Raw genomic sequence first — 121896 nt, 5'->3', positions numbered from 1 at the left:
CCCATGTGTTTCAATACTCCAGCAAAGTTAAGGTTTTGTCTCCTTTAAGGTGGTGGCAGCTCAAAGTTTCAAAGCACCTCATTTTTACATTGTGGTTAGTTATGGTATTTGTGGAACAGAATAATGCTCACAAGCACAATCAAATGAAGTATTCTCATGCAGATGGATCAAACCCCAGATGGTTTATTCAATATAGCCTAAATATATTGCCTGCGTAAATATATTGGCAAATTCAATTATTGAGTTGGGCATGTTTGGCTCCTAAATTAAATTAGGTTTACTCTACGCCATTAGAAATTGGGTTGATACGTCAACGGCACAGGGGAACAGAGGGACTGCCTCAGATATAGATGTTCATGCATGTTCCACTGTCTCACACTTTTCGCGCGACTCGAGGAAGGAGGGTTGACAAGAGCTCAGCGTGCGCACTGACTGTCCTCGGAACAACGAGGAGAGGCTGACTGCTTGCTGGTCGTTATGGATTTAAGTTCCCTGTAAACCTTCTCAGCAGGTTGGACAGGACATCCTTAGGCTTTTTATTTCATCCATTGCAGGTAAAATGTTGCTGATACATCTCTGTATCATATTTTTCTGTTGGTATGTCTATGTGGGGATGTTGAAACAATGACTAGGCTAGCCTAAGTCATTGTCACAGCAAACTATTATTTTTTTGTGTTTAAATGCATATTTCCAAATGATACATGCCAACTCAATTTCTGACGCAGGACAATAACACCATTTAATCTGCATGCTAATAACGATGTAATAAACATACAACCATATGTGTATCTATTTTTCGATTGTTTTGTTAATTAATACAATGTTTTAACTATGATTGTGATATAAAATGCTGTGAATTTATTATTTACTTTGGTCTCTTGCATCTTTAACTTGAACTGTAAAGAGAGCTGGTTTACCTGCAGCGCTTTGCACGATCGGACTCGGCAAGATGAAAGTGAATTCAAGCAGAGAGCAGGAGATAATCGTTATATGTTTGAGTCTGAGCAAGCGTTAAAAAAGTTTTGTTGGACAGACACAGACATGAAACTAGGCTTCAGTATGTATCCGTACAAAATGTGAGTATATGACATACAAACATTAGGGAATCCCATTGACAGTTTAAAATAAGGAGCTACAAAGGACTGACACAGAGCTAATTGTTTCGGGCTAAAGCAATGCCTGATAGGCAGGGCGACCAAAACATCCACATTTACCTTTCCTATTGTCTGGATATGATTTAGTGACAGTCGAGCTCGAGGAGTGGAAGCCAATTCCGATTCTATGGTGTCAGGTGTACAAACTAATCCAGAAGTATGACGAACATGTTGTGAGAGAGGAGGACTCCGTGTCGCAAAACCCTCACCTGTCTTTGTCAGTCAGGTCGGTGTGCACAGTGCAAGGCTGTCAGAAGGTTATATTGTCAATGCTGCATGCATTGCGTGTTCAGTTATTACACACTTTAAGACTTTTCTGTAATTTCAACAGTAAAACACTGTAGAACGTACAGTAAAATAACTTATAGGTTTTAACAGAATTAATGCTGTAACTTGCATTGCATTATGGGTAAAATGCTGAAAAATACTATTATTAACTGTAATTGGTAGCCTCTTGTAAAAATAACTTTAACATACTGCATTTCAGGGATGGGCCCTCGGATATATATTTTAAAAAAAACTCAGTGGGGTCTCAACTTACTGTTGCAAGTTAGAATAGTAGAATACACAAGGTGCAATTTCGAAACTTGGTTGTGGATCAGCAGTCCTTCTTTTGTTTAGTCAGTCACTGATAGTCAGTTAATTAGCCCAGGTCAGCTAACATTTTTTAGGTTGCTAAGTTAGTTTAGTGGCCAGCTATCTAAACTTGTTATCTTGGTCAAATTATTTTGTTAGTCAGTCTCACGCAGGCATCATAGTTAAACTGCAAACATTTCTCTCCACCCTTTGGCAAAATGTGTAGAATTGCATGAAATTAACTCTAAAATGTAAAAAAAAAAAATGTATCTCGACTGTCAAGAGTGGGGCCACAATTTTGTTTTGCTATCAATGGGGGACAGGGGTGGGTATCGATGTGGATATGAGCAACTGCGGCCCCTCGTGATAAATTCAGATTTTTGGTGGCCCCCATCCGCATCAAAGTTGCCCATCCATGTATTGATTTACAGTAATAGCTTATGTATACAGTAGACTCAAATGTTCAGTTTCAGGGGCCAACCTCATGCTGTCGGGTGAGACGCATGAAGCTCAGACCATTTTAGTAAAGATCCTCTTGAAGCGGCAGTGAAGTGGAATAATATTTTCAGCAGCTGCTGGGTACACTGTTAAAAGATCTGGTTGTTTTTACGGTATTATACAATAAAACTAATAGGTGATTTTAGGCGTAACTGGTAAATGATACCTTAAATTCCAATTAAACATTGGTTTAACAGTATACATTTATGTAAAGAACTACTGTATTTCAAATGGTACTGTAATTCCACCCCACAGAATACAGTAACCTACCGTGTTTTTGGAGTTCCAAAAACCTTTTGACCACTAGTGAGTGCATGGTATTGTTGTTTCTGGCTCATTAGCATATTTTGAGGCGTGCCTTGTAAGAGGCTACATTTGTTGCACCCGTGAGTGAGAACACTGAAGCAATTGAACTGATATGTGGTAGTAGTGTCCCAACAACTAAATATGTATAGGGGACATATTGAAGGGGCAGCAGGCCTCACACCTTTAATAGTTGAGTATTTGCCATGTCCTTGGTCTGTTTTGCCCTGTAGTCACTGCAGGTTTGGAAGCCTTTGTTAAGGCCTCTAGAAGTGCAAGTGATATTAAAGACCAAATATTCATATACACTGAGTGTACAAAACAGTAGGAACAACTTCCTAATATTGATTGCAATTTGTCGAGGCATGGACTCTACAAGGTGTCGAAAGCGTTCCACAGGGATACTGGCCCATGTTGACTCCAATGCTTCCCACAGCTGTGTCAAGTTGGCTAGATGTCCTTTGGGTGGTGGACCATTCTTGATACACACAGGAAACTATTGAGTGTGAAAAACCCAGCAGCGTTGCAAACCGCCTGGCATCTACCACCATACCCCGTTCAAAGACACTTAAATATTTTGTCTTGCCCATTCACCCTCTGAATGGCACACATACACAATCCATGTCTCAATTGTCTCAAGGTTTAAAAATCCTTCTTTAACCTGTCTCCTCCCCTTCATCTACACTGTTTAAAGTGGATTTAACAAGTGACCACAATTAGGGATCAGAGCTTGTTCTTAATGTTTTGTACACTCAGTGTATATTTCATATGCTGTAATATGTAAACACATTACCTGGTAGCCAACCTGCTTGCACCAATCCCATGCAATTACAGTAAAATACAGTAAAATGCAAACCCCTAGAATACATTATATACATATGAAGTGGGTAAAACAGTATGTAAACATTATTAAAGTGACCAGTGTTCAATGACTATGTACAGTGGGGAAAACAAGTATTTAGTCAGCCACCAATTGTGCAAGTTCTCCCACTTAAAAAGATGAGAGAGGCCTGTAATTTTCATCATAGGTGCACTTCAACTATGACAGACAACTAATCCAGAAAATCACATTGTAGGATTTTTAATGAATTTATTTGCAAATTATGGTGGAAAATAAGTATTTGGTCACCTACAAACAAGCAAGATTTCTGGCTCTCACAGACCTGTAACTTCTTCTTTAAGAGGCTCCTCTGCCCTCCACTCGTTACCTGTATTAATGGCACCTGTTTGAACTTGTTATCAGTATAAAAGACACCTGTCCACAACCTCAAACAGTCACACTCCAAACTCCACTATGGCCAAGACCAAAGAGCTGTCAAAGGACACCAGAAACGAAATTGTAGACCTGCACCAGGCTGGGAAGACTGAATCTGCAATAGGTAAGCAGCTTGGTTTGAAGAAATCAACTGTGGGAGCAATTATTAGGAAATGGAAGACATTCAAGACCACTGATAATCTCCCTTGAACTGGGGCTCCATGCCAGATCTCACCCCGTGGGGTCAAAATGATCACAAGAACGGTGAGCAAAAACCCCAGAACCACACGGGGGGACCTAGTGAATGACCTGCAGAGAGCTGGGACCAAAGTAACAAAGCCTACCATCAGTAACACACTACGCCGCCAGGGACTCAAATCCTGCAGTGCCAGACGTGTCCCCCTGCTTAAGCCAGTACATGTCCAGGCCCGTCTGAAGTTTGCTAGAGTGCATTTGGATGATCCAGAAGAGGATTGGGAGAATGTCTGAGGCTGAGGTCCTTGATGATCTTCTTGGCCTTTCTGTGACACCGGGTGCTGTAGATGTCCTGGAGGGCAGCCGGTGTGCCCCCGGTGATGCGTTGGGCTGACCGCACCACCCTCTTGAGAGCCCAGCGGTTGCGGACGGTGCAGTTGCCGTACCAGGCAGTGATACAGCCCGACAGGATGCTCTCAATCGTGCATCTGTAGAAGTTCGTGAGGTTCTTAGGGGCCAAACGGAATTTCCTCAGTCTCCTGAGGTTAAAGAAGCGCTGTTGCACCTTCTTCACCACACTCTTGCTCAGTGAAGCTTTTCATCCTCTCCACTGCAGCCCCGTTGATGTGGATGGGGGCGTGCTCCTTCTGCTGTCTCCTGAAGTCCCTCTCCTCCTCCCTGTAGGCTGTCTCGTCATTGTTGGTAATCAGGCCTACCACTTTTGTGTCATCTGCAAACTTGATGATTGAGTTGGAGACACGCGTGGCCACGCAGTGATGGGTCAACAGGCAGTACAGGAGGGGGCTGAGCACGCACCCTTGTGGAGTCCCCGTGTTGAGGATCAGCGTAGCGGAGGTGTTGTTGCCTACCTTCACCACCTGGGGTCGGCCCTTCAAGAAGTCCAGGACCCAGTTGCACAGGGCGGGGTTAGGACCCAGGGCACTGAGCTTAGTGATGAGCTTGGAGGGCACTATGGTGTTGAAGGCTGAGCTGTAGTCGATAAACAGCATTCTTACATAGGTATTCCTCTTGTCAAGATGGGATAGGGCAGTGTGCAGTGCGATGGCGATTGCGTCATCCATGGAACTGTTGGGGCGGCATGCAAATTGTATTGAGTCTAGGGTGATATCATATAAATTGCTAAATTTGTAACATATCACATGAAATGGATGACATAGTAATCAAAAAACAGGGACCCGTTTTGGCTTGTGAGCACCAATTTCAAAACTACTGGATGAAATGATACATAGGTTAGAGACTGCATCTTTAACTCAATATCTGCTTTGGAATTACTATGTGTTTACACACATCAATGCAATGTCATTAGCTCAGGGTCTCTAGAAGGATTCGTTGCTACACCACCCTTCCACTCCCTGCCTTGGGGACCGTCATGTGGCAGATGCTTTTTGGGATGTGTGATGAAAGACAGTGTCCTTGTAGTGTCAACACACTGTGGTCACTTTCACTTGCAATGTTGTCCTATGACCTATGCAGTCCCATTGAATCAATCAATCAGTCAATCAAATTTATAAACCCTTTTGGAATCAGCAGTTGTCACAAAGTGCTTTTACAGTAACATAGACCCCAACAAATTTCTAGAAGGAAGACCTAGAGAGGAACCAGGCTCTCCTGGCTGTACCAGTTAGAGATGAAGGGTAGGCTACACTGAGTATGTTTACATGCACAGAAATAATTTGATATTAAACTGATTATGTCAGTAGTCAGATAATGCAATAGTCACGTAAACACCGTACTCTGCTTACCTTAATCGATGTAAGGTCAAAATCGAAGTAAGCATACGCCGATTTAAACATCTGGATTTCTGAGCAATCTTTCGAATTATTAGGACATGTAAACACCTTAATTGTCGTTCCAGCAGTTTATTTGATCTGCGCACGTGCTAGAACCAGCCGAGTGAGCCGCCCTCTTTAGCTCAAGTGAAGTTCGGAACAACTGAATGTATGTGTCTTAGAAATAGTTTTCACATACAAACTTTATATGTCTGAACAAAAATAACATGGTCGCTGTGGTAGAACAGATCTTTTGATTGGCGATTTTCTGCATTTATTAAAGTGCCTTCAGGTAGCCGGATTTCAGATGTGACCAATCAAGGCCAGATAGTTTCTCAGTTTAGCAGAGTGTGCATATTAAGAATTAATTTCATTCCCAAAAATGTCAGAAATATTGTTTAAAGAACTTATAAAAGAGATTGGTGTGTCTTTTCACCATTTAACCATGGTATGGGGTTGTTGAATTACAGACATGTATTTGTTTGAAATCTATCTCTTGATGGTTTCATTTCAGAGAGACAAATAATCATGTTTTGTTGCAAAACACAATATATCCGCTTCACTCTCAGAGGAATAAGTTGTACTGCTAGGTTTTACACAGTAGAATGTAATAAATAATCCTAATTTTAAATAAAGTGTTGTGCAAATGCTACATTTGTGACATCAATATTTTATTTACAAAATGTACATTAATAAATACAGTAATATGAGATCTGTATGTAAATTATCTACATTTGACATTTTTGTCATTTAGCAGATGTTCTTATCCAGAATGACTTACAGTTAATGCATTAATCTTAAAATAGCTAGGTGAGACAACCACATACTGTATCACAGTCAAATATACAGAATATGAACATAGTGTTTTGCAACAAAACCCATTTTAATACACATCTAAAATATATGAATTAAACATCTGAGAACACTAATATTTTAAACCCACACGAAGGTACCCATGAGCAATAATTTCTGATGAAAAAAGACAAATGTGAAAAATTGGTGGATATAGCGTTTTGGAACTAAACTCTTCATATGTTTGTCAAACTGGAAGAGTCACGAGTCACGAGCATTGACCTCAGGACTGGTTAGGCTTTGGCCCTTGGTCAACACCTGCTTTACTAACGAATATATGCATAAAACATATTTGTTTACCCCAATAGCCCATGATGTCATCGTCTCTGGTCCTATATTGATCCTATACATCCCCTTCCATTGTCTTAAAGGGACTGGGATGTAGCTAGTCACACACTTTGAGTAGGGTCTTGGATTACAGTTTGGTTTGTGGTGGGAGGATGAACCTGATTCTGTGTCTAGTACTGTCTGTGTCCAGAGAGATTGTTGTGATCCGTTGACTTTGCAAGGTTGTTCTAATTGGAGTACCATCGGGTTTGGTCTGGTCTGGGAGATCTAACAATGCAACTCTGTTAAGAAACTACTGTTTTCTGCTGAATAAGCATGTTTTTTTAATTACATTTTTATGGATAACCTTTTATAAACTCTGAATAAGTTAGTGTCAAACTTTTAAGAAGCAGGTAAAACAGAAATCTGGCATTCTTTTAGGACTAGCCTTTTCTTTTAGGACTGGGATTTAGAACTTTAGTTTAGAGTTGAGTGTTTCAGTTAGAGTTGAAGAGATACTGTAGTTCTTAGAGTTCAGGAAGAACATGGATGAGAATGGGACTGGACACAACAACACAAAGGAAATAGTAAGAATTAATGATGACAATGAATTTACACATGTTATTAGTACTAATATTTGTCAATGTAGTCCATTGTTTATGTAAAGTAATGTTTAATATAACATCATTACATTATCATTACAAAACCAACATTTAGCAATATTTATCCATTTATTAAGTTCACTTGGACACAATCTATAGGACTTTAGATGTGTGGGTGTGTTTGTGGACCCATTATGGTTATCATTATGTCTCCTTTATTCTGATTTATAAATGTAATATTAAATGTATTTCATTTTCATTAGGTTATTGAACACAAATTGTGAATTCACAGAACTTTGGTTTCTCTTTTATTCAACAATTTTGTAGTATCCTGTGTAGAAAGGATGACCTATGGTCAACTTGATATGAATTGAAGTGTAGCATGTCCAAATTCCACAGAGACCATTCTAATATTAGAACGAGAGGAAGTCATTTTTTTTCCATTTTTTATTTTCCTCTTCACTCTTTTTCTTTTAACCAATGAGACTCCTTCTAATCCTCGGGTCTGTTTATTTAAACTGCCAAACACACAACTGGGTGGAAATGTTTTGAAGCTAACAGATAATTCATGTTGCAGAGAAGTGAGCCCCGAGTCAGAGATAGTCAGGGACTTGATGGAGATCAGCTGGACAGTAGCTTATGTTAGTGAAGATGCACGCACATCTTCCCTTTGAGTGGAGGAAAAGCACCATCCGGGTGAGGGTCAACAGAGTCCAAGGGCCAATTCACATAGTGCAGTATGTCTGAAAAATAAACAACTCTCAGCTGCAAACTCTCAGATGTCATCTGAGTCGGACCTGGGCCTGCCTGGGCAGCTAGCAGGAGATCAAGAGGGATGATTTCACAGTTATAAATGTTGCTTTTGGATGCTTTAGTTATGGATGACCATGAAAAACAAACAATAGCACTTTACACTTGTATAACCGTTTTGTTATTGCATAGATTATTATGCATAGGAATTACACAAAAGTGGATGAAAAGGCTTTCTTAAAGGTAATGATTGTTTTCCCAGAATTTGTTATTTTATATTATTTTGCCAGTATTTCATTATTTGATATGCACATCCAGTTAGTTAGAGTTAGAACAATTTATTTAATTGTCACTCCACAATTATAAAGTAATACAAAATAAAGATTTTTTTTAAACCACATTGTGGACCACTCAAATTGAGTTTAAAACACTAAAAACAATCATATAGCCAAACATCCATGAGCTAGATCATTTCTGTGATATGGCCCACTATATGTACAGTACATATGTTGCTTGCTGTCATGCATATGATACATTACAAGTTGTAGCTTTGAAACACGGCCCTGAACTAGATGGAATGCATAAAGGTTGCCTAAATGTATCATCCTACTCTCTCATGCAGTAATAAATTAGGCCAACCTTAGTTTGACAGCAACATTTCAATTTCCAGTGATTTGTACTAGAAAGAAATACAATAAAACGAAATATGCATTATGTAATATTTTCATATAGGACTTTGCAGTCTGTGGGAAATGTATTCTTTTCACATGACACTTTGCAGTCTGCTCCATTGAAGGGACATTTAACCACATTTATTACCAGGTATCAATGTTGATTTACTCACGTCGGCTATTTCGATCCATAAGGCCTGAAACCAGAAACTCTTGATAACCTTTTGTAGTCGTCCTACATCCCCCATGCAAGCTGAGTGTGGCCCAATGGTTTAGAGGGACCATACCACATAATTCCCTGTATAGTTTGGACACGGTTATCTAATTGGCTTCGTAAAATGGAAGAGAGACCTCAGGCACCGCAAGTTTAAGATATACAATTTTAGCACCGGAAACATATCATGGAGGCATACTCTACATTAGATGCACCTATACATTTGAACTCATATAGGCTTATTTTATACCCTACAGAATAGCTTATTCATCATCTATGGTACATTACAACCAACCCAGAACTTACGTGTTGAGACTTAAGAGGTGCTCCTTGCTGTTTGTCTCCCCAGGTAAAGCTCACCTGACCCAGGACCCGGACCCGTCTGGAGAGCCCCAAGATACTGGCCAGCAGTCTGGGGAAGCCATGGAGAAAAATGAGAGGTCCACCCACATCCCTGGCAAAGATAAAGAGGTGGATATCATCAATATCAAGGGCATCGAAGACATAGGCTATGTCCAGCCGGATTCCATAGTAAGTCACCTTTACTTTTCAGCAACTGGCAAATCAAAGTCTACAGCACATAGTAGCTAGCACATAGCAGCATGTGAAGCATGTGATTCCTGGAAAGAATGTCCAGCACAGTACAACTAGTGTTGACAGTGGAAAATACCCTTGCAAGACTAAATGGTTGGTTTGCACGATCACAAGTTTAGATCACAGTGGGGATATAATGGGGATACCTCATTCCTGCATTGTTTGTTTCCTTTGATCTTGATGGCCTTTTCATTAACTGACTTTATCTGTCAATTGTTGTACAATATATATACAAAACTATGTGGACACCCCTTCAAATGAGTGGATTCGGCTATTTCAGCCATACCCGTTGCTGACAGGTGTTTAAAACCGTGCACACAGCCATGCAATCTCCATAGACAAACATTGGCAGTAGAATGGTGTTACTCAAGAACTCAGTGACTTTCAACGTGGCACCGTCATAGGATGCCACCTTTCCGTCAAGTCAGTTTGTCAAATTTCTGCTCTGCTAGAGCTGCCCGGTCAACTGTAAGTGCTGTTATTGTGAAGTGGAAACGTCTAGTAGCAACAACGGCTCAGCCGCAAAGTGGTAGCTTGCTGAACGAGACAGCTGAGTGCTGAAGCGCGTAGCGCGTAAAAATCGTCTGTCCTCGGTTGCAACTCTCACCACAGAGTTCCAAACTGCCTCTGGAAGCAACATCAGCACAAGAACTGTTAGTCGGGAGCTTCATGAAATGGGTTTCCATGGCCGAGCAGCCGCACACACAAGCCTAAGATCACCATGCGCAATGCCAAGTGTCGGCTGGAGTGGTGTAAATCTCGCCGCCATTGGACTCTGGAGCAGTGGAAACGCATTCTCTGGAGTGATGAATCATGCTTCACCATCTGGCAGTCCGACGGACAAATCTGGGTTTGGCGGATGCCAGGAGAACGCTACCTGCCCCAATGCATAGTGCCAACTGTAACGTGTGGTGGAGGAGGAATAATGGTTTGGGGCTGTTTTTCATGGTTCGGGCTAGGCCCCTTAGTTCCAGTGAAGGGAAATCTTAACGCTTCCAACTTTGTGGCAACAGTTTGGGGAATTTCCTTTCCTGTTTCAGCATGACAATGCCCCTGTGCACAAAGCGAGGTCCATACAGAAATGGTTGTTTCCTTTTGTCTTGATGGCCTTTTCATTAACCGACTTTATCTGTCAATCGTTGTATGTCACAGATGTACGTATGGCAAGTCAGGAGATGTCTGTCTTAGCTAAATAAATGTTCCTATTATTACAGATTTTTCTCCTCTGTCTGCATAGGTACCACTCAACACCATGACAAGAGTTTGGACTGGACTGACTGGACTGACTGATACTGTATAATGTGAACCGATGTCTGCTATGTGTTGGATATTTTTGGTTTATGTAGACAGGGAACAGTTCCGTAACAAGCCATTTGGGAAAGGCTGGCTAAAGAATTTAATGAAGGTTGAATTTATATTTGGAGGTTTACATGTATCCCTCTGGTGGCCGAGTTGACCTATTTTAAGAAATGCCATTGGTTTGTGGAGAAAAAATGTAATATCTTTGATAGGATGATGAGGAATTTGTTACAGGAAATATTCACTATCACCTGGTGAGGTTATCATAGGGCTAACATGTGCCAGGGTATCTGATGGGACCAGCTACAATGTAGCGTTCTATCACGTGACACTACGTCAATGATTTTAATTGGCTGATGCTTAATATTTTTCTAATGTTGACGAGTATGGCCCCTAAGTGTTTAATTCCCTCTTCTTCAATACTGTGTATCCAGTGCTTCATCTGAAGTGGTGCTCCATCTCTGTGTTGCGATGAGAAATTATGTCACTGAGGACCCTCTCAGGGGAATGTTTGTACTGGTTGGGCAAGGGCCGCCGGAAAACGTGTGGCGAGGTGGCATTTGCCACAGCACTTTTCAATCAGGCGTGGCAGCATCACACCACTTTTGATTTACGTTAATAAAATATATTGACGCAAAGCAATAAAAAGAGGGGCAAAGTGCTGTTTTTTGACCGATTTGCCTCATGATTTGTCAACTTGCGAAGAATTTCTTTGTCCTTCACATCAGAGTGCTGCTGCAGGCTCTTTGTGTGTCTTGACCAATTACTTGACCAATCAGATTCACGGAAATCGCAGGTCATGCGCGCTCTCCACTTTCCTCGGTATTTATTTAGCAAGCATGATAACACATCACTCAGACAGACACAAGCAAAAACTATTCCATAAATGTAGCAGCCTAAACACCTAAACATTAGCGATCTGACATGCTGTATTTCAAGGAAACAAGAAAACATTTCTGATCAACTGTAGGCTGCTAACACGAAGCGGTAACGCTGTGTATATATATTGTGAAAAATGTGTATGGGATCAAATTTGTTTTATATTCAAACTTGGGCTGACTAGGCTACCTAGACTTTTTCAATAGAAAATAATTAACTGGAATGATTCAATAAACACAATAGCTAACATAGGGCAGGACTAGGCAATGCAAAGCTGCATAAAGCAAGCTCAGCCCTGTGAGTTTTATTGTCTTATCATGTTGCTCTGTGTTTCTGTATAGGAACCACCCCTAGTCCTTTTAAAAATATATAATTAATATGAACAAGTACAAGGTTGCTGCTGTTTGACAGGGTTTTCATCCTCCCCAAGGCTAGGAGTTTTTCCAGGATAAAAAAACAACAACAACCTGAGTAGAAAAACTCTGGTCCCATCATAGCCTCATAGCCCATATTAAAGCTTTTTACAATAGATTAATCACGTCATACCGTAAAGGTCCGTTTTACCTGGTTAGGTTACCAGATCAGGAAAAACTACGGGCCCAGAGTTGTTTTTCTACCAAACCACTCTGGGACCTGTGGTTTCACCTCTGGATTGGGCCAATGTTTACGTTCTAATTAAGCAATAAGGCCAGAGTGGGTGTGGTATATGGCCAATATACCACGGCTAAGGACTCTTCTTACGCACGACGCAACGCGGAGTGCCTGGTTACAGACCTTAGCCGTGGTATATTGGCCATTTATCCCAAACCCCAAAGGTGCCTTATTGCTATTATAAACTGGTTACCAACGTAATTAGAGCAATAAAAAGACATGTTTTGTCATACGGCTGTCAGCCAATCAGCATTCAGGGTTCGAACCACCCAGTTTATAATTAAATGTATCGCAGCTTAACCTTGACCTCCGAATGATTAGCAGCCCCTGAAAAAGATGCTGAATATCTGCTATGGCTTTTATATGTAATGAGGGATTGAGATAGGAGAGGGCACCTTGTCGCGTTCAGATCAAGGCTAATATTAGCTCCTTGGCGTCTCAGACTCTTCTCAAGTAACAAGTAGTGGGTCTTGTAGCAGAGAGACTTTGGGCTTGGTTCACCCCTGTGGACGGTGACAGGGAGAGCTGGAGAGAGAAAGAGAGAGAGCTCTGTTTAATAGCAGTAGTCAGCGGCAGCGCTCGCCTAGTGATGGGAAGATGGCAGGAGAAACACCAGAGAGCTCAGGGACTTCGCTGCTACATAATGCAGCAGCCACAGCTAGCAAGCCCAGGCACTTCTTAAAGGATGTGGTTTTTCATGGCAAATTTCAAGTGAGTGGAATGACAAAGATACAGTATGTGTGGATTTTCATCACGTGTTAACATACTAGTACTTCAGTAGAAACTGAAACTAACTATCTCTGCTTTGTTATAGTTTGATATTTGGTTTTTAAAGTGACGATAAATTATAAACTTTGATTTGTTGGAAAATAACACTGTAGGTGGAAGTCAGTTGTATGTTTGTTTTGTGGAAATTTAGTTTCCACTTCAACTTTGTTAAGTAATGAATACATTCATTTTGTCTGTTGTAATCCGTTTTTAGTAGCTTTTGTGCTAGGATTTTTTTTAAATCTCAATATAGTTGAGAAATGGCTTGACCTGGTTTGACAGCTTGCAGAGAGAAAATGATCTTGTAGCCTAATTACAGAACAAGTATCTACCGTACACGCCTAACACGTTTTAATGTTGGTCCTGTTCCACATTACACATGAAGCTCTGTGAAGACTTGTACTAGAGAGGGGTGTGTGTGAAATGAGTGAAATGTATACACCCAATAACATCACCACTCATTACTCTTTTTCAACTCCCTTATCATCTTGCTGTCTGTGACCATGTGTTTCTAGTTTTACCTTCTCAACCAGTGGTACAAATGGAACAGTGTCTATGATTTTCATCGCCATCATGTGAGGGTAGAATGTGGAATTGTGTATAATTGTCAAATTAGGTCACAATAATTGTATGACGTGTATGTGGGGCGGGCCACAATCCACTTTTTACATATTGTGATTAAAAATAGAAAATCAGTTGGGTCAGTCAGTGCTATTAAAATAGTCTGCAGGAATATTGGAATATATTATTACAACTGATAAGTCATACAATTTGAAGTATGTTGATATGGTCAATGGCCTGGACACTGTGGACAGCAGCTTGTAGTTAGCTGGACCCGACCAATCCAGACCTCTAAAGATCACAGTCAGTCAGCTATGTTTACCAAAAACATAACTTTAAATGTCAAGAGTATATGTCCAGCATGTAGTCTTGTGTGCACCCAAACACCAACATGTCTACGCACACACAAGCGATCATCAACCATTTTGGAACTCTTACCTGAAATAAGATAGTTCAAGGGGTCTTGAAGGTGCCTCATGCAACTGCCTTTTAGCTAAATAATACTACATTGAAAGTGGCGCACATAAAACCCGGTATGTGCATTCTTCATCTGTCTACCACTTATGAAAACAAAAGGCTTTTATGTCTTTTAATAGTTATTGATTTTTGAGAGATGAGACTGTTGGATGTCTCTAATGATAATATTGACTATTGCTACAATAAAATGCCACCAGGTCAGGAATAAGCAATGAGTTTTGGAGTCACCCAAACTTTCCTGGTCAAACAAGCTTCATGTCCGATAGCGGTTGTCGACTAGCCTATCCCTCTGAAAACTCCATGGAAATACCCGACTATAACCAGATCATGAATCTAGTTAGAAGTGTGACACAAATATTCAAGTGGATGTATAGCAAACTTAGAAAGAGTTCAGAAATCACAGGAATTTTGATGATCTACTGTATATCAAAAAATCGAAAGATCAAGATATGGTAACATAATAAACATACTGTACTAAAACATTACAGACTAGATTTCAGTTTGTCGGAAATGATTTAATCTATACTGGTTTGCAGGCAGACAGTAAATGAGAAATCTGGCATATTACAATCCTGTCAAATTTATATTTTTTCAAGATTTGATTAACATTTGTTTTTTGATTTTTATGATTCTATACTGTATGTTCAGCAATGCCTATTGAAGTTTGTACAATAAGAGATTATAATATCATACCTATAGACGCCATTCATATAAATTAATGATATATCATAAAATAAAGAATCAGGTATTTTTGGTTCATTGTTTGTACACACGCATACAGAGTAGCAACACAAGCCCTTTGTTGGATATAAAAATAACTTGTAGTTTACTAAATAATTCTCAGCATTCAGGTTTAAAGTCACTGAGTGGTCACTTCTCCCAAGGGGAACCAGAATTCCACAGGAACCCCATTGGGTCTAGGTGACTCTCCCAACTTGACCCCTATAGTCTAACTGGCTCACTAACCATTTGAATGGCAAAAGCTCCACAGCACACACACATACACATACACACATGTACATGGTCCAGCTAGGTAGCGAGCCTTCTCTAATGCACAGCCATCCCCTCTCTCCCCAGCTCCTGAACTCCCTGACACCTGAGGAGAACACCGGATGCCAGCACGGCCTGTACTTCCAGGATGGAGAGAGGCGGGTGGACTACATCCTCACCTACCACATCAAAAAGCCCAGCAGCTCCCGCTCTAACCGACAGTCCTCCCGCTTCACCGACAACGCCTTCACACGGAGCCTCCGCCGCGGGACGGCCAGGCTGGGACGACCACCGCCCCCGCAGTCCAGAGGTGACCGTGAGGTGGCCTCTCAGGACCACAGCATGGACTACCACGAGGACGACAAGCGCTTCCGCCGGGAAGAGTTTGAGGGCAACCTGAGGGATATGGGCCTGGAGCTGGAGAAGGATGAGGATGTGAGTTGCTTCTCTATGGCTTCTCTGTTCTGTTGTTTTCGACAGCCCCAAACCCACCCGATATTATCAGCTATGTCCAGCCAGGTCTAGCGTTAGCTAGTGTTAGCCACGCGTTAGCTTAGGGCAGAGCATTCCACACAACACCGCTGCCCATCTAGAGTCCTTGTTATTTTTGTCTGTGGGCTTAGGTCAGCCAGTTTGCCTGGTGTCCCCACCATGCAACAGTACACAAAAGATACATTGTAGTTTGGCACAGCACCAGCTGGAACCGGCCTATAGAGGGCTAACGGGACTAGGGTAACCAGGGTAACCTTGCTGCTGTCATTGGTTTGTTTGTTTGTTGGATTTATTTAGAACCATATCACAGAACCAACCGCATCATTAGTCTGTTTTCTGAAGAGGGTTCTGTTTCTCACACCTGACAATGTTTGGGTGTCTTTGAAAATGCCATGATAGACTTCAAAATCCTTTCAACATTACATCAGTCATTTCAATGTGATTTTTCTTCATTTTTTAAACTAGGCAAGTCAGTTAAGAACAAATTCATTTACAATGACGGCCTACACCAGCCAAACCCGGACAACGCTGGGCCAATTGTGCACCGCCCTATGGGACTCCCAATCACGGCCGCTGGTGATACAGCCTGGAATCGAACCAGGGGGTCTGTAGTGACGCCTCAAACACTGAGATGCAGTGCCTTAGACCGTTGCGCCACTCGGGAGCCCATTCAAAGCCAATGCATTTTGAATTCAAAATCACTAATCAGGATCAAGATTCAACTCTCATATAAAAGGAGGGCAGCCATCAAATCAACTTTTTGGACTAGATGTCATGAGAGTGAATGAAAAGGGAAAAGCCTGTGCACTTCTAGTGATAGTCTTCAGTGGTGTGTTGACCAACTGCAATCTCAAATACAGAGTCCAGTAATCTGAGACTATCAAGTTGGTCTGAGTGCTGATGATGGCAAGATGACAGCTGCCATGGTGGATCTCTTTACCCAGACAGGACAGGGCAGGACAGGGCAGGGATGGCCCTGTGGAAGGAACACACCATTCCCATGCACGCACACACACACACACTCCAGGCAAGCAATGTGGCAATGCCAGCTAGAAGATCACACAGAATACCTTGACTGTTCTCTCCAAGAACAACATACACTCTCACACACCCACACACACTCTCACACACTCTCACACTTACAAAGGGCACATTTTTCACAAGCTTGATGTCCTATTGCTTTCATTAAATTAAGTGTGTGAGGAAAAAAAGACGTATGTCAAGTGTTCTTTGGGACTTTGTGACAGACAGTGTACACAAGATATTTGGTTCTGGGTGCTAAGATTAATTGTGATTAATGTATAAACCATCCGGTTATAATTTCCACTTTGTCCCCAAATTGCATTCAAGCCACCATTTTATTACTGAAGCTTTTCCCTCATGGTTACTGCGGTTATTACATCAAACTGTTTGTGTTCTCTGTGGGGGAAAACATACTGAATAATCTCTGTCTTATCATGTTAGTGGAGAGGAGAGGAGAGAGGGGAGTCATGTTTAGGTAGTTTATCATTTTCTCTCATCGACCGTCCATTGTGGAGTTAGTTGATTAAAACAGGCGCCCTAAGTATTATAGATCATTAAAGTGCTGTTGACTTAAACTAGTCTGTATATAGAAGACACTAAGTGGATCTAACAGTGGGAGACTGGGACGGGACTGCAGTGGGAAGGAAGGAAGCGGAGGTGGTGATGGGATGTGAATGTTTGAGACTGAAACAGTGATGGAAACTTCCGCTAGGAAACCCATTACTTAAACCTGACCCCAACCGCTCCAGAATGTTCTACGTTTCTCCGATTCCTTGAACGTGAATACAGGGTAATGTCTGGCAGCGCAAGACTACATACGGTAATACCTGATTGGACGTCTTTTAGATCCACAGGCCTAAACTCAATACTTGTTGAAATATTTTTAGAAAATAGTCAGTAGGCTATAGTCAAGTGCACATCACTTGTTAAGGGGTACTGGGCCGAAGTAAACTAGTAGAAATGAAGTAGGGTACAAACACACGATTGAGCCACCACAAATCTTTAATAAGGTCAGTTGTAGGATCTTCATTTGACCTGTATTGTTGCAGCAAAAGAATCCTGCAGCAACAGGATTTTAATGTTTAGTCCATAATGTTGCTTGATCGGTGGTTAGGCTATTAGCTGGTCAAAATGAGGCTATATGAAAAGTGGAATACTGCTAATATAACCGTGTGTTACACTATTAGAAAAAAGGGTTCCAACAGGGTTCTTTGGTTGTCCCCATAGGAGAAGGGTAACACACTCCTGAGTGGCGCAGTGGTCTAAGGCACTGCATCGCAGTGCTAACTGTGCCACTAGAGATCCTGGTTCGAATCCAGGCTCTGTCGCAGCTGGTTGCGACCAGGAGACTCATGGGCGGCGCACAATTGGCCCAGCGTCGTCCAGGGTAGGGGAGGGAATGGCCGGCAGGGATGTAGCTCAGTTGATAGAGCATGGTGTTTGCAACGCCAGGGTTGTGGGTTCGATTCCCACGGGTGGGCAGTATAAAAAAATATGTATTCACTATCTGTAAGTCGCTCTGGATAAGAGCGTCTGCTAAATGACTAAAAATGTAAACTCTTTTTGGTTCCAGGTTGATCCCTTTTGGGTTCCATGTAAAACCCTCTGTGGAAAGGGTTCTACATGGAACCCAAAAAGGTTTTACCTGGACCCAAAAGGGTTCTACCTATGGGGACAGCCGAAAAACCCTTTTAGGTTCTAGATTTTTTCTAAGAGTGTAGTACAGTTTTTCAGTGAATCTGCATTTCCTGCGGCGCAAGTCTCAGCAACAAAAGTGATCAAATTAAGATCCTATCTGTACACAACCATATTTCGATCCAAGACTGGCCATGAGGGGTCTGTTTGTTTTGCAATGTGATGGTGGGAACAGGAGACATAATGCAGTCTCACAGACTAGTTGTTGCATTCCAAAATCATTTCTGGTCCGAATACTCACAGAGATACAGCCTTTTGATAACAACGACTCCACCACGTCTCGAGTTGTTGGAAATGTCACTCCTCATGTTTTAGATAGTGTGACATCTGTGGTTTGACAAACAGTGCACAGTACAGAGGCACGTCAAGTCCAAGGTACTTTGACAAGATGTTATACAAAGACTGATGATCTATATCAAAAACAAAACAAAATGCTGGCTCTGAAAGGGAAGAGAAAGGGCTGTTAAGACAGTCGGTTGTTTCAGAGTTTGAGATCAAAGTAAGAGACTGTGTTTTGTTTTATGATTCTGCGTTGTTACTAATGATGCTTGTCTCAGCTCTATTGGAGACAATATAAACGGAGAAAGCCTGTTACGGTTGGTTGTTTAGAATTTGAGATCAAAGTTAGAGGCCGTCCCCTGCTACTAGTGATGGTTGCCTTGTCACAGGAGGAGTTGCACATTGGAACAGATGTTCTGGCTGTACCATATCAGTGGGTGAATGAGCATCTCAGTAACCACTGATTCCATGTAAACAAACAACTAACTAACCATGGTATCCTGTGGGTCGTAACTGGGTAGCTGGGTGACAGCAGCATCAAAGTCTTCACAGTGAATCCCTCCTGTGTTGATGTTCATGAACATACATACTGTGGAAAAAGATTGATGTTGGTACTACTTTTCACTTTTTTGTCATTATACAGTATGTTATACGTGCTGCGCTCGCTCACTGACAGGTCGTCACTGTAAATAACAATTTGTTCTTAATTGACTTACCTGAATAAATAATGGTGAAATAATTGAAATAATGAAAGTCCTAGATTAAAATGCTGACGTTATCGAGATTCTTGTTTGTGTAATGATGATGATGATGTGTTTCTAAAGACTGGTAGCAGGTTTCTCTCATGATTTCCCATGGTGTCTTTCCCTCTGTGTCTCCCATAAGTAGCCTTCCGTTCCCAGACATTGTTTTGATTGAAGTTACTATAGAGGAGGAGGGATTTGTTTGGAGAGTCCCATTTATTGTTTACCCAACTGTCATCCAGATGAATGTATTGCTTTCCTTAATGACACGAGATAAATGCATGCATTTCTTTAATTCTTTCATTTGGTTGCCTTTTTACCTCTGATGTTTATCTATGCCTTCATGTCATGTACTGTTGGTCTTGTATAGAAAGAGTAATATGGGCAAAGTGTTGGGCATTCAGTAGTATTTGGTTTTAACAAACCTTAAACTGACATTGTATTGTTTCAATGAATCTGTTCTGTGTTTATTTCAGACTAAAACTCCAAGTGTGGGCTTTGTGAAGATCCATGCTCCTTGGCATGTGCTCTGTCGAGAGGCGGAGTTTATGAAGCTCAAGATGCCCACGAAAAAAGTATGTCAACTGTTGAATGATGTGTAAAGGTCACCAGCTGTCAAGTCCTTGCTTCCTCCGTCCTTGTTTTCTCCTTCGGACCTCCATCTCCAATGAGCTTTGAGAGGGAGGCGAGGAGTCAGAGGAAACAAGGACGGAGGAAGCAAGATTTTGAGAGCTAGTAACCTTTTCGGACACAGACTTCATGCTAGTCATTTTCATCACCTATGATTTGTTCTATAGTGCCTTGGTTAACCTCCTGGTGGTTTTCCTATAGGTATATGAAGTGAAGCAGTGTACTGGTGTTGGGGCGAAGATCAACACATTGGTAAACAAAGCCACTGAACCACTTCATCCCAACGTGGAAGAGAACAGGGCACAAAACGTTAAGCATCTCTCCTACGCGTTCTCCAGAGAAAAACAACACTTGTGAGTATATACTGTATGTCTTATGATGATATACAATATACAAGGTTGTATAGACTGCATACATGTACAGTAACATACAGACTTCAATTCCTGCTCCAATCCATCTTGGTTTCAAGGACATTTAATGCACTTTTAATGTATACGTCTAGTGGCAGATGGTATGGCATGTGGTGGCATGTGCCTGTTGGCACACATTCAGGACAGGCAAGAAAAACAGCTGAAGGCATGTACTTCTGAAGGCTTGTATTCATGAGTATATAAGTCTTATGATTATATATACAAGATTGTTCTCTAAAGCCCCAATTCCCGCTCCTATCCATCTTTGTTTAAGTGGCATTTCATGCACTTCCTCAAATTGACTACTGTAGTGGCATATGGTATAGCATGTGGCATAGCTATTGACACACATTGAAGACTGAACAGAAAAATAGCTAAAGGCCTGAAGGTTTGAGGGCTTGTACAACAAGAGACTATCAATAATAACTGTGACACAGTTTAGGAAGAAAAAAAGACAAATAGGCTAGTTATAAATAGTATGTATCTTTTTTCTAGAACAAAAAAGGTGGCAGTTAAGAGCGTTGGACCAGTAACCGAAAGGCTGCTGGGTTGAATCCCCGAGCTGACTAGGTGAAAAATCTGTTGATGTGCTCTTGAGCAAGGCACTTAACCCTAATTGCTCCTGTAAGTCACTCTGGATAAGAGTGTCTGCTAAATGACAAAAAATGTAAAGATATGGTATGGTAAACATTTCCTGAAAAGATGGAGATTAAGTTACCCTACTGAGGGCTGAAATTGAACCCATTATTCTGTAACTCTTCCAGGAAAGACTTACCAGGAAAGACAGACATACCAGCTCACACATGATCTAGCACAGAAGCAGAAGTCAAATAAACATGATGTTGATGTTGTGTTTAAAGTAAAAAAAAAAAAAAAAAAGGGCTTGTCAGCTTTTACTCTTACTCAAACAACACACAACAGTATTTGTCTAAGGGCATAAGCTACAAACACGGTTATTTCTGCCTGCGTTTATTGTTGTTGATTTATTTTGTCTAGAGATTGGGTGGGAGTCTATTTTGAGCTGCTGGCCTACTGCTGGAGGCTATGCTATTCCATCCCTGCTATCTATTCATTTGGTCTGCTGTAACTATGCTAATCAAAACAATCCCCCATGGGTTATCTATTACAGGTCTGTAAGAACTTTAAAGACCTTTTGGCCCTCTGGTCCCTGGATGGGCAAGCCTGATCCCAGATCTGTTCCTGCGGTCTTGCCAACTCCACGTCGCGTGACAATAACCATGGGAGTTGGCAAGACAGTAGGAACAGATCTGGGACCAGGCTTTGTCCGGGCTGCCTAACCACTGACATCCTCTCTATAATGGGTTTCATTGCACCTCTGTGTCTAAAGCACTTCTGGGAATGTCTTTATTGTGTGCTGGTACAACGGTAGGAAAGAGTGTCTCTCTTTATAATGTGGGTACATGACTTCAAAGACCACCTGCCTAGTATGAAAATTGTATGCACTCACTAACTGTAAGTCGCTCTGGATAAGAGCGTCTGCTGAATGACTAAAATGTAAATGTAAATGTCCCCAGTTAACACAACAGTCTCTGTGTGTCTTCTGTAACAGGTTTGATTTATCAGACAGAGACTCCTTCTTTGACAGTAAAACAAGAGCTTCAATAGTAAGTGTTGCTTCATTGTGTCGGCCAAATCCCCCATTACAGTAGACTCTAGCCTGCAATCATTACAACCATTAGTTAGATGTTCTCAGTTATTAATGGGAAACGTAATAGGAATGTGCTGTTCTGTGTTCACTTATTCTTCCCTTCTTATCTTATCAGGTTTTTGAAGTATTGAAACGTACAAAATGCACAAAGGCTAAGTATAGTATGGGTAAGTCATAACAGTCTGCCTTGTTTTATATACCCATTGTCTAGGAGGGGTTTTCCCATCATTGGGTAGTTTGAGAAGTTAAATCTGTGTTTATGAAGTACATAGAGTACCAGTCAAATGTTTGGACACACCTACTCATTCCAGGGTTTTTCTTCATTTGTACTATTTTCTACCTTGTAGAATAATAGTGAAGACATCAACATGATGAAATAACACATATGGAATCATGTGGTAACCAAAAAAGTGTTAAACAAATCCAAATGTATTTTATATTTGAGATTCTTCAAATAGACACCCTTCGCCTTGATGACAGCTTTGCACACTCTTGGCATTCTCTCAACCAGCTTCACCTGGAATGCTTTTCCAACAGTCTTGAAGGAGTTCCCACATATGCTGAGCACTTGTTGGCTGCTTTTCCTTCACTCTGCAGTCTGACTCATCTCAAACCATCTCAATTGGGTTGAGGTCGGAGGATTGTGGGGGCCAGGTCATCTAATGCAGCACTCCGTCACTCTCCTTCTTGGTAAAATAGCCCTTACACAGCCTGGAGGTGTGTTGGTTATTGTCATGTTGAAAAACAAATTATAGTCCCACTAAGCCCAAACCAGATGGGATGGCGTATCACTGCAGAATGCTGTGGTAGCCATGCTGGTTAAGTGTGCCTTGAATTATAAATAAATCACTGACAGTGTCACCAGCAAAGCACCCTCACACCATAACACCTCTTCCTCCATGCTTACGGTGGGAAATACACATGCAGTGATCAACCGGTCTAATGTCCATTGGTCGTGTTTCTTGTCCCAAGCAAGTCTCTTCTTCTTATTGGTGTCCTTTAGTAGTGGTTTCTTTGCAGCAATTCGACCATGAACAGTCTCCTCTGAACAGTTGATGTTGAGATGTGTCTGTTACTTGAACTCTGTGAAGCATTTATTTGGGCTGCAATTTCTGAGGCTGGTAACTCTAATGAACGTATCCTCTGCAGCAGAGGTAACTCTGGGTCTTCCATTCCTGTGGCGGTCCTCATGAGAGCCAGTTTCATCATAGCGCTTGATGGTTTTTGCGACTGCACTTGAAGAAACTTTCAAAGTTCTTGAAATGTTCCGTATTGACAGACCTTCATGTCTTAAAGTAATGATGGACTCTTTCTATTTGCTTATTTGAGCTGTTCTTGCCATAATATGTACTTGGTCTTCACCAGATAGGACTATCTTCTGTATACCCCCCCACCTTGTCACAACACAACTTGTCACAATGCTCAATTGCATTAAGAAACAAATTAACTTTTAAGAAGGCACACCTGTTAATTGAAATGCATTCCAGGTGACTATCTCATGAAGCTGGTTGAGAGAATGCCAAGAGTGTACAAAGCTGTCATCAAGGAAAAGGGTGGCTATTTGAAGAATCTCAAATATAAAATACATTTGGATTTGTTTAACACTTTTTTGGTTACTACATGATTCCATATGTGTTATTTCATAGTTTTGATGTCTTCACTATAATTCTACAATGTAAAAACCCTTGAATGAGTAGGTGTGTCCAAACTTTTGACTGGTAGTGTATGTATGATGCACAAGAATGCAGTAAGCATGCAGAATGTAGACAATAGTCTGTTCTTTGTATGTGTGTGCGCACGTGTGTGTGTTTTATAACCTATAGACTGAAACGGTACCTCTGAGTTGTCACTAGTACCAGAGGTGCAACCCTTCCTTTTAAGGGCATTTGTTCATGTACTCGGATATGCCAAAAGCAGTGACTAAAGATCAACAGAATTACCTGGTATTTCATTTGAATTTAAAACAAGGTACAACTGCTCCTTTTTTCTTCGTGTAGGGATCACCAGCCTGCTAGGTAGTGGAGTCTACACAGCTGCCTATCCACTACATGATGTGAGTACTCATTGCAATCAGCATACAGTGGGGGAAAAAAGTATTTAGTCAGCCACCAATTGTGCAAGTTCTCCCACTTAAAAAGATGAGAGAGGCCTGTAATTTTCATCATAGGTACACGTCAACTATGACAGACAAATTGAGGGAAAAAAATCCAGAAAATCACATTGTAGGATTTTTAATGAATTTATTTGCAAATTATGGTGGAAAATAAGTATTTGGTCACCTACAAACAAGCAAGATTTCTGGCTCTCACAGACCTGTAACTTCTTCTTTAAGAGGCTCCTCTGTCCTCCACTCGTTACCTGTATTAATGGCACCTGTTTGAACTTGTTATCAGTATAAAAGACACCTGTCCACAACCTCAAACAGTCACACTCCAAACTCCACTATGGCCAAGACCAAAGAGCTGTCAAAGGACACCAGAAACAAGGCCTCTCTCATCTTTTTAAGTGGGAGAACTTGCACAGTTGGTGGCTGACTAAATACTTTTTTCCCCACTGTAAGTGTGTTTACAATACAACTATATTGTACAATTTGCATCTGAAATGTATATTTTTGCAGTATTATGTTATTCCCAACCCCCTGGACACCACATACAGTGGGGGAAAAAAGTATTTAGTCAGCCACCAATTGTGCAAGTTCTCCCACTTAAAAAGATGAGAGAGGCCTGTAATTTTCATCATAGGTACACGTCAACTATGACAGACAAAATGAGAACATAAAATCCAGAAAATCACATTGTAGGATTTTTAATGAATGTATTTGCAAATTATGGTGGAAAATAAGTATTTGGTCAATAACAAAAGTTTCTCAATACTTTGTTATATACCCTTTGTTGGCAATGACACAGGTCAAACGTTTTCTGTAAGTCTTCACTGTCACGGTTTCGGCCGAGACTGCTCCTCCTCCTAGTTCGGGCAGGCTTCGGCGTTCGCCGTCCCCGGAGTACTAGCTGCCACCGCTCTATGTTTCGTCATTTGATTGCTTTTGTCTGTCTGTTACACCTGTGTCCATTTGTGTGTTGATTACGTGTCTTATAAGTTCCTTGTTTTGCACTAGAATGATTGTGTGTTGTTATGACTGCCACTGTGTCGGAGCTACGTGTTTGCACCCTGTTTGTTTTGTGTTTAGTGTTTACGCGTGTGCGTAATTTTCCCTCGCCTCTTGGTGTATTTTGAGGTCGGGTTTTTTTTTCTCGTATACATTAGACTATTAAAGTCTGTTGGACTTCACCTCTGTGTCCTGCGCCTGACTCCTCCACCACATCCACATCGGTTCTAGTGACATTCACAAGGTTTTCACACACTGTTGCTGGTATTTTGGCCCATTCCTCCATGCAGATCTCCTCTAGAGCAGTGATGTTTTGGGGCTGTCGCTGGGCAACACGGACTTTCAACTCCCTCCAAAGATTTTCTATGGGGTTGAGATCTGGAGACTGGCTAGGCCACTCCAGGACCTTGAAATGCTTCTTACGAAGCCACTCCTTCGTTGCCTGGGCGGTCTGTTTGGGATCATTGTCATGCTGAAAGACCCAGCCACGTTTCATCTTCAATGCCCTTGCTGATGGAAGGAGGTTTTCACTCAAAATCTCACGATACATGGCCCCATTCATTCTTTCCTTTACATGGATCAGTCGTCCTGGTCCCTTTGCAGAAAAACAGCCCCAAAGCATGATGTTTCCACCCCCATGCTTCACAGTAGGTATGGTGTTCTTTGGATGCAACTCAGCATTCTTTGTCCTCCAAACACGACGAGTTGAGTTTTTACCAAAAAGTTTTATTTTGGTTTCATCTGACCATATGACATTCTCCCAATCCTCTTCAGGATCATCCAAATGCACTCTAGCAAACTTCAGACGGGCCTGGACATGTACTGGCTTAAGCAGGGGGACACATCTGGCACTGCAGGATTTGAGTCCCTGGCGGCGTAGTATGTTACTGATGGTAGGCTTTGTTACTTTGGTCCCAGCTCTCTGCAGGTCATTCACTAGGTCCCCCTGTGTGGTTCTGGGATTTTTGCTCACCGTTCTTGTGATCATTTTGACCCCACGGGGTGAGATCTTGCGTGGAGCCCCAGATCGAGGGAGATTATCAGTGGTCTTGTATGTCTTCCATTTCCTAATAATTGCTCCCACAGTTCATTTCTTCAAACCAAGCTGCTTACCTATTGCAGATTCAGTCTTCCCAGCCTGGTACAGGTCTACAATTTTGTTTCTGGTGGCCTTTGACAGCTCTTTGGTCTTGGCCATAGTGGAGTTTGGAGTGTGACTGTTTGAGGTTGTGGACAGGTGTCTTTTATACTGATAACAAGTTCAAACAGGTGCCATTAATACAGGTAACGAGTGGAGGACAGAGGAGCCTCTTAAAGAAGAAGTTACAGGTCTGTGAGAGCCAGAAATCTTGCTTGTTTGTAGGTGACCAAATACTTATTTTCCACCATAATTTGCAAATAATTTCATTAAAATCCTACAATGTGATTTTCAGGATGTCTTTTTCTCATTTTGTCTGTCATAGTTGACGTGTACCTATGATGAAAATTACAGGCCTCTCTCATCTTTTTAAGTGGGAGAACTTGCACAATTGGTGGCTGACTAAATACTTTTTTCCCCCACTGTATGTTTCTGTTTAATGACTTATGAGACATGGGAGTCAATTCAACTGCTGAGTGCTGACTATACAATACATTTAACTGGCAACTTGACTGTATATAGATATAATTATTAATATTTGAATAGGCGTTGTTGAGTCCAGTCGAATAGATCATGTGTTACAGGCCTAGGCTTACAGTAAATTGAGGTACAGTGGGGTTCGACATTATTGTCGCCTTTGATAAAGATTAGCAACAATGACTGTATAAAATAAATAATTCAAATACTGAGCTATATTGTATGTAAACATATTTTGGAAATTAAATTATTTTATACTAATACAATTGCTCAGGGAAAGATATTTTGTTTAACAAGTAAAAAAACAATTCTCAAAACGCTTGAGGTCAAACTTATTGACACCCCTAAAGATTCTTATAAATAAAGTAGTCAAAAGTTTAGTATTTGGTCCCATATTCCGAGCACACAATGACTACAGTCTCTACAAACTTGTTGAATGCATTTGCAGTTTGTTTTGGTTGAGTTTCAGATTATTTTCTGCCCAATAGAAATAAATGGTAAATAATGTATTGTGTCCTTTTGGAGTCACTTTTATTGTAAATAAGAATATAATATGTTTCTAAACACTTCTACATTAATGTGGATGCTACTATGATTACGGATAATCCTGAATGAATCGTGAATAATGATGAGTGAGAAAGGGTCAAAGATCACATCCCCAAGAAATGCTAACTTCTCACTATTACCAATAAAAGGGGAGGTTAGCATGTCTTCGGGGTATGATCTTTGACCCTATGTAACTTTCTAATCTGAAACACAACCAAAATGAACTGCAAATGCATCCAACAAGTTTGTAGAGGCACAACCATGATGTAGTCATTGCATACTAGAAATATGGGACCAAATACTAAACTTTGGACTACTTTATTTATAAGAATCATTAGGGATGTCAATAATTTTGACCACTACTTTTTTTTGAGAAAAATAATTATTACTTGTTAAATAAAATCTGAGAAAATGTATTAGTATAAAATAATATCATTTCCCAATTTTTTGGAGCATACAATATAGCTCAGTATTTGAATTATTTATTTTATACTATCATTATTGCTCATTTTTATCAAGGGTGTCAGTAATTTTGGACCCTAATCTGGATGAATCACAAGACAGAGCCATAACTCTGTTTAATTTGTTGTGCAGGGAGATGTGGATGGTGAAAACGTGGAGCCCAATGATAGGAAGGTGAGTGACATAAATATGACCACACTGACCTTATACATTTTTTAGGAGACCACACTGATGTTAACATACCACACTGCAGCCTTGTTTCTGCAGCTGTGTGAATTGATGAGAGTACAGCTGTGTGTGTGTGTGTGTGTGTGTGTGTGTGTTCAAACCTAAAAGCGGCAACATATTTTTATCTTAAAAGCGCCAACAGGGGTAATTTTTTACCCAAAATTGGTCATGATTGCAAAGAGACACTCTTTTTCTTTAATTAACCTTTGGTTACATAAGTTATTGGTTTTAATCCCCCAAAATAAGCATATATTTTAACATTTTCACACATTTATAGTTACATTTGATGTTTAAATAGACCTTTTTGTATGTTTTTCATGTTTTGAACAGTTATTTTGATAAATTTCATCTGTATCAACTTGTCATGAACATGTTTCTGCAATTTTTTCACCGCCAATATGGGCATCAGTGCCATCAGACTCTAACTTGGAACGCTATGGGCTATCAACTCAGTTCCAATTGCATCTGAAAAGTTAAACTCTCAATAATATGCCATTTAGCAGACGCTTTTATCCAAAGCGACTTACAGTCATGTGTGCATACATTTTTACGTATGGGTGGTCCCGGGGATCGAACCCACTACCCTGGTGTTACAAGCGCTATGCTCTACCAATTGAGCTACAGAGGACCACACTCAACTCAACTTGGTATAAAGACATTGACTGGAATCTAAATATGTATTTACATTTTATTTTTATTTTTGAGTGATAGTGGATTTGGAACAGAGTCCAACACAGATAAAATATTTAAAAGTATTTAAAATAGTATTTGAACCCAATTTTAGTTTAGAGTAGACTCAAGGTTTGTTTGCTTTCCAACAGACATTCCTGTTCTTTAGCTCCTTCAGATTTGTTGGTGCTCTGTTCTTAATGGGCTCTGTCCTTGAGTTTACACCTCAAATGTTGTATGGAATTAAGGCCTGGACCATGCTTTGAGGTCTGGAAATTGGCTAGTCAAGAAGAGTGCTTTGTCTTTACCGATCTAGTAAAGTACATTTCTGGTGCCCTAAAACATAAGAAAGCAAAAAGTCATAATTTTGCATATAAATGAGTTAAAAATCAACATGAAAAGTAGGAAATATCCAGTATCTTCATAGCTGTGTAGCTGTGTATCCAGGCTGCTGTGTAGCTGTGTAGCCAGGCTGCTGTGTAGCCAGGCTGCTTTGTAGCTGTGTATCCAGGCTGCTGTGTAGCTGTGTAGCTGTGTAGCCAGGCTTCTGTGTAGCTGTGTAGCTGTATAGCCAGGCTGATGTGTAGCTGTGTAGCCAGGCTGCTGTGTAGCTGTGTATCCAGGCTGCTGTGTAGCTGTGTAGCCAGGCTGCTGTGTAGCTGTGTAGCTGTGTATCCAGGCTGCTGTGTAGCTGTGTAGCTGTGTAGCCAGGCTGCTGTGTAGCTGTGTAGCTGTGTAGCCAGGCTGCTGTGTAGCTGTGTAGCCAGGCTGCTGTGTAGCTGTGTAGCCAGGCTGCTGTGTAGCTGTGTAGCCAGGCTGCTGTGTAGCTGTGTAGCCAGGGTGCTGTGTAGCTGTGTATCCAGGCTGCTGTGTATCTGTGTATCCAGGCTGCTGTGTAGCTGTGTAGCCAGGCTGCTGTGTAGCTGTGTATCCAGGCTGCTGTGTAGCTGTGTAGCTGTGTAGCCAGGCTGCTGTGTAGCTGTGTAGCCAGGCTGCTGTGTAGCTGTGTATCCAGACTGCTGTGTAGCTGTGTAGCTGTGTAGCCAGGCTGCTGTGTAGCTGTGTAGCTGTGTATCCAGGCTGCTGTGTAGCTGTGTAGCTGTGTAGCCAGGCTGCTGTGTAGCTGTGTAGCTGTGTAGCCAGGCTGCTGTGTAGCTGTGTGGGCCATCTGTTGAGTGCCAGAAGGATCCTATTGGCATCCCCATCATTGAAAAAGAGAATAATGGCATGTAATTGAGGAATTCTCTCTGAATGCGGACGTCTCCAAGTGTCTTATCTTCCTCCCCCTGGGAACGATTACAATAAGCTCAGCTTGGCAACAGAGGGAATCTACATAGCGCCTGTGTGTGTGTGTGTGTGTGTGTGTGTGTGTGTGTGTGTGTGTGTGTGTGGGTGGGTGTGTGCTGCCACAGCCTCAGCCAGATGCCTTTTCATGTTTCATCACTTATCACCACCACCATCTGTCCCATTCCCACGACAACCAAAAATGTGTCCAATTATCCAACTGTTACCACTCTTAAAGCTAGCGTAATTATGCTGATAAAATCAATGCAAGCATAATATAGTTCACGAAGATAAGGACCCTTTAAGAAAGGATAAGTGTCTCTCAGATAGGAGAGGAGGAAGAGGGGGGAGGAGGGCGTATCTTTGAGTGGTGACAAAACAGGAGAAGATGATGCCTGTCTGTAGCCTGTTGATTGTCTAGGGTTTGTGGAGAGAGAAGTCTAGTATGTTATTTTGATATGGCCTCTACAGTATTTCAGAAGGATGGATGTGGTGGAAACCCTGCCTGTTAAGGGGGGAGAATGGAGAGGCAGAGATACCCTGCCTGTGGAGGGGAGAAAAGGAGAGGCAGAGATACCCTGCCTGTGGAGGGGAGAAAGGGAGAGAGAAAGAGGGGCCTCATCACCCTCTTGTGACGCTGGCAGGACATCAGAAGGGGACAGTTCCAACACTCTGAGCCTGCACTGCCACCGGCATGGCCCAGCCAACCTCAGCCAAGCCCTGCCTGAATGTCAACATGATGGGGCCAGGGCAGAGGAGACGAGACGAGAGGAGAGGAGCAGGGGAGGAAAACAAAGCCCTGGCACCAAGCATGGGGGGGGATTGGCGAGGGCACTAGAACAGTCTGCAGCACCCAGCCTCAACCTACTAGAATCTGAAGTCAAATGTCTACTGTTTGCTGATGATCTGGTGCTTCTGTCACCAACCAAGGAGGGCCTACAGCAGCACCTAGATCTTCAGCACAGATTCTGTCAGACCTGGGCCCTGACAGTAAATCTCAGTAAGACAAATATAATGGTGTTCCAAAAAAGGTCCAGTTGCCAGGACCACAAATATAAATTCCATCTAGACACCGTTGCCCTAGAGCACACAAAAAACTATACATACCTCGGCCTAAACATCAGCGCCACAGGTAACTTCCACAAAGCTGTGAACAATCCGAGAGACAAGGCAAGAAGGGCCTTCTATGCCATCAAAAGGAACATAACATTTGACATACCAATTAGGATCTGGCTAAAAATACTTGAATCAGTTATAGAACCCATTGCCCTTTATGGTTGTGAGGTCTGGGGTCCGCTCACCAACCAAGAATTCACAAAATGGGACAAACACCAAATTGAGACTCTGCATGCAGAATTCTGCAAAAAGACAGGCTATGTGCACACTGCCCACAAAATGAGGTGGAAACTGAGCTGCACTTCCTAACCTCCTGCCAAATGTATGACCATATTAGAGACACATATTTCCCTTAGATTACAAAGATCCACAAAGAATTCGAAAACAAACCCAATTTTGATAAACTCCCTTATCTACTGTTTGAAAAACCACAGTGTGCCATCATGACCTGTTGCCACAAGAAATGGGCAACCAGTGAAGAACAAACCATTGTAAATACAACCCATATTTATGTTTATTTATTTTCCCATTTGTACTTTACAGTTTTTCTCGATTGCTAAGACACATTTCTTGAAAGCTGCTCTCCTTTTCACTTAACTGTGAACACAAAACCCAATTTTCAAGCTACATTCACAAAACCTCAGACTCTTCTTGCAAAACCAAACTTTCACCTCAAAACAGTTCAATCTGTGCTCAAAACTGAACTATGTTGTCAAATCGTGCCCCGAGTCAATCAAAATAAAAAACACTACTGAACAGTCACTAAACACTACGTAGAAAAATAGAAAACACAATGCTCAGGACATGAAGCTGGAGAAATAAATGTTTATTGTTCACTGTAGGCTAAATGCATGTTGCAAAACAAAAAAAAACTGTGCATTTAGCACTTGTACAAAAAGACAAAACAGAAATCTTGTGCATTTACATGTAGCACTTGTAAAAACAAACAGAAATCTTATGCGTTTGCCACTTGTGTACAGTAAGCCCATGTAAAAATAAAGTACAAAAATATACAAATAAGTGCATTACTCAGCCACAGCATCATGTCTCCGTACTGGGTCAGGCCACAGGACTTCATCCACATCACAGGCCACATTTTGTCTGGCCAGGCAACGGGGGAAAAAACCCCTGGCATGCCGTATCCAGGCTTGGCATGCCTCCACACCTATGTCACCACAGGCAAGTCCCATGGCTTGCAGGAGATTTACCCTGGTGTAAGGTTGGCGTTCATATACCTTCCACCGCCATGAGGAGAAGAATTCCTCAATGGGGTTTAGGAAAGGGGAGTACGGTGGAAGGCAAAGATTGATAAAACCTTGGTTCATATTGTACCACTCTCTAACCTGGAGGGCTCTGTGAAAACTCACATTGTCCCAAACAACAACATAGATGGGATGCTCATCCTGCTGCCCTAACAAAGCATCTCGCATGTGATTGAGGAAAATGAGGAGCTGGTGAGTGTTGTAGGGCCCCAGGTTGGCATGATGGTGGACAACCCCATGATTGCTGATGGCAGCACATAATGTGACATTGCCACCACGCTGCCCAGGAACACCAACAATGGCCCGATGGCCAATCACATTACGGCCTCTCCTTCTCCTTTTGGTGAGATTAAACCCAGCTTCATCTATGTAGATGTATTGATGGGGTCTTTCCATTGCATCCAGTTGAAAAACCCTCTGTAGAAATATATATAGTTTTGTAAGTGATACGGAAAAAGTGATTTAGGCCACTACAGTAAATCACTACTTAGAGTAATCAACATTGAATGTGTCTGGATATATGCCAACCTGTACATACTGGAATCTTTGCTCTTTGACTCTGTCTGAGTTGCGATCAAAGGGCACTCTGTATAGCTGTTTCATGCGCAGTCTGTTGCGCTTGAGGACACGATCAACAGTAGAGAGGCTGACACTGTTGATACCCTCAAAATTTAAATGGTCCTCAATGATCTTCTGCTGAATTTCGCTCAGTTTAATGGCATTGTTCTCACGGACCATACCAACAATTAGGGTCTCTTGGTGTGGGGAGAACATACCTGTCCTCCCACCCCCATGTGGCAGTCTTTCAATTCTACAAAAAGAGAACATGGAGTTACAAAAAATATACATGGAATACTAGGCCTACAAACAGTTAGACCAACCCTCCATTACAATACTACAGTACATTGGTACAGTGATGTACTGAAACATATATTTACTTACAGTATACTGTGGTACAGTATATAGTATGTCATACAGTAATTGCTGTCAACATTTACATACTGTACTATAATGTCAAAAAAAGGTAATTATCTGTTCTCTTCTCTAAATCTTCGGATTATGGTGGACACAGTGAATCTACTGATGTTTGGTTGTACCCTTTGTCCAGCCTCCCTCATGCTCATACCATGGACAAGAACATGGTCAATCACAGTAGCTCTGATTTCATCAGATATTACTGTTCTTTGTCTTCGCTGACCACCTCAACCACCTCGACCTCCTCTCACACGAACTCTTCCTCTCAGATTTCTATCCATTGTAGGGCCTCACAAACCAGTGCTCTCTGAACTGGCTTACTGTATATGTTCCCTCACATCATTAGCCACAAGTGTGATCAATTTTGAGTTGTTGTGTTCAAGTGGTGACACCTGTGCTCTAATTGTGTTTGACTTTTGTCACCTGTGCTCACCATTATGCAGCACGGGTGCATCACAATGAAAATGTGTTGGCAAGTTATGTCTAAACAGGTGAAAAGCGCTTATGGTTTTGCCAAAAGAGTGATTGATTCAGTCAGTGGGTTCAGGCAACTGAGCATTTGGTTCAGACAATAGGGTTTAGTGTTTTAGCAATTGAGAATAACTGTAACTATTTGCACATTGTTACAACACTGTATATAGACATAATATGACATTTGAAATGTCTTTATTCTTTTGGAACTTCTGAGTGTAATGTTTACTGTTCATTTTTATTGTTTATTTCACTTTTGTTTACTATCTACTTCACTTGCTTTGGCAATGTTAACATATGTTTCCCATGCCAATAAAGCCCTTAAATGAATTGAATTGAGAGGGGGAGGGAGAGAGAGAGGGGGGAGGGAGAGAGAGAGAGGGGGAGGGAGAGAGAGAGGGGGGAGGGAGAGAGAGAGAGGGGGAGGAAGAGAGAGCGAGCGAGAGAGAGAGAAAGAGAGAGGGGGGGCGTGGGGAGAGAGAGAGGGAGGGAGGAGAGAGAGAGAGAGAGAGAGAGAGAGAGAGAGAGAGAGAGAGAGAGAGAGAGAGAGAGAGAGAGAGAGAGAGAGATAAATAAGAAAGAAAAAAAGGAAAGAGCAATGACGGAGCACTGGCCTCAGATGGCCTTCTAATCTCACAGGCTTGTAGGTTAAGACAGTGATGAGACTCTCCCTGAGGCTACTCAATGTTGCATAGTGACACTGAGGTGTTTTGGGGACGGGAGTGTTAGAAGGAATGTGCCTGTGTGTTCTGAGACTGGAACACAGATCACCTTACTGCTGTCTGCATGGCTGGAAGATCCACTATGTGACCCACCCAGGCACAACCCAATACCAGGGGGCCTTGTCCATGAGGGCATGTAGGTGTACTATGTGTACAACCAGTGCAAATGTGTAGATACATGTGTACATGTACAGTGGGGTCTGAAATTGCTCCTGTAAGTCGCTCTGGATAAGAGTGTCTGCTAAATGACTAAAATGTAAATATTGTATGCAGAACATTTTGGGGAAATTATATTATTTTATACTAATACAACTGCTCAGAGAAAGATAATTTGTTTAACAAGTAATGCTTTTTTTCTCAAAAAGGTAAGGGTTAAAATTATTGATATCCTATGTTTTCAATACCTTTCAATATCTCACCTTTCGAGGATAACAGCACTGAGCCTTTTTATAAAATGTTTTATCGAGAACACATTGGGAGGGATCTTAGACCATTCCTCCAAACAGAACCCTTCCAGATCCTTGATATCCTTTGGTATGTGCTTATGGACTACCCTCTTCAATTCAAACCACAGGTTTTCAATGGGTTTTAAGTCCGGAGACTGAGATGGCATTGCAACATTTTGATTTTGTGGCCAATTAACAATTTCTTTGTGGATTTTTATGTGTTTGCGGTTATTTTCTGGCTGAAAGATCCACTTGCGGCTAAGTTTCAGCCTCCTGGCAGAGGCAGCCAGGTTTTTGGCTAAAATGTCCTGGTACTGGGTAAAGTTCAGCAGGTTGGCATTTATTGTCATGAATCTTGCCCTGGAGGCAGCTCTGCAGAGTGGTCACTAGCTAGCACAGCCACAAAGTCATTAAATCAGATTTTAAACTTAACCTTAACTCTAACTTTAACCCCATTGCTAACCATAATGCCTAAACCTAACCTTAAATTAAGACCAAAAAGCAACAACAACAAAATACATCTTGAATTTTGACAATAATGGCTAATTTTGACATTGTAGCTGGCCCAGCTAGCGGAAATCGCTCAGATTCATGACAATAAACATTAACCTGCTAAAGTTTATGATGCCGTTTACCTTAACAAGGGCCCCAGGACCAGTGGAAGCAAAATACCCCCATAACATAAAAGATCTACCACCATATTTTACAGTAGATATTTCTGCTCATGCATTCTCATTTCGACGCCAAACTTACCACTGGTGTGTGTGGCCAAAGAGCTCTATTTTCATGTCATCCAACAAATGTAAGCCCCTGGTGTTTGCTAAACGGCATTGGCACTTGGATTGGAACCGGTGCTTTGGTCAGATGACATGAAAACAGAGAAACAGTGGAGGTCTTCTGGGGCCAGCATGTCTTCTTTACTTTAAAGGCTCTTTACTCTGAAGACCGCCTCTCAGATTTACTTCAATGGAACAAGAGAACCATTGTTTTTTGGGGTTGATAAACTTATCAAGGATACATAAGAGGCTAGACGAAATTATGAATGAGACGAATATGAATGAGACGTGACGGATTCAAAAACAAATCTGTCTTTCAATAATAGATGATGAAATTGGTATGAAAGGATGTTCGGCTTCACAGTTCTACTCTAGCTGTGTCCCCAAGCCCCAATACTGTAGACTGTGTTCTAACTCCACCAGTCACAACCTTCCCTCAACCCTCCCCCTCTCTGTCTCCCCTACTCCTTGAGCCCTCCCACCTCCCCCTTCACAACCTCACTTGTCTCTAATTTACCACGGTAGCACTGTCTCTCTCTTCATCCAACCTGTCATCTGTTGTCAGTTGAAAGAAGAAAAAGGAGCTGGCTTCAAACGCCTCTCACGCTCTCCCACCTTCTCTCACGGTCTCTCACCCTCTCTCACCCTCTCTCACCGTCTCTCACCCTCTCTCACCCTTTGGCCTGCGGTCTTTAACTGCAGCTCATATTAGCCTTCAGAAGTCAAAATACGACTTCACAGCTCTCACACACTCTCTCCAGCAATCATGCTTACATGAGCTTGACTTAGAGCTGAGATGGATATACTTGTCAGTGAGAGTCATAGGGAAGATGGGTCGAATGCTGAAAGATTGAAGTGAATGCATGTTGGTTTGAAAGCAATATCACTGACGGTGGACTAACAGCCAAAACATTTGCTCTACACTTGTTGCCTCTTGAATGAAGAGATAAAGCAAAAAATGACTTTTAAACTCTCTTTTTGAGTGTAGACCCTCTAATGCATGTGATGGTTTAAAAGTAATCCATCGTGTTGTTCTGTGTTTCAGCTCTTGTATGAGGAGTGGGCGAGTTACAGTGTATTTTACAAATACCAGCCTATCGGGCTAGTAAGGTGAGTTAAGGTTTCATATTCTGAAACTGAACTTGAAAGCTGAGATTGCTCCGTTTTTCCTCAATCTCTGTCTGATTAATGTCTGTTTAGATTGAAACGTCACACTATGTTTTAATCTTTATATTTAAAAAATGAACAGTGTGTTGTTCATCATGCAGGAAGTACTTTATACATATTATATTCTACTCTATTCTATTATTTTCAAAAGCTGAGATTGTTGTGTTCTTTCCATGCAGGAAGTACTTTGGGGAGAAGATAGGGCTGTACTTTGCGTGGCTGGGGCTGTACACCCAGATGCTGATTCCTGCTTCTCTAGTGGGAGTCATCGTGTTCCTGTATGGCTGTGCCACCGTAGACGACAACATTCCCAGGTTAGCAACATAAGGCCCCATACACAGCTTGTCGCAAAACCAAGGATATAATCATTGGTTCTAGCCGACAGAATCATAGGGCATGTCTAAGTGATGTTACGATTCACACAATTCATTCACTGTGTGTAAGGGGCCTAAGACCATTGGAATGATTGAAGGAAACCAAATGGAAAGCCCATAAAGTGTCCTCCGGAGACATAGCTCAAGTAGAGGTATGACCTCACATCCTATTCAGACATCCAATTGAATCACTTCAAATATTGTGGCAGACAGCTTTAGGCTGCAGAGTGGTTTACAGTGGGATGGTAACACACAGTACAGAGGAACTGTGCCATGGTAACTGACAACTGCACAACTTGAAGCCAGGCCAAAGATAGAACAAACAGACATTTAAACGGTTTGTATTCAATACTTAATTAAGACAGAGGTTTAACAGTATATTTATTATGGTAATTTATAACAAACCGATAAATGATTTATATCCAATACTTTGAAAATACACTGAAATCCATAAATTCTGCGTTCATAGTCATCACCTTGTTTCCAGTTCAGAATACCTGTCCTGCGCTGTATCTCTGTCCCTACCTTCTGGCTCGTAACTAACATCTTAAATCACTTCACTTCCTGCCAACATAAATAATGCAGTTTAATAAAGTATTGACAAGATAGACCAGGTCACTTTCCTGCTGCCTGCTGCCTGCTGCTTTAAGCTTGGCAGTCCAGAACTATAAAAAGGAAACAAGGAAATGTGTTCCTCTACGGAGACAGAATAGGTGATTTCTAACGACCAACATCTGGTTGATGTAGAATAGATGACAAGGCGAGCTGAAGCTTCACCCCTGTCTAACGTCTCTCGTCTCAGTCAGGATAGTTCGACACACTCTGCTGTCTGTGTCTCAATTCTCTGCCACTGGAGTTCACAAGAACTGAATATACTTGACTTAGCCTCGAGCTCCAGTGTTCTACTGTGTTGAGAGCCTGGCTCGTGAGACTAGACCTAACTAAACTACACAATCCAGATCCCTGACGTTATTGTGTAAATATTTTCATCAATAGTCGCTTCAGCGAACTCTGAGATTTATTTGAAAGCACTGTGGGGTGGAGGGCAGGTGTACATTCAGCATTTTTACAATTGTTTATTCAATACTCTGTATAATATTATAATATATTAGATCTATAGAAGTCAAAAGTCCCTATAACTTGCAATGTTTCTCCTAGGATTTTTTTCAGCATTGGTGGAAAAGGTAGCAGGGAGGAGAGGGGGGGTTGTAGGCCGACTATGAGAAGGTCACTTCTGGTGACTTTTTCTGGTGACTTAAAAAAAAATACATTCTACTCCAAAATGCATGAAAATGTAATTATGTTGACACCATCTGAAATATAACTAATGCGTGCCACTGCACTGTGCAAAAATTATGACGAGCCAACGGTGGCTGTGCACTCATGGCTATTTTATTACTTACCCAGAGTAAATATACTTACCCTCTAAATACACCTCCGCTGTCTTCAAGCAGGATCTCAGCGATCACTGCCTTATTGCCTGCGTCCGTAACGGGTCCGCGGTCAAACGACCACCCCTCATCACTGTCAAACGCTCCCAAAAACACTTCAGCGAGCAGGCCTTCCTAATTGACCTGGCCCAGGTATCCTGGATGGATATCGATCTCATTCCGTCAGTAGAGGATGCCTGGTTGTTCTTTAAAAGTAATTTCCTCTCAATCTTAAATAGACATGCCCCATTCAAAAAATACAGAACTAAGAACAGATATAGCCCCTGGTTCTCTTCAGACTTGACTGCCCTTGACCAGCACAAAAACATCCTGTGGCGTACTGCATTAGCATCAAATAGCCCCCGCGATATGCAACTTTTCAGGGAAGTTAGGAACCAATATACACAAGCAGTTAGGAAAGCAAAGGCTAACTTTTTCAAACAGAAATTTGCATCCTGTAGCACTAACTCCAAAAAGTTTTGGGACACTGTAAAGTCCATGGAAAATAAGAGCACTTCCTCCCAGCTGCCCACTGCACTGAGGCTAGGAAACACTATCACCACCGATAAATCTACAATAATCGAGAATTTCAACAAGCATTTTGCTACGGCTGGCCATGCTTTCCACCTGGCTACCACTACCCCGGCCACCAGCTCTGCACCCTCCGCTGCAACTTGCCCATGCCCCCCCTGCTTCTCCTTCACACAAATCCAGACAGCTGATGTTCTAAAAGAGCTGCAAAATCTGGACCCCTACAAATCATCTGGGCTAGACAATCTGGACCCTTTCTTTCTAAAACTAGCCGCCGAAATTGTCGCAACCCCTATTACTAGCCTGTTCAACCTCTCTTTCGTAACGTCTGAGATCCCCAGAGATTGGAAAGCTGCCGCGGTCATCCCCCTCTTCAAAGGGGGTGACACTCTAGATCCAAACTGTTACAGACCCATATCCATCCTGCCCTGCCTTTCAAAAGTTTTTGAAAGTCAACAAACAGATCACCGACCATTTCGAATCCCACCGTACCTTCTCCGCTATGCAATCCGGTTTCCGAGCTGGTCATGGGTGCACTTCAGCCACGCTCAAGGTCCTAAACGATATTATAACCGCGATCGATAATAGACAGTACTGTGCAGCCGTTTTCATTGACCTGGCCAAGGCTTTCGACTCTGTCAACCACCGCATTCTTATTGGCAGACTAAATAGCCTTGGTTTCTCAAATGACTGCCTCGCCTGGTTCACCAACTACTTCTCAGATAGAGTTCAATGTGTCAAATCGGAGGGCCTGTTGTCTGGACCTATGGCAGTCTCTATGGGGGTGCCACAGGGTTCAATTCTTGGGCCGACTCTTTTCTCTGTGTATATCAATGACGTCGCTCTTGCTGCTGGTGACTCTCAGATCCACCTCTACGCAGACGACACCATTTTGTATACATCTGGCCCTTCATTGGACACTGTGTTAACAAACCTCCAAACGAGCTTCAATTCCATACAACACTCCTTCAGTAGCCTCCAACTGCTCTTAAACACTAGTAAAACTAAATGCATGCTCTTCAACCGAACGCTGCTTGCACCCGCCCACCCGACTAGAATCACTACTCTCGACGGGTCTGACCTAGAGTATGTGGACAACTACAAATATCTAGGTGTCTGGTTAGACTGTAAACTCTCCTTCCAGACTCACATTAAGAATCTCCAATCCAAAGTTAAATCTAGAATCGGTTTCCTATTTCGCAACAAAGCCTCCTTCACTCATGCTGCCAAACATGCCCTCGTAAAACTGACTATCCTACCGATCCTTGACTTCGGCGATGTCATTTACAAAATAGCCTCCAACACTCTACTCAGCAAATTGGATGTAGTCTATCACAGTGCCATCCGTTTTGTCTCCAAAGCCCCAAATAATACCCACCACTGTGACCTGTACGCTCTTGTTGGCTGGTCCTCACTACATATTCGTCGCCAAACCCACTGGCTCCAGGCCATCTATAAATCACTGCTAGGCAAATCCCCGCCTTATCTTAGCTCATTGGTCACCATAGCAACACCCACCTGTAGTCTGCGCTCCAGCGGGTATATCTCACTGGTCATCCCAAAAGCCAACACCTCCTTTGGCCGCAATTCCTTCCAGTTCTCTGCTGCCAATGACTGGAACAAATTGCAAAAATCTCTGAAGCTGGAGACACTTATCTCCCTCACTAACTTTAAGCATCAGTTGTCAGAGCACCTTACCGATCACTGCACCTGTACACAGCCCATCTGAAATTAGCCCGCCCAACTACCTCATCCCTATATTGTTATTTATTTTGCTCATTTGTACCCCAGTATCTCTATTTGCACATCATCTCTTGCACATCTATCATTCCAGTGTTAATACTAATTGTAATTATTTTGCACTATAGCCTATTTTATTGCCTTACCTCCATAACTTGCTAAATTTGCACACACTGTATATGATATGTATTTCTGTTGTATTTTTGACTTTGTTTTGTTTTACCCCATATGTAACTCTGTGTTGTTGTTTTTATCGCACTGCTTTGCTTTATCTTGGCCAGGTCGCAGTTGTAAATGAGAACTTGTTCTCAACTGGTTTACCTGGTTAAATAAAGGTGAAATAAAAATAATAAAAAAAATAAAAATATGAACTCATGGAGACCATTTGTTTGTGTCTGCGTGCAGTTTGAAGGAAGTTAAAGGTAGTTTTCGAGAGCCATTGCTAACTAACACTAGCGCAATGACTGGAAGTCTACAGGAACAGCTAACAGCTGTTCCCATAGACTTCCAGTCATTGCGCTAATGCTAGTTAGCAATTGCACTAATGCTAGTTAGCTACTTTCTTTGAACTGCATGTAGAGACATAAACGGTATCCATGGGTATCCATTCTGGGGAAATAGAAAAAGGGATTCATTGCTAAAATCTCGCACTATCCTTTTAAAAGAGCGTCTCGGCAGAAATACAGTATATATATAAAAATAAATAACAATTAAAATAATGTTTGTGGGGGGTGGCGGCAACGATTTAGCAGTGAAAGAATATAGGGGAAACACTGGCTTAACAGGCTGGCCTAATAACACCCACTGGTGGTAATGAGATAAAGAGGGCTGACTGTTTGTCTCCCTCTACATCTCCCTCCCACCATCTCTACAGCATGGAGATATGCCACCCCAGGAACAACATCACCATGTGCCCGCTGTGTGACAGAGCCTGTAGCTACTGGAAACTGAAGGAAGCCTGCGGGACGGCCCGGGCCAGCCACCTATTTGACAACCCTGCCACTGTCTTCTTCTCCATCTTCATGGCCCTCTGGGGTAAGAGGCTGAGGCTTGTCGACACAACATAACAGAACAGCACAACTTTATTTATGTATTTGTATGATTTATTTAACGGGGATAATACTCAATAATCAACAACTCAGATGGTACTGTGAAGCCCAGCGATAGACTAGCATCCTGTCCATGGGGTGTACTTGTACATCAAGATGCCTCACACTACAAAAACAGGAAATAGGCTCCTGACCTATGGGCCGTTCTGGCTTGGACAAGGCTTATTTCAGATGATACTAATGTAACAGTGCCGGATTTAACTAGACAGCTAATTTTTATCCGTAGTCCACACAACAGAATTGCACAACCGTCTCAACTTTAGTAATAATAACAATATTAATGATATATGCCACTTAGCAGACGTGTTTATCCAAAGTGTTTGAATATGGAGAGTTTTATGCTTATAGGGCACAGTTAGACAGACCATTTCCTCTGTACACATCCCACCTGCGACTAACAGTACAATGCATACGTTTTTAGCGCGTGTATGTGATCCCTGCAGGAAGTGAACCTACGGCCTTGGCATTGGTAGCGACTGAGCCACACATGACTTCTCCAAACAATAGGACTAACTCCTCTCACTCATTCTCTCTGCTCTCTCTCAGCTCCATCTATTTTGTTCTTCCAGATGTTTAGTCTCCCAGTTGTCCTCTTTCTTTCCTCTGTTCATTTCCGACCATCTGCATCCACTATTCTCTCTTTCTTTTCTCTCGTTCTGGCTCTCTCCTCTACTCTTTCTCTCATTCTGTCTCTCTCCTCCATCACTGTCCAAGAAGCACTAAGCCGTGTAGACTAGACTGTACAGTGTCTTACTATGTGGATTAAACCACGTTCCCTTTAAAAATGGGCTTTTTTTGTGGTGCATTCCTATGCTCTGTTCAGTGTCACAGTAAGGCTGGGCCTGCGAGGCCTGAGACTGAAGGCAGGAAGCCATAGACTGGAGCACTATATGAGGGCACGGGTTCAGCCCTGGGATTTATTTGCGGTTTAATGTGTGTGCGTGTGTGTGTGTGTGTGTTATTTTCCCTACTGGACGTTATCATCTGGTAGTGATATGATAGGCGTGGATGAGGCATTATAGTATACAGTTCAAGTGTTACAGTATGTTGTGTCATTGTTATGCAACTAGTGAAAGAGTGATGCAACTGGCGTCCCTCACTGTTGGAAGCAGGAAGTAGTGTATTACTGGATCTACTTGGATAGAACATATTGTTCTCAAAGGACATGGAAAACAATTAACCAAATACAACATCCTCATGCATTTAGTTATTCTACTGGGTCATATTCAAATCTGACGATTACTTTTTGCAAACTCACAAAATTGCAAACTCCTCACCTGTACATCTCAGGGTCTCTAGTTTTAGTAGAACAACTTAGTGTGTGAAATATGGAGGATTAAAGCTGCCATTATAAAGGCCTTTTCAGACCACTGAAGTAAATAAATGAGACATATTTTTTGATAAATGTCTGTATGCCCTCCCTGCCTCTGTTGTCTGAGTCAATATTGTGACCAGAAATTATGTTTTGGTTATCCACAAATGTACATACCAGCATCCCTAATGTAGTCAGATACCTGTATATGTTGTCATACTCCACATAGGGCTTATTTTTTCATTCAATCACTCAACGTCAACACTATGGGAAACAGTATAGTAGTGATGTCACCTTCATCCAGTCTCACTCATCCAGTCTCACTCATCCAGTCTCGCTCATCCAGTCTCGTTTATCCACTCTTGCCAATACGCTTTCATGGATGAACATTATATGGATGAAATGTAGAACATGTTATCGCCCCCAGGTGCCTGTCTGCATATAGACTGCCACCGCCCTTGCTTTCCCACTAGACTAGAAAATACCTACCTTCAATCAATGTCACTTCCACACTAAATTCATTGAATTAGCGACACATTTAGCCCCTCATCCCTCGCACGTGGCAATTGATCATTTTGCTCATTATACATGTAATAATTGATCACTGCAATCTTAATTTTAGAACCTTTATTATACCACACACATTATCATTCTGGTCTGGCTGAGGAACCATAATTGGACTGCCAGGGTCACTGATAATAACTAATAGAATATATAATATATGCCATTTAGCAGACACTTTCATCCAAAACAACTTACAGTCATGTATGCATAAATTTAATATATGGGTGGCCCCGGGAATCGAACCCACAACCCTGCCGGTGCAAGCACCATGCTCTACCAACTGAGCTATACAGGACTCATAGCCACAAAACGTTCCGCATAATCTACCCAATGTTGAAAAAACGACAGAATAAAAATGAATGCTTTATGGAGATAGAATTACTGTAAATTTGCACGAAACTGTACAGTCTGGGATTTGAAAAACATCAAAACAGCAGCCCCATCACTTTTTTTGGTATACAGCTGAGGGATGAGGCTTTGGACATGTAACCCTTCTCAAATTCATAGACAGCACTCTAGATGCAAGGACTGACAATCTTGTTGATATTGTGGATTATGTTCTTCATGCATTCAAGGGGCTCTTAGCGTAACTCTTAACCGTGTTGTGTTTCTGCAGCTGCCATGTTCATGGAGCACTGGAAGAGAAGACAGATGCGTCTCAACTATGAATGGGATCTAACAGGCTTTGAGGAGGAGGAGGTGAGTGCTCTCCAGTTAGTCTAGCATTTCACTACTATTTGTTTGTGAATGGGAGCACCATACTGTAGACCAGGGCTGTCCAACCCTGTTCCTGGAGAGCTACCCTCCTGTAGGCTTTCACTCCAACCCCAGTTGTAACCGACCTGATTCAGCTTTTCAACCAGCTAATTATTAGAATCAGGTGTGCTAGATGAGGGTTGGAGTGAAAACCTACAGGATGGTAGCTCTCCAGGAACATGGTTGGAGAGCCCTGCTATAGACTGACCAAATAACGCAGCGAGTTTGTTTCAAAATACTGTTATTACTGCCCAGTAATATTTTCTCCACATAATAGTTCATTATTCATAATTCCATCACTAGCCATAGAAAACTGAATAGAAGAGAAAATGCGATATAATTATATTTCAGTTGTCTTGTTAGTGTTGTTTTATTTGGAGACAATAATAACTGGCACAATAGACCATGACAGACATTTTTGTCTTCAAGTCCATTTTTCAAAAAGATTTCAAGGTTGAGAGATTTTTGTAACTCTCTTGTCCTCCTCTTTCCCCCGTGGGTACCTACAGGAAGAGCTGAAGGTTTGGAACATTTCATTTTACACAAATATCCTTTCCCCCCTCGATCACCATCTGGCTTTGCTACCCCCACACTGGCTCTTCTTCTTCAGACTGTCCACGGACACCTTCACGCCCTCCTAAAGCACCCACAAACTACCACTACCCATTGAACCACCACTCCTTCTCTGATTGCCAGCTAGGGTTGCAAAATTCTGCTAACTTCCAACTGGGGTTGCTGTATAAAACCTGGGAATTTTACAACCTTAATGGCCACTGCTTCTGACCTGCTTACAGCACCTGAAACATCCTGTCTCCTCTGAGTCGGATGCCAGGTCCAGCTCACCAGCTCACAATCTCCTGGCCTAGCCAGTCCTCTCTCGGTCTCCCTGACCTGTCTCCTCTGCAAAGATCCATGCTGCTCGAGACCAGCAGCAACTGCAGCCTTTGTGAAAATGTTCTACCCATCTCAGTAGAAATAGGTAGAACCTGACTGGGGAACAGCAACTGTAGTCTTTGAAAATCTTCTACCTACTCTGTACTGTAGAACTTGACTTGACTTTATAACCTCACCTCAACACCAAGTTTGTTGTCCCCAGTTGGACGGACAGTGACATCCTTAACAGCTGTATTAAATTCTGCATCTGATGGGAGTATTTTATGGGTCCCAGTCAGTCCCCATACAGTGTTAAGTGCCTCTGCCTCTATTACATCCTTAGGACCACCCACGAGCTGAGTACGAGTTCCGCGTCATGCAGAAGTCCCTGAAGAAAGAACACAAGACACAGAAGGTACTGATTGCTTATTCCTGGGTCTTTAGCTAGCGAACCATTTAGATTTTATGCTGCTGGTTTGGTTTTTACTGTCATCCAACTTCTTTTGTAATTTGCTTCGCAGTCTCTTCTTGACTCATGTTTGGAAAAGTGTTTGCCTCTTACACAATGATTCATTCTCTGCTGTGGTAGATTGATGTGACACTCGTAGCACACAGGTCTTAAAAGACTGCAGTGAGATTGTATGTCTTATAGCAGTCTTTACGCCTTTACATGACTAGCGTGTGTTTTGTCTTGTCTTCTTATACCTCTTTGTCTTGTGGGTTGCTGTGTTTGTGTCCTCTGACTGTATGAAGCCTACAGAGATAGCAGAAGAACCCACAAACAAATGGAAGCAAACAGTTCAATCTGCCATGGCTGGGCTTAAACTGGTACTTTTAGTGTCCTCGCCTCCCCCCACACCTATCCCACACACACACTGTACTATCCTGTCCAAGACAAGCCCAATCATCTCATACATACACTTGGGTTGGGTCCACAGACAACACACATACACACACACTATTAACTGAAATGGGCCAAATGGAGGTGTGTGTGGACTCCTCACACACCTCCGTTTGGCCTATTTCAATGAATAGAGAGACACTGCTCTTTTGTCTGTGAAGCATGTTGATTGATGACTGCACATTTTCACAACAATTCCCGAATAAAGTACAAATGGCGTATAAGTGTTATAGTAAGATGTGACTTGACGTCTCTGTCCATTTGACCTAAACAGCTCCCTCACTAAGACCCCCCCCCCCCCCCCCACACACACACACATGCACTTTCTCTCTCACACACACACATGCGCATGCATGCACACACACACACAAACTCACAAACTCATGCACATACACACACTCTGTCACCGTCTGTCAGAACCAGTGCACGTTCTCACTTTCTTCTTTCTTGACTTTCTTGTTCTTTGATTGGTTGTTGTTCTTTTCTGTGTAACTTGAATCTGAATTCTCCATAGTGATAGTGCTTGGATCTCCATAGTGATAGTGCTTGGATCGCCATAGTGATAGTGCCTGGTGTTTGGTGCATGTTGTAATGTTCTGGTAATGAGATTGAGACTGTATGGTTTGTTTTCTTGTAATTCCATAGACAGCATGTTAGCCTGTTCTGTTCCAAAATGGCTGCTGGAAGGTGCTGACCTCTTCATTGACTTGGCTCCGTCTAAAATGGCACCCCATTCCATGTATTGTGCAATACTGTTGACCGATGCCATAGGGCTTGTTACAGGGCTCTGGTCGAAAGTAGTGCACTATATAGGGAATAGGGTGCCACTTCAGACACAATCATGTTCTGACTGAGATTTGCTGCATAAAGAATGGAATGATGAGAATGATGAATGACTAAATGCTTGAAATATAGTGAATAAACTGTTGGAACACAGTCGTCTTGACTTCCAGGCTTGAATAATTCAGTGTGAAACGTTTATTTCTGTGTAATGGTTTGTCAGCATCAAAACACCAGCTTTTCGCCTCTCCATCCATCGCTGTTTGGATTCTTCTGCTGACTGGTTATGTTATTTTCCACATACAAACAGTAACAGTACACTTGGCTAGACCTCTATAGATCTTAATATTTTATCCCTTCTTTTAGACTGAAAAAGAAAAGCTAACGTGCAGAGACCGGTTACCAGCATACATGATCAACATAGTCATGATGCTCCTGATGGTGAGTCCAACACACTTAGCAAAGCACAACTGCCAAGAGGCATTTAAGATCGAACCACATGCATTGTAAAGACTTCTAATATTGTACATTGTTCATCAAATAAAGAGTCGATTGAAGCACTTGTGCGTAAAAAATGACGTCATTTTGAATATTGAATAGCTTCCTGTGTGTTTATGCTATAGACTTAACGTTTTTTGTAGTGGCTGCAGCCCTCTTTCCGCCGATATAAAGTTTGTGCCTATTCCATAACATTGGGCTTGTGAAAGCGGTATTTTTCTACACATGAGAGGTTCCGGACAAGAAAATCGTCCGTAAAACCTGAACGTTTGAGCTACAAACTAATAAGTCACCGCCATTGACAGATGCGACTCATGAATACGACATGGTCGGTGGTTTGGCTCTACTACATCCAAAAGCTTGACGGCAGTCATCTGAACACTCGTTGTGGACGTCCTCATTTCGAATAGGTTTTCTCACAAAACCGACTCTCCAGACCGAACCGTTGGAGCTACAAACTAATATGTCACTAATATCGAAAGGGGAGACTCTCACTAAGGTGTCGGCTTCAGGGGAGTCGTCTGAAGGTAACCCAGTATCGGGCTATAAAAATGGCAAAAAGTGCATAGGGGGTCAAATGTAAACATGGGTCTAAACATTTTTTCCCCTGCGTTTTCTTATATATCTCAGATATAGGACAGACACTTTGAAACCTTATTCCTTATGATTTATTTTTTGACTGTCTGTTTTGCCACGCATTAAATGTGTTATTCAATGCGTTTCTATGGGCTATAGCAGTAAAGGCCAAATTCAATGTTTCATCAACTATTTTTCGTATATATCTTTTTTTAGACCTACAGGGGTCCTACAATTCTAAATCAAATGGATAAATTATACATTTTATTACCATATTAAAACAATTCCATATATTAGCTTAGTAGATACTGTGATCTAAGGGCTTAGACCTACAATTCCTAAACAGTGTGACAGATGATACTGTACATAAGCGTTTGACGGTATGCTGGAACAGATTCTCCAAACCAAACCTACCAGTATTGACGTTGTTGGGAGGCCTTATCCCTGTCTCCTCTTCCCAGATCGGGGTGACGTTTGCCATAGTGTTCGGGGTCATCCTCTACCGGATCTCCACCAAGGCAGCGCTGCACATGAGCAACAACCCCACGACGCGGTCCAACGTCCGTCTGACGGTCAAAACCACTGCCGCAATCATCAACCTAGTGGTCATTCTGATCCTGGATGAGGTCTACGGAGCCGTCGCCCGCTGGCTCACCGTCCTCGGTAGGTCTGACAACTTGTATAGAAGTAGTGCATGTACATCCAGTAACTCGCAAGTAGAGTACATGGTATACAAAATCAAGTCATGGAAGAAAGATAGATACCCTGTCTTTGCATGTCCTTGGGACGTCAGCCTGACAACCTAATTCCAAAACTGTAATAATAATACATGGATATAGCACTTTTAATGTGCTTTTAAAGACTGTTCCTAACTTAGCTATCAACAAGGCTTTTTGTGTTCTATTTATCAGTGTCCTTGGTCAGTCTGACAACTTGTTAGAAAAATTCCTAGGGCAAGACCCATTTACAGAAAGTAAAGTGTGTATTTTTGTGCATTTTGCATTGACAGTCTGCCAACTTCCCTATTAGCTGTAAGTCACCACTAGCAAGGCTTTTGGGGGCCATTTCTAACAACATGCCAATGTACTGCATCACTGTACAACCCTACCTTTTCAACTGAAAATAGCTCCAAAATGTATTTGCATCTAAGTGACAACAAACGTACAGTCATTTGGTGTACTGAATGCAGTGTAATTTCCTAATCGATCAAATGTATTTGTAAAGCCCTTTTTACATTAGCAGATGTCACAAAGTGCTTATACAGAACACTCTAACACTCCTCTTTCTCTATAGGCCTTGTACAGATCCTACTATTCTCTTTCAAGTCATGTCTCCAGCAGCAATGGCCTTATAAGTTATTGAATAACTACTGTCTGTTTTCTCAGAGGTCCCAAAGACAGACAAGAGCTTTGAGGAGAGGTTGATATTCAAAACGTTCATCCTGAAGTTTGTGAATGCCTTTACTCCCATCATATATATAGCATTCTTCAGAGGCAGGTGAGTCCCCGCAGTTTCTTTCTCTACTCTCAATTGTTCTGTATGAGCTTATGTTATGTTATGCTATGCTATTCTGCTATGCTATGCATGCTATACTATGTTATGTCATGTCATGTTATGTTATGCTATTTTAATGACACAATCTGTCAGTGAGAGGTAGTAGGGTTTCTCTCAGTGTTGTCTCTCCCAACTTCCTTCATTATGTCTCCTCATACAGGCTTGTTGGACGACCTGGAAGTTATCTTTATGTGTTTGAGTCGTACCGCATGGAAGAGGTTAAAAACTTTTACTATAATACCTCCTCTTAGTCTCTGAGAACTTTTTTTTGTTAAAGATTTTTGTTAAAGATTTATCTAAGACAGTAAAGGAAGGAAAAAAATAATTAATTATTTGCCATGTTATACAGGTATATTTAATTTTCATTAATTTCATCACATTGCATAATGAAGTATAATGTTATTAAGAGCAGATGGCTACGAATTAAACACTGTTAGTTAACATAGGAACATAAATTCGGAGTTCACATATTCAAAATAAATCTGTATAATTCAAGTGCTGCCCTCTTCAAGCTGTCAATCAAAACGCTAAAACAGTGTTAGGCTGGGATTCAATCAAAAATAGATAAACGACTTGTGCACTACGATTGTCTCTCTTGAGCCGATACGCAACGTTTACAGTGAACTTCGGTCTCTGTGAATGTCAGGGAAATTGCCTTTAAAAGTGTATTGCTGTGAGGAAGTCTTAAATCTGGGTTGGATTGAATCCCATCCTTAGTATTTGTCTTTTATCATGTTAGTCTTTCTATAATGGATGTGCGGTACAGTACAGAAGTGTTTAACTAGTGGTTTTTTTCTCTGCAGTGTGCTCATGGAGGATGTCTGATGGAGTTGTGTATTCAGCTCAGTATCACCATGTTGGGAAAGCAACTCATCCAGAACAATTTATTTGAGATCGGCATCCCGTGAGTACACACACACGCGCGCACACGCCAGCCTCATCACACACACTACAAAACAAAGTCTGCATATCAAGGATGCAAATGCCAGTCCCATAAGTCGTTTTCTATGCTGATATGATCCCAAATCATGACTGTGTTCCTGTCCCTGTCCCTGACTGTGACTATGTTCCTGTGCCACTGCCTGCCTTTGGCTCTGACTGTAACTGTGTCGCTGTCTGTAACTGTGTCGCTGTCTGTAACTGTGTCGCTGTCTGTAACTGTGTCGCTGTCTGTAACTGTGTCGCTGTCTGTAACTGTGTCGCTGTCTGTAACTGTGTCCCTGTCTGTAACTTTGTCGCTGTCTGTAACTGTGTCGCTGTCTGTAACTGTGTCGCTGTCTGTAACTGTGTCGCTGTCTGTAACTGTGTCGCTGTCTGTAACTGTGTCCCTGTTTGTAACTGTGTCGCTGTCTGTAACTGTGTCCCTGTCTGTAACTGTGTCCCTGTCTGTAACTGTGTCGCTGTCTGTAACTGTGTCGCTATCTATAACTGTGTCGCTGTCTGTAACTGTGTCGCTGTCTGTAACTGTGTCCCTGTTTGTAACTGTGTCGCTGTCTGTAACTGTGTCGCTGTCTGTAACTGTGTCGCTGTCTGTAACTGTGTCGCTGTCTGTAACTGTGTCGCTGTCTGTAACTGTGTCCCTGTCTGTAACTGTGTCGCTGTCTGTAACCGTGTCGCTGTCTGTAACTGTGTCGCTGTCTGTAACTGTGTCCCTGTCTGTAACTGTGTCCCTGTCTGTAACTGTGTCCCTGTCTGTAACTGTGTCCCTGTTTGTAACAGTGTCGCTGTCTGTAACTGTGTCGCTGTCTGTAACTGTGTCCCTGTCTGTAACTGTGTCCCTGTCTGTAACTGTGTCGCTGTCTGTAACTGTGTCGCTATCTATAACTGTGTCGCTGTCTGTAACTGTGTCGCTGTCTGTAACTGTGTCGCTGTCTGTAACTGTGTCCCTGTTTGTAACTGTGTCGCTGTCTGTAACTGTGTCGCTGTCTGTAACTGTGTCGCTGTCTGTAACTGTGTCGCTGTCTGTAACTGTGTCCCTGTCTGTAACTGTGTCGCTGTCTGTAACTGTGTCGCTGTCTGTAACTGTGTCGCTGTCTGTAACTGTGTCGCTGTCTGTAACTGTGTCCCTGTCTGTAACTGTGTCCCTGTCTGTAACTGTGTCCCTGTCTGTAACTGTGTCCCTGTCTGTAACTGCGCTATATACTGTATGGCGTCTTATGATTGTGTTCCATTGTGTGCAGGAAGCTGAAGAAGTTGATAAGGTACATCAAGTCTAAGAGAAGGTCCTTCCAGGAAGAGGAGAGGGAGAAGAAGTTGCAGCGCTATGAGACAGACCACTTCCTAGAGCCCTTCGCAGGCCTCACGCCAGAGTACATGGAGATGAGTGAGTCTGCTTTCTCTGCTTTGTGTGTTCAGTTTGTTCCATTTTTCATTCACCTTGGTTTGAAAGCGAGGTAACAACAGCATTTCTTTTTCTCCTGTATGTTCCAATTGAGTTGTGAGGGAATTGTTGCCTGACCTCTAGGTGTGGTTAAACCAAACCCAGTCTGCTGCTGCACTGTGACCCGGTACATGTTTTTAGTATGGCAGATATTTCACACTACACAACTCTGCCATGGCAATTCAACTGGGCATTGGTCAGAAATAGCTGTATGTCTCAACTGTGAAGCAAGTTCCATTCCCATGTTGAATTTTATCACATACTAGTGGTACACTCTAAGAAAAAAGTGTTCCAAAAGGGTTTTTTCGGTTGTCCCCATAGGATAAATGTTTTTGGTTCCACGTAGAACCCTTCTTGGTTCCAGGTAGAACTCTTTTGAGTTCCATGTAGAACCCTCTGGGGAAAGGGTTCTACATAGAACCCAATAGAGTTCTACCTGGAACCAGAAAGGGTTCTTCAAAGTGTTATCCTAAGGGGACAGCCGGAGAACACTTTTATGTTCTTTTTTCTAAGAGTGTAGGACAATATCACTGGAATGCTTTGATACATGTTATCCTCAAAGGTGATAACATGTGAAGGAACACTGGTAGCGCAATCCACAAGCTGGTTAGTTGGCACCTTCGTTCAAAGTGTCACAACAGGTGGAAGAAGGTCCCTTTCAAGGTCAGCGGAATGGTAGCATTCTAGGTAGACTATTTTGCAGTCGCATAACAGATCTCATAGCACCTGGATAGGTGTTTAACAACTCAGCTAATCACATCATATGATATAGCAATCTGATGCCCGGGTTCCCGACTGAGCAGTCGATGACGTGCCACACAGCCCTTTGGTTGATGCGTGCAGTGTGACTGCAATGTATTCGGCCTGGAACACTGTCATGTCAACAGGAAGTGACACAGTAAAAGTTGTGGAAACTGTGAGGACAGGGGTCTCTACTTAGTCATTTCTGGTTTATTTCTGTTGGCCGGAGGACCAGTGAGACACTGTGATGAATAAAACAAACAGCCTTGTTTTTGTTGTTATGGAGATCTTTAGATGTAACCCCTGTCGTGAGAGAATTTTGATAGGCCTTCATGTTGGTTGAGAAACGAGAGTCAATTAATTGCATCAAACAAGCAAAGCTTTTTAGACTGTTACTGTACTGATTTTGGCCCCAGCTTCAAACCGGCAGATGTGAATAGATTGATTAAAGAATTAGATGGAGATGGCTTTTATTTTGTATTGACTTGAATCCTGATGAAACCTCAGGTGGCTGGCTTTAGCAAATGTCAAAGATGGACACAATTAATGGATGAGAGATCCACAGGCCTTTTTCCTCAGCTAGTTAATTGGAGCCCCTGTCTTCTGATGAGCTAGTAGAAGATATTTATGACTTAAATATTTAACAGGGTATTGGATAATGTGTTGCAAAGGCTGTATGGGAAAAAAAGATTTGGGGGATATGATCTCGAGTTTTTTAAATTATTCAAATTCTGTATTTGTGTTTACTACTATTGTAAAGTAACATTGATTGAGTAGAATATAGAGGATTTAAGACAACAACATAATTGTTCCTGCGCTGTAACTATGGACGTTTTAGATTAATTTACAGTACTCAAAAAAAGCTATGTTCAAGTTTAAAGTTTTTAATGTCACGTGCACAAGTGCAGTGAAATGTCTTTCTTTCAATCTCTAAACCCCAAAATGCGGTAATCAATAACAATGTAATACAAAAAATAACATAAGGTAGAACAAAAACACACAAGAAAGTAAGTAAGCATACTATATACAGGGTCAGTCAGTTCCAGTACCATATATACAGTACAAGGATACTGGAGGCATACTGGAGTGCTAGAGGTCGATATGTTTAGGGGTAAGGTGACTAGGCATCAGGATATATGATAAACAGAGTAGCAGCAGCGTATATAATGGTTGTATGTGAGTGGGTGTGCGTGTGTGTAGAGTCACTATAAATGTACGTGCACGTTCAAAACAAGAAGAACTGCAGCAGCAACATATCAAAAGAAACATACTTCCTCATTGTGTGGGAGTTGGACGAATATTGTTTTTATTCATCCTGGAAACCCGTTACCGTTTTTTAATTGAATTGCTCCTAAGCAAGCACATAGCTAATTGAATGAATGACTTCCTTGCTCTGTACCAAACCTACACCCTGGGCCTTCTCCACCACGACAGACAGCAGTGTTTTATGCAGATCCTCCTGTTGGCGCACACCTCTGCCAGATCCTCCATCAGGCTCTTTTCACCGTGACATGTCGTTTGTCTTCTGTCCGGTAGTTTACTCAACATGGCCCTGGTCCATGGCCCCCATCTCGCTTTGCCTGTCTTCTTCTCTCTCTTTCTCTTTCTCTCTCTCAACTGTCTCGAATGCTCCATCTCTCTCTCTCTCTCTCTCTCTCTCTCTCTCTCTCTCTCTCTCTCTCTATCTCTCTCTCTCTCTCTCTCTCTCTCTCTCTCTCTCTCTCTCTCTCTCTCTCTCTCTCTCTCTCTCTATCTCTATCTCTATCTCTATCTCTATCTCTATCTCTATCTCTCTCTCTCTCTCTCTCTCTCTCTCTCTCTCTCTCTCTCTCTCTCTCTCTCTCTCTCTCTCTCTCTCTCTCTCTCTCTCTCTCTCTCTCTCTCTCTCTCTCTCTCTCTCTCTCTCTCTCTCTCTCTCTCTCTCTCTCTCTATCTCTCTCTCTCTGTCTTTCGCTGTCTACAGATGTAGGATCTTAATTGATCACCCTGTTGCAGGAGAACTTTCCTGCAATACAGGTAATGTAAAACGTGTAGTGTATTTGAGGTTTAAAAGGCTTCTGAAGTTTGTAATTTCCACTTTTGACATTTCAGACTTGATTTTTCCCTTTCGAAAAATGTATCAACCCTTACAAAAATGCCCATTTAATTATCATCCACATAATAATTAACATTTCCTGTTGCGGCAGGATTATTTTCCTGCTGTAGCAAACTAGTTCAAATTAAGATCCTGCGTCTTTATCTCTCATATTATCATATATTTGCAATCTAAGAGGACTGTTTAGACAGCTTTTAAGACATACATTGTTTGTTCTGTCTGCTCTCTGTACTCTTGAGAATGTCTTAAACAACAGAAGACCCCAGTTACAGGGCTTTTAACTTACTTCACTCTCAGAAGTGGCAGTGACTCTCAGTTAAGTAGGTCTATTCTCAGAGAGTTTTAAACGTAACTTCATTTTCATGGCATCACATAGATTTCACGCTCCTACATTATGGGTATTCTAAAAGGAATGTTATTATCCAATGTTCCCAACCAGCAGCCATAGGCCTATTAGTCCAAACCTTCACCAGTCACACCCGAGTTCCACACATTTATTATAGGAGTGGTGTTAGATTTCACCTAGCATGGCTTTTGAAGACCACCTGCTTCTCGAACACAACTGTGTGTGTGTGTGTGTGTGTGGGGAGAGAGAGAGAGAGAGAGAGAGAGAGAGAGAGAGAGAGAGAGAGAGAGAGAGAGAGAGAGAGAGAGAGAGAGAGAGAGAGAGAGAGAGAGAGAGAGAGAGAGAGAGAGAGAGAGAGAGAGAGAGAGAGAGAGAGAGAGAGAGAGAGAGAGAGAGAGAGAGAGAGAGAGAGAGAGAGAGAGAGAGAGAGAGAGAGAGAGAGAGAGAGAGAGAGAGAGAGAGAGAGAGAGAGAGAGAGAGAGAGAGAGAGAGAGAGAGAGAGAGAGAGAGAGAGAGAGAGAGAGAGAGAGAGAGAGAGAGAGAATTTAACAGTGAAAACACTAGAATTAGCAAAAGACCCTGCATGATTGAATGCAAAACCTGTCTGAAGTGAATTCAATTTCCCCTTGCTGTGTGGATCAAAGAGTACTAGGGGTACTGCTGCAGTTGTGGTGGAGTGACATTACAGGGTACTAGGGGGAGTAGGGAGTGACATAAGAGAGTACTACTGGGGTTGTGAGAGACTGACATTCTGGGCTTGGTCATGCGTTGGCACCATGTCAGTAGAGATTACAGCCTGGGTCTCTGGTCCGATCAGCTTTCCTCTGGGCCTGCGTCCCAGTCTGCCCCCTCCCATGTCCCTGCGTGCTCCCTCTTGGCCCTATCCCTTTTCCATCCCTCACAGTCTCTCCTCCTTGATAACTGACCCTCCCTCATCCCTGACTTGTCCCTGCCCCTCACCTTCTCCTCCCATGTCCATGCCCCTTCACCATATTCTCTCCCTGCCGGCCCCCTCCCTCAGTCTCCTCTCCCTGCCTGACCCCTCTCTGTCTCCTTTCCCTGCCTGCCCCCTCCCTCAGTCTCCTCTCCCTGCCTGCCCCCTCTCTCAGTCCCCTCTCCCTGCCTGCCCCCTCTCTGTCTCCTCTCCCTGCCTGCCCCCTCTCTCAGTCTCCTCTCCCTGCCTGCCCCCTCTCTCAGTCTCCTCTCCCTGCCTGCCCCCTCTCTCAGTCTCCTGTCCCTGCCTGCCCCATGAAGAGCTGGTCTAGTCTGGTCCACTCCCACTCTAGTACCTTAATTATTTTCAGCTGCTTCAATACATTAACCACTTATGAGGATGATGTTGCTTTGAATTACCTAAAGGTCAAAGTTGTTACTATGCAACAAATATTTTTATTTGGTTTATTTATGCATTTACAAGGGTCATTCAAGGGTTTCTTGTTATCCTACATGTGATGAGGGAAGAAACCTTTTATATGAGCATGTTTCAGAGCTAGCTGCAGTGTGATGTGATGTGATGTGAGGTTCAGATAATCTCTTCTGATTGATTTGTTTAGTCTTGATGAGTGATCAGGGCCCGTATTCATAGGATGTCTCTCTACAGTGCCTTCAGAAAGTGTTCATACCCCTTGACTTATTCCACATGTTGTTGTGTTACAGCCTGAATTCAAAATTGATTAAATATTTATAAAAAATCTCACCCATCTACACACAATACTCCATAATGACAAAGTAAAAAACATGTTTTTAGAAATGTTAGCAAATGTATTGAAAATTAAATGCATAAATATCTAATTTACATAAGTATTCACACCCCTGAGTCAATACATGTTAGAATCACCTTTGGCAGCGATTACGGCTGTGAGTCTTTCTGGGTCTCTAAGGGCTTTGCACACCTGGATTCTACAATATTTTCACATTATTATTAAAACAATTATTCAAGCTCTGTCAAGTTGGTTGTTGATCATTGCTAGACAGACATTTTCAAGTCTTGCCATAGATTTTCATGCCAATTTAAGTCAAAACTGTAACTAGGCCACTCAGGAACATTCAATGTCGTTTTGGTAAGCAACTCCAGTGTATATTTAGCCTTGTGTTTTAGGTTATTGTCCTGATAAAAGGTGAATTTGTCTCCCAGTGTCTTTTGGAAAGCAGACTGAACCAGGTTTTCCTCTAGGATTTTGCCTTTGCTTAGCTCTGTTCCGTTTATTTACGGAACTCCCTAATCCTTGCTGATGACAAGCATACCCATGACATGATGCAGCCACCACCATACTTGAAAATATGAAGAGTGGTACTCAGTGATGTGTTGTTTTGGATTTACCCCAAACATAACTCTTTATATTCAGGACATAAAGTACATTTCTTTGCCACATTTTTTGCAGTTGTACTTTATTGCAAACAGGATGCATGTTTTGGAAGATTTTTATTCTATACAGGCTTCCTTCTTTTCACTCTGTCATTTAGGTTAGCATTGTGGAGTAACTACAATGCAGTTGATCCATCCTATCACAGCCATTAAACTCTGTAACTGTTTTAAAGTCACCATTGGCATCATGGTGAAATTCCTGAGCAGTTTCCTTCCTCTGCGGCAACTGAGTTAGGAAGGACGCCTGCATCTTTGTAGTGACTGGGTGTATTGATACACCATCCAAAGTGTAATTAGTAACTTCACCATGCTCAAAGGGATATTCAATATCTGCTTTTAAAAAAACGTATCTACCAATAGGTGCCATTCTTTGCGAGGCATTGGAAAATCTCCCTGGTCTTTGTTGTTGAATCTGTGTTTGAAATTCACTGCTCGATTGAGGGACCATACAGTGTGGGGTACAGAGATGAGGTAGTCATTCAGAAATCATGTTAAACACTATTATTGCACACAGAGTGAGTCCGGCAAATTTTTACTCCTCAACTTATTTAGCCTTGCCATAACAAAGGGGTTGAATACTTATTCACTCAAGACATTTCAGCTCTTCATTTTTAATGAATTTGACATTATGGGGTATTGTGTGTAGGCCAGTGACACAAAATCTCAATTGAATCCATTTTAAATTCAGGCTGTAACACAACAAAATGTGGATAAAGTAAAGGGGTGTGAATACTTTCTGAAGGCAATGTATCTCTGTGTCCTTGCAGTAATCCAGTTTGGGTTTGTGACCCTGTTCGTGGCGTCGTTTCCGCTGGCCCCACTGTTCGCCCTGCTCAACAACATCATCGAGATACGCCTGGATGCCAAGAAGTTTGTGGCTGAGCTCAGGAGACCGGTCGCTGCAAGGGCAAAAGACATTGGTGGGTTCAAAGTTCAAACTCTGTCTGTACACAGGTTATTTTTTATTAGACTCCTATATTGATTCCTTTCACAATAATAAACATAATATTGAAGTCACTCCAATACAAGTGATTTACAAAGAAGAAAATAACACTGGTTATATTTGGGATTCTTCGGGCCCCTGAGTTTTTCCTTACCATGTGACCAGGGCTCTAAAGTGCGACCAATTTGGTGTGCGATATTTTGCTCTGCGACCTGCAGTTTTAATTTGGGAGTACCATTTTTTTAAACAATAATTGTTGTAATTATAAGGCTTTGCTTTACTGTTGTTTCCTAAGCGCAGATTCGTTAGCGTCATGCTTACACCATTACTACAGCGAAAACGTATTATTTCTAGCCCAAACAGTTCAATGATCTGACCCATATTTTACCGGCGCAATGTTTTTTTCCTCCTGTTGAGGATTGAGGGGCCGCATTTTACATTCATAAACCATGTTGTGGGCTGTTCTTAAACTATTTGCGGGTTGTTAACCATTTATTTTACACCTTTTTCAGTCATGTATGTTACCTCATTAGCTAGCTAGCTAGCTAGCTAGCTAAGAACCTGATAACTTTACCAGTATATCCAAACCTTTGGGGGCACAGAAAGAAAGGAAAATGGATAGCTTCTTCAGGAGATCAATTATCATAAGAATGAATGATGACAGTTCTATAGCACACCGTCACAAACTTGATGCTCTTGAATGTTAATGTTAAGTGGATGGCCATATAAAACATAGCCTTATGCCTTAAACTGTTAGACAGCTCAGATTCATTGCCTCTTTATTGTATTTATTTATTATTGATTTATTATTTGTATGCACTTTTTGCACTAGTATGCACTGCTATAGTAAATAGTATGAAAAATAGTACATCGCAGATTTCATTTGACCATTTTATTTATTCGATTACAGAGTTGAATAGTGACAGGGTTGCAGATGTACTGTAATTACAGGGTACAGTGAAATTATTGAGCTCCTAGCTCCAACAATGTAGGACAATGTTAAATAAAAAATGACAAATATAATAAAAATAAAAACTGTGGCAATGATAAATGTCCATTGGGGTGGGTGCAGGGTAAATGTCCGGGGGGACAGGGGGAGTAGGTATGGTAGCTGACTAGTGGTGGCTATTCAGCAGCTTGATGGTCTGGTGTTGTAGGTGTCCTGGAGGACAGGCAGTGTGGACCCAATGGTGAGTTTTGCTGAGCATACCACCCTCTGTAGTGCCTTGGGGTCCACGGCAGTGGAGTTGCCGTACCAGGCTGTGATTCAGCCCGACAGTATGCTCTCAATGGTGCTCTGGTAGAACACTGTCAGGGCCCTCAGGGACAGGCCGAATATCTTCAGCATCTTGAGGTTGAAAAGTCGCTGTCGTGCCTTCTTCAGCACGGTGTCCGTGTGGTTTGACCGTTTCAGCTCCTCGGAGATGAGTACGTCAAGGAACTTTACATTTTTGACTGTCTCCACGGCGACCCCATTGATGCGGATAGGGGTGTGCCCAGCCTGGTTCCTCCTGAAGTCCACAATCAGCTCCTTTGTTTTCCTGACGTTGAGGGAGAGGTTGTTTACCTGGCACCACACCGTCAGAGTGCCTACCTCCTCCCTGTATGCCGTCTCGTCATTGTTGGTAATCAGGCCTACTACTGTTGTGTCATCAGCGAACTGTGTGAGGTCACGCAGTCGTGGGTATACAGGGAGTACAGGAGCGCACTGAGGACGCACCGTTGTCGGGCCCCCGTGTTGAGAATCAGTGTGGAGGAGGTAATATTGCGTACCTTCACCACCCGGGGAGCGGCCCGTCAGGAAGTACAGGACCCAGTTGCATAGGGAGGAGTTCAGTCCCAGGGCCGTGAGCTTTGTGGTGAGCTTAGAGGGCACTATGGTATTGAAGGCCGAGTTGTAGTCGATGAACAGCATCATCATGTATGCATTCCTTTTGTCCAGGTGGGTGAGGGCAGTGTGCAGTGCCAATGGTGATTGCATCGTCCGTGGATCTGTCAGGGCGGTAGGCGAATTTCATATGCTATGAACAACCTATTCATGAAAAATGGGGGAATAGGGCTTGAAACATTTTTGGGATAATCTACTTATACTCCCGATCAACTTTGAAGATGACATGCTATACGTTTTCAGCTTCCTTAATACTGTAATAATTTTGTATATAATTAGTGGTAAGGGAAATCCGACTTATTTTGTGGTGCACTGCTCTAATTCATTGCTGTGTCTAGCCCTGTGAACGTACCACAGAGTTGATTCGTCACTCTACTGATCCGTCACGATCTCAGCTTTCATCTAATATAAGGTTTGTCCCTCTGTGATGAAGACGAATTGGTTTTGTGTCTTGCAATTGTGTTCGTTTTTTAATTCTTTTTTATTCGATATAAATCGATGTGTGTTTGTCATAGAACGGTGGGACTGCTTCCTATCGCTGCAGTAGACGCTCAGCTTTACAGCACTGTGCAGCCTGTGGACCTGTAATGTAATGTACCGTTACGTCACAAAATTGACGGACAGTCCAATCAGCGAATGATCATTAAGGCGGGACTCCCGAGCCTCCAATGGCTGTTGATATGTAAACCAATACCCCCAGAGTCATTCGGGGTCAAGTGTTTTGAAGCAGGAAATCTGGGCTTTTAGCCAGAACTGTCGTGAAGCGATTTCTAAGCAAATTACATTGATATGCCTTGATAAAACAATTAAATTATAACTAAAGTCCCCTAAATGGGGGTATTCATATTTAAGATTAACCCAAAGAGAATGATTGTAGAGGAATAAGATTGTAATAACAAGTACCATCAAGAGTTCTGACTCGCATGTGATTCTGCTTCTCTGATTCTAGGAATATGGTACAACCTTCTCCGAGGTGTGGCTAAAGTGGCCGTCATCATAAACGTAAGTCATTCCTGTAATCCCAGCAAAACATAAAAGGGACCAAATTATTTAAAAAACATTTTTTTTCTGACTTTAACATACACTGTTTTGATTGTTTTGAATGTTTGGCCAACGTTACAATGTTGTCATCCATTTTATCCATTCCCCAACCTCCTCAACAAAAACAAGTCTGCACTTAAAACTAGAACATTTTTCATTGAAGCTCAGCCCTGGTCCACGCAACATTTACTGTGAATTTATGTCACCACTTTTGGGGGGGTTACTTGTAAAAGCTAATAGTAAGGCTTTTAAATGCCTGCTCCTCTGTGCAGAGAAGACCATACTTGGTCAGAAGGAGAGCTAGCTTGGTCATAAATCCTACACCAGGCTCTCACTTCACTTCCAAAGGGATCACCATTGTCATGGCGAGTTGAGATTCAGATCTGGGTTATTTATTACAAAGGAGGCGTTCAATGAAGATGAAGGGAGGGAATTCCTCTTATTGATATTGTTGTCAATGTGTCTTTACTTTAAGGCCTTGGATACACTAGGTTTACGTGCTGACAAATCTCAGAACCCAGAACCAAATATTGCGTGGGCACTGGCCAGCTTCTCAGGTTAGGGTTAGGGCTAACATTTATGTTAACGGTCAGTCACTAAAGACTATGTGCTGACAGGCAGATAGTTGCAGATGTAGATGGTGTACAGCACACTGAAGACAGCGCACCTTTTGCTGAAGTTGACCACTATATTCAACCAATATAGCGTTATTAATATCTACCGATATTAGCCTTTCACTGAAATATTTGTGTCAGTCTTTATTCCACAGATAAAGCGCCAGTATTATATACATAGAATTAACAAATACGTCTGCTCATTTGCGGTAATTTTTTGGTAATGTTCAATGGTTGCCTGAAGAGGGTACTCTACCAGCATCTCATTGAACATCATTCAGCCTTAGGCCACAATGGAAGAGAGAGTAGGCATGGTGGTTTGACGGTAAGTAGCTTGCCACAGCCAGCGTATATGAATAAGTAAATAATCAAAAGTACACTTCAGTAAGCAAGCAGCCCTGTCCACATTCTCACTTAGTTAACATTAGCTATCTAGACAGCAAGGTAGTTAGCTTAGCTAGCTAGCTAGCAATCTGTTCCTCTTATGCGCTAACACTGGACTGGCGCCAAAGTGAACACTTATCCTTAATACAAAAATAACAGTTACTGTCTGGGCCTATTATGTTAGCTAGTGGGCATATTTAGTTAGTTTTCCGAAATATGCAATCTGCAAAAAGCAAGACAGTTGGCGTAGATCTATCATTCAGGCCTGGTGCTTGCATTCATGATGAGCTAAGTAGATAATGTTATCTAGCTAGCTAAATTGGAACGTGTGACTAAAAACAGTGCGGCAAGCATTTGCCTGCATAAATGTTTTCAGTCATCAGCGCAGGCCATTTGCAGTTGAAATATATAGCCAAAACATGTTGTATTGAATAACAGTGTAATGTACATGGTTTCTGTAACAAAACATTTTTGTAATGAAAAGCTATCTTGTGCTTGTCATAACCAATTATGTATATTTACTGAACAAAAATATAAATGCAACATGTAAAGTGTTGGTCCCATGTATCATGAGCTGAAATAAAATATCCCAGAAATGTTCCATACGCACAAAAAGCGTATTTCTCTCAAATGTTGTGCACAAATTTGTTTACATCCCTATTAGTGAGCATTTCTCCTTTGCCAAGATATTCATTCCACCTGACAGGTGTGGCATATCAATAAGCTGATTAAACAGCATGATCATTACACAGGTGCTGGGGACAATAAATTAAAATGCCACTCTAAAATGTGCAGTTTTGTCACACGACACAGATGTGTTAAGTTTTGAGGGAGCGTGCAATTGGCATGCTGACTGCAGGAATGTCCACCTGAGCTGTTGCCAGAGAATTGAACGTCGTTTTAGAGAATTTGGCAGTACGTCCAACCAGCCTCACAACCGCAGACCACGTGTAACCACGCCAGCCCAGGACCTCCACATCCGGCTTCTTCACCTGTGGTATCGTCTGAGACCAGCCACCCGGACAGCTGATGAAACAGTGGGTTTGCACAACCGAAGAATTTATGCACAAACTGTCAGAAACCGTCTCAGGGAAACTCATCTGCGTGCACGTCGTCCTCACCAGGGTTTTGACCTGACTGCAGGTCGGCGTCGTAACTGACTTCAGCGGGCAAATGCTCAACTTCGACGGCCACTGGCACGCTGGAGAAGTGTGCTCTTCACGGATGAATCCCGGTTTCAACTGTACCGGGCAGATGGCAGACAGCGTCGTGTGGGCGGTGTCGTGTGGGCGAGCGGAATGCTGATGTCAACATTGTGAACAGAGTGCCCCATGGTTGCAGTGGGATTATGATATGGGCAAGCATAATCTACAGACAACGAACACAATTGCATATTATTGATGACAATTTTAATGCACAGAGATAGCGTGACGATATCCTGAGGCCTATTGTCGTGCTGTTCATCCACCGCCATCACCTCATGTTTCAGCATGATAATGCACTGCCCCATGTTGTAAGGATCTGTACACAATTCCTGGAAGCTGAAAATGTCCCATTTCTTCCATGGCCTGCATACTCACCAGAAATGTCACCCACTGAGGATGTTTGGGATGCTCTGGATTGACCAGATTGTTCCAGTTCCTGCCAATATCCAGCAACTTCGCAGAGCCATTGAAGAGGAGTGGGACAACATTCCACAGGCCACAATCTACAGCCTGATCAACTCTATGCGAAAGAGATGTGTCGTGCTGCATGAGGCAAATGGTGGTCACACCAGATACTAACTGGTTTTCGGATCCACGACCCTACCTTTTTTTTTGGGGGGGGGGGGATCTGTGACCAACAGATTCATATCTGTATTCCCAGTCATGTGAAATCCATAGATTAGGGCATAATGAATTCATTTCAATTGACTGATTTCCTTATATGAACTGTTACTCAGTAAAATCTTTGAAATTGTTGCATGTTGCGTTTATATTTTTGTTCAGTGTATAAATCATTGGTCATAACGTACTCTCATTGCGAGGTTGCAATAAACTGTTTGTTTAAATGACCTTTGGCCGTTTCAGATTTACTTTAAGACAAAGTTGAATTCATTCAGCCAGCCACTCCTTGTGGTTGTATAGCACATACACTTTTGCATACTTTTTATCCACTGCCATAGATAACCACATCTTTAAGTTGTACCTAAGAAGGTAAACTAAGCAAGTTTTGTATTTACTGTCGTATTTATAGAGGAATAGTTGCTTTTTGGTGGATATCCTGTAAACCACAAATAAAATGTTCTTAAATAATGTTAATTTTAATATTTTGTTAAGAAATCATCATTAACTGATCTGTTAATCCTTTGGAGCACAATTTGTGTAAAAGTATGTTTTTCATTCCACCTCTAAAAAACAATATATCGGCAGATATATCGGTAATCTGTGATTCTTTTCCTCCATAAAATCGGAATCCGAACCAAAAATCCCATATCGGTCGGGCTCTAAGCATTAGGTCTCGTTTACACCTTGTATAAACATGTGATTTTCGTTAATCGATCAAGATGATCCGATCACTATCTGTTAACAGGAAATGTTTTACCCACCATCTGGATTTGGCAAATATCCAAATCTGAGTTTGGTGCAGGTCATGTTGTTCTTCACATTACCGTCTCTGTTGAACACACACTATATCAAATAAAATATATGTTTATTTGTCACATGCACAGGATACAGAAGGTGTAAAGGGCACAGTGAAATGGTTACTTGCATAGTGGAGTCTTTGTTTAGATATGTACAGTAGCTAGCTAGTTAGCTAGCTAAACAATGAACCATAATCCCAACTCTAATGCCATGTTCAAAACAACTGGAAATTCAGAAATCTCTGACTTCCAAGCGTTCAAAACAACTGGGAACTCTGAAATAAAACTAGCTCCAACTGGGAAAAATCTATTTGACTTTCCGACCTGAAGATCACTGACGTCATGATTTGACCTTGTATTTTTCTTAATTCCCAGTTTTGAACGCGGCAATACTACCATGTATGAATCTGCAGGTAGCTAAAGCTAACCAACTAGGTTCAATGTTAGCTAGCTAGCTAACATTAGGCTATAACTAGCAATGCAAATGGATTTCTGAGATACGAATAATATTACTACACAGATCGTACACATAACGTTAACTAGCGAGCCAGCCAGCTAACGTTAGCTAGCTAGCTAACAGTGCCCTTTAACTTGCAAAGAAAAATTAGAAACGTATAATATCTGAAAATGTAGCTAGACTCTTACCCGTATACATGGATGAACTCTTCTCCCTCTCTGTCATGGATGTCATGGTTGACCTTAGTTTGAAAATGTAATCCGTAGACAGGTGTTTTATACAACAGCCTTCTTTCTGTGTTCTCTTTTTGGACTCTCCACATTTGGCAATCATCTCTCTGCTTCCACCGGGCATTCCACTGATTTCAAAACTCAATCAACTTCTTCCTTGACAATGACACCGTTTCTTCCCCACCATTGTCATCAGAAGACTCTACAATGTCTGGTTCAATTAAAATATTTTGACCTAAATCAGGGATATCCTCATTTTCAGAGTCCGAGAGAGTCAGCATGGCACGATCATCCTCCAGAAAGTAGTCCATCACAACTTTTTCCTACTGAGCTTTGTCTATAGCGCTATTAATTTCAGGGCAGCAATGTTGAGAGCAGTAGCAAAACTTTTTCAGTTCTACATGATATCTTTCAAAAAAAGCGGTAGACAATATTATCCACACATACTGAGCAGCTCATGTTATAGACACGAAGCATGCTACATGGCAGACCAATCCGAACTCATCTCTAGGCATGTCCATCCCATCCAATATCTCAGCCAATCATGGCTTGCGGGAAGGTTCGGCTAAACCAACTACGCACGTAATTTAACAATTGTATTCGTATTTACTGATGGCATACAAGTTAGTTATTAAGGCACTTGAAAGTTCACATCTTCCAGAAGGCATTTCTGCCAAAAAAATGCATCTTGATAAAAAATAAATAAATAAAACATTCAAATGTGAAGTAGTGACGTGCAACATTCACCTAGTTTCTCGAAACGGCTCATATTTGTTACAGCCTTACATGTCTTAAGGCGCTTTCTCATTGATGGTGTCTGTCTCTCTCCAGGCGTTCGTGATCTCCTTCACATCAGACTTCATCCCAAGGCTAGTCTACCAGTACATGTACAGCCCAGATGGCTCCATGCACGGCTTCGTCAACCACACCATGTCCTATTTCAACGTCTCAGACTTCCAGGACGGTAAACAACCTATGGACCCGCTGCATCTGGGTTACCAGGTGGAGATGTGTAGGTGAGAACGCACAACACTGGGACAACAACTTATATTTTTGTGATAAGTAATTACAGTGTAATGACCATGTAATGTCTTCATTTTCTGCTAACAATTTTTGTCATGTGTAAAAAGAAATTGTTGTTGTGGTGTAGTCTGTTCCATCTCCTTTTGTAATCAGTTGACTCTTGACTCTAGGTATAAAGACTACAGGGACCCCCCATGGTCCAACACGCCCTATGTGATCTCTAAAGAGTTCTGGGCGGTCCTGGCCGCCCGATTGGCCTTCGTCATAGTCTTTCAGGTGAGTGGAGTAGAAGTCTCTTTGTAGTTGGTAACACACATTTTCTTGAGTGGATGGTCGGGGGGCTGGAACATAATTACACATAATTTGTAGACTGCAAATTGACCGCAAGAAGGCCAAACAGATATAATATTAGACTAAAACATAACAATTTCAAACCGTGCTTACATTTGTATATGATCACCTGTTTCTCTATTATGCGTGGGAATACTTGAACAGATTTCCAAAATTAAAATCACTTGGAGATGATTTCCTGGTGTTTTACCAGTGTTTTATTTCCAACAAGTTTTTGCTCAAAAACTTGGGGGGCCAAATAAAACCACGCCCGCGGGCCGCCAGTTGGGGAACCCTGGTATAGAGTATACTTCCTGTTTCCTGCTGGTTGACCAATGACATGCTGTCTCTCCCCTCCCTGTAGAATGTGGTGATGCTGATAAGTGACTTAGTAGACTGGCTATATATGGATTTTCTATATTGATGTCAAAGTTGCGTCAATAGAGAATATATTAGCTAACACATTTACAATTGTTTGGGAAAACAAAGTGAATATTTGTTAGACATGAATATCGTTAAAAATATATATATATATGTATCTCGTCCCTCCCTGTAGAACGTGGTGATGCTGATGAGTGACATCGTGGACTGGTTGATCCCAGACATCCCTAAAGATATCAGCCTTCAGATCCACAAGGAGAAGATCCTGATGGTGGAGCTGTTCATGAAGGAGGAACAGGGCAAGAGGCAGTTCATAGACAGCATGACTTCTTGTGATGGCAAGGAGAAGCGCAACAACCACACCCCTATAGCCCGCTCGCACTCCATCCCACACACACACAGTCACACACACGCCAACAACTTCTAGCAGCTACTATAAGGGTTACTACTGTCTGTGTCCTTATCCTTGTCCAGACATTCCATAGGAAGGGAGAGGTGCTCCCTTCAAGATGTTGTTGAAGCCGAACTACGAGAAACAGAAACTGTCCCAGTGCACAATGCTTTCTGTCAAACCATTCAGTGAATAACTAACTAGCTAACTGCCAACCAGTTAACTAATTGCCAACCAGTGGGGTCATGGTTTTGAGATTGATCTCAAATGTGGCGGACCATATACCATATTCAGAGCAGCCAGAGAAGAGAGAAAACGTTTGTTTAAATTTTTCTTTACGTGCTTTACATTACAGCATGTTTGGCATACAAGGTATTTCTATGTTTGCCTCTTTATAAACAGGATGTAGATTGTACATAATCCTTTACTCTTATGACTCAACCAAATCCATGGTGCAACCGTGCAAATAACCACTTTCATAAACGCTAAACTTTTTATTCAATTGCTACACAACATTAATTAACAATATTTTTCTTTACCTAGATTTTTTTTATTGGATTTTTAACTAAAAAAATGACTTTCATATCATGAAATGTATGCGTGTAGAGCAAATAATATAATCTTAAATGGGTGACAGGTTTTGTATGTCTTTGTTTCGAAGATCTCAAATGTTATTAGCTACCAAGCACACAGTTGAGCAGGGTTGATACATCACCTGGTTGTGGGCTCCCATGCTATCATATAGCAAAAGCAGTTAGTAGAGTATTTGATTGCATTACAGTATACAAGTCAAATGGCACTGTATGATGACTAGATGCTGCTAAACATAAATACTTTAGTTCAGAACATACAACTTAGCAGTGTAGTAAGAATACACCCCTGTTATAACATGTACAGTTCAGGCAAATCTATCTCTGCCATAGTACATACGTTAAACTATGTGACTTCTATGCTTCAAAGCCAATCAGGATATTATTTTGCATATGGAGTAATTATAATGAAACCTTTAAATTGTACTTAAAGCTGTATATTGTTTACACTTCTGTCTACTGGATATACTAAGAAATATAATATTTCTCTACTTGCCTTTCTTCAGAGGACAAGGACACTTTGATCCTTTTATATGTCAAACTAATGTCTTCATACAAAGTGAGAATAATTTCATAGCAGCATATTTTACTGTATTGATACCGACTATGTTGTAAATGTATAGGAGATCTGCCTATTCTTTTTTTTGATGTGATGTTGACTAAATAATGCATTAAATTGAATGTAAACAACAATGAGGTATGGCTATTGAGTGCAGTCATGTTCTAAGGCTTGGAAGAGCAATGTAATCCAAACAAGATGGTGGCCTTTGCAGTAATTTAGAATTTAAAAATAGAGTATTGGTATCAAATGCAATAGAATCTCTTTGAACCTAGTTTGTTTATACTGTTTTTTATTATTTTGTTTCAACATTAAAATACACTACATGGTCAAAAGTATGTGGACAGCTGCTCATCGAATATCTCATTCCAAAATCAAGGGCATTTATATGGCGTTGATCCCCCCCTTTGCTGCTATAACAGCCTCCGCTATTCTGGGAAGGTGTTCCACTAGATGTTGGAACATTGCTGCGGGGACATGCTTCCATTTCGCCACAATAGCATTAGTGAGGTTGGGTACTGATGTTGGGTGATTAGGCCTGGCTCGCAGTCGGCGTACCAATTCATCCCAAAGGTGTTCAATGGGGTTGAGGTCAGGGCTCTGCGCAGACCAGTTCTTCCACACTGATCACGACAAACCATTGCTGTATGGATTTCGCTTTGTGCACGGGGGCATTGCCATGCTGAAACAGCATACTGTTGCCACAAAGTTGGATGCAGAGAATCGTCTAGAATGTCATAGAGTTAAGATTTCCCTTCACTGGAACTAAGTTTCCGAATCAACAGCCCCAGACCATTATTCCTCCTTCACCAAACTTTACATTTGGCACTATGCATTCGGGCAGCTAGCGTTCTTCTGGCATCCGCCAAACCCAGATTCATCCGTCGGACTGCCAGATGCTGAAGCGTGATTCATCACTCCAGAGAACGCGTTTCCACTGCACCAGAGTCCAATGGCGGCAAGCTTTACACCACTCCAGCCAACGCTTGGCATTGCGCATGGTGCTCTTAGGCTTGTGAGTGGCTGCTCGGCCATGGAAACCCATTTCATGAAGCTCCCGATGGCAGGGCAGAAATTTGACAAACTGACTTGCTGGAAAGGTGGCATCCTATGATGGTGCCACATTGAAAGTCACTGAGCTCTTCAGTACGGGCCATTCTACTGCCAATGTTTGTCTATGGAGATTGCATGGCTGTGTGCTCGATTTTATACACCTGACAGCAACGGGTGTGGCTGAATTAGATGAATCCACTAATTTGAAGGGGTGTCCACATACCTTTAGCCAGATAGTGTACCTACTATACAGTGAGGGAAAAAAGTATTTGATCCCCTGCTGATTTTGTGTGTTTGCCCACTGACAAAGAAATGATCAGTCTATAATTTTAATGGTAGGTTTATTTGAACAGTGAGAGACAGAATAACAACAAAAAAATCCAGAAAAACGCATGTCAAAAATGTTATAAATTGATTTGTATTTTAATGAGGGAAATAAGTATTTGACCCCCTCTCAATCAGAATGATTTCTGGCTCCTAGGTGTCTTTTATACAGGTAACGAGCTGAGATTAGGAGCACACTCTTAAAGGGAGTGCTCCTAATCTCAGTTTGTTACCTGTATAAAAGACACCTGTCCACAGAAGCAATCAATCAATCAGATTCCAAACTCTCCACCATGGCCAAGACCAAAGAGCTCTCCAAGGATGTCAGGGACAAGATTGTAGACCTACACAAGGCTGGAATGGGCTACAAGACCATCGCCAAGCAGCTTGGTGAGAAGGTGACAACAGTTGGTGTGATTATTCGCAAATGGAAGAAACACAAAAGAACTGTCAATCTCCCTCGGCCTGGGGCTCCATGCAAGATCTCACCTCGTGGAGTTGCAATGATCATGAGAACGTTGAGGAATCAGCCAAGAACTAAACGGGAGGATCTTGTCAATGATCTCAAGCCAGCTGGGACCATAGTCACCAAGAAAACAATTGGTAACACACTACGCCGTGAAGGACTGAAATCCTGCAGCGCCCACAAGGTCCCCCTGCTCAAGAAAGCACATATACAGGCCCGTCTGAAGTTTGCCAATGAACATCTGAATGATTCAGAGGAGAACTGGGTGAAAGTGTTGTGGTCAGATGAAAATGTAGCTCTTTGGCATCAACTCAACTCGCTGTGTTTGGAGGAGGAGGAATGCTGCCTATGACCTCAAGAACACCATCCCCACCGTCAAACATGGAGGTGGAAACATTATGCTGTGGGGGTGTTTTTCTGCTAAGGGGACAGGACAACTTCACCGCATCAAAGGGACGATGGACGGCGCCATGTACCGTCAAATCTTGGGTGAGAACCTCCTTCCCTCAGCCACGGCATTGAAAATGGGTTGTGGATGGGTATTCCAGCATGACAATGACCCAAAACACACAGCCAAGGCAACAAAGGAGTGGCTCAAGAAGAAGCACATTAAGGTCCTGGAGTGGCCTAGCCAGTCTCCAGACCTTAATCCCATAGAAAATCTGTGGAGGGAGCTGAATGTTCGAGTTGCCAAACGTCAGCCTCGAAACCTTAATGACTTGGAGAAGATCTGCAAAGAGGAGTGGGACAAAATCCCTCCTGAGATGTGTGCAAACCTGGTGGCCAACTACAAGAAACGTCTGACCTCTGTGATTGCCAACAAGGGTTTTGCCACCAAGTACTAAGTCATGTTTTGCAGAGGGGTCAAATACTTATTTCCCTCATTAAAATGCAAATCAATTCATAACATTTTTGACATGCGTTTTTCTGGATTTTTTTGTTGTCATTCTGTCTTTCACTGTTCAAATAAACCTACCATTAAAATGATAGACTGATCATGTCTTTGTCAGTGGGCAAACGTACAAAATCAGCAGGGGATCAAATACTTTTTTCCCTCACTGTATATAGTAACATTTGTAAATGTAAGAGTGCCGTACATCATTTGATAACATAATCAAAATGGTGTTTACCAAATCCTAACTTACTATCCTACCAAGCCAAGACAGTCAAGGATCCAAGACATTTTGCAGTGTTCTGGAACCTGTGTTATTTGAGATAGGCCAGGCCTGACCCAGGACAGGACAGATAGTTTTAACGGAGCTTTCAGGAGATGGAACTCAGAGGAAGCACTTCTTCATGTAAATAAAGAGAAATGTTCCATTTCAGCTTACAACGGTACTTCCTCTCCTTGGCTTGATATCACTTATGACATTTTTTCAGACGAGACAAAATAAGCAACTTTACCTGGAAGTCGTGCCCAAAGATCAGAAACAGACTATGAAGAGATATATATTTTAGGACTTTAGACTAAACTTACTTTTTGGAGGAAAATACAAAATCTTTACTGAAATAAAGCAAACTGATGGAATTCTGGATCTTGCCCAGAAATAGTTTTTTTCAATCACTAGCTAGGTTTCCATCTAATTGGCGACAGGTTTTCATGTGGATATTCTAAAATCCACAAAAATGTAATATGAAAATGTTCCATCAAATTGACTTGTTGCGTGATGTGGTAGGCTAGTGCAAATAAAAATACATTTTGCGGTTAAATTCCCATGTACCGAATAAAAAGTACAAGCTAAATGGGTTTCCATTGCATTTTCAACTATACTGATGGTTTTGTCACATAAAAATGCCCACTCTGGTTTTGGTACATGGCGTGCGCTCTAGCTAGCAGCTCGCAGATACAGTGTGGGTATAGCCTAGGGCTTACATGATGATATCGTTATGGAGAAAATGTGTCAAATGGCAGCCAAGCATCAATCATCATGTCACCAGAAAAAGACCCTCAACATTTATTGGAAAGGAGCATCAAGCTCGTCACCTTGCAGTTTCACCACCTTGTGAAGTTCATCATATCATCATTTACACTCAACAAGAATATAAACGCAACATGTAAAATGTTGGTCCCATGTTTCATGAGCTGAAATAAAAGATTTTAAAAAAGCGTATTTCTCTAAAATGTTTCGCGAAAATGTGTTTACATCCCTGTTAGTGAGCGTGTCTGCTTTACAAGATAATCCATCCACCTGACAGCTGTGGCGTATCAAGAAGCTGATTAAACAGCATGATCATTACACAAGTGAACCTTGTGCTGGGGGACAATAAAAGGCCACTCTAAAATGTAAAGTTTTGTCACACACCACAATGCCACAGATGTCTCAAGTTTTAAGGGAGTGTGCAATTGGTATGCTGACTGCAGGAATGTCCACCAGAGCTGTTGCAAGAGAATTGAATGTTCATTTCTTTACAATAAGCCATATCCAACTTCATTTTAGAGAATTTGGCAGTACGTCCAACCGGCCTCACAACCGCAGAGAGGTTTGCTGATATTAATGTTGTGAACAGAGTGCCCCATGGTGGCGGTGGGGTTATGGTATAGGCAGACATAAGCTACGGACAACGAACACAATTGCATTTCATCGATGGCAATTTGAATGCACAGAGATACCGTGACGAGATCCTGAGGTCCATTGTCATGCCATTCATCCGCCGCCATCACCTCAAGTTGTATGATAATGCACAACCCCATGTCGCAATGATCTGTACACAATTCCTGGAAGCTGAAAATGTCCCAGTTTTTCCATGGCCTGCATACTCACCAGACATGTCACCCATTGAGCATGTTTGGGATGCTCTGGATCGACGTGTACGATAGCGTGTTCTAGTTCCCGCCAAAATCCAGCAACTTCACACAGCCATTGAAGAGGAGTGGGACAACATTCCACAGGCCACAATCAACAGCCTGATCAACTCTATGGTGGTCACACCAGATGCTGACTGGTTTTCTGATCCACGCCCTTACCTTTAAAAAAAAAAAGTATTTGTGACCAACAGATGCATGTCTGTATTCCCAGTCATGTGAAATCCTTAGATTAGGGCCTAAAGCATTTATTTCAATTGACTGATATCCTTATATGAACTGTTGCATGTTTCGTTTATATTTTTGTTCAGTATATTTCATCTGTAGCCTAATAAACTGTATGCTTTCCGGAGTCATAGTGGGAGGACCACATGACTCCAACTTTACTTCGATATGATGGTTATTACTATCAATATTTGCGCACCAGAGCGTTTCTACCGCAATTTCTCTAATAATACATTTTACCGACACAAAAAGATCTCATCTCGTCTAGCGTATTTAGTTTTGTAGACATTTGGAAAGTTTACTGACAAATTTGCTGTTTCCATCAGGCCTGTCGTAACATTTTTTATCCAACATGTACTTTACTAGCATAAAAAGGTTGGATGGAAACTACTAATACTATTTTAGCTCCAAAATATTTATACTCTCAAACGTTTTGCCAAAATCTAATGCTCAGCCTTATGGTATAGTAAAAGTAATCTTTGAATGAAAGCAAAGACTTTGCCAGATTTTGCTTGTGTGTGTGCTTCTCAGAGTCTTTCAATATTTTTGCCCCCCATGTGGTTAGTGTGGTTTATCTAACTCACTATGGCCAAGTGTCTGAATGTTACGCTACCTGTTCCTCTGTGCACCACTGGCACAATGCATATACTGTTCTGTGTATGTACTACATTATTCTTTATAACCACTAGATGGTAACAGTGATCTGTATACCGTACTCTCTTCATCATTGCCAGTAACGTGTAACTGCCAAAATAAAGGAAACACCACCATAAAGTGTCTTAATAGGGCGTTGGGCCACCACAAGCCCAGAACAGCTTCAATGCCCTTGGCATAGATTCTACAAGTGTCTAGAACTATATTGGAGGGATGCGACACCATTCTTCGACAAGAAATTCCATAATTGGTGTTTTGTTGATGGTGGTGGAAAACGCTGTCTCAGGCGATGCTCCAGAATCTCCCAGTATTCAATTGGGTTGACATCTGGTGACGGGAGCCCCGTTTATACCTGGTTCTAACTTGCATCCTCTGTCCTGATCTTGTCCACATTCTGATTGTGCCCACATCTTTTGACAGGTGTAGATGATCAAAAGACACATTGTGATCTGATTGGGAGGTAGTCAGACACGCATTGTGTCTGGATATCTTACAAGTGTAGACAGATCTGGACAGAGAAACCATTTAAATCTTAATTATTCCGCAATCTAAAATCATTGACAGGTGGCACCATTAACTGATTACATTAATGTGTCTTACAATCAATCAATAAATATACTTTTTAAAGAATAGCTGTGAAATAATTTGCATAAAGGAAGGGACCAGGATATCTGGTTACAATGCAGACACATTGGACGGATAACAGACACATTTTAATACCATGTGTAGACATATTTCTGGAAATGTGGGCTCAATCAGAATGTAGACAATATCAGGACAAAGGACCAATGTTAGCACCTGGTATAAATAGGGCTAAAGTCACTGAGATCTCTTCTTCTAGCCATGGTAGCCAAAATAATATTCAACTGGACATTTTTATACAAGCCCCTAAGCACGATGGGATGTTAATTGCTTGATTACCTCAGGAACCACACCTGTTTGGAAGCACCTGCTTTCAATATACTTTGTATCCCTCATCCCTCATTTACTCAAGTGTTTCCTTTATTTTGGCAGTTACCTGTTTGTCTATGTGTTGGAATCTGAGCCATAGTTTAACATTCTGAAAAGGCCTATGTATATCTCTAGTTCTGTTTAGGATTCGAGCATAATTTACTATGCAAATACTTTCTTAGGAATTGTTACCATATTTCATTGAATAAGGTACAGTTCAAACTCTATAGTTCTGTCACTGAACAGATTTATGAAAAATCGGCTAGTATAAAAAATTTAAAACAAAACATGTATGCACTCACTAACTGTAAGTCGCTATGAATGTGAGTGTCTGCTAAAATGACTAAAATGTAAAAAAAATGTTTACATTTACTACCACTGTAGTAACAGAAGACTGCATTGACCTATTTTACCACTAGGGGCCCTCATCCAGTCATCCTACAAAGCATCCAGGCAGATGGTCCTTGGTCCATTGAAGAGGCTCCTTGTGACGCATCACTTGTTGTGCCCCCTCATGGGAATCTCCAGGAGGGCTGAGTACTCCCTTCCTTGCAGAGACTCCCTCCGTGGATCCCTCCCAATCCCCAACACACACACACATACCTATTCCCAATACGTCATCCAGCACCCACAGAGAGAGAAGGCCCCTCTAAGATAGTCCAGTGGGGGAAAACTTGGCCTGGGTGCCAGACCAGATGTTGCCTGGATGGTGCCTGTTCAGATCACAGGTGACAGGCTGCCATGGTGGGGATACCCCCAGCTGGTGCTCTTCGCTGGCCTCCTGGGTGGTTCTCTGCATCTCATAGTGAGGCGCACCCCACGCCTCCAACCCCTGCCTCCGCTCTGTTGATGACATAGAGGGAGTCCTGATACAGAGCACGTAGGGAATTGTGTTTATGACAACATAGGGAGACCTGAGACTGAGCATGTAGGTAGGTAGGGAGTCCTTGGTATGAGAAGGTAGGAGTTCCCTGTGTGAGCATGTAGTGAGTCCTTAGAGTCCTCAGAGCACGTAGGGAGTCCTGTGACTCCTGTAGGGAGTATAGAGACAGCACAAAGGCAGGAAGTCGTGTTTTTGACCACATAGGAAGTCCTCAGTGGAAGCACGAAGGTGTCCCGTTATTGACCACGTAGGTAGGGAGTCTTGGAGGGGAAGACCTAGGGAGTCATGTGACTGAGAAGGTAGGGAGTCCTGTGTATGATAACGTAGGAGTCCTGACTGCGTAACTAGGACGTTTTACTGGGGAAGACCTTGGAGTCCTGTGTGAGAATATGTAGGCCAGTATGTCTTCCTAGGGAGTCATTGGAGGGGTGGGTTCAGATCCCACCGCTGCCACCAATTGTTGTAAGTAGAAATGTGGAGTAGTGGGGTAGTGTTTGATCTGGTCAGGCCAGTTTTCCATTCAGGAGTTATCAATATATTCCCTCTAAACCATGTGAAGAGCATAATATATGCCATTCAGAAGACACTTTTATCACAAGCAACAGTCATGCGTGCTTACATTTTACAGGTCCCGAACCCACTACCGTGGCATTACAAGCACCATGCTCTACCAACTGAGCTACAAAGGACCACTTCCAATCCATTGTGTCCAGTGCATGGATTATAGAAAACAATATTACACAAAGCATCGGCATTCTCTGATCATAATGTCCAAAGAAACGGCTAGAGCAGTGGAGGCTTATCAGAGGAGGAAGGGGAGGACCATCCTCCTCAGTGAATTTCATAAAATAAAAATTGCACAACATTTAAAAACTAAATATATTCACGTCACCAAATAATTTATTAAAACACACTGTTTCGCAATGAAGGCCTACAGTAGCTTCAACAGCACTCTGTAGGGTAGCACCATGGTGTAGCCGGAGGACAGCTAGCTTCCGTCCTCCTCTGGCTACATTGACTTCAATACAAAACCTAGGAGGCTCAGGGTTCTCACCCCCTTCTATATACTTACACAGTAATTATGACAACTTCCGGAGGACGTCCTCCAACCTATCCGAGCTCTTGCAGCATGAACTGACATGTTGTCCACCCAATCAAAGGATCAGAGAATGAATCTAGTACTGCAAGCTTAAGCTCCAGCTAGCTGGCACTGCAGTGCATAAAGTGTGGTGAGTAGTTGACTCAAAGAGAGAGAAAGACAATAGTTGAACAGTTTTGAATAAATTAATTTATTCCAAAATGAAGGAGAAGCAAGATAGAGATAGAGAGATTTCATCATTTTTTTTCACTTTTAGTTTCACTTACTTAGCTAGCAAATGCAGCTAGCTAGTTTAGTCTACTCAAACAACCTGCTCAAACAGAGGGATGCTATGTTAGCTAGCTGGCTATGACTATCCAACACAACATTAGAGCTCTTCCAAGTCAAGGTAAGCTTTTGGTTTTACTAATTTATTGCCACCGGGGCCTGCCGGTGTAAGTGCTAAACTGCTAACTCACTGTACATTGTAAAGTTACTGCATGATTGTAGCGGGTTTACTAACGCGTTAGTTCTAGTAGCTATGTTGACTACTTTAGCTAATATGGTGACAACGATGTAGGCTGTGTGTAGCGGTTATGATATGGTTTGGCTTGGAAAGTTTTTTCACCTGGTCACATACAGCTGATTGAAGTCCACAAGCGAAGGGAAAAGGTGAGAGGAGGAGAGTGCATAGATGCGAGAAGGAATACAACATGGCTGCTATGAACTGTGTTTACGCGTGATTAGGGGTGTATTCATTACATAGATTCTGTTTAAAAACGTTTTTTAAACGGAAGCAAACGCAACGAAATGGGGAAAAACATACCTGAATTGTCCAATAGAAACTCTCGTTTGCAACTGTTGGACTAATGATTACACCCTAGATCAGCTAGATGCAGGCAAGAGTGTGCAAGGTGGTATTGAATGTGTCACTGTCTGTCTCCTCAAATTTTTCTCTCGACCTGTGTGCACCTACGTTGTAAACTTTCATTCATAGGCTAGGTTGTAGCAACCTCATGATGGGTATAGGGAAAATGTGAGTACCATGTAGTAGCCTAAACCTATCAATGTTACCTTGAACTGGGTGAATGGAATATGAATGACAGTCATCCAATATGCTGTAATAGAAATAAGGCCATGCTCATAAAAAAATAAAAATATTCCTCCCTCATCTTAAACGGCACCTACCGCCACTGGGCTAGAGATATACGTAACGTCTAGGTCCGTATTATTGACGACCACCACCACGGTACAATAGCCTATACTGACCTACAGTGGGGAAAAAAAGTATTTAGTCAGCCACCAATTGTGCATGTTCTCCCACTTAAAAAGATGAGAGAGGCCTGTAATTTTCATCATAGGTACACGTCAACTATGACAGACAAATTGAGATTTTTTTTATCCAGAAAATCACATTGTAGGATTTTAATGAATTTATTTGCAAATTATGGTGGAAAATAAGTATTTGGTCACCTACAAACAAGCAAGATTTCTGGCTCTCACAGACCTGTAACTTCTTCTTTAAGAGGCTCCTCTGTCCTCCACTCGTTACCTGTATTAATGGCACCTATTTGAACTTATTATCAGTATAAAAGACACCTGTCCACAACCTCAAACAGTCACACTCCAAACTCCACTATGGCCAAGACCAAAGAGCTGTCAAAGGACACCAGAAACAAAATTGTAGACCTGCACCAGGCTGTGATGACTGAATCTGCAATAGGTAAGCAGCTTGTTTTGAAGAAATCAACTGTGGGAGCAATTATTAGGAAATGGAAGACATACAAGACCACTGATAATCTCCCTCGATCTGGGGCTCCACGCAAGATCTCACCCGTGGGGTCAAAATGATCACAAGAACGGTGAGCAAAAATCCCAGAACCACACGGGGGGACCTAGTGAATGACCTGCAGAGAGCTGGGACCAAAGTAACAAAGCCTACCATCAGTAACACACTACGCCGCCAGAGACTCAAATCCTGCAGTGCCAGACGTGTCCCCCTGCTTAATCCAGTACATGTCCAGGCCCGTCTGAAATTTGCTAGAGTGCATTTGGATGATCCAGAAGAGGATTGGGAGAATGTCATATGGTCAGATGAAACCAAAATAGAACTCTTTGGTAAAAACTCAACTCGTCGTGTTTGGAGGACAAAGAATGCTGAGTTTCATCCAAAGAACACCATACCTACTGTGAAGCATGGGGGTGGAAACATCATGCTTTGGGGCTGTTTTTCTGCAAAGGGACCAGGACGACTGATCTGTGTAAAAGAAAGAATGAATGGGGCCATGTATCATGAGATTTTGAGTGAAAACCTCCTTCCATCAGCAAGGGCCTTGAAGATGAAACGTGGCTGGGTCTTTCAGCATGACAATGATCCCAAACACACCGCACGGGCAACGAAGGAGTGGCTTCGTAAGAAGCATTTCAAGGTCCTGGAGTGGCCTAGCCAGTCTCCAGATCTCAACCCCATAGAAAATCTTTGGAGGGAGTTGAAAGTCCGTGTTGCCCAGCGACAGCCCCAAAACATCACTGCTCTAGAGGAGATCTGCATGGAGTAATGGGCCAAAATACCAGCAACAGTGTGTGAAAACCTTGTGAAGACTTACAGAAAACGTTTGACCTGTGTCATTGCCAACAAAGGGTATATAACAAAGTATTGAGAAACTTTTGTTATTGACCAAATACTTATTTTCCACCATAATTTGCAAATAAATTCATTAAAAATCCTACAATGTGATTTTCTGGATTATTTTTTCTCATTTTGTCTGTCATAGTTGACGTGTACCTATGATGAAAATTACAGGCCTCTCTCATCTTTTTAAGTGGGAGAACTTGCACAATTGGTGGCTGACTATATACTTTTTTCCCCCACTGTAGTTACAGTAGAACTCTGGTTTTCATTGTTCCCCTCTAATCAGGGACTGATTTAGACCTGGGACACCAGTTGAGTTTAATTAACAATCAGATAGAAACAAAAACCAGAAGTGTTCCAACCCTCCAGGACCCTAATTGAACAACCCTGCTATACTGTGTATACAATATCAATGTCTAAAACTTAGTAACATAGTCCTCCTCAACAATCTTTAGTTCTTTGAAACCCAGTGACTGTGAATGACTAACTATGTCCCATGACACGGGCCCTGTGGCTGTATTGAGTCCGTTCGAGCATACGTATTTCCACCAACAAATTGAGTCAGACAAATAAATATATGCACCATGAGGAGGGAGAGGCTGATTTTCCCAGACGTGGGCTGCGTCAGAGAGGGATAAAGAGCAGCGGTAGGTCCTCACAGCTCCCTGGGACTTCCATTTTAAGGCTGACATGGGAGGGCTGGTCCTCCTGAGCGCGTCGACAGCATCAGGATGGGAACTGTGTTATAACATCAAACAGATCAGGCCAGCCCGTCACTGTAAATAAGAATTTGTTCTTAACTGACTTGCCAGGCTAAATAAAGGTTAAATAAATCAAATAAAGACCAGAGAGATGATAAGGACAGGCACCAACAGGGGGAGATCCTGCTGAAGCTGTCCTAATATGGACACTGTAGATACGGTTTTGGTGACGATTGAAACTGCTAGGGCTTTAATAAACACTTTCCCCCTGCAGACTCATGTCACGCCAGGGTAAACAAAGCCACTGGTCTTATGTAACAGATCACCATGCACAACTCACTGACCAACTGACTGAACACTAAACCTGCATATTAGGTTTGATCATATTGCATTCGGGATGCATGTCAAATTGATCGATTGCAGGTAAAGTTATTCATAGAAATTTGATGGTCAAAATAACATATTTATTCATATGATTTATTTAAATAATGTGCAAATCTAAAAAGATAATATCATTTATACAAAATGGAGACATTCTTTACACTCACACACCTGTGCACATACTCAAGATACATTTACTCATAAACACACACTTAGTACTAAAGCATTGGGCACATGGAGGGTGACTAATGCCCAACACTGGTTGGTGGTGAGTCACTATTCCCACAGCACAGCTTTACATTCCCCTCTCCTCACACATATACGTACACCACGGAAGCACACCCAGCCATCGTTGGCCACCCTGGTGCACTGACCTATACAAAATGGTGGCAGACCAGAGCGGCTTGGCCAACCGACCAGTCGTAATGCCAGCAGAGTGGACATGGAGCGCCCTGAGGCTCCCTGTAACCCGCTGAGGTCATTTCCTGCCATTTCCCCCAATGTAGTGCTGCAGTCTGAACTGCCCATGGTTCCAGACTTGGGTTCAAATAGTATTTTTATTATTTCAAACACTTTGAACATCTGATTAAGCCTGTCTGTTTGAATACTATTTGAACCCAGGTCTGCAGGTTCATTCCCCTTTCACGGTGTCTCTGTGCCGCAGGTATTACTGCCTCATACAGAGACAGGGCTAAAGGTGTTAAAATGATTCACTGACATTTAAAAAATATCAGGGACCAAATTGATGTGCCGCAACATTCTCACCAGACTAATTTCAAATTGTGTTTGACGTCATAACATTTCTGAAGCTCCTGTGCTCATCGAACTAGAACATTCTGTAACTATAATTTCACTTTGTAAAATGACTACACATCACCAAAGTGTAAATGACAGCAGTGAAAGCTACGGTGTCACAATGCGAGGCCATCATTTTAAATACGAACTTAACTGACTTGCCTGGCTAAATAAAGGTTAAATAAATAAATAAAATAAAATGAGGTCCACTTTAAGACACATACAGCCAACGGCTCATGACTCATAAGCGCTCTATCTTTAGAGTGCATTGACCAATCACATTACCTGTCCTGTGCACTGAGGGAATATGTTAGGAAAGCCTTCTCCCCTAGACTGACCTAAATAACACCATCACAAACTTCAGAAAGACTTCAAACTAACATAATACCTCTACTGAACATGTTGAATTGATGGCTTCCTTTTATAAGGTTCTCTGCATTTTCCACTGTGGAATATGGACCCAGTTATGGTCTCCAGTTTCATATCTAACATCTTACAGTCACATCTTTTATAAACATGCCACATGAGGGAGTTCATAATGGTGTAAAAAAAAATAAGATTAAAGCTGGCATAGCAGCCGTCCCAAGGACAGGAGTCTGGGGACGAGACTACAAAGTGAGGAAATACCAAAAATCCACACTAGATGGCAGTGTTTTTCCTTTTCACTTTCACTTTCACAGCACAGATGTTGAAGGATTTCATAAATAAATTGTTGTCAAGTGAGTTACACTTGCTTGTAAAGACAGCTATAAATGTTTTTGACATCCATCTTAGAACTTGAATGAAAAAACCACTGGATTGACTTGATCAACAAGAGCGTAATAACTTGGTATTTCCACAAATAGAGTGTCTTTTGAGTCCCTTTGATTTTTTTCAGTAGAAATTGTGCACCAATATAGAATTTTAAAACCCTGTTATTTTTAATGAAGTGCCCTGTTATATAGATTTTTTATATTATAAAAAATGTCCCTCCTCATGTTTTCCGACTAGGAAGATTTTAACCCACGTAACCCCAACATTTCCACAAGTTTTCACCATCATTGTAAAGCCCTAGTTTTTGTTGCTTTGACAAAGTCATTTCTGCATTTTGTTTGGTTTTGTTTTGAAGCTTGCATTCAATTGCCCATCCCTGTTACACATGACAAGCTTCCATTCCACATGTCACAAGGGGAGTTGTGGCTGATTTAAAGGGGCAGAGCAGTCAAATATGTGATTTTCCAGTTTATTAGGTACACCACCCCGTTCACTAAAATGGTTCGCTCATACAGACAGTGAGTCACGTGGCTGTGGCTATATAAAGCAGGGAGACAGGCATTCAGTTACTGTTCGATTGAACATTAGAATAGGCTAAACGAGTGACCTAAGTGTCTTTGAGCATGGTATGATCGTCAATGCCAGGAACGCTGGTTCCAGTATCTCAGAAACATCCGGCCTCTAGCTAGTTTTTCAGGTTAAACATCCCTCCCATTAGGCTCCTCCAATTAGGTCCCTCACTCAGACCACTCCCAAACAGTCCTAGCAAAAATCTTGCTTGAAAAATCGCATTTGCTAAGAAGCTATTTTTGTTTCTTTTTGACCATTTTAATTGAAAACAATCACAGTAAGGTACTTAATTGTTACCCAGAAATGATTTGATATTGAGCCAAAAACGGCTGGATTGGACCTTTAAGTTGAAATCTTAATGTAACCAGTTGAGATGGGAAAACATGTTTTTTATTAAGTTGAACATGTGCTCTTTATGACAGAATGTTAAAATTAGGTGAAATAAATAGTTTTTTTAGACCAAATGACACAACCCAAAAAGCATTATATTGGTGGAATGACCCAACTAGCCATGTAAGATACCCAATTATCCAGTGCTTTATCATCCACAGAGATGCTGGTGGTCATAAACATGATTCTGTGAATGTGGAATAACTTTAAGATGTGAGGAGCAGACAACAGTCTGACTGTAGGACATGGAGGGGAGCCATACTTTCACTCAAACACAGCAAGGGTTTGACTCCCACTGCCCAAGCCCAGGGCAGGGCTACTGTAGGGCAGGGCTGCATCAGGACAACAGTATCAGACCTCCATAAGGACCAGCCAGACCTTGGTTCAAATACTATTCAAAATCATTCAAATACTTTGATCCTTTGCTTTAGTCTGCCTGGAGTGCCAGTTGGATGGGGTTTGAAGTTGTAGGACCTTTCTATTGGTTCATTAAGCCAGGCAAGGTCAATCAAGCACAGATAAAGTATTTAAATGATTTTAAATAATATTTGAACCCAGGTCTGCCCTGGGACAAGGATACTGGTTTTGCCTCCTTTCCTGGTTTAGACGTGATGCATCAGCTTGACAAATGTTATTGGATATACAAAATAAAGAGTGCCTTAGATGTAAATTATACATCATATAGTAATAACATAAGTATAACATTTAATACGTCTCAAAGCACTGCCTCGGAAGCCCCACTGAATATCCTTAAAAAGATATCCAGTACACCATACATAGTGTTCTTCATAGGAAGTTTCCCTGTATTGCAATAGCTTTGCAGGCTTTCCTTGTTGTGAGGGAAAATGGCTCAAGATGGTGCAGTACTGGATGCACGCCGTTTTGCAAGCTCCAACCTATTTTGTGATAATTTTGTTGTTTATTTTTACTGTAGTTAATGAAATGTATACACTATTATTTCTTATAACCGACAAGAACTTTTGAACATCAGATTGGCAGTTTCCCCAATTTCGGCTTCTACTTTGACTCATCTGCCCTTTGCTCTCTCTATAATTTCGACCCAATTTTCGGGCTACCCAAGACGAAACGCCAGCATTACAGAGGCAAGAGAGGGGGGATCCTGGTGAGATTAAGGCAAAGGGAAAGCCTGCCACTTCTTCCCTCCATTCACTTGATAATAAGATGGATGACTGCCGATCGCATATTTGCTACCAACGGGACTCTCGGAACTGCAATATTCTTTGCTTTTCAGAGACATGGCTCTTGGACAACACCCCCCCCCCCCCCCTCCCACTGCTATCCAACTCGATAGATTCTCCATTCACCGGGCCGACAGGACAGTGGAGTCGGGGAAATCGAGTGGGGGAAGGGTTTGCCTCTTCATCAACATTCCAGCGTGGTGGAAGTGTTAACCCACTGTTCACCCGTCTTGGAATACCTGATGATCAAATGTCGACCCTTCTACCTCCTGAGGGAGATTTCAGCTGTTATCGTAAATATGTGTATGTGACCAATAACATTTGATTTGATTTGATTATTATTTTTTTGTATACATTCCACCTCAGGACAGTAAAAATAAGAAGCTGGCGATCAATGAACTGTACAAGGCTATAAACAAGCAGGAAAACCTACACCCAGAGGCTGCCTTCTGGTTGCCGGGGCTTTTAATTTGGCGTCACTAAGAGACGTGATGCCCAACTTCCATCAACATGTCTCCAATGCCACTAGGGGCGATTAAGTCCTAGACCACTGCTATTCTACCCACAAGCAAGCGTACAAGGCCCTCCCTCGTCCGCCATTCGGCAAATCAGATCATGATTCCATACTCTTGCTTCCTGTTTAAAAGCAGAAGCTGGAACAGGAAGTACCCGCGATTCGCTCCATTGAGAAATGGTCACCAGAATCAGAGGTCATGCTACAGGACTGCTTTGCTAGCGCTAATTGGAATATGTTTAGAGACTCCGAGGAGCTAACCAACTCCGTCACCGGTTTCATTAGAAAATGCATCGGTGACGTTGTACCCATGGTGAGGGTTCACTGCTTCCCCAATCAAAAGCCATGGATTAACACAGAGGTTGGCGCTAAACAAACACAGAGCTATTTTAGACAACCCTGATGCTACGGCCAAGGACAGGAATAAGTACAAGAAGTCCTGCTATGACCTCCACAGAGTCATCAAACAAGCAAAAGGACAATATAGGAATAAGGTGGAATCATATTACACAGGCTTCAATGCCAGCCGCATGTGGCAGGGGCTACAGTCCATTACGGATTACAAAGGAAGACCCAGCCGTGATCTGCCCAACGATGCCTCTCTACCAGACGAACTCAAAGCATTTTATGTACGCTTTGACAACAACAACATCGAGCCGGGGCTGTGAGGGCCATCACCAACCCAGAGGATTGGATGATCTCGCTCTCTGAGGCCGACGTGAGAATGTTCTTTAATCAGGTCAACACACGCAAGGCCGTGGGCCCCGATGCTATTCCAGGGCGCGTTCTCAGAGCATGCGCAGAACAGCTGGCAGGCATGTTTTCAACCTCTCCTTGTCCCAGTCTATAATCCCCACATGTTTTAAGATGACCACAATCATTCCTGTTCCTAAGAACTCTAAGGCTTCATGCCACAATGACTACCGCCCTGTAGCACTCACTTCTGTAATCATGAAGTGCTTTTAGAGGCTGGTTATGGCACACATTAAATCCACCATCCCAGCCACCCTAGACCCACTGTAATTTGCATACCGCCCCAACAGATCCATAGACGACGCAATCTCAATTGCTCTCCACACTACCTTCACCCACCTAGATAAGTGAGAATGCTGTTCATTGACTACAGCTCAGCGTTCAACACCATTGTCCCCTCCAATCTTGTCACCAAGCTTTGGACTCTGGGTCTGAACACCTCACTCTGCAACTGGATCCTGGACTTCCTGATGGGCTGACCCCAGGTGGTGAGGGTAGGCAACATCACCTCGGCCACACTGACCCTTAACACAGGGGTGTGTGCTTAGTCCCCTCCTGTACTCCCTGTTCACCAACGACTGCGTGGCCACGCACGACTCCAACACCATCATCACGTTCGCTGACGACATCTCGTCCAAAAAGTTGACTCAAGTTTGCCAAAAAGCACCTGGATGATCATCAAGAATCTTGGAAGAACGTTCTATGGACAGATGATTCAAAAGTATAACTTTTTGGACGACATGGTTCCAGTAATGCCTGGCGAAAACCAAACTATGCATTCCACAGTAAGAACATCATACCAAAGGTCAAGCATGGTGGTGGTGGTGTGATGGTTTGGGGATGCTTTGCTGCCTCAGGACCTGGACGACTTGCCTTAATAGAAGGAACCATGAATTCTGCTGTGTATCAGAGAATTCTACAGGAGAATGTCAGACCATCCATCTGTGAGCTGAAGCTGAAGCGCAGCTGGGTCATGCAGCAAGACAATGATCCAAAACATACAATCAAGTCTACATGAAAATTGCTAAAAAGAAACAAATTGTAAGTTTTGGAATGGCCTAGTCAAAGTCCAGACCTAATCCCAATTGAGATGTTGTGGCAGGACTTGAAACGAGCAGTTCATGCTTGAAAACCCACACGTCACTGAGTTAAAGCAGTTCTGCATGGAAGAGTGGGCCAAAATTCCTCCACAGCGACGTGAGAGACTGATCAACAACTACAGGAAGCATTTGGTTGGAGTCATTGCAGCTAAAGGTGGCACAACCAGTTATTGAGTGTAAGGGGGCAATTACTTTTTCACACAGGGGAATTGGGTGTTGCATAACTTTGTTTTTGAAATAAATGAAATAAATATGTAATTGTTGTGTTATTTGTTCACTTATGTTCCCTTTATCTAATATTAGGTTTTGGATGATAACATTCAGGATCACAAATATGCAAAAGTAGAGAATTTCATATTTCTTATTCTTATTTCTCGTGTGTTTTTTTCTAGTAATACATTGTTATTGATTATTGCATTGTTGCGTTTTGAGTTTGCAAGAAAGGCATTTCACTGTACTTGTGCATGTGACATTAAAACTTGAAACTTGACATTTTAAATGTGTGTGCTGGGGGGGTGGGGGGGAGAAAGAGAGAGCGAGAGAGAAAGAGAGGTCTGCTTCTGAAGATGTAGCCTACAATCAAACCAATAGCACATTAAGACTGTGCGTACAGGGACGTCTCTCTCTCTCTCGCCTTTCTCTCTCTCTCTCCATAGTAATGGCAGACACTGGGGAGCAGTTCTAGAATATTTGTGAATGTATTGGTGTTAAAGGGATAGCTCACCCAATTTATAAAAGTGCCTCGTATTATGGACACCTAGAAAGTAGTCTTCCCGAAGACTCAGCAATCCAATATATGTTTTGTTGCTAAGCCACATGTTAGCATGAGAGTCACTGAATGCAAATCAATGGAAGTAGTAAAATCCCCTTTTGATACACTCCAAATATCAAGCCTAAATCCCAAACAGATTGAATTGAGCATCTGGGAGAATCTCAGGTCATTGAATTGAAACCACACAACAAGCAATGAAGTTCAAGAGCAAACTATGTTCTCAAAGGCCCCCACAACAAGTGTTATGAAGATTAAGTGATCTGTTTTCAGTCTTCAACATTCCTTAATACGAAATGTGCTAGAATAAGGTATTGAAGGAGCATAAACTACAGTCGTATGTATGGGAGTATGAAGCAGCATGTTGAGTATGAAATGTGCCATCTCACAAGAAAGCCAAATGATTTACCTGCTGGATTCTAGAAAGAGTACTGTCTCTATTAGCCTGACAAGAAAGGGCAGCACTCCAAAAGACTTCCTATGTTGTTGTTGACATTTTCGTAATATGGTCCATATTATGCTCTATCATTGTTTATGTTCATTTTCTGTGCCAACCATTTGTGGAATCCAAGGCAGAGTGAAATAAAACCATAATACTTTAATCTGCAGAATGGTGGACCTTAGCACACTGTTGTGAAATGTGGTTTCCTTTGAAAGCTAAGAACAATTTCTGGCATGTGTACTTGTATTCAACCTCCTCTTCTTTCAGTGCAGCCAAGAGGGTAATTGTCTCTCTTACAGCTGCTGAAGCAGAGAGACTGTGTGAGACATATTGTCCAAATAATTATGAAGTGGCTGTTGTAAACCTACCAGAAACCATTGTAGGTGGCTCAGTATAGAAATCCCTGTAGGTGCTCAGTATTCTCAGCAGACTGAAAGAGCAAACCAAATTGGGCACACCACGTCATTTCAATGTGGATAATTGGGTAATATTTGGTTGAGACATTGACCAATGAGATTACAACCTATATTCACCCACTCAAAAAGACAGCCAAAAGTGAGTTGAATTTCCAATGTGTTATCAATATGCTTTCAACCATTTAAAAGCACAGCAAAGTTCAAATGTTGATTTATACAACAGATTAATGTTTTATCACTGTTCTTCATCTAATGACCTGGATTGCAGTTTAGATTACATTCAAAGTACATGGTGCAAGTGATCAATGCTGTTTGAGATTCTGTACAGATTATTACAGCATTTGTGAAGATCTCCACAGACCTGCGACGACCTATGCATGCTATCTTGAACATGCACGCTTTATATGATTACATAAGAATACATTTATAGTTACTCAAAATGTGGCCATGGATGTGTTACTCATTTTAAGGTTGAATGTTACATTATCTTGTAAGATAGCCTTAACTTTACGCTATTTACTGTATTACAAAAGTAATATTGAATTATGATTGGTTAACAACGTAACCAAATATCAACATTTAAAGGAGATGTATCTACTGATTGGATAGTTCCATCTTAACCACTGGCTTAACCCCATTCTTTCAATTAAAATGTTTTGTTGAGTTGGAGACGTGAATCCAACATATCATTTGTTACAGTAACATTCATAATCTTCTCTGACTCATGATATATGACTGGCTGGCTTGTGTGGATATTTTAGTATATGGTGGTTAGCTAGAGTGTAGACGACCTGTGTTGCTGCTGCCCTGACACACGTGCAACTCCCGACTGAAGAATGAATGGAGTTAGGTCGAAGGGTCGTAGATGCAGCCGCTCCTCTCTGTCTTTCTGCCTCTCTCTGCTGCACGTAGGCTATCAGCCATAATCAAAATTAAGACATCAATGGGAAGCTATAAAATGCTATTAAAAGATCAGTGAATGGGGTAATTAAGATTGGGCAGGGCCAGGCTCTGTAGTAAGTATGAACACCGGATCTCTATTGAGCTGATAAGTAGAGCCTCTCCATACTTAGGGTGCGTCCCAAAAAGCACCTTATTCCCTATATAGTGCACTACTTTTTTTTACCAGAGCCCATGTGGAATAGGGTACCATTTGGGATGCACCCTTAGACTATGGAGACAAAGGCAGTGTCTTTGTAAATCTGGAGTGGATGATAATGTACTGTGTATGCAGTACTTAAGCCTGCTTGGTTGGCATGTGAATTAATTAACGCTGTTTGAACATTGAGTGATCTTAATTGCATTGAGAATGGAGGGGTTGGGTGCACTACGTACCAATTACTTCTAAGGGGGGTGCCGGGTGGGGAGGTACTTTGCCCCTAAGAGCCACTGTGGAGGCGATAGTTATCCCAACTGCATCATGGCTATGCAATGTTTACTGGTGACTTCAAGAGACAAAAAATCAAGAAGGACTGATACCGTGTCTGAGTAGTGATCCTGATGACAAACCCCCTTTCAGGCATACTCATATCTGTGATACCAAAGATCCCTCCTGAAATAAGTCATATTGCATACATACAGCATTGTTGTGATTTGAGAGAGAATCTGTTCTAATTCTCACTTCCAAAAGCATTATAATGTTCTGATAATACTATAGGGACACCAGGATTTGTGTCATCATTTCTACTTTCCAGTTGATGTTCAGAGAGAGGAGCCAGCCAACTGGTTGAGGGAACGCAGAGCATCAAAATATCACACTTCCTAAATTACAGATTAGAAAGCATCTGGTTCATTTGAACAACGTTTGTTTCTAATTTACTCCCAGTCCTCCCCCATGATGTGTGCTTCCTCCATGCATCCTCCAATCAGCTCAGATCAGATCTGTCTGAAGGAGCACGCCAGATGGATATGATCATTTACCAAGTTCAAATCAGACCGTCTGTATATGAGCTGTGTATGGGTTTGTTGCTTGTTTCACTACTTTTTTTTTCCAAAGCAGAGGTGTTAGTCTATAAGCAATAAAGGATTCATATTGATCATCTTTTTAAACATATGGATCATCACATCATATTAAAATTGATCAATGGAAGCATTTTATGTAAGATATACTAATCATTTGATCCAGGGTCAAAGGCCAAAGCTCTATGAATAATTTGTCATAATCAATAGAACTCAAGATGACCAAAGCTAAACTTCTCAGGCAACAAATAGCTCATAGACCATTTCAGAGCCATTTATCTCAGGTATAGTTTCCTGCTCCTTGAGATAATTGTCACTGTGCCCTGAGGGTGGTCAGTAAAAATTTTTAATAAAAAAATAAAAAAATAATAATGTATGCACTCACTAACTGTAAGTCACTCTGGATAAGAGCGTCTGCTAAATGACTAAAATGTAAAATGTAATGTAATGTATTTTCAGCTAGATAATCTGCAAGGTCGGTGATCTGCCTGTATGTGCATTGCATGGGTTTATTATTGAGTCATTAACCTACTATTTTCCATAATAGGGGTGTTATTATGTGAGACAATATAGCAGTGGTGTAAAGTACTTAAGTAAAAATACTTTAAAGTACTACTTAAGTAGTTTTTTGGGGTATCTGGACTTCACTATTTATATTTTTGACAACTTTTACTTTTACTTCACTACATTGCTAAAGAAAATAATGTACATTTTACTCCATACATTTTCCCTGACACCCAAAAGTACTCGTTACATTTTGAATGCATAGCAGGACAGGAAAATGGTCCATTCACACACTTATCAAGAGAACATCCCTGGTCATCCCTACTGCTTCTGATCTGGTGGACTCACTAAACACACATGCTTAATTTTTAAATTATGTCTGAGTGTTGGAGTGTGCCCCTGGCTATCCGTAAATTAAAAAAAAACAAGAAAATTGTGCCGTCTGGTTTGCTTAATATAAGGAATTTGAAATTATTTATACCTTTACTTTTACTTTTGATACTTAAGTATATTTTAGCAATTACATTTACAAGTATATTTAAAAACAAATTCTTTTAGACTTTTACTCAAGTAGTATTTTTCTGGGTGACTTTCACTTTTACTTCAGTCATGTTCTATTAAGGTATCTTTACATTTACTCAAGTAGGACAAGTTGGTACTTTTTCCACCACTGCCATATAGGGAATAATTGTACATAATCTTTTTAGATATTTGGATCATCTCTGTTTTGGCCAAAGGTGATGACTATATTGTCATGGTCACTTGGTGGAAAATGGAAGCATTTTATGCAAGATGTACACTAATCATTAGATCCAGGGGCAAGGGCCAAAGCTCTATAATAAGATAACAACATTTAATCCTTTAACCCTTGAAGTGTTGTGTTTCCACAGCCTGCCTGCAGCTTATATTCATACATAGGCCATTTCAGAACCATTTATCTCAGGTGATTTCCTACTCCTAGTGATAATTGTCGCTGTACCCTGAGGGTGGTAAGTCTTTTCAGATAGCTAATCTGTGAGGTAGGCAATCTCGATCAATAAGTGTTTATCTCTTGCAATCTGGAACTCATTAAAACAATTAAACTCGCCGTAAACGTTTTGACTTCTCTCTCAAGAATAATCTCCAATGACAGACATCAGTAAAGGAGAAAAATATTGTTTCGTCTGTCATCCAGACTGACCGGATGAATTACACAGAAAAAGAAAGAAATTACATTATTCTCTGTCAAAGACAGACAACCCCTATACAGACCTAGCTCAATAGCCAGAAGGGCTTACAACTCACAACCTTCCAACCCTAAAGCCCAACAACCCTGATTATCATCAACCCTAACCGGGCCCTCAGATCAAAAATACTTCAAAGTGCGTCATCTAACTATACTCTCAGTCCCACCACATCAGACAGACACAGTTACCAGCAAAAACATGAGACGATAGTCCGTTTTTTAGGCCTATGAGACAGATAGCTAAACAGTGGAACAAACTACACAACAGATTTCTCTGGTAAACTGTGTGGCCGACAGGCATTCTATAAAGGGCGGGACAAATTATCGACACAACCCAATGAGTACGCTCTGTGTAGTATGTCATGGGTCTATGGCTTTATGAGCAAGCACTCCACTCTCACATAATGCCAAGGGCATGATAGATATGCAGCTAAACGATGGGGTGCTAATTATCAAGATTGTAACCACAACGCTGTCGAGATGGAAGCAATTTTAGCAGGAGTAATCTGCCGGTTAAACTCAGCAAACTTCAATATTTTACAGTAACTAGGACAGTGTGAAAAAGAATGGAGAGAACATGAAGTCCCAATCTTCTGTGTAGCGTCCAAGTGAGGTGACTGGATAGTACCAATGAGCCTTGAGGTTAGAGAAGCAGGCCAGTAAGCACAGGATCGCCGGTTCAAGTCCCAGGGCTGATGGGACCAATTTGGTGGGAGTGAGCTGCCAACTGAATCTGCCATCAGTATAAATCTGACTGCATCAGAATATCAGGTGCCACCAACTACCATTGTGCCCTTAAGCAAGGCACTTAACCTGCTTCAGGGATGTTGCTCTGCGGCTGATCGTGTGCTGCCTTCTCCTGGTGACCAGGGACAATCATTGTAATACTGGCTTGTGTAACAGATGGGGATCTGTGAACCTCAGCCTGAAGCGTCTCCACTTGCACTGCTGGATAGCTAGCTTTTTCGCGGAGCGACTGGGTACGACTCTTCAGGAGGGTGGTCACGTGTGCTTGCAAGGCAGAGATCCTGTGTTCAAGCCTCAGTATGAGCCGAATCAGGAGGAAGCGGAACTCGCTAACAAAGCAGCATGACGTCCTTTACATTTGCAGTCTATATCGCATCAGTGGCATGTATTCTTGGTCGCCAAGGGAAGCCAGGCTTCCCCAAAACATTTACAATAAAAAAAAATAATAATAACATTAAATAACATATATTTCGTTTCTTTGTGTTTCATAATTTTCCAAGAGGGTGAATGTTTCACACAGGAGAAAGCATCTGAGCGAGCGAAACAACGCCCCTCTGTCTCTCTACGTGTAGGCCATCTAGCTGATACTGTCTGGTCCAAATGAGTATGACATAGTTGCTGCCCGTAGCTTTGAATGCAAGGGAAGCCAGCGAGCATTTGGCCTCCCTTGACCAAAAAAATATCAGCATTGAGCTAAACTGAACGAGCTCAACTGTGAATGGTCCTGGCTTGAAAAATGAATGTGTCAAGGGAAGCCAGCTTGGATTTGGCATCTTTCCTATCGAATCGCTAAGCTAGCTAGCCTAAATTAGCCATGGATGGAGATAGGGATTTGGACTTGTAGTTTTACTTAATTATCCGTACTGGCCAATGATTATAATGGCGATTCTGATCCAACCATTAAATCATACATTGTCGTGCCCCTGGCCTGAGAGGTTTGAAGTTAAATATGTACAGTAGCTAGATGTAGAAGGCTAATGTTAACTAGCTAAAGTTGCCCATGAATGGAAGTTAGGCTAGCAAGCAAGCATTTTAGCCAGGTAGCCTAGGACACCAAAAAAATAAATGTGTGTACTGTATGACAGAGTGATAGACCGTTTCATCAACATGAAAGAGAGGAGGAGGGCATTGGAATTTCTCTACAAGTAGGGTGAGTCAACATGTTTTTCTACTTGCAGGAGCACGCGCGCGCACGCACACGCACACACACACAAACAGAAATCAGAGCCATGGACAGCCACATCATATTTAGTTTATGTTGATTGGACTAAATTGTTTTTGGTATCTTTTAGTTGTCACTGTATTAGACTAAGCAGAGGTGATTTGATGATGTTGAAATATTGAAGTTGAAATGGTGCTGGAATATTGGAGGCAGCTCCTGTTTTCTTTGCAACTTGCGGTAACTCTCTGTGGTTCTAAATCAATAGTTGTTTTGTGGTCCGAAAATGTCGGAAACAACTCGCTTAACCATACTGTCTGTCACATGCAATATGCGTTGTAGACTTCACCTGACAGAGGTTGCTATCCGGTTTTGTAATAAAACAAAGGTGTGGTTGAATTTATTCTGCCACTGTCTTCTTATTGTCTCTGCCTTTAGGCCTATAAATCACGGTCACAAGGCATATGAATTAACATTAAACAACGCTGGCTTCTCCAGTGATTTTACCCACACACCGCTACCGTATCGCATAACCCATAACCCTACTCCATATATCCAGCTCTTCTAAATATAATTGTGTTATTCAGTCAGATGTATTTTGACACTGCAAACAAGCAGACTGACATCAGACATAACATTTACCTATATCTTGTTAGGGGTCTAGCCTATACATTCTTTGTGGGAATACTTGAAACAATATGTATATTTTTTTATCACTATGTCTGCCCTCTAAATAACTTTGTAATGTCTAGCTGTTTAGAATTTGAAACAATTTCTGCCATCTTCGCCACTGATGTCTTCGTTTGAGCTTATTTTCACCAAGTGGCAAAAAATGGAATTGACCAGGGGAATGCTCATGTCGAAACCCAGTGTCTAATTTGGGAATGTCTAATTGGCATTTTGGATCCATCAAAAGTAAAGCTGAGAGGAGAGCTCTGCCCTTAGATTGCTGGCTCGCCCTTTGTGATGCGGCTTCCAGCAATGAGCCTCTGTGTGTAGTGTCATGTCATTGTATCCATCCATAGCCTAGCCTACTGCACTCATAGCTCACACAAAACGGTACCTTGCCTTGCCTCTCTCCTTCTTCGATCACCGATGGGGCTATTGAATGATTCTTATTTTATTTTTGCGCCCAACTTGGACATTCTCTCGTGCGCGCTATATTTGTCAAGACAGGCTGTGTCAATCAATCCGAACTACTGTTTGTAAAAAGTAGATATCTGAAGAGTATCAATTTTATCGCGGTGGATTAATCAATGGACCTAATAAGGCTTCGATGGAAACTATTGAGTCCGATTTTGCCACTCATGGAAAAGGACTAATATACTATTTTCGGCCATGCCATAATGGTTATAATACTGGTTTTGTTATTGTTGAATTTGATGCATCCCAGTCACCAAAAGCCCCGTTCTTCTATGGAGGTTAGGACATCTTCTCCACAGTGTGCGGGTGGGTATCAGAGCTTTAACCCGAGGCAGCGCAGGGATGCTGCGGGGCGTGGAGGAGTGTACGAGCACCTTGGGGGAGCACCGAGACACAGAAAGCTGTACTGTGCCACAAAGTATCACTTACAAATACATCCCAATGGGAAAATAGACGGGACCCTGGAGGAGAATAACCCTTTCAGTGAGTACAATATAACTTACTCTCGTATATTTATGCCTTGTTATATGCTATGCATATACAGTTTATGTTCAGCCACTATATAGGCTATAGTCGAATAAGAATAGCCTATGCAGAAATACTTTTAAAGTAGGCCTAGATAGATCATTATGTTGTTTTTTCTGTTGGTACATTGGAGTGATCAGAAGGCAGCTCTAAATAGTTAAGACAGAAGGATACTGGATGATGTAAAGTGTTACTGAAATCCTTAACTTTTGTTTTGTTGCATCCAATACAACAGTAGTGTCTCTACATTATAATAGCATTGTTATTACATTGCCTTAACATTTGGCATAGCATGAAATGAGAATGAATTAATGTTTTGTTTTTTATCTACTGTATTGTTTTTCCATCCAGGCATATTGGAGATCGCAGCAGTGGATGTGGGAGTGGTGGTGATTAAAGGACTGTTCTCTGGTAGATATCTGGCCATGAACGAAAAAGGAGGACTATATGCATCGGTAAATGTGGCATGATCTCTGAGATCTTTCTCTGTCTGCCTGCCTGCCTGCCTCTCTCTCTCTCTCTCTCTCTCTCTCTCGCTCTCTCTCTCTCTCTCTCTCTCTCTCTCTCTCTCTCTCTCTCTCTCTCTCTCTCTCTCTCTCTCTCTCTCTCTCTCTCTCTCTCTCTCTCTCTCTCTCTCTATCTCTCTCTCTCTCTCTCTCTTTCCCTCTCTCTAATAATTGGATAATTGACTACCATTCCTATTCAGTCTCATTTTAATATAACATAGTCCTAAACTTGGTAAAACTTTCACTGTAATACATTTGGTTTCAACTAAATGTCTATTTTCTCAGGCTGCCTTCAACCAGGAGTGTGAGTTCATGGAGCGGATCCATGAGTTAGGCTACAACACCTACGCTTCCCGCCACTACCAGACAACCACTCCCTCCACCTCAACAGGAAGCAGCAACAGGCAAAGGGCGAGCGCTGAGAGGCTGTGGTATGTGTCAATCAATGGAAAGGGCCGGCCAAAGCGTGGCCTGAAGACTCGCAGGACAGAGAAGGCCTCCCTCTTCCTGCCCAGGGTCCTTGGCCACAAGGACCATGACATGGTTCACCTGTTGTTCAACAGTAGTCTAGGGTACAGACTTACAGGAAAGACAGGGCCAAGGAGACAGAGACATGTTTCTATATCCAGGGAGTTTGATGACTAGTCTCACTTTCCAGGCTCATGGCACTCCACACTACGGCTGTGAAAAGAGCATGACTACCTACCTGGTGACTGAGAGATACCAGCACACCTTTCCCTCCTTTAAACTGGCATAATGATACTGTTTGAATGATGTACAACCTTATATAGAGAATGGATGCATCATGCTGTCTTATGAATAAAGGGGTCAATTTCTTGAATGTATCTTTGTACTGTTATTGTTATCTCACATTATCGGAAATACATGCAGTTAATGTCCGGTATAATTATTGTTGAGGAACATTTCATACAAAGATGGATGCATGCATGCGGATTACCCAAGATTATAATGTACAAAAATGACTTTGTTCTAATAATTGTCCTCTTTGGCTCTGTTGGTAGAGTTTGATGCATTCAATGCCAGGATTGTGGGTTCAGTCCCTGCTGGTGCCACCTATATAAATGCAAGCATGACTGTAAGTCGTTTTGGATAAAATAATCTGCTGAATGATATATATATATAGATAGATATAGATATACAGTGCATTCGGAAAGTATTCAGACCTCTTCGCTTTTTACACATTTTGTTACGTTGCAGCCTTATTCTAAAATTGATTAAATTAAATTTTAACAGGTTTTTAGACATTTTTGCAAATTTAAGAAACAGAAATACCTTATTTACATAAGTATTCAGACCCTTAGCCATGAGACTCGAAATTGAGCTCAGGTGCATCCTGTTTCCATTGATCATCCTTTAGATGTTTCTACAACTTCATTGGAGTCCAGCAGTGGTAAATTCAATTGATTGAACATGATTTGGAAAGGCACACACCTGTCTATATGAGGTCCCACAGTTGACAGTGCATGTCAGAGCAAACACCAAGCCATGAGGTCAAAGGAATTGTCCGTAGAGCTCCGAGACAGGACTGTGTCGAGGCACAGATCTGGGGAAGGGTACCAAAAAATGTCTGCAGCATTGAAGGTCACCAAGAACACAGTGGCCTCCATCATTCTTAAATGGAAGAAGTTTGGAACCACCAAGACTCTTCCTAAAGCTGGCCGCCCAGCCAAACTGAGCAATCGTGGGAGAAGGGCCTTGGTCAGGGAGGTGACCAAGAACCCGATGGTCAAGAACCCGAGATCCTCTGTGGAGATGGGAGAACCTTCCAGTAGGACAACCATCTCTGCAGCACTCCATCAATCAGGCCTTTATGGTAGAGTAGCCAGACGGAAGCCACTCCTCAGTAAAAGGCACATGACATCCCGCTTGGAGTTTGCCAAAAGGCACCTAAAGGACTCAGACCATGAGAAACAAGATTCTCTGGTCTGATGAAACCAAGATTGAACTCTTTGGCCTGAATGCCAAGCGTCACGTCTGCAGGAAAGCTGGCACCATCCCTATGATGAAGCATGGTGGAGGCAGCATCATGCTGTGGGGATGTTTTTCAGTGGCAGGGAAGACTAGTCAGGATCGAGGGAAAGATGAATGGTGCAAAGTACAGAGAGATCCTTGATGAAAACCTGCTCCAGAGCACTTAGGACCTCGAATTGGGGCGTAGGTTCACCTTCCAACAGGACAAAGACCCTAAGCACACAGCCAAGACAACGCAGGAATGGCTTCGGGACAAGTCTCTGAATGTCCTTGAGTGGCCCAGTCAAAGTCCGGACTTGAACCAGACCGAACATCTCTGGAGAGACCTGAAAATAGCTGTGCAGCTATATTTTTTTTATTTATTGCAAAAATATCTAAAAACCTGTTTTTGCTTTGTCATTATGGGGTATTGTGTGTAGATTGATGAGGAAAGAAATACAATTTTATCAATTTTAGAATAAGGCTGTAATGTAACAAAATGTGGAAAAGGTCAAGGGGTCTGAATACTTTCCAAATGCACTGTATATATATAATTTATTGATTTGCCTCCATTACTTGTTTTATCGTAAATACGTTTTCTATGTATTTTTTAATACTGTTTTTTGATCTTTGAAACTCAAGTGTCATTTGTCATGGTATTCTCTATGTATTTTAGCCTACATTTTTTAAAGAATTGTCTTAAAATAACTGTAGTAAATTAATCTATAAAACAATTGACCAGACTGTAAGTGTTGGGATATGCAGTGTTGAGATTTTTCTGAACACAGGGCTACTGCTAGCATGTTGTGTCAGTTATCATTGGGTCCATTAGCATGTGGTCTGTGTGATTTCTGAGTTAAGCATAGGGTTGGGTCTGTTCTGTTTGTAGACACTGCACCCTAGAGGCAGCAAGTCAAACATCTTCTCTCTCTTAAGAGGTTCTGTACACAATAACTTACATTCCATGAGAGCAACATTACTTTTAAAAATAATGATCTAAAACTATTATTCCCCAATGACAACAAAAACATAAAGGCATTTTTTTTGTTGTTGTAATGTTAAAGTAGGAAAGTTGTAGGGCCTGTTAATCTGTTAATCTCAGTGAGGTATTCGCACTTCAAAAACTGAACAAGGACGTCACTGATGCATCACCCTGGCCAGCACAGTGATGTGATGATAACGCAAAACCACATGGCTGAAATGCAGCACCTTGGAGAGCGTCTGAGAACACTTAGGCAGGCCTACATAAGAACACTCTGACGATACTATCCGGAATTCAATAGCCTACCTTAAATTATTATTGTGAAATTGGCTCTTCATTGATACAAAAAGGGGTAGGCTACTGTCAACAAACGCTAGCGAATATTTATGATAATTTATAAATTTTAGGCTACTTGAGAGTGTACAAGTTTAATTTTATTAAATATATTTAAAAAATAAGTATTTAAAATTTCTGCCCAAAATAATAAGGATTGTTTTGAATCCATTGTATTTAGGAGTTCAATTTAATAAAAAATATCATAATTTGAAACATCAAACGAGTGAAGATGCTTATAATTTGAGATTATTTGCCACACAAATTCCCAAAGGATTCGTTTTAGGTATAATTTAACAACAATTAGCCGCATTCTTTCCACCAGTAATTCCCCAGCTTGAAAGAATAGAATAAACTTGTGAGCAGGTGCAAAACTCGCTGCTCCTTGCGCATCACTTGATACCTCTATGTCATCTTGGTTGGTGGTTATGTATTACACTAGCTAAGTGACAATAGGCTTTCCATGGTGTGGATGGTCACACATAGGGTTCAAACCTCGAGCGAACCTTTGATATGGGTGTTTTACTCATGGGTACCTAACTCAGTATTGGCCACCATGGGCCAGAAGTTCAGTCTAATAACGGACATTTTCAACATCCTATGCGTAACGGCTTAGTAGCCTACATTGTGCGTAAGTGCTTGGTACGGTCTACGGGTATTACATTGTGTTCAGTTGATCAGATAGGCAAAAGATAACTGTATCCTATTCCTTTACATCCCTCATCTTCATGGTACAGTAGGAGACTTGGGTTGATAAGGCCACTAACTGTTTTAAGATTAAAAGTTTTTTGCATCAAAATATTAAAAATGTTTTGTTGATATTGTAATCTTGAGATACTTACAAAATTTTAGATTTTGTCTGATGATTATTTTCTGTGCAAGAGAAAGCCCATCCATTATTTTCGGTAGTCTAAAAGTGGAAATTCATATTAAGAAAGCGGTTGATTTCCTTTTATGGATTCATTTATAGCAGTCTCCTGTGCAAAGGTCTGTTAGCGTTTCAGCTTCCTATTCTGCATCCTGCTATACATCATTTATTATATTTCAGTCGATATTGGAGGAAGTTTTAGACAAAGATCTCATGCGTAATCCTCCCTGTCTCCTGGACACATCTTGAGGAGTCAGGAGTTTGTGCGGCGTAAAGACTCAATAGCCTAAATACAGGATGGGCAAACGCTTAATAAAGGCTACATGTGTCAGCTCACACTAAAATTACAGTGGCAACTACTGAGTGCATTGAGATGTTCTGCATGATGCGCCCCGCCACTCCGAGATCAGAGCGCCCAAGGGGAGGTGGTTTTCTGAGTGCCTTTGCGTCGGAGGTAACTAGCGTGCATGTGGATTGAGTTGAGAGCAACCTTTTGTTACAGTAGTAGGCGTGTGATGTAATTTCGGGGCACATATAAGTATCGTCAGGAGAGAAAAGACATGGCTATGTCTTGCAACACGACTGACAATTCACAACTCGAACTAAAAGTAACTCGGAATAGAGTAATTCAGCGGAGCCATTGAAGTAGCCTACAGAAAATACTTCATGCAGACTCAAAAATAAGTTCACTGGATAGCCTAGTGAGGCTCCACAACTTTTCCGTCAAAGTGGGGTTTGGGGAATTGTAAAACAAATTCAAACAAGTGAGATCGCATTGACCACACAGGGATGTCTGTCCACGCGTCCTGGCTACCAGTATCGCTGCTGGTGTGGGGACTGGTCTGCAGCTCAGTGCGCACTGCCCCGTTGGCGGGTAGGCAGAACGGCGCTCTAGAGCGGCATTGGGAAACGCTCTACTCTCGATCACTGGCTCGGAACCCATGGGAAAAGAGAGAAATCACCCGGGATGGTGAATATCTTATGGGCATCAAAAGACTTAGGCGTCTCTACTGCAATGTCGGCATTGGGTTTCATATTCAAGTTTTACCAGACGGAAAGATAACTGGAATACATAACGAAAATAGATACAGTAAGTTCATTTTCATACTTCTATTTAAACCAGCATCTTTGGGCACACTTGTTTGATGCCCCTCTCTTGGTCTGCACACCTGTTTGTGCCATGTGCCACCACTTTGGAACTTCATATTGTGAGATTGGGTTGTGTGAATGGGCACCATGCCAACTTCAACATAATACTGTGTTTAGATTAGGCTACTAGCGAATTGACGTCACGTGTTAGTATTTTTGTCCCATGGCCATGAGGACAGTGGAAGGAGTGTTTTAGCCAAATGTGATTTCGGCTTCTTTGCAAGGCTTTGATTCATGCGCATCATTGAACAATTTTTGCGGTTCTATTTAAAAAAAAAAAAAGGCTTCAGGACATGTTTCTGAAGTGTCAAAAGGAATCACGGATAGTACCAGATCTGAGGGTTTGGACTTGATGATAACTGTTGGCTATCAGTCTATTGGGGTGCAATTGGGTTAGTTATTCTCTACCCACAGTCCAGTATAAAGTCAGGACAATATTTCGACTTTTTTTTCTTCCTTCCTCACACATTAGTCTTGTATTTTGATACATTCCTCCAATAGAATAACAGAGACTTATTGTTATTTTTTATCTTATGAAAACCCATAGACATAACAATTTGGAGTTTTATCAGAACTCCAAACTGCCAGGAACTCATACTGGGAACTTTAGTGAGAGGAAGTCTATATCATATTTAGCCTACTTGACGCTCTGATAAGTTGTCATCTAATACCAAGGGAGGAAAGCATCAATTTCCTTGCAAGATGTTTTAGTAACAGTTTGAAAATAGACCTAAATAGACCTTTGTCTACCACAGTCTTCCTTATCTGCTTCATTTCACATAGACCTGTGTCTACCACCTTATCGACTTTATCTATTTCACAAGACTCGCATAAACAATGGCTCATAAACAACTTTGTTTTGGTGTACAGGATAAACATATCAGTAATATTCTTTATCTCATTTCAGGTCTCCTTGAGATATCACCTGTGGAGAGAGGGGTTGTGACGATCTTTGGCGTCCGAAGTGGTCTGTTTCTGGCCATGAACAGCAAAGGGAAGCTCTATGGCTCTGTAAGTATACATGATATGTTTTCTGGGACGTATTTCTGGGTCACAACATACTTTATTTTATGAAAGGTCCCCACAGCAAAATGATTGTCAATGTCTTGGCATGCCTTTATATGTTTGTAGCTTATGAATGTCATAGTAAGCTACACCACAGGTGCTTTCAATATAAGGTGTATACCTGTCCATTCCCTGAAGTCCATGTACAGTATATGGTATATGAAAGTAAAGTTGAATTGGCCACAAAATCCCAAGTGTTGAGATTGACCTGCGTGATTTGGCCACAGAGGTTCTAGGTCAGCTTCCCTATAGTCTGCTGTACATTGCGTTATTTTAATGTTTCTTAATGTAGACCTTAACCTCTCTTCTCTCATCCCTTCTCTAGGGTCATTACAATGACGAGTGCAAGTTCAAGGAAAGTCTCTTGGCAAATAACTACAATGCTTATGAATCTGCAGCACACCCAGGGATGTATATTGGACTGAGTAAGACTGGCAAAACCAAAAAAGGAAACAGAGTAACACCAGCAATGACAGTGACACACTTCTTACCGAGGATCTGAATGATTCCAGAGAGACTGTGCCTTCAACAGAGGGTAGAGGAGAGAGTGGAAACAATGCACTTTCTAATGTTTTCTAGGGTGTGATATTTAAATTGTTTATTTATGATTCCTGAGAATGTTATATTTTGGGAAAGTGGAATAACGTAAAAAGGGAACATGAATAATGATACAATTGTTTTTGTTTGGAATCTATGGAATGTGTGCTGCTATAAGTGTCTTGAGATGAGTTAATTTTTTTTAAACGTAAAATGGATTTTGCACTGTTTTTAAGTATTGTTGTTCAGCAATGGTTGTGCAGTAAGTGTTCTCATCTTACTTGTATTACTTTGAAAGAAATTGGGGACCCAAGTTTGTCAGAGTTGTGTCTCAGCATTTAAAAAAATACATTGATGGTAAAGGTCCAAACCATTCAAAGTTAATTACTGGTCCCATGATTAGTAATTTATTAGTTGATACAATGACAATTGGGACTTACAAAAACTAAACAACACAGAAATGGGTTTCTGCATTGAATTTGTTTAACAAAATGTATGGTCTTGGTCAGAGTTGTGTGTGTTATTGCAGTATTTCTATGTAAGAAAGACCACTTGTTCTTTTTTCATTCCTAATTGGTTTAGCTTTTTACTACCTCAGTATGGACGAGCAAGCTCTAGGGATTGTGTTGTTGTTTGTTCTGTGTCTTCTACAGTATGTTGTTCTGTCATCTTTCTGAGCATGACATATGACGTTGCCACACTTCTGTGCTTTACAAGTTACAACTTAGCCTACACTGTATACCACTGTAGTGTGTGGTTAGGGTTAAAGTTAACTCTGGTCCAGGGTTGAACTATATTTTTGTTGTATGCATGTATGGTAAAACCTCTTTCATAAATAGTACATGCAGCGTACAAATGACTGGACCCTTCTCTACTCTGGCATTAGTGAAGGTACTAGATTATCAGTCATTTATGACAATTCTACGTTCTTATGTTTTCTGTATTTCAAATATACGTCTTGTTGTAATCAATTCCTGATATGTGGTTTTGGAAATATATCCTTGTGAACTGACTTCCCTTGCAGTTGTCAATAGTAAGAACCCATATTAGCTTTGGGAGTATGTTGATATTTCTGTTTTTTAATCATGCAAACTAAACCAAGAAGAATGTCCTTTCTTGCTGGCACAGAGGATGCAGAAAATGAACATGTAAACGGAAAACTGAAACTAGATGTGTTTCTTACTGTATTCATTCATATTATCCCTTGTGATATCCTGCAATCAGTTCAACATTATATTATGTACCCTGTTATGCATTTCATGTGTATCAAAATTATGTCTGTAGTTTTATACAGGTCCTGTTCAACATTGTGGTGTATGTGCTGTGCACATTAAAATAACTTAAAGAAAGTAAATAAATTCTGTTCTGCAGCATAAACTATGTAGTGTGGATTGCTTTCTTCCAGAAAGGAGTGCATTGAAGAGTGGAAACGTCTTGATCAACATCAATCTAATATTCTATATATTCTATAACTAGTACTAAAGTTAAACAACAGACGTGTCTGTGGATAATGCCACAATTTCTTGTTAAAATCTATATAAAATATAAACATATCACAGATAATTTGTCCACACTAATGACCCACAGCACTTTCAGAAATGTAGAAAGCCTTTTCAAGTACTGATTGGTGCAATACATAGCCTGGGGGACATAGGCCTATCAGACGGTCCCATAACAAGGAAGTGTTACGCAGTGTGCTCTGAATGATGACTCACATGGATACAGTTCATACTTCAAACTATGACGCTTCAGTCAGTTACACTAAATAATGGGGTTCCCCAACTGTGACCGTCTTGCAATGCATTTTCAAAACACACCAAAAATCGAGATGTGAAATATGAATAATGATGCTTTTAAACTATCCTACCTCGCTGTGATTTCCATACATTTTCAGACCTGCAAAATACCTGCAAAAGAACAGTAAGTTAACCTAGAAATGCAGATTGAATTCAGCTCTGTTTCACATTTGTTTTCACTCACAGTGAAACCTAGCATGATTGATTTCCAAGCTAACTTTCAGTGACACTTGAACTCAAAATCAACAGCAAATCCACACTGGAGGTCATCATGCAGGGTGCGGAGGTCACCATGCAGATCATTGAGACGATGGGGTACTTTGTATGCTTGGATTTAACATGTTAAAAGCTTGTTGCATTCACACCTCTTTAAAGTGGTAATGCTGCTGAAATCTCATCAGTAAATTGGCTATGCTAATAGGGATAAACACAACTAGATTGTTTTACGTGTGACTGGCTGAGACAGTGTGAATGGAGGACAAAGCATTAGTCAATATGAGAGTGTGATTTCAATGAATTGATGAATTAATGAATGAATGTACAGTACGTCAGTGGAGCACCAGTCCAGCCTTCCTCTTTGGGCCCGCTCAGCTTCTATACATACTTGATTAATCCGCCATTCACAATGTAGTTATAGCGACATTCATAAGGTTAACATAGTGATAAACACATGTAAATTAGCCTTCTGACAGTTTACCATGGAAAATCTACAGTGGCCCTAAGCCTTTAGTATATTCAGAACATCACAGAGGGAAGTGGCCTATTGGGTAAAGACTGGTGTCCATTCCCGACACTATTATTTTAGGCCCCTTCTCTTTTCCACCATAAAGATGACAGTACACTGATACCTTCCCAGCCCAGCTGAGCGATCACTAAAAAAGGGGTCATTTCTGCACCAATTGTACTACCATCATCAACACCAACATTTGCACGTCGCTCGGGTGCTACTCCTACATTGAACAATTTACCTCAAGGGTCTGTTTTATTCCCTATGATCCTTTCATGTCCTTTAGATGTACAGAGGTCTCAACAAACTCCAGACAATCCAGGAAACTAGCAACAATGTGTGTGTTAACAGAAAGTGTATTGATAGTAATTGAATGGTGGTTAAGTTGATGGCCTTGGTAAACAAGAGGCAGCATGGCTTGGGCAATGGTTGGTAGTTGCTAGTAGCTATTTTCACATGATTTGTTCCTCTCTCCTTTGCAGTGCTAATGCACACACACTGGCCGGGAGGCTAGCAGCAGGGAACACACAGCCAGCCCTACACATTGACAGCAGGCAGTTGTGAAAGTGCGTGTATAATGCAACCGTCCTATTGCCTCTGTGTCTGAGAGCTCAGGTGCAAAAGAGGGGATGTCCTAAATGTTTACTCCTTTGGCTCTAGTCTAATGTGTTGCAGTCAAAGGGAACATGAAATGGTAATTCCTGAATGCAGTAGTGAATTAATTGCTACAAACTAATATCACCACTGTAAAAAAAATAAAAATACTATCTTGTTCATCACTGATATCCCTAAATAATGGGCCAAAAATAACACTCCCAGGTCAGGAAACTAGTTAATGATAGTGGATGAAAAATGAAGGATATGTTAAACTAAGAATTTGTTTTAAACTCTTGGACCCACTTAATCTTCCTCTACCTCTACTGCTGTGAGTGACTGGAAGGGGAACCTTTGACTATTCAATGTCCCATCAGAGTCTCAGCATCCACAATTGTTGAATCCATTAAATGACAGGGGGTTTTAATCCCCCTATTTACCCCCCTTTAACAAACACACACAGCCTCTGCTTTTGGGATAGGGTTATAGGCTCAGTGCTGGGAAGAACTCTCCAGGACAGGGCTTATGTCTTATTCTCTGTTATGGCCTGTAGGCCTGAGCAAATAGAAGAAGAGCTGTGGGAGGAGGACTGCGAGTACACCACAGAGAGGGGGTTTGTGGGTTTGGTAGTTTGGTGGGAGGTCAGGTTTACTGCTAAAGACTCAATGCATCTCACCTAGTGCATCTCTGGCCGTGACCCCACTCTCTAAGGGTGTCTCATTTCCAATTCATATATGTGTATAATACACACTTGTACATGTGTGAAATAGAACAAATATAAGCACCCTCCAAATTATTATTATTATTATTATTATTATTATTATTATTATTATTATTATTATTATTATTATAGTGCAGTGATAATATGGACACTGGAGTGTAAAACAATGCAGCAATTTGGTGAATCCAGTAAGACTTCACTTGCTGGTATTCCCGGACACATTCCCCCATAATTTCCCTTTCAACAGGTGATTTGGGGACAGTAAGATACAAATGTCATTTTCACTTCAACACAAATGTACTTGCCTTTATATTACATCGAATTGAAGATTCACAAGCATTATTTGAGCCACACAAAGCTTGGTTTGCCTCTGTTAAGGTTTTGTTCTCTAGATCTCAGAGATTGTATTTTTATTTAAAAAACAAAACAATTGTGATAGCCCAGCCTCAGTTTATTGTTTGGCTTTGCTACTGTTTTGTCTGTCTCTGTCCCTTTATCTAGTCACTTCCCCTTGAGTTAAAACAAAACACTGAGCAGATGGAAGTCTTTCTTTCCCTGAGGTCAGACCACCTCGCACACAACAAGCTATACTATATTGTAGCAAACGGCGACAATGCAGCACTTGTTGTTGGTCTCTAACCCAAGTCTCCGAGCCCGTAGCCGTTCTCTCTAACCACTGCTCCAATATTTGTCTTTTCATGTGAAAAGAAATACGATACAAATATTTTGGAAAATATTATTGTTTGCGTGACTTCTTCTGAGTAAGTGAATGTCAAAGTAAAACATTGTATGCCTTGAATCCAGGCAAGTCTTAAGCAAGTTTGCTGTCCATGTTTGAAAGAGGCAATTCTCAATGCAAACAGCACATTAAACATCAAAGGGAATTACTCATGGCCAGACATGAAAGAGGCGCTCATTTAAGAGTGAAATCGCATGATATACAGTCAGCGCTGCAGTAAGATGCCACATGCTCTGGTCTGTTTGTCTGTAATCATTTCTAAGCACGTAATGGCCAGCCTTTCCTTTGGTAGGAATTCACGATCTGGGAAGTCATAGCCTAGCTGTTCACCTGCCTCTCTTTCTTCTCCTTCCAAACAAAATGGCCACTCATGTGAAAGTGTTCATTTCCTGTCTGAGCGTGCTCTCTATATAGGTGTGCGTATGTCTGCTCCTGTCCCGTGCAGCAATAGCGACCCAGGTTTGGCCTGGATCCATGGTGCGGCAGGCCCAAACCTGCAGCTGGGAGAACGAGGCCTAGCGGAGCGAGGGATGTGTTTAGCTGGCGTGTTTGTGCCCCTGGTCTCCTTTGTAGAGCCAGCTGTGAGGTGTGTGTTTGGGACAGTGGTGCAGTGCGGGCCTGCAGATGTTTGGCCATAAAGAGCAGCACTTCAAAAGGGCTGAGACATTCCCGCCTTCCCCCTCTTCCCCACCCCTGCTCTCTCCTCCAGCCCCTCTCTTATAGGCCACAGCTCCACTCTGGAGGATTTCAGCGAGGGGAAACAATGCAGACTTGGGCCCTGTAATCAGCGGCCACCGACAGGTGTTGTGAAGAGTAAAGGGCTAGTTCTGGACTGGAGAAACACGTTTAGACCCAAGTCACTTTCTATGCTGTTGTCTCATATTATGGAGCAGCAGACTGGTCTGTCCTGGCCAGTCAAGGCTTTATGTCTGTTAACTTGGGACACCTTGAACTTGACTTCTGCTTGCACTCTACCTTCCATCCTGGTCTGTCTGTCCAGGAACACAAGCTAGTAAAGCAGTCTTCAATGTGAAACAAACCATGAAATGACAACTCTGTAGCTCAACTGGTAGAGCACGGCGCTTAAAACGCCAAGGTAGTGGGTTCGAGCCCCGGGACCACCCATACACAAAAATGTATGCATGCATGACTGTAAGTCGCTTTGGATAAAAGCGTCTGCTAAATGGCATTATATTATTATATACAACTGAGTTACTGTGTGTGAGTTGGGAAAGCTTATGTTAGTATTAACAGTGTGTGTTTTATCAACAGCTGGGAACTGGAGCGCTCCGGATTAACCTAAAGCTTTTGGGTTATCTCATTAAGGATCAATTTTATGCTCTGACAATTACATGTACATGTGGGTTATTTAACCAAGGTTTTAGACCTTTTAAACCCATCTGTTTGAAGCTCTCTTGAGCTGGATCACACTTGACTGCAGGGACCACAGAGGGAAATGACTGGTTGGTGAGGACACTGGAAGTATTGGAAGTAGCAGCAGTGTTGTATTTGCTGTGTTTTCTCCTGTTTCTTCTCTAGAATCTAGCCATAATCTGAAAGAATATAATGTGTTATATTCAATCAGAATGTCCCATCATCTAACAACTGTACAATAGGAGTTCCCCAGGGATCTAGCTTAAGGCCTTTACCCTTTAGCATACAACGTTTTTAATTAATCCTAGTATCCTAACAGTGGCATAGCTACTGGTATAGTATAGCTACTCAGCCCTCCAGGTAGCTCCTTTGAAGCCCCAACAGTTGACGAGCCTCAGGTGACGAGTGGAATAGGAGGGACATAGAAGGGACTTGTCACACCTCCAGTGTTTGTGTGATTAGAATTCTCTCTAAGGGTGAATTCTACATGTTTTCACATTTCCATCTGCAGTCAAACATTCCCATTATTCTCATCTGGCACTCCCTCACAGCTGAGTTGGTGCAACCAAACAAAATGGGCATGAAATGTTACAGCTCAATCCGATTTTTAGGCAGGCCAAACTGTGAGCTTGTAATTTCTCCTTTTCAAATAGTAAATACATAGATTCTAATAGAACATAAAACAATGGTTTATTTTTTCTTTCATCAAACTTTCTTTCTCTCTAAGGTCCTACACAACGTGACACTCCTCTTATGACCAATGTGTGTTTTTTCCCTGCACCTTCTATGAGGTCATTAAGACCACACATCTTCATTTGACTGGCTCCTCCCTCTCAGCAGTGCTCTCCTTGATATCTAGTGATGAGTGTTGGCATGGACCGGATAATACTCCTGTCCTGCCGCTAGACTCCTATCATAGCGAGAGAAGAAGTGAAGGCTTCGGGGGGGGGGACGTCTCATCTCATTCATCAAAGCTGCTGAGTTCAAGCCCTGCCCTAACTCACCATGGGAAAGATGTATCATATCAGATCTGTCTGTTAAGCATAAGAAGCCGTCTCCTTTCATTTAGCAGCCTCTTGATCAAACGCTTCACTCTCTGGCATCAGATCCAGCAAAGGTTTGGTTGCGACAGGGAACAAGGTACCTTATCAGCACAAGGGATCACTATAAATAGGGATCTTATCGTTTTATACATAATGTGGGACACTTGATTGATGTGCTTCACCACAGCCAACATGTTTCTTAGGATTGACGTTGGTAGTAAAAGGTCTTTGAGTTTTTAGGGATTCAGTGAACTGTGACTACCTCAGACACACCACTTCACTGTGATTATTGTTCTTCATAATGCATAGTGCATTAGTTATATGAATGGTATTCATTTCACATAATATGACAAATATATGAGGCAGTCAACATTTACTCCTATTTTCAAGCTGATTCTTTGGCTTTTCACCTGAGTGCACTGCACCGCCTGTGGGGGTTGATGTCAAATCAGTCAGAGACTATCAGTCCAAAAAGCTACCGAAGCTTTCCCCCGTGTGAGCTAAAGATCAAACGACCTATTAGGGGAAGTCATTAAGCAGTAAGGAGGGTAGGTACACACTTTGTATCTAAATCAAACATTACTCAATGATTTAAGTCAACAAAAAGGGGCAATCAGTGAAACTTCGGAAGGGGACAAACATGTGCCCTTGTGACACAGCTTCCGAAATTATAACATTGCCATTCTTTTGTTATGAAATAACGTTTGATATTGTTCAATCCCTTTGTGTTTGATGGAATAGTGGGACATATACTTTCACAGTGCAGTAATAACAGTAATAAATCAGTAATAACACATTTTTAGTATGTCCTACAACTGTAGAACTTACATATAGCAGCATTATCTGACAGCATTACAAACTCTCAAAGACAGTCTGAGGGGGAGTGAGCTGCAAAATAAACACTTTAAAAGCATTATTAGTGGAAATAAACATCAGTGTGTTGAGAGTTGCACTCAGGGGGTTCTAATCATCAAACAAATGAGTCATCAGTGAGTTTCTCAGCAGGTGAGCAGTGAGTTCTCTGGGTGTCAGTCCTGCGTATGCGTGCGTGTCTGTCTGTGCATGCGCGTGTATTTGTGTGTATCTCCCACGCATCGTGGAGTGACACTACAGCTATACGGGCATGGCTGAGTCATCACTTGGAAGTGTTTCCTAACCCTAACCCTCTGGGATGATGGGCAAGATCTGAAATAATATACCTCCTACACACTAGAAAAACAAACCAACTTAAGTGGGTTGAGTCAGTGGGTTGAGAGACACAAGGAGTTAGGCTGACCGAGGGCTTTTCCTGATGACCACAACACGCCCCTAGCCCCTTTTTGAAGATCCTGTGGCTCTGGTGTTCACAGATCCAAAAAGAGTGAAGGACTGGATAGGTGAAAGCAGCACTGTGATGGCCCGAAGCCACAGTAGCTTTATGACATGCTAAATAGTGCCAAATTGCGTTTACCTATCCACCAGTCAGCACATTAAACATTTTATAAACCAAGGAGTTGGAGTTATCAAAGGAGTTAGGGGAAGATCGGAAGTGGGTCTCCTCAACTGGGCCTCCTCAATGTGTGATCCTCAGTTGGTGAGCATTGTGTTGGTGCAGGAGCGGCAGCTCCCACAAGAGGACGATGTTCTGTGAGAACAGATTGAATAGAGAAGGACTTTCAAAGGCTGCGTTCGTAATGCTCATGCTCACCTGTTACAGTGGACTAGATTTACATGTAGGTACACATACATTCATGCTTATGCCCTGACCCGCATGTAGTTGGATTTTGTTCTGCATATGCCAATAGTGTAAAATACATACCAAAGGTGTCATATGCAACTCCCATTTACAAGCTCAGCACCATCACACAAGGGTGCCAGTAGCCAATAAGGGTGATTTTGTGTGACGATAATCACAATACAACATGGAACATATAGGACAGTACAAATGTATTAACATAAACAAATGCATTAAACATGTATTTGACACATATTAGAAAATGGCAGGATCTAACACACTGAGACTAGCGTGTCAATTTATCATCAGCCTTGATAAAACAGTCCTCTTAAGGCACTTTCAAGCCACATTATTTACCTGCTTCTCCTCTGATAGGGAGCCCTTCAAAGGCAGAGCTGCTCCAGATAAGACACCACGACATAACATGTAATCCTGGAGGAGCACTACACTACAGAGACTAGAGACCAGGGGACACAGATTACCCCGATGCTGGCTGCAGGAATGCCCATATAGAGTAGGGTGTTTTGTAACAGCATGGGCAGAAACACACTGCACTCCAGAAACCCCTATGTACTAAACTGAACCTCAGGACAACTTTTTGTTATTTTCTGTTTGAGGATTTGAGAGCTTTGAACAACATGGACCTCAGTATATTTTTGCCAACGTTGTCCCAGTCCCAGCAATGGTCATTCTGCTAGATTTGAATTGGACTTGAAAACGTCATGAATGATTAAATAACATCATGATCCTGTCGTAGCTGATAAGAAGGCAAGCTACAGTTCTATCAATCAATCAAATGTATTTATAACACCCTTTTTACATCAGCAGATGTAGCCTAAACCCAGCCTAAGACCCCAAACAGCAAGCAATGCAGATGTAGAAGCACGGTGGCTAGGAAAAACTCCCTAGAAAGAAAGGAACCTAGGAAGAAACCTAGAGAGGAATCAGGCTCTGAGGGGTGGCCAGTCCTCTTCTGGCTGTGGAGATTATAAGAGTACATGGTCATTAAGGCCAGATCGTTCTTCAAGATGTTCAAACGTTCATAGATGACCAGCAGGGTCAAATAATAATCTTACCTACTGCTCCAAGGATCATTGGGGTTTAAAGATATCAGACATTTAGGTGTTAAAAGCTGGTAAACCAGTTTTTATAGTAAAAGCAACACTTAATCTGACACTTTACTCAATATCATGATATGACACCAGTCACACATTAACTTACTTTTTGTGAGTTTCCAATGTTAGCAAGAAGACCGTATTAGGAAAGTCTGGGTCCCATAGCTAGTAAGCATAATCCAGTAAAGTGCTGCCATCATCTGGGTAAAATAGAGAAACACAAGGTAGCAATGTGGCATAGGCATTGCCACTCTCTGTATCCATTTTGAATTATTTCGGAAGCATGCATCTATATAGGCCTTATAGAGGTTTTATGACAATTGCATTAAGCATTGAAAAGTGTAGTTTATTTAAAGTGGGACCCAAAATCCTATCGAAAGGAAGAAGTATGACAACACAATTGATTGCCTTAGTATCAGAGATGCTCTCGATCTGTTCTGGATCCTCCAGTAGAGGGTGATATGACCCTTCCTCCTGGACCCTGTGACACAACAGGACTGCAGTTGGTTCAGAATGAATGAGAGACACAGAGGCTGTCTGCATAATGCTGCTGCCTGCCAGGCTGGTTTTGTCCTGGGCAGCTGCCTTTCTCTGATTTTCCTTTTCCTAGAAGAGGCCTGGATCAGAATTCAGCAGGACAAAGCAGGCAGGGGCCAGCTGCCGGACAGACAGCTGGCCTATAGCACTCTGCAGCAGGTGAGCATCGGACTGGCGGCATGAACTGAGGCCCACTGATAACATTGCTCTGCTCTCTCTCTCTTCTCTCTCTCTCTCTCTCTCTGCTCTCTTTCTCTCTCTACTACAAGGCTCCACTCTGCAAGCAAACAGCACTTCACTTCAAATGCTGCCAGCTATTCCGCCTGTAAACCTGTGTGCCAACGACCATGACCCTCCTCTACTGTTTCATAAAGCTGTGTCAGTGGAAAATGCAAGAGCACTAAGTGGAGAACTCTGAGAAGCACTCTCTGGAAGAAAGATCATGTGAAGATAAAGAGAAAGAAAGAGAAAGCAATATTCCCTGGAAATCAGTATTCCCTGGATGGATGGGAGAATGTGATGGGATTTCTGAAGCGACAGGTGGTATCGGAAGTAAAAACAACAATAACCAGTCACTATGCTGTCACTGACATACCATTATAATAGCTACATTACTTTACTTTACTTTGCAGGCTACTTTACAGGCTATGAGAACAGAAACAAAAGCAGATTTCCAATCTTACAAGCTACTGGCGAGGAAACTTCTCCCTCTACTCTTTGATAAATAACATTATGCAGTAAGAGGCCGCTTCAGCAGCTGTTCTGTTGTGTGACATAACAGTGGTGGTGCAGTGTGTCCTGAGGCCCAGGGCTTAGGCTGACTGGGTTAGGCTGACTGGGTTAGGCTGACTGGGTTAGGCTGACTGGGTTAGGCTGACTGGGTTAGGCTGACTGGGTTAGGCTGACTGGGTTAGGCTGACTGGGTTAGGCTGACTGGGTTAGGCTGACTGGGTTAGGCTGACTGGGTTAGGCTGACTGGGTTAGGCTGACTGGCGCTGTGTCCTAAATGGTACTCTATCCCTATATAGTGCAGTACTTTTGACCATGGCCCATAGAAAAAGAATCACCTTTATAATAAAGCATTGCATGCATATCATTGTATTTGCTGGTTCGAGAAAAAATGGCTTTTCCTAAAATAATTTCATGCAATTCTACATCATTTTACATCACTGGAGACGTTACAAGAATATTTTTAATACCACAGAAATTACCAAAATGACAGGCTACTCTGACACTGACATACTGAGATCAATAAAACTAATGACCCTGTCTTAGTGGAGACACAGATTGTACAATATGATTTGTCACATTATGAGCACATACAGGCCTACATGAGGAGAACATTACAGTCCACCAACTTTCTAGTGGCACTCACTCATCCAATCAACTTTGAAATATTGTGAAAGACCTTTTAGCTGCTGCCTGCTGTTAACTGACAGCCATTTTGACAGCCACAACTCAACAATCAGCTGTTTGATATTTGCTGTGCGGGTTGCCCAAATGCGGGCTTCCCAATTGCGGCCTTCCCGACTGTAGGCCTATATGTGCTCGTGATTTGACAGAACACAATACATGTTGATTCAATATCTTAAAAGAAGATATTGATCCTCTGTGGCTAAATTATGCTCTCTGGTGTAATATTTTCAACGACATCATTTATTTATGTACAGACAGGAGTAATTATATAATTTGGCAAATGTATTTACATTTATCTGCAGCACTTCCAGCAGCCCAAATAATCAACACTTCTTCTTATTAATTCAATGGATTGTGGTCAGTAACCCCATATGAGGTTATTGCGTAGGTAGGCCCAGTGGTGTCATTTCAGCTAAACCTAGGGTAAGGCAAAGTCCAAGGAATTTTTATAAAGTTCATGCTCATTTAGGCCTACTGCATTTCTACACCATTAAAAAATTTTAACATGTAATTTGGAGAACAGGAAGAACAAGCCAAATTTACTCCAGCCATTGTCACCTTGGCTGCTGAAGCTTCATTCACCTCAATCGATAGGGGACTTAACATTCTACAAACACATGTCATACAGCAATTAGCTGCTAAACACCTGCTCAGCACCGGGATTAAACTCTAGTTTAATTTCATGTCAAGTCAAACATCAGTTACCTAGCCATCTAAAGCCATATTTCACCTCTGCACTGTTTTGAGAGAAAAGTTGCGCTGTTCTTTCTTCACTGCAGCTGCCTCGATGCCTGAGGTGTCAGCATGGTCCTATGATTTCTTTGTACTACTGCTAAACACAGCTCTGAGCCATCCACATTCTCCAAAAGCCAGCCCGTTAACCTCTTAAGGATCGGACCCTTTTTTTCAATTTTCGCCTAAAATGACATACCCAAATCTAACTGCCTGTAGCTCAGGACCTGAAGCAAAAATATGCATATTCTTGATACCATTTGAAAGGAAACACTTTGAAATTTGTGGAAATGTGAAATTAATGTAGGAGAATATAACATTTTAGATCTGGTAAAAGATAATACAAACAAAAAAAACATGCGTTGTTGTTCTTTTTTTAGGTGCAATTTAGATTTTGGCCACTAGATGGCAACAGTGTGTGTGCAAAGTTTCAGATTGATCCAGTGAAGCATTGCAATACTGGACTATTTTATATCAAGTCTGCCCAAATGTGCCGAATTGGTCAATTGATACATTTTCAAGTACATAACTATAGAGAACATACAAAAATGATATGGTAATACAAAATGTAAGTTTACACACTCCCAGGAATGTCATACATGATGGATCATTAGCTTATACACTAACTTTCACACATCTAGACGGCCGGGAGGGGTGGGTGTGGAGCCAGAGACAGCAGGGGTTCAAACTGTAGAACCCAGTTCCTACATTTGAATATAAAAATTGATTTTATCAAACAAAACTATGCTACATTTTATCTCTGGGACCCTTAGGATGACAAATCAGAGCAAGATTACTGAATGTAAGTACATTATTTACCTTCAGAGGTGAATGTATCAAACCAGTTGCCGTGATACGTTTTTTGTTGTTGTTGTGCACTCTCCTCAAACAATAGCATGGTACTTTTTAACTGTAATACCTACTGTAAATTGGACAGTGCAGTTAGATTAACAAGAATTTAAGCTTTCTGCCCATATAAGACATGTCTATGTCCTGGAAAGTTTGCTGTTACTTACAACAGTCATGCTAATCACATTAGCGCACGTTAGCTCAACCGTCCCGTATACGCGACACCGATTCCATAGAGGATAATACAGCTAAACTGCATTTCCCTTTTAATCAGGATTGGAATTATATCAGTAGCCTATTTTAAATTGTTGGTGTTGAGCTACGGTGTAGCGACTGCCATACTCTGCCATACCCAATTGATGCCCCTGGGTAGGCTACTGTTACAATAATATTTTAATTAATCTATCAGCAAGTAGTTTGCAATTACAAGACAATAATTTCAGTAAGTCAACTGACAAGTGTTTCTATCTAAACACTTATTTTCCCCTGTTTAGCCAATAGTGTGTCACGGAATCAGCCGAGGCTGCTCCTCCTCCTTGCTCGGGCAGGCTTCGGCGTTCGTCGTCCCCGGAGTACTAGCTGCCACCAATCTATGTTTCGGTGTTTGACTTGTTTTGTCCTGATTGTGTACACCTGTTCCCCATTATGTTGTATTGTATTCCCTATTTAACCCTCTGTCGTTCATTGTGTGTTGTGTGTTATTGTATTTTCGTCATCGGCAGTGTTCGTGTGCGGGTTGGTTATCCTCCTTATGTGGAGATTGTTTTTCTACTCTGGTTACTTTAGAGTAAAGTACGTTTCCAGTAAGCTCTGTGTCCTGCGTTTGACTTCGCCTACCACATTTCACCGTCGCATTCTGACAGAATAACACACCTTCATGGAGTCAGCAGGATCGGCGGTGCCAAGTGGATCACTGGAGGAGCGCGTAATCCACCAAGAGGCCATGATCCAGCACCTGGGCACCACCATGCAAGGGGTGATGGACACCTTGAGGCGATGGGAGAGTGGAGGTTTGCCCACACCTCCTCCTACGATACCACCACCATCAGCCATACCCATCGTTCCATCTCCGGAGTCCAGTGGGATTCGGCTCTCGCTCCCGAGGGCTTATGATGGCACCGCGGCCGGGTGTCAGGGTTTCCTACTCCAGGTAGAACTCTACCTAGCAACCATTCACCCGGCGCCCTAGGGATACGAGAGCATGTCCGCCCTCATCTCCTGTCTGTCCAGCAAGGCGCTGGAGTGGGCCAACACCGAATGGGGTGGGATAGACGCCGCTACGGTCAGCTATGCGGAGTTCACCCGCCGCTTCCGGGCAGTTTTCGATCATCCCCCAGAGGGTAAAGCGGCGGGTGAGCGTCTATTCCACCTTAGACAGGGGAGGAGGAGCGCGCAGGAGTTCGCGCTGGACTTTCGGACGCTAGCTGCCAACACGGGATGGAATGAGAGGGCCCTCATCGACCACTACAGATGCAGCCTGAGGGAGGACGTGCGTCGGGAATTGGCCTGCAGGGACACCAACCTCAGCTTTGATCAACTGGTGGACATGTCGATTCGCCTGGATACCCTGTTGGCTACCCGCGGACGTCCGGATTCGGGGCCGTCCATTCCATCCCCCAGCACTTCCGAGCCGACCCCTATGGAGCTCGGGGGTGCTGGTGCTAGGAAGACCAGGAGGGAGACCAGGAGGGAGGCCGTCCCCTGCACCAACTGTGGCCGCAGAGGACACACTGCTGGTCGGTGCTGGGGAGGGACTCCTAGGAATCGAGGCAGTGGGCGACGCACTGATGAGTCATTCCAGGTGAGTAGGCACCCAACTCACCCAGAGCTCTCTGCTAATCATATGTGTATTAAAGTAGTGTTTCCCGAGGTTTCTCCTCACTCCCAGCATAAGGCGCTAGTAGATTCAGGCACAGCTGGGAATTTTATCGATCGCCAGTTCACCTATAAGTTAGGGATTCCTATCGTACCTGTTGATGTACCCTTCCCCATTCATGCCCTAGATAGCCACCCGTTGGGGTCAGGATTGATTAGGGAGGTCACGGCGCCTCTCCGGATGAAAACGCAGGAGGGTCATGAGGAGATAGTACGTTTGTATTTGATTGATTCTCCTGCGTTTCCCGTGGTGTTGGGGCTTCCCTGGTTAACAGCTCATGACCCCAACATTTCATGGCAGCAGAGAACTCTCCAGGGATGGTCTGATCAGTGTACTGGGCGGTGTGTAGGCGTTTCCGTAGGGGCAACGACGGTGGAAAGCCCAAACCAAGTTCCCACCTTGCACATTCCAACTGAGTATGCCGATTTGGCTCTCGCCTTCAGTAAGAAGAAGGCGACTCAATTACCACCTCATCGACAGGGGGATTGTGCGATAGACCTCCAGGTAGGCGCTGCGCTTCCACATAGTCACGTGTATACTCTGTCTCAGGAGGAGACGGCCGCTATGGAGACCTACGTCACCGAATCTTTGAGACAGGGGTACATACGGCCGTCTACTTCCCCTGCGTCCTCGAGTTTCTTTTTTGTGAAGAAGAAGGATGGGGGTTTAGGCCCGTGTATTGATTACCGTGGTCTAAATCAGATCACCATCAAATACAGCTATCCTCTCCCTCTGATTGCTAGTATGACGGAGTCATTAGACGGAGCGCGATTCTTCACAAAATTGGATCTCAGGAGCGTGTACAACCTGGTGCGCATTAGGGAGGGAGATGAGTGGAAGACAGCATTCAGTACCACCTCAGGTCACTATGAGTACCTCGTCATGCCATACGGGTTAATGAATGCTCCTTCAGTCTTCCAATCATTTGTGGACGAGATTTTCCGGGACTTGCATGGACAGGGTGTTGTGGTATATATTGATGACATTCTAATATACTCCGCTACACGAGCCGAGCATGTGTCCTTGGTGCGTCGAGTGCTTGGTAGACTGTTGGAGCATGACCTGTATGCGAAGGCAGAGAAATGTCTGTTCTTTCAGGAGTCCATCTCCTTCCTGGGACATCGGTTGTCCGCGTCAGGGGTAGAGATGGAGATTGACCGCGTTTCTGCCGTGCGTAATTGGCAGACTCCCACCACGGTAAAGGAGGTGCAGCGCTTCTTGGGTTTTGCCAATTACTACCGGAGGTTTATCCGGGGCTTTGGACAGGTAGCAGCTCCCATTACCTCTCTCCTAAAGGGGGGTCCGGTGCGCCTGCAGTGGTCAGCTGAGGCGGACAGGGCGTTTAAACGTCTGAGGGACTTGTTTACCTCGGCTCCGGTGCTGGCGCATCCGGATCCCTCTTTGGCATTTCAGGTGGAGGTGGACGCTTCCTAGGCTCAGTCCGGCGGAGCGCAATTATGACGTGGGGGATAGGGAGCTGCTGGCTGTGGTTCTAGCCCTGAAGGTGTGGAGACATTGGCTTGAGGGGGCTAAACACCCTTTTCTCATTCTGACTGACCATCATAACCTGGAGTACATCCGGGCAGCGATGAGGCTGAATCCTCGCCAGGCAAGGTGGTCAATGTTTCTTTCCCGCTTTGTATTTAAGCTCACCTATAGACCAGGGTCCCAGAACGCTAAGGCAGACGCCCTGTCCCGACTATATGACACAGAGGAGAGGTCCATTGAGCCCACTCCTATACTCCCGGAGTCTTGCTTAGTGGCACCGGTGGTGTGGGAGGTAGATGCGGAAATCGAGCGGGCGTTACGTTCCGACCCTACTCCTCCACAGTGTCCGGAGGGTCGGAGGTACGTGCCGCTCCAGGTTCGCGACCGTTTGATATACTGGGCTCACACGTCACCCTCCTCTGGTCATCCGGGTATTGGTCGGACAGTGCACTGCCTTAGTGAGAAGTACTGGTGGCCAACCTTAGCTAAGGACGTGAGGGTTTATGTTTCCTCCTGCTCGGTGTGCGCCCAGTGTAAGGCACCTAGACACCTGCCCAGGTGGAAGTTACAACCCCTACCCGTTCCACAACGGCCGTGGTCTCACCTATCGGTGGATTTTGTCACGGACCTTCCTCCCTCCCAGGGGAACACTACGATCTTGGTAGTTGTGGATCGGTTTTCTAAAGCCTGCCGTCTCATTCCCCTGCCAGGTCTCCCTACTGCCCTACAAACTGCTGAGGCCCTGTTTACACACGTCTTCCGGCACTATGGGGTGCCTGAGGATATAGTGTCTGATCGGGGTCCCCAGTTCACCTCTAGAGTCTGGAGGGCATTTATGGAACGTCTGGGGGTCTCGATTAGCTTTACCTCAGGTTTTCACCCCGAGAGTAATGGGCAGGTGGAGAGAGTTAACCAGGATGTGGGTAGGTTTCTGAGGTCATATTGCCAGGACCGGTAAGAGGAGTGGTCGGGGTATATTCCCTGGGCAGAGATAGCCCAAAACTCCCTCCGCCATTCGTCCACTAACCTTACGCCTTTCCAGTGTGTGTTAGGTTATCAGCCGGTTCTGGCACCTTGGCATCAGAGCCAGACCGAAGCCCCTGCGGTGGACGAGTGGTTTCGGCGCTCGGAAGAAACTT

The 121896-nt window shown here is 42.2% G+C and overlaps 3 protein-coding genes across 5 annotated transcripts; all 3 read left to right on the top strand.

The window, feature by feature from the left end:
• Positions 1 to 407: 407 nt before the first annotated feature.
• On the top strand, positions 408 to 69842 carry LOC311137386 (anoctamin-1-like). Of its 3 annotated transcripts, XM_084171847.1 has the most exons (26): positions 408 to 554; positions 9477 to 9658; positions 13139 to 13261; positions 15434 to 15781; positions 20055 to 20153; positions 20410 to 20561; positions 22189 to 22243; positions 22403 to 22454; positions 24285 to 24340; positions 28149 to 28190; positions 37011 to 37075; positions 37312 to 37446; positions 42082 to 42242; positions 44809 to 44891; positions 46165 to 46236; positions 47869 to 47943; positions 49038 to 49239; positions 49962 to 50073; positions 50291 to 50348; positions 50934 to 51034; positions 52311 to 52453; positions 58825 to 58977; positions 61838 to 61890; positions 67069 to 67253; positions 67431 to 67536; positions 68147 to 69842. In XM_084171847.1, exons 2-26 carry the CDS (start codon positions 9551 to 9553, stop codon positions 68396 to 68398), a joined length of 2991 nt encoding a protein of 996 aa, XP_084027973.1. In that variant the 5' UTR covers positions 408 to 554; positions 9477 to 9550; the 3' UTR covers positions 68399 to 69842. The 3 variants fall into 3 exon arrangements, with proteins under 3 accessions (XP_084027973.1, XP_084027972.1, XP_084027971.1); XM_084171846.1 differs by lacking the exons at positions 408 to 554; positions 9477 to 9658 and adding an exon at positions 46575 to 46649 and having other exon boundaries at positions 13097 to 13261; XM_084171845.1 differs by lacking the exons at positions 408 to 554; positions 9477 to 9658 and having other exon boundaries at positions 13097 to 13261.
• A 26461-nt stretch (positions 69843 to 96303) lies between these two features.
• Positions 96304 to 97776, top strand: LOC311137694 (fibroblast growth factor 3-like; the record flags this gene model as incomplete). The annotated part of the gene is made up of 3 exons (XM_084172239.1): positions 96304 to 96583; positions 96977 to 97080; positions 97417 to 97776. 3 exons carry the CDS (start codon positions 96304 to 96306, stop codon positions 97774 to 97776), a joined length of 744 nt encoding a protein of 247 aa, XP_084028365.1.
• A 4298-nt stretch (positions 97777 to 102074) lies between these two features.
• On the top strand, positions 102075 to 104001 carry LOC311136746 (fibroblast growth factor 4B-like; the record flags this gene model as incomplete). The annotated part of the gene is made up of 3 exons (XM_084171017.1): positions 102075 to 102375; positions 103342 to 103445; positions 103825 to 104001. The coding sequence occupies 3 exons, from the start codon at positions 102075 to 102077 to the stop codon at positions 103999 to 104001; spliced, it is 582 nt and encodes a 193-aa protein (XP_084027143.1).
• Between the last annotated feature and the right edge of the window lie 17895 nt (positions 104002 to 121896).

Source organism: Coregonus lavaretus (genome assembly GCF_964263955.1).
Source record: "Coregonus lavaretus genome assembly, chromosome: 11".
Taxonomy (NCBI): Eukaryota; Metazoa; Chordata; class Actinopteri; order Salmoniformes; family Salmonidae; genus Coregonus; species Coregonus lavaretus.
This window is presented reverse-complemented; position numbering and strand designations above follow the sequence as displayed.

Coding starts and splice junctions, on each gene's coding strand:
- LOC311137386 (XM_084171847.1), top strand. CDS start 9,551: ATGGAGAAAAATGAGAGGTCCACCCACATCCCTGGCAAAGATAAAGAG. Junction 15,782..20,054: donor AGCTGGAGAAGGATGAGGAT/GTGAGTTGCTTC, acceptor TGTTTATTTCAG/ACTAAAACTCCAAGTGTGGG. Junction 46,237..47,868: donor AAGAACACAAGACACAGAAG/GTACTGATTGCT, acceptor CCCTTCTTTTAG/ACTGAAAAAGAAAAGCTAAC.